The 144,179-nt window shown below is 45.2% G+C and overlaps 1 protein-coding gene across 1 annotated transcript; it reads left to right on the top strand.

Annotated features, from left to right (window-relative positions):
* The first annotated feature begins 42,216 nt into the window (after positions 1-42,216).
* Positions 42,217-112,992, top strand: HIVEP3 (HIVEP zinc finger 3). Its single transcript, XM_013948444.2, has 6 exons — positions 42,217-47,337; positions 51,488-51,633; positions 90,200-90,375; positions 99,672-99,770; positions 107,808-108,868; positions 111,559-112,992. The coding sequence occupies exons 1-6, from the start codon at positions 42,217-42,219 to the stop codon at positions 112,450-112,452; spliced, it is 7,497 nt and encodes a 2,498-aa protein (XP_013803898.2). The 3' UTR covers positions 112,453-112,992.
* The last annotated feature ends 31,187 nt before the right edge of the window (positions 112,993-144,179 follow it).

Genomic DNA, 144,179 nt, shown 5'->3' with positions numbered 1-144,179 from the left:
TTTGAGTGGTAGCTTCCTAAGTGAATGGTAAGTTTGGCAGGTACCTTAGTAATTTGTAGTGTGAATTAAGGTGACAAATGCGGTCCTTTGCATGGACAAGCGTGCTGAGTTCCTCCAAGGTCAAGCAAAGCTCTTGGCTGGTAAAGACACTCAGCCCACAGCTCTGAAATGACCCAGGGATGGAGAGCTCAACAGGAGGGAGTGTATACAACGGGTGGGGGGAGAGGAACTGGTGTTCGGTTAGCGAGCAAAAAGATTAAAAAAAAAAATAATAATAATAATAAAAAAAAAATTGTTCATTTTTGTTCCTGTCCCGAGAGAAATAAGCCAGGGAAGGATTTAGAGCTGGCAAGGGCACTTTCTGCTGAAAACGGTTTTATAAAGGCGCTGGCTGGAAACCTCCTCTCTCTTTCGGTGAATAAAAGAGGGAAGTCAGCGGTGCCGTGTCGGTACAGATGCAGGCAGCGACGGAGACATCTGTGCCTGCAGCCTCCGTCTGACTTGCAGCCGGGAGCCGGGGCAGCCGAGCGCACGCGCCTGGGAACGTACTGAGAGGGCACGCTCCGTTTGATCCGAGGCGAGCCTGGAAACCGCGCCTGTGCACGCTTTAGAAATCAAATAGCTGAATGAATTTGAGTGCTGAAGGCGGGTAGGTCAGAGAAGCTCGGCCGCCTGGTGCTTCTCCTTCCTGCTTCTGCACCGGCGCTGCGTCAGAACCGAAAAAGCCCTTCGCGGTGCGGGAACCGCCGTCCCGAGTGGTCGCTTTGTCCCACCTGGCTATGAAAAATGTACCCAGCGCCCCGCTTGGGAAGTCGCTTTGGGAATACGCTCGCGGGTTATGTCGCCGTGGGAGGGTCCGTCGTCGCACGTGCGCGTGTAGGGGATGTCCGCGCACGCGTGGTCGCGTCGGCCGGCGTGGCCACCACGTACCTGGGCTCTTCCGGGCTCCGCCAGGACCCGCTGCTGGCGCTGCGGGGCTCGTTGGCGCTCGATGGGCGAGGGTGTGTGTATGTGTGAGAGCGAGCGCAGGGGATGTTTTCCATTTAACAGTGTTATTCCTGGCACGGCTGCTTTTTCTGTAATCACTGTGGAAACTGTTATGCTTGGGGGTTCATCAAGGAAACGCTGTAAGTTCTTCTAGGGAGAGATGTATTAAGCAAGTGGCTGTGATACGGGTTTCACGAGGCCTCATTTTAATTGGGAACAGCGTTTTCAGGAGATTTTTGTTGGCTGCGTTTCTAAGGGAGTTAAGAAACGGCTTAAGTGAAACAGCAGCAAAGAGCACCCAGCGTGCTGGGAAGGGGCGGTTCGGTGTTTGGACGCTCTGGTGCCGCATGGTATAATGGTGTTTGAGAAAACCAGCTATTAATAATGAGAAGCCAGATTTTCTTTTGAAGGGAGGGGGGAAAAAAAGGTCTTATTTCAAGTAAATATCTCTGAAGTCGATAGTATCTGCCCACAAACCAGTGATGGTTTGGGCCCTGTCTTAAAGAAATACTAGGAGATAAAGGTGCAGGTGATTTAATTGGATAGTTTTAAAAATTATTATTATTATTTAGATCTATTAGCAGGTGTCTTACTCCACCACGTCCACAAATGGCTCTATTATAGTAGACCAATGTGGTTTCACCTTGCGGTTGAAGCTAGATTTGGGGCGCCTAGGTGCCGTGGTACCCCGATCTGGGAATATTTCCTCTATGCACCCGCACAGTGGAGGGGCTGAGGGCAGGGTAAGCCCGTGGACCGGCCGTTTCGTCCAAGCTGGGGTTTGTGCCAGTGTCGAGGAGCAGACGCCAGCCCCGCGCCTGCTCACGTGGTCGCGTTGTGCTCTGCTGCTCCTTGCTGCAGGCACGCAGGTTTCCTCGCCGCCCCTGCGTGCGCGGCGAGCAGGCTGGACGCCCGCGCTGCAGGTGGGATTTGGGGACAGAAGTAGCAGTAGATAACGGCGAGGAGAGGCTCGGCACGCAGCTGCAGCGTGTGCTTCCACAGGCTGGCCCGTGCAATCCAGCCCCCAGCCCGCTGCAATTCCCTTGGCCACCAGCAAGGATGAGGATGTTCATCCTGCTGCTTCCGCTGGCGCCCAGCGCCCTCGCTGTCAGCACTGGGTCACCTTTCTTCCCGTAACGTGGTAGCATGCTGGCCGATAACGAAGTGATGTGCAGAGACTGTGTTTAACCAGGTAGCACGACGTTCCTCCGGGGGCGACGGTACCAACGCCACTTTCTCGCATCGGGAGGAGGTTCCCAGAGAACTTGCAACTCGTTTTATAGGCACGACACCCAGCAGAGAGATCCTGAGCGCCTGCTTGAGGTTGTGAAGCGCTGGCGCTTTTCGCAAACATGAGCTATTAACCCCCTCGCTAAACTACAGCCTGTTAAATTTCCCATTTTTCTCTCTGGATGTAGAAACGAGCCTGCTATTTCTCCCCTGTTCGTGCTCCACAGACTGGGTGGTTGTTATCTGTTATCAAGCAGCTGCTCTGACCCAGTCTGGAAATTGGTTTTATACTACTTCTGTCATTAAGAGCACGAGAAGGATCTGGCATGCCGGATCACATCAAAAGTACATCTAGTTCAGAGGCCTGACTCCGAACAGGAATGACAGGAGGATGCAGCAAGCCTTGCGAAACACTGACTGTGGGAGAAACTTCTTCCCCGTCGAGGTATTCTCGTTCGTTATCATTAACCACTTCTTATTTATGGTCTGGACAATGCCATCACATACTAGAAACTACACGTACGGAAGAACTGGATGTGTGCTTGCAACTTCAGGGAGCTTGCAACCAAAGGCAAAAATCAAAGTAAGAGAGCACCTAGGTAAGGGGAAGAGAAAGGGTTACAGTGACCAAGTGGTGAGGTGGGTTTGCTGGCTCTCATGTGTGTGGTATATTTTACTTGTGGTACTTAAGAGTGCTCTTTCTTCACCGGCATCTGTGGAAAGGCTGATACCGGAAAGAGGAAAGGAGGTTTTGTCTGCTCTATACATATTTGATGTTTAGCGAGGATGCATTTTAATAATTACCTTAATAAGTTACTCAAACTCACCTCTCACTTTATTTCTGGATCTCTGGAGGCATTCTGTTTGCTTAACACTCTTAAAGTCTTCATAGCATTCAACAAATGATTTATCGCTATTGATTTATATGGCACCCAGGACAAGCTTCACGGCAGTGGTGTACAGAAGTTATGGTTCTTGCAGGACCACTTCACCCACCATTGAAACAGAGACTCTTCTGATTAACAGCAGAGAGGAGAACAAGATGGACAGATTCATACAGTTTGATGACCTCAGCGATTAATTATTTATCGAGCTTTTAATTTTGCATCTATCATTCTAGCTCTGTCTCCCCTGACTTCCCAGAGTAGCTGTCTGGGGAGGTAAAGCATCAACAGATACCTTTAGAGCAGGGAGGTCTGCAGCTTTGTGTCGAAGGCAGGTCAGCTGTGCTGTGTGTTAACCCCTGAAACTCCAGCTGCAGCTCCGCAGAGCTTCTAAGCATCTGCTTTGCCCTTGGGTATTTCAAGTTCTCAGAACCGCTTAGTTTTGAGCCCAAAGATCTAGGTTCCCCCAGGACTGTGAGCTATAGGGCAGATGATGGTGTTAATCCTTCCTGGCCCTGGAGTTAGTACGTGTACAAGTCTCTGTTTTCTCTCCTTCTTCAGGGCTGTGGAGAGAGAAGGATTGCTTAGCAGTCCCGTAACACTTGCAGCTCAGCATGAAAACTCTGCTCTCATTGGGCCTGATGCTTCAGGGCTTCCAGCGGATGTCTGCAGGTATCAGGAAGGCAGTTTTTCGAAATGCATAAGCAGCTGCGTATGTTTTGGTTTGGTTTGTCTTTTTTCTCCTTTTTCTTGAAAGGTCAAGGATGGCCAGAACTGTGAGAAGGACACTGAGGTTTAGGATAATGTGGTGCTAGCAAGCATCAGCTCTCATGGAAGTGACTGTTTTCTTCCTTGGCTGTGTCATTTTGCTCATAAATTCGGGATCGCTATATCTGTGATCCAGAAGGAGATGTGCTATGAGGTATTTGGGGGTTTTCTTCTTCCCCTGTAGCCAAGGACATTTATGCTCCTCTGGACTTCTGCACCCTTGATCTTTTCCAGAGCCTCAAGGGTAGGCAGCTTGAGCTCTGGGACTTACACACCAAAAGAGATGCCTGGTCTCCTGAAACACTGTCACGCTTGCAGTTACTGACTTTTATAGAAGTCACCAGGGAAATATGCAGGAAATGAGAAAAGGTGATCTAGTGCTCCCTTCCAGCCCCCAGCTCCCTGCAGCTACGCAAGAGCCTTCAGCATCGTGCCCAGTGGAGTGCGCAGAGCAGCAATCTGGGACCGAGGAGGCCCAGTCTCTCTTCTTCATCCACTGAACGCACCAGGCACGTCTCTCCCTCCAACTCTGCAATGGTGCCCGGTTGTATAATGGAAGCAAGAACGGTCATTCATCTTTTTAGGGCAAAAAGCCCTAATCATTAAGGATTCTCTCATTAGTCAGTCAGATATTCCCACTAGGTAATTGGGAGGAAAGGTTAGGATTGTTCCTAAAAAGCTCTGTGATGTGAGAAATGAAACGGTGAATAAGGTGCTTTCTGTAGTAAAAAAAAAAATAATAATAATAAAAAAAATTCTTTCCTCTGTAGCTGGACAAGAGAAGTGTTGAAATCTGGTTCTTACACACTCCATTCCTGAAGGGATCCTGCATTACATCACGATGCATCCGAGTAGAAAAGTAAGATCCATAAGCTGAACTCTTCCCACAGGTGGCTTCAGGCTGGCTTAGATCAGGCCTGTTTCTGTCCATTCCAGGAACAACACTTTGGGGCCCACCAGCCAGGGAAAAAAAAAACCGTCAAATCAACCAAACTTCTTACCACACGCTTTCTTTTCCCCTTCTCAGAGTTGCAGGTTTTTATAGATGAACTGGGCTCATTTACTCCGAAGATCCACTCTTCTCTTTAGTTCATTTGGTACTGTGGAGAGAACTGATGGGAATCGCCACAATAAAATTTTAATTAAATGCCAAGCAGTAATTTGCAGTGAATAAAATGTGGTACCTGCAGTATGCTGTTGACATCTGTTCGCAGACCCGGAGGGCCATTAGTGACTTTCAGAAGCCAGAGAAAAACACAGGTCCACTTACCTTGTTTTTTATTCTTTCAGTCTGTGGCAGAGAGACCTATTATGTTGAATATTTTATAGCGGTGCATTGTTGCCATCCTTCCTGTGAGTCATTTTTCCACAAGAAGCCCATGCTCGCTATGTTATTTAACCCCTTTAGAGTGTTTTAAGGGTGATTGTAAATCTTCGGCAGCCCTGGTCTTTTATACGCTGCGTTCGCGCTGCTGCATTGCTGCACGATTCCAGGAAGCAAAAGCTTCTTCACTATTCAGCCATCTGGGTGCTTGGGGGAAGGTGCGCAGCAGTCCGGAGAGTGGCACTGATGTCCCAATCACCTGTAGGCTCAGGCCCAGCTTTTAAGTCGTGAAAAGTTGCTTTCCGTGGAGGTTTCCCCCCGCGCCCGAGTCTACTGGAAGATGAGAAGGTCTGCCTGCGTCCTAAAAAGGAGCATTTCCAACCGGGTAGTATGAGGAGTTTTGCCCAGTCTTGTCAGAGATGTTTCAAAGGGTGGAATGACTCTTGGCGGAGAGTTTTCGTAATGTTTGTTGATCTCTTTCTTCTCATCTGTTTTGCCCCATTCCATGAAGTTGTATGTGCCTATGCGTGTACCTTTGAACTTTCATTTTTGAAGTTCTTGCAGACGTCTGTGTCCCCTAAAACCATCTTCGGTGGCTCTTTTATATGATATATTTAGCTCTTTTCAGGTTTTAGGGTTTTTTTAAAAAAAATGACACGCTTTTTGGAGGAGGGAAATTCCTCACTTTCTCTAGGTTCCTGACATTAAGGAACCTGGAACCAACTCCAATTTTATGTCGTTATACTGATTTTTCAGCAGAGCTCCTGCTGTGCAGCCTCGTAGGTTTGAGGCCAAAAATACATGCAAGTTTCATTTAAATAACTGTAGTGGAAACTTTCTATGGAAAGAAGATACCCAAAAAAAGCCCCTGAAAGAACAAAGTAATTGCCTTACAGAATGACTTCCTTTTGCTGCATTGTTTTCCGTTTGCATCAGCCGTTTGTCTCCTTTGGGCTGTGCAATTGTGGTTCTTTGGTGTGTCATCCAGCAAAAGTACAGCAGAATTTCTGTGCACAGAAGAGAATTGCTACTTTTTCTCTGTTGTAAGGCAAAAAAAAAAAAACCCAACTGCACTCTGTACAAATTGGGTCTGTGACATGAATGGAATTTTAAAATTACAATTAGTCCTGAAAGCTTTGCTCAAGGGTTATACTTTTGTGTAGTCCTTCAGAGCCCTTCAGATAAAGAATGTGAGTGTTAGCACAGAAATTGCTAATATGTGGGAGCTTCTTGACCAATGAGATGAAAATATTGTGGCATTTCGGCATCTACAATGCGGAGATGTGTTTTTGTTTCAAATGCCTTTTCTGAACTGTTGACCACGTTGTGGCAAATGCAGCTCATTTTGTTACACGGGTGCTGCATCAAGCTGTTAATGCTTGAAACCCCCAACAAGGTTCTGGTTTCTCTTCTGGACCTCAGCGTGATTGCAGTGACTCTGCCAGTGAACTGCAGAACTTGTGATCTCTCCTGGCATTACTCATGTGGCAGGGAGTTTAACGTTAGCTTTCTTGCATTCGTTCTTAAGTGGAGCCTGGATATTCATACTTTGCAGGATGGAAAGTGAAACGTTCATTTGGGTCTGTTGGGAAGATTAAGCAAAGTTTTTTAGTTTAATGAGCCACCTTACTTTTTACTTGAAAGAGCTACCTATATGATGCTTTCTGCTCCAAAATGGAGTTGTGTTCTGCAGTGAGATTCTGTTTTCTTTTTAACACTGTTTTCTATCACTGGTGATGTTCTGAGCCTCACAAAATGTTAGTTCAATCCCAGTTCATAGCCTCACTCCATTCCTTTAGTTCAGCAGAATATTTTTACTCTGCAAAAGTGTCAAAAAGTTAAAATGCCTAAACTTGCCATGCCTGTGACTGTGTTTACTTCCATTTGTCCTTAATTATTTCTGAAGGCAATGGTCATCCTTTGTTATGTCTCGAAAAAATTCTAAAATACCATGCTGAAGTAAAATAAAACCAACAAGCACCAGAAATGTGCCACATGAATAACTGTTGTTGTTGTCGTTGATACGCTGTTGATACGGTTGTGTGAAAGGTGAATGAATAGCTACAGAAAATGCCATAGACACTATGTCATGCTTGACAGCAGAAGATTTCTTCTGAGAACATTGTATTTTAAATGTGTATACAAACCTCGGGAAGCGGGGGGCCTGCTGATTTCCCGAGGGTCTTCAAGTAAAGACATAACCGTGTTTGTGATAACATAGCAAATAGCTGCAGTATCTAGACTGGGAGGGAGTTTTATGGATTTCTGCCAGGCCGGAAAGGCTGGAGCTGTCTGTCGGAGGAGGCACTGCTTGTCCCCTACAGGGAGATGACTAACAGGACTGCATCCCACCCTTTCATACCACCTCTTCATTGGAAACGCTTGATTTGAACTTGCAGTGGCCTGCTGAGCAAATTCCCAGAAGATGACAAAGACAAGACCTTCTGGACTTCTTGGTCATACAAAAAACTTCCTGCAAGTTTGTAGTTTCGTAGTGAGCATCCTTCTGAGACTATGCAGATGGATTTATATTTGAAGGGGGATGCAGATGAATTTTCTTCTTGGCTATTTATTGCTAATTTCAGGGCTCCATAGTCTGCTGGACTTGTTTTTCCTTTTTATACTTGTTTGTGGCTTGCAATATCTTTTGCTGAAAATGCATCTCCGGCACCTCAGACTGCAGCTTCAGGCTTTTGCATGGCTTCTTGCCTCCCTTTTAGGAACAGGACAAATAAAAGGCGATGATGGATTTATAATAGCTGCATGGAAAACAAAGAACCAACTTGGGGAGATTGTCCGAGTTCCCCAAAGCAAGAGATTTTTGCTAAGTGGCAAACTGGCTTCCCTTGACAGCTCCAAATCCCCATGGGTTAAGGGTGTAGGAACAACCTGGCAGTGTGGCCGGTCATTCATTATATGGAGTTTACTTTAATTCCATACAGGATGACAAGAAAGTCTTGGTTTGACATGATCTTAATCTTGATATTGATGTTAATTAATCCTGATTCATTGTTAGACGAGTATGAAGCCAGGCAGGAAATGAGTAAAAAGCATTACTGGGGGGGGGCGGGGGGGGGGAATCTCTGATTTCACACTACAGGGTGTGGGGAGGGGAAGCTTTGAAGATGCTCTGTTCTTGCTGCAGTGTAATATATTAACACTTTTGTTTTTGGCTCATGAAGTACTCTTTTCCCCTCACCCGTAGAAGCATCGGATGTAATTAAATTCAGAAGCAATGGTCCTTTCCAGCTCTTTCCTGTCAGCAGGGTGAAATAGCATATAAATGGTGGATTATTTTTTTTTTCCATTTAAATTCTTAGTAGGTGCATAGTCTCTACAGAAAATCAGTTACTTAATGCTACGTTACCTCCTGAGTACCTTGCATTGCTAGCATTTAGTTTCTGCCGCTGAATCGAGACCCTGCATGCTTTCAGTTTCTCATTCAGCTGGCTGCGTCCTGACCCGCAAGTCTGTTTGGGATGCAGCACTGGCAAGGGGGAAGACGGGAAGAAATCCTGTCGACAGCATTGCAGAAATTCACTTTTTTGTCAGAATGCAGAGTTACATGGTATGCTGTCCCCCTTTGCAGAGCCATTGCAAAGGAGACTTGCCAGACATCTCCATGCTAGACTATTTTTTGTGGTTTACAAAGTTGTTTGCATCCCGAAATTGAGATTTTTTTTTTCATCTAAAGGGTTTTGCAAGCTTTTATTCAGTAAGAAAGGAAAAGAAGCGAGTCTCTTCCGGTTGGTGTACAAAGGCATCTGCCAAGGGGATAGCTGGAGCTGCCTGGCATTTCTGACAGTGCCACCGTCTTCCAGAAATGAGTAGTGAAAAGTTATAAGAGCCCAGACCCTCCTCAGGCTTAGCAAGGACACTTTGGCTGGGATGCGAATTTTTAATTTGCGTTCACACTGCTTTCACAGTATCATTGCCTGGAGATAGAAAGCATGCAGCCTTGTTAGAGAGGGTGATAACAGCTACTTTATCTCAAGTGTCTGGACTGCTGCTATTTCTTTTTTTCCTTTTTTCTTTTTAATCTGATACTCTCTGTTGAAAACCCAGATGGGGCAGATGCCTCCCAGTTAAGATTGATGCAGCTTATCGGTAGAAATCTGTCTGCTGTTTCATAGGATTCTCTCAAACTAAATTGGGATAAAGGCTGGAGCTTCGGCTTGTCTAAGATGGTGTGAAAGGAAATCTGTTTAAATGTTTATGCATCAGCAAGGCCAGCTTTTATTCCGATGGCATTTCAGTGGTTTTGGCGATTAGAGATGTCCTGGAGAAACCTCGGTGGTAGGGGAGTGATGTGACAGCAATGGGGATATGCTCTTCCAAAGCCGACGCAGTTCCCAGCTAGCATCAGGGTGTGTTTCTGAAATGCTCCGTCTCTTTATTTTTAACTTCCCTTTTAAAATGAAAATTCATTTCTGTTGCAAGCATCTGTAATGCCTGTTCTAGCACTGAATTTCCCTTGCTCATCTACAGAGAGGTAGGGCCTAGAGCAAAAAATGGCAGGGAGGGCTTGAGGGGGCTGTAAGGTAGCAGCAGCTGAAACGAGCCCCTTTTGTCTCTTGAAATCAGTTGGTGAAGCTCTTTTGCACAGACCTGAGGCTCGCAGAGGGAGGTTTTGTGGTTTAGTGGGAAGGCTGGACCAAGCTGGTCCCCAGCCACTTGAAGGAAGTTGCAAGACCCTTTGCCAGACTAGGTGAGGTGCCCTGTTAAGCCTCTGCTGAGGCTGTCAACAACATGCCAGCTCGAGAGTGTATTATTATAAATTTATTTTTGTACTCAATGAAAATTTGCTAAAAATATTTGCACTCGCTCATCAGCCATCAAACTTCCCGCATGCTCCGTGACTGCAGAAAAACTTCTGCCGTTCAGCCCCATCGTTATTCAGTGCAGGTTACTTTTAATGAGAAATTAGTGCTCTGATCATTTATGTTGCAATCCTTCACCTGTGAAAGAATATTTTGCATGCCATGGGGGAAGGCAGATTTGTTTAAAAATAAAACTGGTTTGATATCCTGTTATGTACTGCTGCAAGCAGGGCATTCACAAATATTCAGGTGAGACCTCTGTTTTCATATTTCTGTAGGTAGAAAGGTTGTTCTGAGATTGCACCACTGGACAGGACTCCTCTTTTAGTATGTGGCAGATGCTGTGTACGACATGGGCACATGACTTGGTATCTTCAAATCTCTGTTTCTTCTCTGTAATATTAGCATACTACTACTTATCTCCCTTGTCTGGTTTGTGTAGATAGACAGACGTTTGGGAAGACGGGTTGTCTGTGTGAAACACGTTATGGATGAGGCCATGACCTCAACTGAGGCACTATCATAATACAGCTGATTAATAATAGTTGAGATACGTAGGTACTTCTCAAGCTTCTCAAGTTGGTTCAGCTGGGTGGTCGTTGTTAGTGCGCTGGTTTATCCTTTGAAATAAAGAACATAAAGACTTAAGGCAGTCCGAGATCCTCCAAGCCCTTTCCTGATGGGTGGTAGGCTAACTTTTCTGAAGCAAGCAATGCGGAGCCCACAGCTGTCCTTGAATTTCTATTTCAGTTCTTTCCTTACAGTCAGGAAGTTTTTCCTAGTGTCTAACCTATGTCCCCTTAGTGGAATTTAAGGCCATGACTACTCATGCTATTCTTGACAGGCCAAGAAGATGGCTTGTTCCTTTCTGTTTTGGTCCTCTTTGTGTTTGAACACCATTATGATGCCTCCTTTTAGTCTTTACTCCTTTAGATCAGATGAACCTTTATCTTTCAGTCTTTTCTGTGCTTTCTAGACCTCTGATCATTCTTGCTGTTCTTCTGGGGACTTTCTCTACATCTTTATTGAGTACAGCGTCCAATATCAGGACTTTAGCAGTGATACATATGGAGAAAGTTCCATTTCTGAGTCTGATGAGCAACACTCCTCTTTATATATTGTACTATGATGTTTGGTATTATTGCAGCTACACGACAGTGTTCAACTCCTGTTTGTGATCCACTGTAATCCTGAGAATCTTCTCCTAAAAAAGACCCTATCACCTTGCAAGTTATTTCCCTTGTGACTGTGCAATTGGTTATTCATACGTTAGTACTGTTCACCTGTCATTCCTGAATTGTCTTTGTCTTTTTCTTTTTCCAGACCATTTCTACAATTTATCAAGATCATTTTGAATCCTAATCCTGGCCTCCGAAGTACTTGCCGCCTGTCCCAGCCTGGTATCAGCAGCAATTTTAGTAAGCATACTATGTTCTATCATTCAAATCAATCACGAAAATACTGAAAAGAAATGTGACTCCCTGCGATGATCAGATTGTGCCGAAAGCCAGAGATTTTATTAGCCTTATTGAAGTTTTGTAATCAGAAATGCAGTTATTTGCCATAGTGTTGTCTAACCAGTCAGTGGAAATACAGATTACATGCAGGACCTGGAATTTGAAAGAATAGAAGCTATGCAGTGTTAGAAAACCAGCAAGTGGACTTTTCCCTTGTTACAATTTTCTTTTTTCTTCCCTTCCGATAGAAAACCCACCATCCATTAACACCTCGTAGTTGCCCTTTTATTCAGCAGATATTTGATGGTTAAAAAGAACCTCGGTATTTGGGGCTGAGGTCCGGAGGGAAAGAAACCAAACCCAATTTGTTTCATGACTTATAAACTGAAAAGGTGGTTGTGAGTGAGGGTGGGAACGTGTTTGACTTGGTGGGGGTTTGCAGCAGTTATGTGTCGAAGTAGAAGGCCTATGTCCTCTGCTTGGATTTTTGCCCTTTGGCTCGGACAGTGTCTTGAAATGTCAGTGGAATATCACATACGTTCATTTTGGTGGAGATGGCAAAGAGGGTAGTATGCCAAGATTTATGTATTTCCGTGGGGTCTGATAAATGAAGCTTTATGGACCAAACTTATATTTATAACGCAAAGGGGCAGAGCCAGGTGCTGCCCGCAGAGGCCAAAAATATAGTTCACAGCCCCTGTTTATGTCCCTATAACTGTCAGTGTTTAACAAATAAGAAATAAAAACAAAACCGGGGGAGGGATCCCAAAGGTAATCAGTTGCAAATGAGCTCAAACAAGAACTTGTTTCTTGTTTCTCTGTCAAGAAGAGCATAAAGCAGGGTTTTGTTGTTAGCTGCACCTAAATGTATACGTGTTTGTCAGAATAGCTCTTGGTTTCAAACTTCACCTCTTCCATGACATCGGCTGTTTCTGGAAATTTCATCGTAAGCAGGAAAAATAATTCATACCTGCCTTTCATCAGCCTTTATAGACGTGATGATGAATTAGGATTTCCAGCTCCCTGTGTCATAGGGTCAGTAATACTATTCACGTATTAAAAGGAGGGAAACTGAGGCACAGTGAAGGCCAGCACTTGCAGGTGCTCATAGGGTGAGCCCAGACAAGACATGCTGGCTGCTACTCCCGTGTCCTGTGATCTCTGTGTCTTTCCCAAAGTTACAAGAACTTGAGGAGCGATGAAGTTCTGTGAACAAAGACATGTAATTTGCTATTTTTCAAGGACTCTAGCTACATAAAACTGATTTACTATGGGAGGAAAAAAGCCTCAACTATCCCTGTAGAGAGTACATAATGTGAATGATTTTGTAGTTATTCGTTGCACTTCACCGAATGGGTGAAATCTCTTCTGGCCATAATTGTTTGGATATAATTGGATGTGCTGTCTAGTATGTTAGTGTTAAAAGCAGGTACACAAAGGGATTTTTCTTCTGGAGGAAGAAAAAGGAGAAAAAAAAGCTTACTTTACCAGTGAATGATTCTCGATGTTGCAATAATCCTAATAAGTCTAATTATGATTAATTCATCTCTCCGGCTTTTGTTTACATGAAATAAAGACAACCTGGCTAAAGCATTTTGTTTAAAACCTTTTAGAGTTTCAGTAATATTTTTGACTTGTTTCACATGGTGTGTTGTATAAACCTATGACTGGTTGGGCTTTTAGGGAGAATCATATGCATCCAGTGTGTAGAGCCAGCCATTAGTCTTCCATCTCTTACACTTTTTTTGCCAGTAGATCCCCCTCTTGTCCCCTTTCCCATGTTGTCCATCTGTAGGTGGTCCAGCTACACCTGTGCAAATGTCTTCAAACATGTTTCTTCTCTTCTTGCAGCTTCTTTCTTGACAGTTGTACACAATCCCTCTTCTGGCAGCAGCATAGTTCTGCTCCTGATCTTCTGGTATGTCCAAAAAAGCCACGTCTATGTAGTAACCTTGCCACTTCCCAACCATGACTTCCTGTTCCCTCTGGAACAATCCTGCTGTAATTTTCCACTCGTGTGTCTCACCAAAAGCCATATCTTTTCTCACTTGCGTATGTCACTTGCTTTTCCTGTCTCTTTTTTACTGCTTCTTTCTTTTGCTGTTTTCCATTTCTGTAAAGCTGTTTAGATTTTTCAAAAAACAAAACTGTGTGGCATTCCATATGCGCTTGCCCATATGTATCTGCTTATAGCGAAGGCTGCAGAACAGCATCCATCAAATGAGGTAACTTTCCATCAGATTCATTCCTTTATTCTCATTTCATATTTATTCACTACTCTTAAGTGAACTTTCTTGGAAAGCTTCAATCAAAATATTAAGATGCTTTTGACTTATATAAGAGCGAAAGACCAGAAGATTTTTTCCTGTTAAAACAGCTGTGTTGACAATATGACCAATACTCTGTCTTTTCATCAGTTAACCTGGAAGCTTTGATGTCGCAGAACAACAGGCAGTAATCACGTACACTGGAAAAGGCTTCTCTGCAAAGTCGATTCCTAATCACTTTCAAATGTCTTGTGCCTCCTGTTCTGCCTTTCATTTTAATTCAGTTTATCTTTTCTTACCTGGCTTCACAGCGCTATGAACCTCTGGCATTTCGGAGATATATAGCCTTTGGATTTGATCTTGCTGGGTTTCAACACTGTCTTCATCTATGAATTTACCACTATGCTTTAATGAAAGGCCAAAAAGCATGAGAGTGCCCAAAGTGAATACAGCTTGGCCAAGTATTTGCTCTTGGCAGGGAGATTTTTTGATCAACAACAGTTTTTGATGGACGTCTTGGGAAAAGATGCCCTATCACCTCCTTGTTGGACTTGTCTGGAAACTATTTCAAGAAAAGGGTACTTCCATAGTGATGCCATGCACGCTACTCTCCATGTCTCTTTTTCCTCTTTATTTTCAGTTGCTTTACTGGCACAGCAGGGTATACGTGTGTTGCCAGATCAATATACGTCCTCAAGCCTTTGCTCCAAGACCTGGTTTCACAGTGGCAGAGGGATTTCAAGGGTCCACATTGCATCAGGGTCTGTTTCAGATGCAGGGTTGTCTGTCATAAACCAAATCTCTTTCCACGCAGCTTTTTCTTTTCACTTTTTAGTGGTCAATATACTGTTTGCAAAATCCTCACTGTCTCATCCCTTTACATTCCCTTCTGCAAGCCCTGGCATCTTATTACGTTGGCAGCGAAATGTTAAGACCATTTTCGAACTTCCTCCCCTCCTATATTCAGTGTTGTTGTTTTTTTTTTTTTTTTTCCATTTGCTGGTTAGCTTAAATCCTGGTGCAGAAAGCAGAGTGCTTCTCCGCACAGGAGTGTGTGTCACTGCTCTTATGTCATCCCTTACTAAATTAGAGAGGCGATGTTTTTAACAAGGTAACAAACACTCTATTTTAAGCTGCTTCTAAAAATAAATTCCCACACAAGTTGGTGTTGTGGCAACAATGTTTTATATTTTAATTGAGGCTGTTTTCTTAGTATGATTCATAGAAAGAAAATGAGCTTTACTAGTTTTACCCTGGGGTGAAGCAACGCGGGTGAGTTGCTGATCATATATGAAGGTTTACATGGTTGTGAGGACTTTTCCGATTGGCTCTACTGTTGCAGGAATTTCCCCTAAGACTGAAGTGTCGCATTAAACACTGGACAAACTCTTTTTCTCGGAGGTGTCTAGTAGCTAATATAACACGTTCTTTATATGTACGGTGTCCCACAATGCTTTGGAGAGTTAATACCATCATGACATTGAATGAGAAATAATAGCTAAGGGAAGTAACGAGGAAAGAGATGGTGTTTCTTTGCGAAATAAGGCAGAGATTTCAAATTTGTTGCATGTGCCCAGAGCTACAGGGAAGAAGTTATTCCCCCAAGAGCCTGAGTTATTTGGTGAGGTGGAGGAAAGCACTGCAGAAGTATCTAGAGAGAAGAAGACTCTGCCTTCCCTCACTCATCTCAACATCTTGTGGGGAGCAGCTCCCCTGCTGTAGCTCCTGGCATGTGGGACAAGTTCGTTCTCATTTTAACGCCAAGCAGAACAAATCGTCTCACTGCTGAGCTACTTCTGCCCGGCCTCCTTTTGTCCTGCCAACCATGTGAGCGGTTCACAAAGAAAAACTTTTGCCTCTTGCCCGAGGCTAAGATGTGTCATCTCCTGGGGGTAAGAGCTGTTGTCTTCGTTGTGCGTCTCTGTGCTGTACAATGGGGCTCTGACCATTGCTCGGGGGATCTGAGGTGCTGCTGTAGTACCTCACCGGTAAGAGGAATAGTTTAGCGTTGCAACGTACATGTGTGAGAGGATGAGTGGCCAAGAATAGGAAGCTTGACAAGGGTTGGAGGTTCGGGGTACTTGGACTTGATTTGGGGTCAACTGTGAGGTAGGGAGAAAGGGACTAAAGAATTGAAGGACCAGAAATGGCTCAAGTCCCCTGAGTAGACTATTCAAATAACTATCAATAACTGTGATTCTCTTATGTTTGTGAGAATGGCAGCATCTCAAGGTTGATGTCTTGAAGTCAGGTGTCTTTGAAAGGCTAAATACCTTGAGAACTGTGATCTACCAGCTTTGGGACAGCAGTACTGAGCAAATAATCCTCAACCTGAAGGCAATGTCATCATTTACTCTTCCTGTAAATTTGGAGTAGGGCAGCAGCAGCCTCAGCTGTATGTGCTTGTGGTCTGTGTCAGCAGGTCGCACAGGCAGTAGGTTGTCCAGCGGCCAGGGGATTGGGACAGTGAGCTTAGGGACTTTAGGGAATAAAAGAGAAAATATTGCTTATTCACACGCATGTGTACGCACACACACACACACTACGGTCATCTCTGATTGTGGAAGGTGTAAGATTGCCATAACTCCACCTAGAAAATTTGCTCTTGCGCTGCCAGTGTTGCATCCAGCACCAATGAAACATCTCTTTCTGGGCCCCATGATTGAAGCCAGGTGCTACTTGTCTTCTTTCTCTTGCAAGGGCAGGCCAGTGCCTTCAGTCCTCTTCCTGGGACGCCCTGGCAAAGGGAAACGCAACCTGAAGAAGGTCTGTTTGCAGGGACACCTGAGAAGCCCAGTTGAGGTTCACGGTCATGTTGTATCAGACTCAGTGTACACAACAGAAGAGCCTGCCCCACAGAAATTACATACCTGGTCAAGCAGTGTTAGTCCTGAAAACTGTTATCTTCTGTAGGAGGACTTTTCTGCTCTTCCTGAGCTCTGCTGCAGTGCAGATGTATTACAGAAAGTTAATGCCTGACAAGAAGAAACAGAGTTGTTACTTAAACAGATGACTGTACTGGTTTCCCTCTACGCCATGTAGGGTCTAAAAGCCCTGGCCGATGTCTCACCACTAAACAACAGAAAAGCGGGTCAAAAAACCTGAGTTTATGGTTCAGGTACGTAAATCCATGTTCTGATCCTGCTCTCCCTGAGGTCAAAGCCCCTCCTGGTGTCAGAGTGAGTGGGATCGGGTGCTAGTGTGTGATCTTCCAGCTCCTCTCTCAGCCTTTCAGGTCTTGACAGTACCTTTTAGACCTCTTTTTCTGCTAGAGTTCATGTGCTGGAATTAATCTGCAGCATGTTGCACTGAAGTAGATGGTGATCCTCTTGCCTTCCTGGAAAAGGTAACGAAGCTTCGCCACACAATTCCAGGGAAAGATCACAGCATGGGAAGTGGGAGGAAAATATCATTGCTTATTTACAGTGTGGTTCTTAGAATAGAAAAAAGAGAAGCTTATCGTGATAAAAGAAGGCAAAACAGAAGGTTTGGGCTCAGCTCTGATAGCAGCTTGTCATGTGAGACATCTTCAGGATTCTGTGTTTTCAGCTGTAATATGGGAATAATACATCTCTATTTCTGGGAGGTTGTCGAGGATTCATTAGTGTTTGCAGACTGCCTTGGGATCCTGGGATGAGAGATGTTGCTCCGTAAATTTGTGAAATCCTGCACTGGTAGTTGGGATAGGAGCAGAGGGTCTAATTAGGCCTAATTCTGATCTTACTTACTGTCTACTTCAGGAAAGGCTGCCTTAAAGATAGCAGTCATCCCGGTGTAAAAACAGTTAAAGGAGATCAGAATTGTTATCAAGGCGTAAGTGTGCAAAGCAGGATATTTGCTGAGGCTGAGTGGAGGCGTATTGTTTTTACTTACAAGGATAGAGGCTTTTTAACCTGGTGTTTCCTTCATTTGTCTTCATTAAAAAAAAAAAGACAATGGGAGTGAAAACAAGATACCCCAGCAAAAAAAAAACCAAAAACCTTCAACTTTTGATTAAATCTGCCCAGTGCCTCGTGCGGTCCTTTCAGATGCGTTTGCTCCATGCGTTGTCTCGCAGTGAACGGAACGAGATCATCTGCAGAGCGTCAGGGAGACGGCAAAGCCGGTGAGCAGGCGTGATAATAAAATTAGCGAAGAAGAAGAAGAAGAAGAAGGAGCTCGGGTCTCACCTGGGCGCACTGAAATTAAGAGTTTTGACTAGCTCCCTGGCATGCCGGCGGCATAAACAGCAATATTGCTGCAGCTAGGTGGGGGGCTTCGGAGGTGCTGAGGCTGGGGGAAGTCCTGCTCCTGCTGCCAAAGAGTTAATCGCAGCATAATCGTCTCATTCTCTTTGGGAGAGGAGTTTCTCGGTGGCAGCCTGCAGGGCCATTGGGTGAGACGCGTGATTGTGTGTTCTGGCAACCGCGTTGCAATGTGAAATAAACACCCTTTCGCATAATAGCATTCATTGAGCATTGTGCCTGGGAACGCATCATGACACATGTCAGCCTAGGGCCGGGTAAGTTCCCTCCTTTTGCAGCTCAGCAAAATATTGATACAGCGTCTTCTAGCAAAGCGGGTCCTCCTTGCCGCGGGGTGGACCAGCTCCGGAGCTGGTCTTAGGGCCGACCCTGCTCTGAGTAACTCTTAAAATAGCGAGCGCAACTCGGCTCCGTTCAATCTGTCAGCCAGATGGAGCAGCTACCAAATTTGCTTCCCTGTTAGGTTTAGGTTTTAAATTGCTGTAATAGCCCTGCAGATTTATTGTTGCTTTAAGTAACTGGAACACAGCTTTAAAAACAACAGCCCGGATACCGGTCCTCAAGCTGTGCATTAGGGAGCTAACAGGGAAACTGCAAAGGCTGGTGGTTACAGTGCATTGAACTTTTAGTCCCAGGTACTCTGCACTCTGGTTATTAAGCCCTGCAGTTGCTAAGAAAAAATCTTTTTTCTTGATTGCACTATTTAAGAACAGCGTTTTTAAAATCTCAGTGCTACAGAAAAAAAAAATACAAATTTTGCCTTTGCTGGAAAGACAGATGTTCTGTAATGTCACCTGGTTTGCAAAGAATAGAAATCTCTCTTTTTTTTTCCCTTTGACCTTCAACATGTATGGCCTCAGTGACCAGAGAAAATTATTATGGTTTCTGGCTCCTGAGCATTGCTGCTCATGAGATGCTGTTCCACAGTGTCACAGTCAGCCTCTGCAGACCGCAAAACCAGTTGCAGCTAGAAAGTTTGTGTTAAATGTAAAGAAGGCTGATTGAAAAGAAAGCATGTTTCCAAGAATTCTCTCTGTTCTGGTTTGCATTATTTCTAAAATTTAAAATGTGTTTCTCTTACCCCAAATAGTTTTCAAATAGTAATTGTAAGTGGGGAATTACAACATATATGAGTGGTTTTAAGGAGGACTCTCAAAGGTTGGTTCTTGGTCTTGTGACAGTCAGTGGATTTCTTGATGAACAGCACAACCAAAAAAAGTTTCTGCTAATTAAATACACAGCTAGATGTGTATTTATGTGTAGATGTGTAGAAGATAAAGCTAGAAATAAGGAGCAGAATCTTAGCAGAGAGGTAATCAGTCATTGGAACATCTTAAGTGGGAACTGGTTCATCTCCTGTCATTTATAGCCTTTAAATCAAGACTGTTTTTTCTTTTCATAAGAGATGTGGAAGCTCAAGGACAAGTTATAAGCTTGCTGCAGAGAAATCTGAGAAGTTCTGCAACCTGTGTTAAGCAGGAGGTTAGACTAAATGTTTATCATGTTGTCTTCTGGTCTTAAAATCAGAGGCTCTCTGAAGACTACATGAGATTATGATATCAAATTCTGAAAAACCTTTTAATCTCCCTTGAAATGCTTGTTCCAAAAAAGCAAGGGTCTCGACTATGCTACATTCTTTTTCTTGAAATTCTCCGTCAGTAATGCTTCATAAATGTGAGCATGAATATTGTTTGCTGTTTAGTCTAGGACTAAGAATAGGAATTTCCAAGGCAAAGGCTGGACTTACTGCATACCACTTCATTGCTCTTAAGACCTGGCATCACAAAATAGCTGATGGAGCTTCCGCAAGTCTTAGTATTTGGTTTGTGAGCTGTGCAGAACCTCACTGTGAAAACAAACAAGCTCTTGTGCAATTATCATGCACTTCATGTATTTTTAATTTAACACTTTTGCATCCAGGTGCAAACTTCCCCCTTTCTTGGAATATTTTTATTTTTTTCTGGGACCCTCCTCTTAAACCTCAGGTTCGGTTCTAAGAATGCCACTTGCTTTTGATGTAGGAAAGAACAATATCTTCCAAACTGACTTTAGGGAAAAACAACAACAACAAAAAAAACCAAAACAACTGGAAAACAAACACATTTCTCTATTTTGGCTGTCTAGTTAGATTGCTACTTGTTTGCCCGAGCATCCTCTCTGTAACCCGAGCAGGGCCATATTTACAGCTCTCCTCCCCCTTGGTTCTGCTGCTCATGAGTGAATACAGAAGACTCAAAGAGGAAAATTCTATAATGCAGTGAAACACTTTTTTTCCATTTCCCAGAAAACCAAGGTCATAATTTCAGATTCCTCAGAAGAGGGTTCCTAGCCAGATGACCAGTTAATTGCTTGATTTTTCTTCAGCTTTGGACCCTGTAGGTTTTGGGTGAGCAGCTCTGGTAGGTGGCGGGGCTTTGTGAAGTCTGGCAGATGATTCAGCACCTTTCCAAGTTAGCTCGGGTCAGTCCAGCTGCATCTACACTGTTCTTGCAGCACCACCTTCTGGCCTGCTCCACCACGCTTTGGACGAGTGGCAGTCATGGAAGACAGTGATGCAGCCCGTGCATTTGGAGATGTGCGTAAAGGTGCTCCTTAGTAGTTGCAGCATGGAAGCTGAGGGTTGAAACATCCTGATGGCTTGTGGCCATCTGCTGAGGTAATGGATGAGTTAAGTGAAATCTCTGCAGCCTTCACGCCCTGTTGCTCTGCAGGGTTTCCAAGCCTTTGGGGTACTGCACTGCGTTCGGGGTGCTGCACGTTGCATGCTGGTAAGTCAGTGTGCGCACAAGCTGTAGGACCACATCCTGTCTCCTGCTGTGGGACACACCCCAAACACCCAACAGCCGGTGATTACAACCGAAAGGAAGCTCGCTGATAGAATTACTGATCTCGCGCCACGACCTGCAGAGCAAGGGGCAAGCAGCAGAGAAAGCAGCTGACCAAAGTACAAGCTCTAGCAGTGACCTGCCCATTTATACCACGTTGGGGGCACTTCTTTCCTGCTGTACCTCATTTTCTCACCCCGGTCAGCAAGAGTTGCTCGTTTCTTTTAATGACTTATTCTTTGCTAAAGTTTTAGCAGGATTAACCTGCAAAAGAGCTGGTGTGTCCTAAAGCTTGTCTGGTTGTTTCCAGCTGTATCAACTGGTCTATTTAAAGATATGATCTCTTCCTACAGCCCTGGAGTTGCTGTTTTGCATTAACGAGAAGATCCCTAAGTTCTCCTCCTTGACAAGATGTGACTGTAGCTGTCTGTTCACGGGCACAGAGAAACCTCTTCCAGCACCTTTTCTGAACCTGTCCCCCACTGCTTTATACTTGTACTGACATAACTGTCCTGTTTGGCTGCTGAGCAGACAAAAGACAGCCTCTGCTATCTGCTGCCTAGAGCCAGTTTGTAGTGTCTGTAGAGACAGCAGCCATAAAACAGACCTACACCAGTAAATGAAGGTCTGCTTCATTCCTGTCAAGGCCTGCAGCTATTCTTTTTTGCCTGCTAATGCTCAGGCATAAAGCAGGAATGCTGGCCCCTTAATAGGCCTTTTTTTTTTTTTCCCCCCAACCTTTCCTAAAGAAGCTGGAGGCAATTTCAGACTTGCCTCCTCTACAAACATTGTTTTGCACGTTGAGGGGAAGGTAGAGACAGAAGTCTTATTATACCATTTGGTGCTTCTGTACAGGATAGTTTTAATAGGCAGTCGTCTGTTCATGGAACCGGCAAAAATAGATTGCTATGAATAATTGAAGTGCTTTTTACGTGAAAGTGGAGGTAGTTGTGGATAAGTCTTCAGTGGCCGTCTGAAGAGTTGCTGATTAGGGGTTTAGTGCTGTGCTCTGCAGATGGTATTTTGTAAGAAATTGTTGGTACCCTTGAAAATGTCTCTAGAGCCTATTGTGAATCCAAATGGGAGGATTACTAGATCTAAACATGGGGTTTCAGCCCTGTGATTGACTTCTCGTGTGGTTTCTTACATTGATACGGCGTGGTCAGGAAGAGAGATGAACGCTGGGTGAAGATCCCTTTTGCCAACAGACATGGACTTACTCTTTTTAAGGATTTTTTTAAGCAGCTGCTTGATTGAAAGTTTAGGTGTGTGGCTGGTAGCGATCTTTGACCAGAGAATTTCCTTCTTACATTAAAATAGTGAGAGTTTTTCTGATCTGTTAGCAGCTTAATCAGGAGGAGTTTTCATCTTAAGTAAGGTTTTTGCAGATATTCTTCTTTCTGGGCTTTACAAAGCAGGAGGCTTTTTGGATTAGCAGGTGAGGCGCACTGGTAATTCCTGGATCTAGATTCTCTGCAGGTTTAAGATCTGTTATTTTAATTTCCTAGAAAAAGGCAACCTGTTTAAAAAAAAAAGGCGGTGGCGGGGGAAGAAAAGGACTGACAGCCAACCAACCAGGTTAGAAGTGTTATTGAAAATCTCTGTCCATTTTTCTTGCCAAAGACATTTTAATTCTTTTAAAAATATCACCAAATAAACATGTTGAAGCCTTAGTGGTTTCTGTTGAGCCCTGTGCTAAGCAGCGGGAGTATGATCTCAGATTTCCTGGATGTCCGTACACACAGATATATCCACCTTCTTTGTAAGAGATGCAGGACCAGATTTTGAAAAATATTTAGGTGCCTTGAAATCTTTAGTATTTGACCTGCATATCGTTTCTTCAATGTCATTCCAAATCGGATCCCTGATGAGCTCACTTGTGGAGCTCTCAGAGATATTTTAAAGGTGTCTGGTCACCAGTGTGAGTTCATTTCTAATTAAACAGAAGCCTACACTTTATTTCATTAGAAGCATAATAATAAATCTACAGATAATTGGCTGATTCTTAATTCAGTAGCTATTAGAAGCAAATTCCATAAAGTCTGTTAGAATTAGAAAGTGGAGCTTTGTGTCACTGAAGTAATCAGGTTCTCCTGATCTACATTAAGATGTCATTTTGCTTATGGCTCTGATGTGTTAAAATAATTTATCCAGTCTATGTATATGATAGCAGCATAGTACCTCTACTGCAACGTTGCCAGAAGATTAGGCAATACCTAACATCCATTTCACTTTGATTTGGGGTAGGTTCTCTAACCTCCCAGCTGATTTTGATGCAAATATAATGATATGGGCACTCTCAATTCATCTGTTCCATCTGCAGGTACCTTCACCAGAGGTATTTAAGTGGCCAATTAAGTACTCATAAAAGTCACAAAAATTGCGTTCCCTCTCATGCGTATCTGGCCATCTCCTCAGGAAAGGTGCACCTCCATTTATAAGGAACTGCCTTACAGAAAGGAGCTGGTGGATGTAGCAAACACAGATGTCACGCATTAGCCTTTCCTGTGACATGGTCAGGTGGCCTGAAATGAAAGTCACAAAAGCTATTCCTCATTGTTTTGAAAGAAGATGTCTGATTTTTGTGTGCGTGTGTCTCATTAGAGTGCTCTTTCACTTGACTGCTGTTTTGCAGCCAAGCTAGCTTCTGACTGGCAGAAACATGCTGTTAAATTCAAGTGTTTTTGCACATTTAGTTGGCAGCGGGGTGAGGCTGCAAGTCTTGTAAAGCAGAGTCTTCTGTGGTGGAACAGGGTGGATTCTCCTGCTCTTCTGGTTCTCCAGATTCGCGTGTGATATACAGTGGTCAGACTAGATGTTCTGGTGGACTCCTATGCCTTTGAGCTCCAAGTCTGCATCCTGAAGTGTGTTGCCGTTTGGAGCTCTCACACCTTTACAGAGATAAGGGAAATGAAAGTGTAAGCAAGCACCATTGCCTGAAGTAGCCTAGAGTTCAGAGCAAGGAAAAGAACAAAGTAGCACCAGGGTTCTTGGTTGATTTTCTAAAACTACAGTCAACATCCCAAAATCCTGGGCACAATTTCTCCTTGAAAATTGACTTTTAATGCTAAGCATGCCTATTATATCTATGGAATAGGCACAGGCCTCTGGGTCTTCATTTTGCTAAATGAATTGTTCTTTGTCCTGCCAGATTGTTATACGCTCGATCTGTTTGGCCTGCAGAGGTGGAGAGCAGCTTCCCCATCCGCATGCACCTCAGCTCTCTGATAGAGCTGTAATGGCCTGTTGGAAGCAATGGATGCAGAGTGAATATATTCAGTCTAACTGCATCCCGGTCTAGGAGTTGGGGTATGTGATGGGGAATTTTTGGTTGATATTTAATCCAATCTAGTTCTAAAAGAATGGAAACTCTGCAGTGTAGAGGTGATTCTGTCTTGGGTGGTGAAGACAGGGAAAATTCTGCTCTGTGTTTTCTCTCGTTCCCCCAGTGAGTGCTGGTGCTGTAGGTTCTTGGAGGAATGGGTTTGTTAGGACAAAAACAGGAATTGGTGGACACACTTCTGAGGGGGTCCCTACATAAATATTTGCATTCATGTACAAGAAGTACCTGTTAATAAGAGACCAATCACCTGGAAATTAACCAAAACACATTCTGTTTCTCATTAAACGCTGCTTCATTTCACTTGCATAAGGTGTATTTTTGTATGTGCATACAGGGGAGTTTTGTAGAACTTGTGATGACAAGGAAGAAAACACTGTCCAGACTTGATTCTTTTCTTCCTACAAAGTTAATAACATTCCCTCCAAATTCAGTCATGTTTTTTTTCTTTCTTTCCTGTTAAACAAACGTATATCTTGATTTAAAATTATTTCTCCTTTTTGTGACTTGGCTTGGCCTTGACTGTCAGTGTGAGAACACTAAAACGTGACAATTCCCTCCTGAACCTCCATCCCAAGTGCTGTTGTTCTGAAGAACACCAGAGTCTTCCAACAGTGACGTGTCTCCACATACCCACACCCCCACACTTGCTGCTATCTGCAAATATCCAAACAGCCTTTAATTTGGAATCACTACTGTGCATGTATTTTTTGTGTGTTCGTGTATGTCTGTAGTATATATATTATCCTTCCAAAGTGAGGTTTGATGCCTTTTGCTGGGGAGTAGAAATTGTATGAGAAGGACCATCTATTGCTGCTTGTTCTGCATTCATCTGGTGGGTAGACCTGCTTCGATCTTCAGAGCTGTCAATCCATGACATTTCAGCAGCTCCAAATTGGCTTAGGAAATATTTATCTTGCAAAAAGTTTGGTTAATTAAACTGACTCTTCTACTGATTCCCCTGCTGAGTAACGAAAACACAGTGAAGTCTTTATCGAGGAAGCTTTTCAAGGCAAGGGTGGCATTGGGGACGGGCAGGCACTTGCTCTCTGTATGTAACACTGATTTTTATTCCCCGTTTCTGTTATGTGACAAAATATAGATAAATTTCAGTGTGTGCTCCTAACAAGTCAGGACTGTTTCTGTAAATAGAAGGTTGCCGGCTTGGTGATAGGATCAGAATCTCTGTTTTTGCCTGAAGGGAATAAAAGGACCATTTTCTTCTCTTTTTGGCTTTCTTTTCATTCAGGACAGGAAAAACCCCATTGTCTTTAGTACTGAATCAGTGGGGGAAGTTTCCTTGCTGAATTATTTCCACTGAGATTCCAGGCTTTCTTCACTGACACTTAAACAAAAATCTTTCAGCATCTCCTCTTTGTGTTTGGTTAAATAAGATACAGGCTGGCACAATGCGGCGTTGTGTATTGATGCTATCTCCAGAAAGTAACATGCTACTTTGGAAGAGCTCTCTACAGAATATTTTTTCTTGTCAGCGGCTGTGCAAAGATGCGGTAATTCTCTCATCTACATCCTGCCTTTTCATCATCCTTATACAGAGAATTAATAATGTATTTCTATACCATATTCACTCCTTACTGGAAATTAAAGCACTTACTTAGGAACTTGCTTAACACATGGTAAAGTGCATAGCACATCACTTTCCAATGCTGAAATGCTGTGAACTGAGAGATGGCAGCTGTGTGAGAGCGTGCAGCAACCTTGCACCATGGTCCAGGGCAGAAAGGAAAGAAAAACCTTCTGTCCAACAGCCTGCAGGAACCTCAGGCTGTGGTTGCCCAAGAAAGGGCTTATGGGATCTTTAATGACCGGCCTTTTGATTTCAATCAAAAGATTTCAATCAAAAACTTCCATCAATCTGACAACCTAGGGGCATGGGTTTAGCTCATCCTCGTAGGTAGGGCAACTCTCTGCTGGATGGGCTCCGCCTGGATTTCCCTGCAGGTCTCCTGGCAAAACTCGACTTCCGATACCGGTGTAGCCAGGGAGGTCTAATGAGGCCATGATTAGAGCAATGCATACGATTCACGGCAGCAGGGGTTATCCGCCTCCTAGGATCTGGGGAAGTGAGGCAAAAATATGAGCTGAATTTCTCCTGGGTGAAGAAGACAGTTGTTGCAGTTATGCACATCGAATAACTCACTCTGGGTAGCGTGGAAGTAACAGGACTTCTGGGTGGCATGAGAAGTTGGCCTGCTCCAGTTAAACACTGGGATCTCCTACCAGAGTTACAGAAGTGATAGCAAGCTACTGCAACATAAAAATCAAATCCTTTGGCTCTGCTCTGGTATTTGTGTTCATAGGGTTGTAACTCTATGCCTTTGCTGGAAGGCAGTAGCACGCAACCTTTCCTGAAGCCTTTTATTGTACCGTAAGCGTCCAAGGAAGGTTGCTGTCTGCTTCCCATCGCAAGGGACATTTTGCATGTCTCTCCAGAAGCACGGGCTCTGCGCAGCATCCTGCGCATGCTGGCACGGCAGGAGAGGGACCAAGCCCCCTCCAAACCATTTCTTCTGCGTGTCTGAATTTCCCTGGGGAACAGAGGCTACTGGCCAGTTTTCCTGCCTAGGAAGCAGTACCTGGCTCCCCGGCTGCTGGTTGAGTACTCAGGTGGTAGGACATTTGGTACATTTGCTCTATTTTGCTGAGGGATTTGCCCTATTTTACTGACTTTTTTTTTATTATTTAGGTTTTGTTTGTTTGTTTATTTGTTTGTTTGATTTGAATTAAGAAATGAAAGGTCCCTTCCCAGATGCCTTGACCTGGCAGTTTACTGGGTAGAAGTAACTGCTTTCTGCTCTCTTGATGCATGATCACTGCCTGGAAATTTTCAGGACTTTCCCTCCACACCCCACCCCTGTGCTTTCCTCCTCTCTCCTCCCCTCTGCACTCTTAGCCCCTCAAAGTGCCGCTCTCTGGATGGTGGCTTAGCAAGGGAGGCCTGTGGGATTCAAGGATGATCAACCCAGTCTCGGTCCCATCTCAGCATGATGTTTTCCAACAGCAGTACCTTCACAGCTGGAGTTGAACGTGGAAGTTTGTGGCACCTACCAGATCCTCCTCCTCTTCGCTCAAGGGGAAAAGTACTCAGCAAGCTCGGAGGGGGGGAAGCTTTCCATGTTGTCCGTGGAAACTTTCCGCTGAGCGTGCGTTAGATTTGCTGAAGCTGTGGGGGAATGCTGTGGTGAGCAGCCCAGTCAGTCGTCTCCGCAAGGAGCTCTAGAGATTGCGGCCTGCATGCTTTTGGCTTACTTCGATATTGTACATGTCTAATGTGATACTCTAGATTTTCCTGGCTGCCTTTCAAACGCCTCTCACCTTTAGCAGTGACTGGCATTTAAACTCTGGAAGGATGCAGCCTTTTCTGCATTCCAAGAGTTTGCTAAAACCCTGTAAATTTACTCTTTTTTTTTTTTTTCAGAGAGGGGAATGAGAAAAAAACATCAATATTTAGCAATTTTTGTGATTGAGTATGGGCTAGTCGAAACAAAGAATGATCATTAGAATTGGGCAGTTAGTAATATATTGCAGAAAGAAACCTGCCACCCATTGGTGAATTATATTACAGGTCCCCCTCTATACCATCCAAACAGGATGCGAGCTGTTACATCTGCCAGCTGCAGAGCTTTGGCTCTAGCAGTAGCTGCTCCCACTTCCAGTTCTGGTGGTTTCTGATTTAATTTCCCGTGTGTTGGCCAAAAGCTGTTGTCATAGTACCTTCATATTCTAATAGCAGTAGATTGCAGAAAAGAATGCAAACATGTCCTTCTGATGCAGCAAAAAATGAGAATGGGCAGAATTGGTTGGATCACTAGGCAGATCATCATGTTGCCTTCAGAATTTAGATCAGAATGTAAATTTGCCACTTCTGAACTGTTTTCCTCGTAGGCCGGAAGGAGAATGCCCGGTCTTGCAGACCTAATACGTATCTGAAGGGCGGTAGACTGAAACGCCTATGCAATCTTGCGCGACACTGACTTCACCAGGAAAAAATGTTTAGGTCACTGGAGAAAAGAGCATGCGTTTGCATGTATGCACATGACTGCATCGAAAAGACGGTAAAGCAAAACCAGTGCAACATTCGCAGTTGCAGTTCAGTCGGTTAAAGCAATAAGCGTCATGTCGTGCGTTGTTGCACAGTTTCAGATATATCTAGATACACACAGAGGCGCAAATGCATTCAGGAGTGGATGCTTCATTTCCCCATTTTGCTTAGTCGGACATACCTGTATGAAGTGAGGGTGCCTTGCTGTGAGCTTGGAATACTGTAATTTTGCACTGGAATAAATGATAATGCAATTCGTAGCCATTGGAGACCTCCCAATGAATGATGCTGTTTGTATAGAGACTTTTTTGGTAGCACTTCTTCCTTTCATTTCTATGTTCAGAGAAAACTGGAAGCATTTTGTAATGTCAGCTTGAAAGATCGCTTTATCATTTTAGTGAGGTTATACAATAATCTTGGAGGCTGTTTTAATTTTATTTTGCTTAAGTTTTATTGCATTTTACTTAATTGCTTCTGCTTTATTGTTAATGAGACAAAAAGCAGTTTGTTTAATAGCTTGCAGACTAAAATTATCAAGGAGCAGAGATGGAATTTGAATTTTAAATCTTTCTTTTTATTGTTTTCATTGTCTTCAAAATCCTCATTTGTTTGCATTCAGTCCTACAAACCTTCTGTGTCCTGGAGGAAACCTCACTGACCCTTCTGTGTCCTGCAGGTACATGCTTAGAGCAAACTCATCTGCATGCTAGCTGCAGAAGGATGAAGTCTCCGAAGGGCAGGATGGCACATTGCCCATACTCTCACTTGGTCAAACCAGTGCCATGTTGTTTGAACACCCCTGAATTCCTTTATTTCTGATCGCCTCTGCAGTCAGCCACCAGCAGCCTTCTCTTTTTGTATTTATGATGTATGCCAAGATTCCTCATTTTCCATTTTGTGGAATGGCTTAAACTCCTGCAGTAACTGACTGTCAGAAAATCAAAGGCTGAGTAAAACAATACAGCTAACAAGCCCGTGACACTTGTTGCCTTTTTTTTTTTTTTTTTAATTTATTTGCTCTTTAATGAAGCCTGAGGAGAATGCTGCTCCCAGGAAGCCTGTGAAATGCAGAATAAACTGAGAAGGAAATTAGCTATATGAATTCAGCTGGTGAACATCATGCAAGAAGCTAGGACATGCAGGCTTGTGTCTGGTGTTAGTTCTGCTGCTGAGAGCTGTGGAAGACTAAACCAGATATTGCTGTCTTTGATCTGAAAACAGCACGTTTGCAACCCTTTCACAGAGCTTCCTCTATATCCTTATGAAGCAAACCCATATAGGACTTACATTGTCTGGCATGGATTCTAAGTCACGTGTGACAAAATTGGTGTGTACAAACCACTGGAGAATATTCTGCAAGGAATCCAAATTTATCTCATTATTACACTCAGTCATAATTTCCTTGCTGCTGCTGCTGGCTCTCTTCTGTCATTCAGTTCTGTACTGCTCTGTTTTTATAGTGATTAACCGACCATCTAATTCACTAGCCTCAGGCTTGCCTGTCTTATGCTGGGTAGTCCCTTACTCCATTAGTTGTCCTGAAATCAATAAGAGAAAGAGGTGCGGAATCTTAGTGCCTTATGGACCGCATTGTCCAGATGTATGAGCAGGAGCCAGGACCACTGAAAATTACGGTGCAGTGTTGCATGGTAAAAAGAAAAACTTGGGGAAGAACTTGTTTACATTTTTGTTGTTGATTTGATGTCCATGTTTTGCATTTTCTACTCAAATCAGTGCTGTGTTAGTGAGATATTAATTTCAGCTCTCAAATGCAGATGATATACTCTGCCTGCAGCATGGTCAGGTTCTGGGTATGGTATCTATTTGCATGGGACTTAATGAGACCTGTGCAGTGAGACCAGACTCCTACGCATGCAAAACAGCAACTTCTGGACATGTGCAGAAAGTTGGCTGCATCTTGCTGCAGGTCTCCAGATCAACCAGGCTGCAAGCATGCAATGGGTCTGGCTTGGACCCTCTCTGTCTAGGAGCTACCTATAGGTCTTTTCAAACTGGAGCCCTGTGCCATAAGACAGCTTTGAACGCTGATGTTTGAAAGTTGGCCTGTTATCTGTTTCTTAACCTTTTGGCAGCTTGACTGCCATTAGGGTTCATCTGTCTTTATTCAACTTCCCATAATGTACTTTCTTCTGTTCCTTCCCACCTCCTTGAATTTATCAGGCAGTGCAAGAAATCAGTTCTTCCAGGCGGGAGAATCAGCATAATGACCAGTTGTAGATAGAAACATTCACCCTCCAACTCTGGAGCAATTGAGGCTACATTTATACTGGCAAATAAAAGGAGCCAGGAATTTCAACTGTCTCACCCTAATGCCAGTGGGGTGGAAGGACCTTCCCCCACATAGGTGTTTAGGCTTTGTGGGGGCTCAGCAGAGAGGTGAGCATCACCTTAAAGCAGGATTCTGCTCCTTACGCAGTGAAACTCTCTGGGACACTTACCAGATCTGCCTGGGATTTGTCTATCATCTCCATTATGCACTGGTTGGCTGGGTTCTGTGCAAGGCAAATTGGAGAAGTGAGCAACCAGGGAGCAGTGACTTGCTCGGGGGAGACACTCAGCAAGACTATTCAAATATGAATATGTGCATCCACAGAAGAAAGGCGAGGTTCATCAATAAGTCAGGGGAGGGTCAAGGGAAACCATTTTCAGCTGATCTGTACAAAGCTTACTGGCCATGAGACCAGGGACTGTGGTATTGACTAAAACCTCATTCCCCACTGATTCACCCTGCAATTATGAGATTGAGAAGAAATCATAAACTCCATCTGAACTGTAGTTGTCCTCTTTTTTTCCACTCCTGTGGTTTGAAACTATGTAGAAACATTTTGGAAGGTTTCTCAATACATGAGTTTAACCATAAGTCTCAGCAGGGGGAACGTATTATTGGGGAAAGGCAATTACTGCTTTAGCTGTATGCAAGACACATTACCTTGGAAAGAATCACCATCTTGCCAATAGCTGGCTTCCCACTCTTGGTTTGGCAGGTCTGGAGTGTTCAATTCAGATGAATTGTGAAAGAATCATTAGGCAGCAGTAGTTTCAAAATATTAGTTTACTAATGACTTTTTGCACCAATGAGTGCATGAGAAGTGAAAGCAGCAGAGATTTTTACAATCCTCTGGAGGAGACGCTACAGCGGTGCGAATAATCCCACTTCACAGTCACAAGCATTGAATGGTTCTTGAGGGTCGTCTTAAAAATTGTGAGAGAACTTGGTTTTCTTGAGTTTTGTTTGTGAGAAAGCAAGATTAGTTTCATTATGAATGTAAAAAATCCCTTCTGGAGTATAAGAGTGGTATATTGGCCTGCCCTTACTGTCTGCAGGAGTCTGACTTCAAATCCCAGTCGAGCTTAATGATGGAAATGACATTACTAAAATCTCCTGCTCCCAAGCGTGTGTTTGTCTACAGTCAAACGGAGCAGCCTCGAGCTGGTTCAGGCAGCGTGCATGAGGCTCTGGGAGAGCGTGTGGAAGTGCTAGGTCTGCCTTAAAACTACAGATCAGATTTGAATTGGATGGGGCAGAGCTGTGTATCGGTCTTTAAGACAGGAGAAAACTGCCATATCCTACATTGTATGAGTGTGACCAGGAGAAAGGGAACTCTGAGCCGGTGCTTTCCATATCTGTGTTTGCGGAGAAGAGCCTCCCTCCAGGGCCAGTTTTCTGGTGGTGATGCTCACCAGGCTGCAAAGGGCTTGTTGCTTTTTTTTCTTCTAATTTCAGTCGTTACGTTTCTTGGAATATTTAGCTCTAAAAATAGGCAGATTTTGCAATAATTGCTCCGTTTCAACTCAAACACTTCTCTGGAAAAACTGTTTTGGGTTATGAAAATAGATTAACCATTTGCGCGTGCCTTGCTGGCGAAATGCAAAGTTACTTTTGTTTGTCCGCTTTCCTCGTGGTGCAGATGCTGGTGCCCTTTGCTGCCTGGAAAAGTGAGAAGGGAAGTTACTGAAACCATGTGGAATATAAGCAAGAATGAATAAATATAGCAACAAATCCTAGACTTTTTAATGAGTAGAGAAAGCTTCCTGGATATCTTTCCTTCTGTTCCTAGTTATATGGATCCCTGTTTATCTCTGTAGGTCGTTCCCTCCCCGTAGTATCCGAGGGCCTCACAGACATTAATGGATGACTCACAACACATCTGTGAAATAAGGAAGTATCCCCATTTTAGAAACGGGGACTAATGCAGACCGTAGATGATATGACTTGCCCGGTTTCACACAGGAAATGTGTAACTGAGGCGGGAATTGAACCCAAGTCACTTGAGTTCAGTGCTGGATTGCATCCTCCCCTTTGTAAGTCCAAAGCAACTCGGCAGATGTTGCGCGTGCGAAATTGATTTAAGAATCGGACATATGAATCATGGTTGCAGACGTCTGAGTCGCTTTAAAACACATAAAGCTGCAGCTTTTTTTTTTTTTTAATTCTTAAGAAAGAAGACCATAAATGTCCCTTTTTTATTTTCTAACAATCAGCCATCATTGAGAAAGAATAAAACTCGCAGTGTGCAGCTGCCCCTGGATAAAAGGGAGATTTGGAAAGAACGTTTCAGCAAGGCAGCAATTTGAATGCAAAGAGCAGGTCAGGCAGCGGTGAAGTTCAGATGCGTCGAGCGAGCCGACTTCCCCCGAGTAACATGTCGAGAAGCCGCCTGCTGTGCTGAGCTTCCTGCTTGCGTGCGTTGTCGCGGGTGCTTCCCTGGGATAACGATCCCTGTACCTTTGTAATCGTACACTCCATCTTCACGCGCCCGCTCTGACAGAGCCCCGTGCAGCTCTTGCATGTCTGGAGCCTCTTCCCACACAGCTCCCATCCCTTCTCCTCCCTGCTCCGTCTTCCCGTGCTGCAGCCTCTCCTTCCTTTGGCAGAGGACCACGCGGCATGTGGCCGTGGTAAGTACGACATGGGAAGCCCGTGAATTAGCTGGAAGCACGGTTAGAGGGGTGGGGGCCTGAGGATGGAGACGAACAGCCTTAGCTATCTTCTCGCTTCATATGGATGCACTCGTTTTCTCCACTAGTCAGAGGAGCACAGAGTGATCTTTTGCTTCTCCAAGTGTTGCTGTGAGCAAAGGAGGACATATTCTTTGTCTGTTGCTACTTTTTCCGTCAACTGCATTTGTTCAGGGTAGCAGCATCTCCCGTAGAGCTTGGGGTGAGGCGAGTTGGTAGCTGGAATGAAGGGCCCCATCCCCTCCGGCTGGAAAGGGTGCACTGCTTGCTCCACGTTCGCTGTGCTTGCTTGCTCAGGAGGACTTAGGTTTCCATCTGGCAGTGAGTGCTGGAGAGCAGAGAGTCCTTCCTTCTCCAGCAAAAGCAGATGCTGGAAAGAGGAGGGAAGCGTTGCCTGTTCGTGTCCCTTTGGGAAAGAGTGGAGGAGGATTAAAAACCCCACAGCTTCTTACCGCATTCAGCCTGGAAACCTGCTCTCTCGTAATCCTCATGATGTCATTTCTGGCAGTGGTTTGGGAAATTTCTTCCCCGGTTAGACATCAGAAGAACAGGGGGCGGCCTGAGGACTCTCTGTCCACAGCAGGCACTGTGAACATGAGGAAGTCGTATGGCCTAAAGATGGGCAGGGGATGTTAGGAGCTCCTGCAGAGTTTGTCAGCATTAACTCATGCTGTTCATACCTTTCTCTCTGCAGCCTTGCCCACGGGCCCTCAACAAGTTTGTAAGCTGCTCATCACAGGCCTTTGTCTTCTGTGATGTGTGGCACTGAGCACATTGGTGGGACTCGCAGATAAATATATTGTGGCTTGGGGATATGGCTGATTCTGAATCCAAACAGTTCATTGATACCAGGTACAAGCACAAAATGCCTGTGTAACTTTGTGGTCTCTTGGTATGTGGAGTTCAGCGATGAGTCTGTCCAACTAATGGATCTAAAACTGCAGAGGACAACTCTGAGTGCTGGGCTGAAAGTGGGAGCAGGACTCAGGGTTTACTCCTCTCTCCACCATCACACAGAGCTGCAGAGTGAAGGTCTCATTTGTTTCTTCTCTGTCTTTGACTCGTGTCTCTCAAGTTCCTGGCTGTAGAATGGTTCAGTCCAAGCCACGAAGAAGAAATATGCCACACTGATGAAAGGCCTGGGACACTGAGATGTGGGCTCCAGCTCCCTTAAGGGCAAGAGACTCAAATCTTCCATTTCATCATGTGGCTAAGTGCTACACTGTTGTGCAGTGCGGTGGGCACCTCTTCCATCATGGATGTTGTATTCATAACACAGGGTGGAGGCACCAGTTGATATTAGGTAACAACGAGACTTAAGCTGGTCTGAATTATTGTCTGAGACCTGGCTGGATTTTAAGAGATCAAGCCCTGAGGGAGGTGGAATTTCAGCCCTCTCCCAGTCAAACAAGTCCTCGTTGTGCCAAGGTTTGTGGTGGCTGCAAAATGGAGTTTGACGCTTTGCCAAGCTTATTTCCACTTTGGGCCTAGGATTTGGGAAGGGCCAGGGATGCTTTCCAGCACTGCAGTGCCATCCACCCCCCGCTCTGCTCTTCCCAAGCTTACAGCTTCTGAGAGTCTGGATATCAAAACTAGAATGCAAAGCTCGGGGTGGAAAAACAGCCTTTTTCCCATGGCTATAATTGGGCACACTCCTCTGGTGAGAGGCTGTCACTTGCCTAAATCTTTAGTTTCCAAAATAATTCTCATTTAGATGTTTGTACGTCCCCATCTGCCTGGACAGAATTGGTGTTCGTGTGCAGATGCGTGCATGTCCCTTGGGACGGCCTGGCGCACGTCCAAGGGTTTCTGTGGTCTAAAGAAGCAGGCTTCATGGAGCCAGCGTTGCCATGAGGGGGTGGCACTGGGGCTGGGGTGTGAACACAGCTGCACTGCATTTTCAGGGGGAGGAAGAGGATGGGGAGGTGGAGATCTGAATAGCATGGTCAGGTCTGTTGTGGCAGGGGGTCAGGGGAATAAGTAAGGAGCAATCCACAGAGATGGATGCAGTGGGTCAAAAAAACAAGGAGACAACAAGCTTGGGCTGAAGGCAGGGAGGAGGAAGAGGTGACAGGAGTGCAGCTCATTTAAAACTTTGGAAACATCTGGTCTAGGGCAACACAAGCCCTAAAGGCAGAGAGTGTCTTGCAGCCACCAGTTGTGGAAGGAGTTGCTGTCTCTGAACACCAGGCCCCTTGAAGTTTTTGCAAATTTGGCTCTAATCCTGAGAGACCTGAAACCACTTTTGAAATTATTGACCAGGGTTTCTATGACATTGAAATTGTGTACTGGAGGTGGCTTCACTAAGCAAAATGTGTTAATATCTTCTTTCAGTTGTCCAGAAACATTGTGACCATGTAGGAGAGGGAGAGGTGTGTTTAGTTCTGTTTCTGCCTCCGTTATTATTCTGTAAGGTGAGTGCTGCTGGCAGGTTTGAACTCTATTGCAGAGAGTGGGTTGCACTGCCACCGCTGAACGGAGAATTTGGTGGTGAGGATGTAGACTTAGAGGAACTCTACATTTTCCCATGAAATCTCAATGCTTGTATGTGTGAAGGGAATGTTTTTTTCTTTGCATGTAAAGTATGCTCAGAACTTGCATGGTCCATACTCAGGGTCATTTTTCGGAGTAGATCTTCGCTTGGGACCTTGCTTTCCTTTGTCTAAGCCTGAGCCACGGAACAGTACATGTGCAGATCAATGCATTTCTGTCAGTGGCTTTGTAAAAGATGAGTATGGAGGAACTGAACAGTAGAAAACTGATTCACTTTACTTAGAGCTAAAGATGGTCTGAAAGCAAAACTTAGGACTAAATACCAGCTTTGAAGGGAGAGCTGTAGCTGCTGTGTGCTGATCTGAATAGTCAATATCTGAGCAGAGCTGAAATCCTATCTGAGTGCGGAGCTGTCGGCTCATCTTGTGTTGCATCTGCCCAGTGCTCAGCGAGGCCGTGATTTCCCCTGCAGCCTCCTACAGGGAGGAGGAATACCCCACGGTGATGCATTTTCTATGAGCGTGCATGTCGCCATCAGACAAACTTGCTGAAGGAGGTTAATGCAGTCACCGAGGGCTTCTCCAGCTGTTGGGACTGAGTTTGTGTACTGTTTCGGTTACTAAGCAATCCACTCCATCAGGGCACCTGATGCAAGTCCGGTGTGTTCACTGCTGAGGTGGCATTTTAATATATACGCGTTATGATCCCAATGTGCTGTTTCTTTTACAGACTGAACTAAATCCTGGGCAAACAAAAGAGACACACCATCAAAATCACAGGATATCAAGTCACTGTAAGTACTCTCTGTTTTCCCTTAGTGAGTTATCCTGGATGTGTGCGCTGCCCTTTGCAATGGACTGGACCTGGGAACAGGACTTGCTTTTTTGTTTGTTTGGTTACTTTGTTTTTTCTTAGCTATATTTGAGAAATGTTTCCCTGACAAGTCCTACCAACGCTGCAGCAGCAGCATTTTATATTACTGAGTCTCGTTACAGGAGGTAATGACAGGAGATCTCCTAGTGCTGCTTGCTCTTTGCACAGTAAATCCCCGTGTCATAAATCACTTTTAAAGCCTAAGGTAGTATCTGCCCTGTCATTCAAAACTATGGTCAGTATCTAGTTGTGAAGAACGTGACATTCAGGTAGCAGAATGCCCTGTCATCCTACCTCCATGTGCTTTGCTCATAACCTCTTTGCTTTTATAAGACGTTACCTTGCAGAGTTTCCTAAGAACCAAGGAACTTCGTGAGCAGCTGAATAAAGGGAGTCTGGTTCCCTATAGATTGGTTCATCTATAGTCTAAAGGGGTAAATGCTAAATGTAGATTTTTTTCTGTGAACAGAACATTGGTAGGGGCTGTCCCTCACATGGCTGCCAATAAGGGGGGGGGACCTGTACTTTTCCTTCAGTAGAGCAGAAATAGGAACTTGTGCTTTGCCTGGTTCACTCATTTTCACAAGACTTGTAGAATTCTAAAGATATTTAACATATCTTGCCATTGGTCAAATTTGGCTGAAACTGGCCAAATGGCTTAAGAGCTATCATGGGGAACAAACAGGTGGATTTTGCATGTAGCACACCAGACGTTCCCACATAAACCTGGCATCCTTAAAAAGCAGGGTAAAATTCAGTGTATAGAAGAAAATGCTGCCTGTTATGGTTGGAATAGCATAGAAAAAGGAGAGTTTCTGTTGGAATAGCTTCACACTAATCACACTGGATCTTGATCTAGCTGAAACAGGACCTAACAGAAGAGAAAATCCTTCCATCTGTTTGAGCATTGCTAACAGCAGAGTTTTGCCACCAAGAGGGTTTTAAGGAACCACTGTAATTAGATGTTTCAGTGTACTGCAAACAAAAGGCAAGCAATATAATGCCAAGCATTGCAGTTTTCCACATGTCACTTAAAAGGAATGAATTCTGGAGGCCAACCATAACTTAGACAAAAGCCCAATTCCTTTAAATGTCCTTTCAGTGAAGTTCCCACCTGGAGCTGAGGGGCAGATGTGCGGTGCAGTCTGCAGCATTTCTCTTCTTGCTTATGGGGGGGGGGTCTCAATTCCAAATCAATTGACAAACAGCTTGTTTGGGTGCATGGCTATGTATATGTGGTGGTAGTCCCAGCCATGGAGGGGCCAACCTGAGGCTTGACACTGGTCAGAACTGCCTTAAACCTTTTTGGAGAACTTTGGTGAGGTTTAGGAGTTGGAGAGGCTGTGCGCCCAGGCCTCTTCACAGGAATTGGTTTCGACCAGAACAAGGTAATTCAAAATCATCAACAAAACTATCTAAAAGAACATTTCTAAGCATTTTATTTTAGGCTTTAGGGTACAATTCTAGTTGCATTAAAATCAGAGAGAACTTTGCCATTGATTTCATTCACCAGGGTGGCAGTCTTTGTTTCTGTCATTGCAAATGAAGCAGAAATTTTCAATTCATGTTTGTTGCATTGCATTTCAAGTAAAACCCTAAGACATGATGTCTGAATAGAAATAATAGCTGGAATTCCTGGGTTTAGTGCCTATATTTTGGATTTGGTCACAGACAATGTTAGCGGCTGGAATCCATATGCCATAAAATCCTTTTTTTTTTTTTTTTTTTAAGATCTGCTGAATCTGTGCCAATGCCATGCACTGTCTGGCTGTGGTGCTGTGCAGTAGCTACTGTTGTGTGTATCATTGTAGAGAACGCAGTGCAGAATACATGCTAAATAAAAGTTTGCATTGATAAGCAAAAACAGTAGAGGCATAACACAGATGACAGAGAGGGAACTGCTCAGGGCAGGAAGAGACAGAGATGAAAGTAAAAGTGAAAGACATTCCTTTTCTAAGAAGAAGTAGGAGAATTAGGAAAGTTGGATGAAAATAAAAAGGCTAAAGTCTGGAGACAGAGTTTGACTGGGGGGAACAGAATAAAAACTGGAAAGCAAATGAGGAAGAAAGAAATCAGAGTAGATTTTGCCATCCACTTTGGTCCTGTCACATTTTGCAGAAGGAGCCAGCAGGAAGGTGTCTTCAGCTAAAGGAGGTCTGTGAATGGTTTACCTATACCAGCCCTGTCTTCTCTGCTCACTGGAGGGACACATCAGGCAAAAAAAGAGCAGCAGGGAAGAAAGCCTCTTCTCATCTGGTAGGGCAGCTCCCAAGCTACTCGAAGTTATGTCGGAGCTGGGCAGAGTGGAGTTAGGGATCTACAACCAGTTCTTTGGAAGCTCTTGTTCCCTGGCTTTACTCATGTCTGCAAGTTCACAGGGGAGAAAGCCTCCTACAATTTTTAGCTGAAGGGACTTGTTTTTTTCTACTTCTTTATTTTGCACTGTTGAATCTTCCTTGGAGACCTATAAATCTGAAGTAATGGTTTTGGGCTAGGAGAATTATTTTTTGCCATTACTGTTCCAGGGGCCCTTTCCAGTAATGAAAGAAACACGTAGAAAGTAGCCTGAATTGTCCTGGAATGGCCGTGTTCACTGCTGTAGGCAGCAGGTGCGATTGTTTGTTGATCAGTTCTTTAAATGTTAACTTTTGTGCAGAGTTCCTACCAAAATCAGCTGGGGCCCATGTGTTCGTCAGAGGAGGATGATGATAGTCTGAACATTTGGAATGATACTGAATCATTTCAAAAAGCTTCCTCACAACCCTAATTATTATACACTTAGGAGTGGATATGGAGACTATAGGAGAAAGCAGAGTATTAACATATTTTTCAGGCATTCTTTAGTTGGCAGTTCTTAAATGTGAGGGTTTGAGCTTGTGGGAGGCAGTGTTCACTTTGCAATAGCTGAAAAAGTCTCTGCTTAAATCAACTTCTACCAAGCTAATGTGCTCTGTGCATCATAAGAGGGGCAAAGAACACCATCTTAGGCAAAAGTCAACATAATAGATCAGCTCCACAACTGTGTTTAATCTTTAGTAGCTTTTGACATAGAGATGATATAGAGTATTATCCAAAACCGAGCCCTCGCTCTCACACTGATTCAGTTCACTGGGACCTGGATGGTCTGTAACAACTTGCGCTCCCCTTTCACTCCTGTCCATGCATGACAAATGTGAATGTGATGAGAGGTTACTCAATGGAATGAAAGAACGTTCTGGTTTTCACAACCTTTTGCCATGAAAACACTGCTGAGGGGCAGTGGTGCCAGAGCACACTGCTCTAAGTCTAGATCAGACCAAACTTGGTGTTAGTCAGCCTTCAGGAGCCAACACGCTCTAAAAAGGGGTTTCAAAATGTGACTAATTGCTCCTCAAAGCAATAAGCCCATAAACATGAGACACCTTTCTTAGCAAGTCTGTGCAAGTGCAGGTGCTCTGTAGGCCCTGCGAAGATGCGAAGCTCGTGCTGGGGTGGAGCAAAACTCATATTTGGGGAAAAGAAAAGGAAAATGTTAGGGTAGGACTGCTCTTCTGTGCATTTGCCTATGATGTGGGTGTCACAGCTGTCCAAGTAAGCCATTATTCTAATCAATAAAAGGTGGTATCTCAGGGCAATTGATCCCACTGAGCTGAGACCTTAATATGGGATGTATTGGCCCTAAGTGAGACCTGCCTTTCTCAGTGATTATATGTGAAGTTGTGCATATATACTTTAACCCTGACTTTTGAATGTCTAAGGTTAGGTAAAATGAATCCTATCCCAAGAATAGACAGTTTTTAACCCCTTTTGTAAATTCTGCCTGGTCATGATGTATCCCTAAGGTGGTACCGTGTGTTTACACTCTGCTAAAATAAACTAAATTACCTTGCACTCCATGTGTTCTTTGTTTCTTGTTGAATGGGGAGCACCCACAGGGTTGTAGGAATGAGTGAAGAATGGGTGATCCTAGGAGGACTTCATACTGAACACAACTGGCCTCTTCTGCTGGTTCTTTGCTGTTATTCCTTGGGATGAATTTGGGCTGTTGGGCAGCTGAGATCTGAGAAGCATGGGGTGAAGTCTGCTGTGCTTCCCTGTTTTGCCTGGTTTGCACTTCGGCCCCATCCACGTGTCCTACTCCTGAACTGGGCAGGATCAAAGCAGTAGGGCTAAGTTCCCATAGCAGAGCCAATGCAATTCTGTTATAGCAATGTGCTTCATCCTAAAGCAGGTAATAGCTTCACAAGGGAGGAAGATACTTCTTTCTACCTCACTATAAATTATACATATCAATTTACTTTACTTAAAAAGCACTGTCCTTATTTTTCTTCAAAATTCTCCATCCATTTTCTATTCCAACTCTTGGTGATGCTTTCATTTTTCAGAGTATACCTCCCCAAGTGTCTCATTAATAGCTTTATCTCCTGACAAGTATGGGTTTAGTAGAGCTTCCTAATCAAATTCATTGTAAAAAGGGTTCCCCTTTATAGAGAGTCGATTTTGACATTCCACCTATAGTGCATGCTATAGAGGTTAGACTTGCATCATTGTTCATTAGCAAAAGGCAGGAAATTAAAGAGGCAAAGTTTCAGTAAAAGAGTTTGTATGCTTTTTCTTTACCTGCTATTGTTGAAAATGACACAAAAGATTGTTGCAAGCTCAAGAAAAGATTTTACATAGAAAAGATTTGTTCTTTATTTGTCAGTGAAAGTGTGTGTTGTATTAAGCAGTGCTTTGCATATAGTAGTCTGTTTGGAAGGGAAATATAGTTATAAAAATTGTAAAACCATAAATGTTTACAGAATATTAGAAGGAATTCAAGTTTGAAACCATTTTAATACATTTTTCAAAACTGATTGTGTTTCAACTTACTGTCTTTGGGTACCATTAGAATGCCAGGTATGTGTGCATTAAACCCAGTGTAAGTCCCTGAGTTTTGACTTAGTACAATTTATGTTTGCATTGCAATTAAAAATAATGTCTCATAATTGGTAGACATTTGATCAATTATTCAGAATTTCTTTTGTGCAAAGTGTTATGTTCCTCTATAAAAGTAGCAGTGTTTAATTACTTAAATACAAATGCTGAAGTAATTTTTTTTTGTGTGTTTGTTTTGTCTTGGTTGATGTAATTGCAGAAATGTGGGAAATACTTTTCCAAGGCCTTTGAACTCAAAAGTGGAACAGAAGGAAGACACAGGGGGACATACACCGTTCAGTGTTATTTTCCTTGCACAGGAAAAAAAAGATCGTTATGAGATGAGCACTAAAGTTTCAAGCTTTCAAAGGTTTGCATAACAAACAAGAGACACATTGTGGGTTGCATCTTGACTTTGAAGGCTTGCCACTGTCAACTGAAATAAAATGGCAAGGTTTAAAGCCTTAACCAAGTTCACAAGGAAAATATTTGGACTAAAAGTTTTGGAAAGTTTTCTCTCTTTGAAGTAGTTTGTCATGTGTTACCAATGTGAACTTTATTGACCTTGAAACATTTTTTTTTTTTGAATCAAATAGCAACTAGTGACACTTTAGTAAAATCTTAAATCAACAACCATCCCCTGGCGGCTCCGGCTTCGTAGCAAATGCAGGCAGAACAGGGAATCTACAGAAGAGACCTTTATTATTCGTAAATGAAGCCTGCCAAAACCTTCCCAAAATAGCATTCAAAGACCCCTTTAAGGTCATGGATCCTGAACAAAGCCAGAAGAGCACAAAAAAGGCTGAGGAAAGTCCAAGAAAGAGACTTCCCAAAGGAGAGGCTTTCCAAGCCAGTATTTCATCTGCAGCTACGTATCAGGGCAGCTCTGCTTCTTCACAAGGACCCCCTCTCCGAGATATCATATCGCAGCAGCACTTTTCTGGCTCTTTGCCGATTCCAAGAGAGGAATCTCAGGAGAAGACTGGACATCAGAAGCAACCTAAGCCTTCCTCTTTTGAACATCCACCCCACGTTTCACAGCTTCAGCAACACGCACTGTCACCAGCATTTATGTCTCCTGGGAAACCAGAGCATGTCCTTGAAGGGCCCACATGGCAGCTAGTTGATCCAGTAAGACCAGGTCCCTCTGGCTCCTTTTCATCACCTGGGCTTCATTCTCATCACAGCCAGCTCTTACCTTCCCATTCACCAATCATTCCTGGAGAGGACATGCCGTCCATTCAAAAGGTCTATATCCCTCGCCCTTCGCAGGTTTCCTTAAAGCAAGCTGAGGAAGTGCACAAGAAGGAAAAGAAACCTCAGAAGCCGGGCAAATATATTTGCCAGTACTGCAGCAGGCCTTGTGCAAAGCCAAGTGTGCTCCAAAAACATATCAGGTCACACACAGGTGAGAGGCCATACCCTTGCATTCCATGTGGCTTTTCTTTTAAGACTAAGAGCAATTTGTATAAGCATAGGAAATCTCATGCTCATAGAATAAAAGCTGGGCTGGCCTCAGGAATTGGAGCGGAGATGTATCCTTCTAGCTTGGAAATGGAAAGGATCGGAGGGGAGGACTTTGAAGAGCCAACAGAAGGAGAAAGCACAGATTCAGAGGAGGAAACAAGTGCAATGTCAGGCCATTCAGTAGAGCTCTCACCCAGGCAAAAGCACAGCCTGTTATCCAGTAGTTTGAGTGCAGGAAGCCAAGGCTCCAGCCACGACCGCTGTTCATTGTCTCATTCCAGTATGTCTCAGTCTCTTGAGGACAGCACCCAGTTTGTGGAGCCATCATCAGACCATGCTTTGAGCCATAAATCTGAAGATACTCATACTATAAAACAGAAGCTTGCACTCCGCTTAAGTGAACGCAAGAAGGTCATAGATGAACAAGCTTTCCTGAGCCCTGGGAGCAAAGGGAGTACCGAATCAGGCTACTTCTCAAGATCAGAAAGTGCAGAGCAGCAGATCAGCCCACCAAATACTAATGCAAAATCTTATGCAGAAATTATTTTTGGGAAATGTGGTAGAATTGGGCAAAGGACTGCAATGTTAGGTACAAACACAACCCAGGGGGTTCCGCACCTGTCTACTGAAGAGAAACCTAGTATAGTACCGTTATCTGTGCCTAGAACACAGGTTATTGAACACATCACTAAGCTAATTACAATTAATGAAGCTGTTGTAGATACCAGTGAAATAGATAGTGTTAAGCCTAGAAGAAGCTCTTTATCTAGACGTAGCAGCATCGAATCTCCAAAGTCTGGTGTATATAGAGAACCGTTTCAGTTTGACATCAAGTCTGGTTCCAGTAGCCAGTTGGATGCGTCAAAAGTGTTGACATCACATGGTGAAAAAATTAAGCCCGAACAATCATTGTTGTCACTTCAGCAATCCCACAGTGCCACAGAGACAGTGCCTCTCCTAAGAAGCCACTCAATGCCTTCTGCTGCATGCACTATAAGCTCCCCACATACCTTTAGAGGTAGCTATTCATTTGATGATCACATCATGGAGCCTGAAGTCTTAAGCCGCAGTCAAGTGTTTTCTTCCCATCCTCGAATGCTAAAACGACAACCAGCTATTGAGCTACCTTTGGGAGTAGAATATGTCTCAGAGGAGGTTAGCTCTGTGAACAAAGAAACTGTTTCCAAACCTCCCGAGGAGCCTGAAACCAAGGAAAGCGATCTTACCAAAAAGTCTCGGAAGGGTCCGAAAGTTAAAGGGTTCATGTATGAGTGTAACATATGTGGTGCTCGGTATAAGAAAAGGGATAATTATGAAGCCCATAAGAAATATTACTGTTCAGAACTGCAGCTCTCAAAGCCTCGTTCTTCCAGTTCCCATACCTCCTCAGAGACTGAGAAAAGTGTTGCGGAGCCTGACACGTGGCCCCAGATGATGCATTACAAGCTAGGGAGCAGTTTGGAGCTTACCCCCTTACGCAAAAGGCGAAAAGAAAAGAGTCTTGGTGATGATGAAGACCCTCCGGCTTTTGAATTGTCTGACACTCCCTCCTCCAGTACTGGGCCAGGGACTCAGTTTGCAAACCCAGCATCATCTGATGTTGCTTTAAACTTAACCTGTGAATCCATTAAGTCACCAGCAGATCCAGGTAAATCCGCACCTTCTGATGTTAGTGCCAGCTTTCATTCCAGGAATACCAAACCGACTTCAAGTACAGAGAGCAAAGAGAGAAGAACAACTTCAAAGGAGATCTCTGTCATCCAGCATACGAGTTCCTTTGAGAAGTCTGACTCTATAGAACAGGTGAGCAGCTTAGAGGGAGAAGAGAAACCCCTGTCACAGTACTCATCTCAGCCAAAAACACAGCAAAGCCGGCCACCTCATTCCCTGCAGCCCAAACTGGTACGCCAACCCAACATCCAGGTCCCAGAGATTCTGGTCACTGAAGAGCCTGACAGACCAGAAACAGAGCCGGAGCCTCCTCCGAAAGAGCCAGAAAAAACGGAGGAATTTCAGTGGCCACAGAGAAGCCAAACCCTTTCTCAGCTCCCTGCAGAGAAACTCCCACCAAAAAAGAAGAGGCTGCGGCTAGCAGAAATGGCTCAGTCCTCTGGAGAGTCCAGTTTTGAATCAGTCTCTCTCACTAGAAGCCCAAGTCAGGAAAGCAGCATATCCCATGGCTCCAGCCATTCTGTGTCATTTGATCGTGAAGAACACAGTAAGTCAGAGTCAACCAGTCAGCCCTCTGAATCCCACACAAAGCCTCTTGGTGTTGGCTCACATATGTTGATGGTACCAAGCCACCACCATCATTCCAGGGAAATGCGAAGATCTGCTTCTGAGCAGACACCAAATGTGTCCCATTCTTCCCAGATGTCAGAGACCCGCAGTAAGTCATTTGACTATGGGAGCTTGTCATCTACTCCTGCCTCAACACCTGGTCCATCAACCTCCTCAGCTCCACAGGAGAGAAGAAAATGCTTTCTAGTTAGGCAAGCATCTCTCACTAGACATCCAGAGCATGAGCCAGACTTGGCCCCAAAAGGTCGTCAAGAGACAGAAGATCCAATTCCTTCTTCTTCAAGTAAATCTCCTGCTACAAGTTTGCCCCATCAGCCAACATCTTCATCCTCTTTGCCCTCTCACAGTACTTACCCAGCTGATAAGAGTCAGCCCAAAGACAGCCCTCAGCCAGCATATACGCAGCCGTACACAGAAGCTCTGCAAGTCTTTCATCATCCTGTACCACAACTAACACTGCATGAAAAGCAGTACATGTCCCCACAAGTTTCTATCTTTCCCTACCCGCATCTCCTGCCGCAGCCAGGGCAGTCTGCCGAGCTTTTTGCTGCACACACTATGTCTGACATCCTCTCTGCTCAATTCACCATGCCTCAGATTCCTCCCTCTATATTTCAGACCCCACCACTTCCTCTCCAACAAACGCTCATCCACCCAGGTCAGCTTCATGTTACTACTCCATTAATGTCTCACCCTGCCGATGTGCCATTCAGGCAGCATCCTTCATTCTTACCGGTGCATTACCCTGGCTCCTCACCAATCCCTTCTGCCTTTTTTCTGCCTCTTCAGTCTCAGTTTGCTCTCCAGTTGCCAGGTGAAGCTGGTGGACATTTACCACAGATCAAATCCAGTTTATTCCCAGCAGCAGGAACCTCCAGTCTTTCCCCATGCACAGAATATGGCTCAGACAGTAGGTTGCATCCTCTGACCTGCACAGCAAGCCCTTCAGTGTCCGTATCCACATCTCAGCTGGTTGTTCCTACACGGTCAGAACCAGTGGTGTCGCTTGTTGTCCCTGTTCGCATACAGACGAATATGCCATCCTATGGGAGTGCAATGTACACAACACTTTCCCAGATTCTGGTCACTCAATCCCAGTGCAGTTCCTCTTCTATTGTTCTCCCGAAATTTGATGATCACCAGTCCAAGGGTACTCTGGTCTGTAGTGCTGATGTTCATGGACTAGGTTTTGATCTGGCACAGATGATCACAGAAGATCAAAGAAGCATTTTCCAGAGCCCCTATCTGAGAGTGCCCTTACCCTTACCAGAACGAAAAGGCTATATGCCACTCACTTCCCCATCAGACAGCGTCCTCGGATTGGAAGGAGGCCCATCAACAGTTGGTGGAAGCAAACGGATGCTCTCTCCAGCTGGTAGTTTGGAGCTGACAATGGAAACACAACAGCAGAAAAGAGTGAAAGAGGAGGAAGTGTCTGAAGCAGAAGAGAAGTTGGAAGTGGTGAAGCCACCCAGTGCAATAGAGGAAGGGAAAAAGCAGGATAAATCTCACTTTCTTGCAGAAAGCCAAGGCAGGGTTGAAGTTGAAACACCACCTAGTTTGTCCTTAGACCAGACAGAGCCAAAGGAAATCCCAAGTACTTTGCAGCAAGCTGTGTCCCATTCAGGTTCTTCAAGTTTTGAGACACTGGAAGAGTATAAGCAGCCAGCTGGCAAGCAGTTCCTCAGCAAGGCACCTTTGCAAACCGTGAAGAAAGAAGACCCCAAAGAGCTGGTGGAGCCCTCTCCACCAAAGCCTCCAAGCCCTGCACCTCAGTCTGAGGTTACTCACAGTGCAATGAAGTCTCGAGAAGGTACAGATATGAAGAAGGTACTTCAATTCCCCAGTCTCCACACAACCACTAATGTCAGTTGGTGCTATTTAAACTACATAAAGCCAAATCACATCCAGCAAGCCGATCGACGGTCCTCAGTGTATGCCAGCTGGTGTATTAGCTTGTATAATCCTAACCTTCCCGGTATATCCACTAAGGCAGCCCTATCCCTCCTGAGGTCCAAGCAGAAGGTGAGCAAGGAAACCTACACCATGGCTACAGCTCCGCGTCCAGATGCAGGCAGGCTTGTCCCGTCCAGCTCCCGGAAGCCGAAAATGACAGAGGTAATGCAGTCATATACTTTTCTCCTTATCTGTTTGGATACTTGGGAATTGGGGGATGAGGGAAGGGGAATTACAATTGTTCATTTAAAAGGAGTTTATTCATCCCTTTCTTAGTTTGGTAAACACTTGTTCTCAATGAAACTTTTAGAATGAAGAAGCTAAACTGCACTATAATCCAAAAGAAAGGCAAGCCTGCTCTGAGGCAGTATGCCGTATTTCTGTTCTCCAGCTTCTGCTTGCCTTGTAATCCAAAGGGCATGTAGGAATCACCACTACACTGTGAACTACCACTTTCTGAGAACAAAGGATTAGACTTGATTTGCATTTGTGTCTTGATATTTCAAATAGCTTTACAACTTTTTTATTAAGGCTCTCATAACTCCCTACATTTTGCATGTTATAAATGAAAAAGGATTGCCTTGGGGAAATTGGGGATTCTGTGTGGTTGTGCATCTACTGATTTCACATTAATGAACATGAAAAAGCATACTTTAAAGTATTTAAAAATATTAAAGGGAGATTTACCAGTGTATTTAGGCCCCCAAGAAGTGTATGGGCATGCAGTGACATTTATAAAAGTGCCTCAGTCAGTTAGGCATGGAGTGTTGCTGAAACACCCATGTTGTTTAGTCCATTTGGTTAATGTCCTTAGGCATCTACCTGCCTTTCTAGATATCTAAGAATATTTTATTCCTGGTACTTAGAGTTAAGAGGAGCAAGGCAAACAGCTTCCCACAGCCAGAGCTCTCCAAAGTCATCGGCCACAAGGGCATAGAAGTCTGTAAGGCACTGGTGGTAACAGCCTAGTGTTTTTCACCTCCTTTTGAGTCCAGATTTTTCCCCTCTCGGTTAATGCTAAACCATACAGATCCCTTTAATCCACAGATCCCTTTAATCCACGTCATGTTCATGTAGATTAGCAAACAGAATTGCTCTAAAGATTTTGCAACTTGATATTCATCTCAAGTCAATTTATATTGATGGATTATTCATTTTATTTCTGAATCATGAAATGAACTCTGAATATTAAATTTATCATAATCGCTGCTGCAGCTGCTGCTTATACATAAGTCTTAAAATACACATTAGAGTCACCATTATTCAATAAGTCTTTATTTCTATTCAGCATTTCCATCATTCTCCCGCAGAAATCCCAAAGACAGACTTTCTAGGGATCTGGGGACAGATAATTACCTGTGCAGTGCAATAACCACACTAATGCTTGATATTTATGCACTCTTTTTCAAAGGATTTTATCTGTAAGGTGTTGTACCATCCTTGGTCTCTTTCTCTAATGGAAGTGCCTGTGCTCCTCTGAACTTCGCTCTGTGGCATGGCACTGAAAGGCATAAAAAGCAGTGCATTTCAGAAATGTGGGAGAATGAACCGTTAAGGCTGATTTAAAATATTTAGTAACCCTGAAGTCAAAGGTTAAGCTTTAGACAGGAATGGTTTAGCCCTTAGATATGCTTCACAGCATGCATTAACTTAAAAGACTCAAAAACCTTTTAGACAAAACCCTACAAAGTGACTGATGGTGAAAATTAAGGTTTTTATGGTACAGTTTGCAAAAGTAAGAGTTTGTCCTGATATACCTGCAAAATTCACCTAGGCAATGGTGTAGCCTAATTTTAATATTAATACCTGCTGCCTAAAGGAGTGGGTTTTGCAGAAATTATGTTAATTTCAAAGGAGATAAATTGACCTCATGCCAAGTAGAGAAATAATTTTTAATTAGATGATCAGTGGGAGTGAAATTCTCAGTTTAGTCTTTAAAATACATGACTGGCAAAGAATAGGAAGTTGTGTTACTGGTTACTCAGGAAGATGTGATTAACAGGAGCTGCATAGCAGTAGCATCAATCAGAGGGTTGAAAGTTCAACCTTCAGTTAACTCCGTTCTAGTTGTTTTCCTTAAATATTTTCTTCTTTATGTAACTCTAAGCTGTCAGTAAACACGACAGAAAATGTAAAACAGCTCTAATATTTCATGCAATTATGCATGCAGCAAGCTACCAGCAAGCGGTACCAAGTATATGCTGTCTGAGTACTTGACTTGATTTTTAAATTATTAGTGAGATTTACTGAGCAGATCAATTCTGAAGTGACTGTAGGCTGCAGTGTGCCTACGGAGATGGTTAATTACACTGTATTGGGCTTGCACTGTTTGTAAATTATATGAGATTGTAGGGGGTAATAGTGACTGTATGATTTTGGCCCTCTCCAGTGCCTTTCATCTGTATGTGTTTTGTGCTTTCAGAAGCGGCAATAAAATAAACCTAGTGCTACATCTAGAAAGTCATTGTTTTGTACTCTTCAGTAAATAAGGAACTGAAATGGGAACGTTATCACTAGCATTTTTATGAATGTATAGATAACATCGGAAGGTGAAGTCAAAATGCCTAAGGTTTAATTTTCAGAGGCGCTCAGCGTGTCTCCTGCCACTGATTTCCTCCAAGCACAGAATCCTCTGTGCCCAAAGACACCGGCACGAGACTGTCTGCTGTTAAATTGTTATTATGGTCCCTGGCACAATTCTGGCCTGGGGTGATTATCCCTCTCCCAAACAATTCCTGGGCACGCTTAGGGAGGTAATACAGGCTAGGGGCCACCCCAGCAGACTGTTTGGCAGGGTGTAAGGAGCTGATAGTGTGGATGTGGAATAATCTGTGCAAGTCGGCCCCAAGGGTAGGGAAAAGTCCCAGGCACGTATAATGTCCTAGCAGAAGTGCTCTAAGCTGAGCTCCTGACGTTACTGGTCTCAGTGCCACAAAGCTGCTTTTCAGTGGGTCCATCCTTCCTTTTGCTGCAAATCTCATGGCAGTTTCAGCACTGTGCTGTTGTGGAGGCTGGGTTACATCCCACTGAATTTCATGTCTGAGTTTGAGCTAGTCTCTCCTGGCTTCTTTTATAGCCACAGGAGACACCTCTCTGGTGATTCATCCCACCTTAAGATAAGTGTCTAAGGTAGGGCAGATGAATCATCCTCGAGAGCTGCCACTCTCTTTCCAGTGACTCTAAAGAGTCAAGGGTGACTAGCTCTGATTTAGACTTCTACCAGTTAGATGGCTACATTCAGGTTGAAATCCCTCTCATAACCCTGTTCTCACAACGACCCTCAAACTTCTTCCACAAATTATCTATGAAATGCGGATATGGGTGATTCATTTGAACTTCAAAGGCACATGTCTTGTTTGCTCCTGCACTTATGTAAAAAGTAACCTGGGTGAAAGGCAATTTACTTTTGTCTTTCAAAGCTTTGGAGATTCCTGTTATTTGCACTGTTAGGTCGTAGCAGGGCAATGTCCCAAGATTTCATTCTAGGTGTGCGGAGCTTCCCTTGCACCACACAGAGATAAAGAGGCAATTCTAATGTTTAGGTCCATATGCTGTAAAAATAACATTAGGCATGCTAGATGGCATGTCAGTGCATGATTTAAGCCTGAGTCTAAATGAAGTGCAGCAGCTTTAACAAAGGGAAAAGCAAATTTCACCCTTGGAACATTTGGGGAGGTGGAGGACTATTTTCTCTCATTGGCTTTGTGGTTTTCTACGTACTGCACCTGTGGCAGCATAGTTTTGGTGAAAGGAAAGCACCCGGGAGCTTAGACTGTCAAGTGATTTATATCAAGTTTAAATAGCTGAAATCCAAATTTCTGTGTGGGCATGTGTGTGTGGGGAAATCCACAAGTTGAAGTTAAATATATGAATTCTAGAGATGTCTCTTCTCCAGAATTTTGTAGATGCATATATTAAAGAGACAACAGGGAATTTGGGAACAGAGACCCTTGGCTCTGCCACATATTCAGAGTGACCCCAGCCAAGATATTTCTCTCTATGCCTCAGTTTTCCAGTTGGCAAGGGATGGATAAGATTTAGCCACTGTACTGCAGGAGGTGATTTAAACACATTCCCTACTTGTAAGCAGTCACTCAAAATATGACATAACCAACAGGGCTTAAAATCCTGAAGTGGAGGCCCTATTTGTTAAGAGAACGTCCTAATTACTGTGCTTAGAGCCTGTTATCAGGAGCAGCAAGCGTGGTAGGTTGCTGGCTCTTTCTGAGGCTGCCGGCAGTGTTTGGTCTATGTCTTTCGTAGAGTGATTTTGTATGTAATCAATGACTGTTTTGCTCTTTTGGGGAGATAGGTTCATTTGCCTTCGCTCCTTTCTAATGAAGGTCGAAAAGATATAACTAGAGCTGAGAAGGAAGAGGATAAAAGAGGAAAATCAGAAGAAGAGGCTCTTGTAACCAAAAGAGGGGAGCCAGTCAGGATCAAGATCTTTGAAGGAGGGTAAGTGTCTTGTTTTATTTCTCTTTTTGTATCACAGCCAGTTGTATGGGAGTTATTGATAACAATGATGGCAAGTCAGTGAAGGTGTCATGTGGAGGTGAGCAGGAGAAGGCCAGATATAGTTGGATTTCAGCTTACTTTCTGCCTCCACCTTAAATAAACCTGACCCTCAAGATCAGTATATGCTCCAGAACTGCATTCAGTTTCTTTTCTGAGTTGTCTTCAAGTTAGCAAGCACCGGTATCTTCTCTCAGCAAGTGGTTAAGGGAAGACGGCTGAAGAGCAAAAATACTTCCTGCAGCTGTCTCTGATGTAACAGGAGCGTACTCCACGTCTTCTAAATCTTTCCAGAGCCTTCTCCTGAAAATGAAGTTCCTAATGTTTGTTACCATTCTGATGGAGGAATTGGGAAGATCTTTTCTGATACTGGGGCTTTAGGTGGGGGAGAAAGGATGGCTTGCATTTATATGATTTTAATCCCACCCAACCAAAGTGGGTCAAACCAGAATGGATGCAAGATATAAATTTGTGGTGTATCATAGTCTTAGATCCAGGTAATTCAGCGTGCTCTTCTGTAATTCAGCACTGATCTAATATTACTGTTTTATCTTTTCAAAAATTAAGAATCAGTTAACAAGCAGCATGTTTATGAGATACAATTAAGGTTCATACTTCAAGATCATCCTTCCCATGTATTGCAGAGGGGCATAAAGAGACTTGAGAGATTCCTAGCAGGATTCATCAGTTCTGCTCCTTGTCATTGGGTAGTCTTGTTTTTTGTGTGTTAGAAAAAGGATTTAATTAGTCAGTGGTTGTGGTTTTCCTCCCTGCTGTTACCTTTTGAAGATTGCATTTATTTTAAAATATTTCATTAACAGAGGATCAAACTATCTAACCAAAAGAGTAAAATAGTGCTTTATGAAAGGAAACCTGCTTGTTTGTTCAGAACAGCTCACCTCTCACCTAGACGTATGCATCCTTGTGTGCAGCTCAGATTTAGACACATGTCAGCAGTGAGTGGTGAATGCAAAGAGAAGAAAGCTAGACCAATAAACAAAGAACCTTTCCCCGTCACATTCTCATCAGTGGCAACCTATAATGGTTAGGACCTAATGTGATTTAGGGAGCAAGCTAGGGCATGGCAAGACAGCAACAGACTGAAAAATGTGATGGGTTAGAAACATTGTCATCACTCTCCTGTAGCAGCTAAGGCCCACATGACTGAGCGTTGGATTTTATTGCCTTAAAATCTCACAAGAAGCCTCTGTTTCCCTGGGTTGGGTTCTCCCACAACTGCGAACGTTTCGGAGAGACTCCTGGACTCCTTCCTAGATGTGATTGAGCAGGTTCACAATTAATGTGAATGAAAATCCTCCTGCCCCTCTCAGAGCCGCTCTGCTGAGGTTCTTTGGAGAGGGATGCGGAGGTGCTCAGTGCTGGCTGCTCCCTGGCTGCCCTCCGCTGGGGCTTGTTTCTGAAGAGCCGTGTCTCTGCGCCCTTGCGCTTGCAGGGGGAGGCTGTCTGCAGTCTCCAGGCTGAGCAAAACAGATTCAGAGCCACATTTTCTAAACTACAGACACAAAATAAAGCAACTTTTCCAATATGTTCTGTGTAACCCAGCATCAGGGAACATATTAGTCATCCTGAACGTATGCTATGTTTTATTTTAAAGTTCCTGTAGCGCTGACTTAAGACAGTCGTCCTTCTGGATGTGAGACAGAATATAGTAGCTGTTTAATGCCAAGCATAGACACTAATGTAACACACCAGATCATAAAATAAAATTTTATATCTAAATTACGTGGCATACACACTGCTAAGAGGTCAGACAGGGCAGGATGCTCTTCAGAGGTGCTCTGTGAGTACCTGGTTGTTAGTGCCTAATGCCCGTGGAGTTTCTGGCGTTGAATCATTTAGCCTCAGCAGCCTGTGTCTTCGAAGATGTTTTCTTGCAATGAAGGAGCAAGCCTGCAGATGAATCCACAGGGTGCCCAGTGCTTTACCAAGGATACTATATGGATCAGACCCCTTTTGTGGCTGTCTCCTGAAACTATTTTACAAAAATGTACATCCATTCTCAAGATGTTATTTCACTGGTTTTTGTTTTTTTTTCTCCATTAAGATTCTCTCCTTGTCTCATTCCTTCCCTTATTCATTGGTTTCATACAGTCTGCTGCTGGCTGGACCCATCCTTCCGGTGGGATCCAGTTGCTTTCAGATCTTTTGGAGCCATCTCATGATTTGATGCCTCAGCCAAGGAGAGTGATTATAAAGAAATTCATGGTGCTTCTGCAAAAGCTGGACTTGCTGCACCTCTTTTAGCTCCATCTTCCTCTCAGGTTTTATTTCTTTAGAGCTCTTCTCTTTCTCACTGTCACTTTCAGTGTTTGGTTTTCCCTCTATACAACTGCATCTTCTGGCTCCCTTGGTCCCTTTTCTGCCATTCCTCCATGATCATGTTGCTTATAGCACTGCCAGAGCAGCTCTGCGTATTTTCCCTGCTACTGTCCAGCCTGCCGGCTAGAATCATATTACTTGGCTTTCAAGGAAGATTAGAAAAGCCAGATTTCATGCTTTTATCATACCCACTATCCATTTTTAAGGAACAAGGTGATGAGCCTGCCAGAGGCTCTAGGAACCATGCTGGACAACTTGGCTTCCCTTGCAGTGTCACTCTTGTTTTTAAAACATCTCCTCCCCAGCTCTGAAACTGGATATCTGCTTTGTTTATGTTTACCCACAGGGAAGTGTTTTGAAAACAGGAATTTGCAGAGTCCATGAGCCAGGGTAAAGCTGGGATTCAGCTCCCACTTTCTGTTGGTCTTTTGGAGTGCCCTTTACTCCTTTTGAAGGCTACATTCATGACTTCAGGGTTCAGGATCAAGGCTCAGTAATGCCATGCATGGGGTATGCTTGGGCTCAGTTTCTTCCCTCATCACCTCTTCCAAGAAGGATGTCAGCTGGGCACCTTGGTGCCATCTCGGGATGGGGAATAGTTACCACTGGCACTGTCATGGGGAACTGTGGAGTGGAGGTGTTCAGCTCCCATTGAATTCCCTAGTGATTTCAGCTCCTACTTTTCGTGGCTTCCTGTGAAGGAAAGTCTCTGTAGTTCCTTTTTGTCACGGTTCAGGTTTCATGAGGACCGCAGGAGGAACTTCTGTGGTTCTGCCTTGACTTCTCCACAGTTAAATGTAAACTTGATCCCCAGAGTTTTCTGTTGGGGTCTTGCTAAAGAACAATTTCTGCTTAAAGAGGTTATTTCATGTGTAATTTTAGCACTGTTTTTCTACACATAGTCATGAAATCTCACAAGACTGGATATAATTCCACTTAGTCAGCATTTGTCCTGCGCATACAAGCGTACCCCATGCACTTGACTTTAGAGGAAATGGGAGTTGTTTAGCATCCCGCACACAGAGACCGAAAGCTGCACTGTCTCTTTAGGATGTGTCTGGGAGAATCATACCATTAAGCAGCCAGGTCAGAGTTTGTACTCCTTAAGGACCTAATAAAAATATCCATTGGCCTTTTCCTGAGGGATATTGTGGTGATTCCGAACAGTGAAAATGATCTTTGAAGGTCAAACTAGCCAGCACTTCTTCAGGAGAAGTGCTGTGATGCCTCAGTGGCTCTGTGTCACCTTTGTCAATATGCTTTGGTACTTTGGAGGCGCTGGGCCCATTCTGAAATCTTACATCATGCAACTGTAGAATGGTATCGACCTGATTTGAAAGTGAGGTCTGTGATGGTATCATGATCTTGTCAGGGAAATGTTGCCTGTTTACTGTGCATTAGCGTTTCCATGATGAAATCTGATATTAGTAGGGGTATCTATAGTCAATATATGTTCTTCTGTTTCATGGCCAAACTCTCAGTGCTTTTATGGGGCTTATCAGTTGGCTTATTGCACTGGTTCATTGCAGCTAGTAGGGAAAGCAGTACCAAGATGTGGCAGGTTAAAGACCGCTAACATTAATTGACATCTTTCTGCAGAAGTGTCACATAAAATGAATTGTTAGTAAGAGGGAAGGCAAAGGTGCTCTCAATGGAAAACTGTTCCACTTTTTTTCCCTCTTTAGGGAAAAACCTAATGGCTGCAACCTTATGGTTGCAGACCCAAGTCTCCTTCCATTCACACTTTTAGAAGTATCTCCCCTTCACAGCATCACATCATCCACACACTGGGCTGAAGAAGAACCCACCTTGCTCTAGTGTGGTGTATCTTTTATCGTTAAGGAAGATGCTCATAGCGCTCTTGTGGACAAGGCTGTTCCAGGCATGAATTTGGCCTGACTCAATCAAGGATCCAGGTCCTTCAGTCATTGTCCTCACCAATAAGAAACAGATGGTTGCAGGTTCTCTAGCCACAGGGTCTTCTAAGCCAGGCTCATGAATCCCCACGTTAAATCACTGCTTCCTTGAGCAGGGCAGTCCCACTGGGTGAATTCCTAGCTTGCAGTCCCTTCTGTCTAGTACAGTATAAATAACTGGGGATTGTATGGGATTTGGCTTTTATGTTCCCTAGAAAGCCCCAGGGTTGGAGGGAGAGAGGCTATCATGTAGCACTGCCCTCTGCCTCCTTGCTATGGGATTGTTTATGGGATTACCGCAAGGCAGGAAGACAGTGGAGTCATACATCTGCTTCACTTAACCTGTATGGTGAGAGCCTTTCCCTCATGTTGAAGGAAAACAGAGAAGCCTTGGGCCTCTTTTGTCAGACTCTAACATGACTGCTAATTAGCAGTCATGCTAAATTAGCAATTTGGGGGATCCAGTAGCTCTATCCAAATGTCCTTCCCCCAGCTCTCCTCCCAGTTCTGACTGCTGTGGACTCACTGGGATCTGTGGTCAGCTTCTGCTGGGTGATCTCACTCCATTTCTATGACCGGCCACAGCAACTGTAGCTCCCACCACTAGCTGACACACACCTAATGGAAAATCCCTGGCACAACAATGCGAGAGTTTTATTACCCTAGAGAAAGCCTCTCTGTTAAATAAGCAAAGTTTCTCAGCATGCAACTCCAAAGCTCTGTACTGAGCCCGCTTCATTCAGGGGATTTCCTTTGCTGCTTAGATGAGTTCTAAGAATTCACCATGTTTATTTTGAAAGTAGTAATTTATCCCAAAGACACTAGCTTGAACACACATCAGCAGTAAAGGAGGAATCTGAGCAACTGATGTCCGTGACATACCCAACCGCCATGTGAGCAAACTGCTGGCGCTCATTCATTTGCTTGTAAGTCTTAGAAGCAATCTCACTTCACAGCCCTGGGACAGTGCCTCAAATGGGTACACATCTCTGTGAAGTAAGGCTGATGTTAAATGGTAATGTTTTATACAGCCAATATTTATATATTATGTGTACATATATATATATATTTATATATTTTTATATATATACTTTATATATATTTTTTATAGCCAGACTGATCACTCCCCATTAATTTGAGGACCTTCTGGGTATGTGTATATATATATATTTTTTTATATGTTTATATATATACTTTATATGTATTTTGTATATTTTGATCACTCGCCCTTAATTTGAGGATCTTGTGGGCTTTGGTTGCTGCATTTTCCCAGTCTTCAGATGTGTTGAAAGCATTGCTGTGCTCCATTTAGGCAGCACCATGTCTGCACAGCACTTCTGAAAATCTGGTCCTACATCTGTCAAGCTGCTATGCAAAACATGCTTTTAAAGTGCCAAACATCAGCTTGTGTGCAGATATTTATCGCGCTTCTGTGAAAGATGTGCACAAGCTGATGTTTGGGATTTTTTAATCTGTTTTTCAGATAGGACTTTACAAGAAAGTATGGAAAGAAGAGGTTTCATGTCACTGCCTTTGAGACTAGAAGGGACCTCTCTATTGCCTAGGCAGGTTTAAAAACGCTTAACCAACTTGTGTTGGGAGGGGATGAGAAAAGGGTAGGGAAAAGTCATGTCAGGTAAAATGCTGGCAGCAATTCGGGGATCCTCACGGAAGTAGCTGGCCTCCTTTTCCCTGTAAGAAGCTGGCTTTCCGTGAGTCTATATCCATGTGGTTTGGGTATAGCCCAAAGGGTCATGATGGTAACACTCCCCAGGATCCGGCCTCGTGGGAAATTGGGGCTGCACCCGACAGCACGTGCCGTATGGGGGGAGGGATAAGCCTTACTTCTCATGCCCGCTAAAAGAACATAAGGTCTCTGTTAAGCACCATACGTTTACACTCCTCTTTTTTTTTTTCATAGCACAAGCAAAGCACATTTTCTGCTTAAAAAGCTAACGGTCCAAAGAAGACGAGACACAGGGTGGCAATTTTAAGGACGGATTTGTGAATTATACCAGTGCTGACAAGTTGAAAGGAGAGATTGTTTGAAGAGATGGGGGTGCAGGCAGTGGGAAAGGCTGCTTGAAAGATTATATTCAGGAATAGCAGCACAGAAAAATAGCGACTAGATAAAAAGTATTTTGAAAACGAAAAAAACTGCATGCCTTTTGCTTTGAAAATCCTTGCTTTTTTACTTTAAAATATCTTTAAAAGCTAAAATGGAAACAGTGATTGAAGAAAAGGTTCCATCTGACCTGAAACAAATGCTTTTATTCCACAATATGTCTTCACGAAAATTTGGATTTTTTTCTTCCTTTTTAATTTTGGGTTTACTTAAAAAAAAAAAAAAACAACACATTTCTCCCTGATAACTCTAGGAGTTGCCAAGAAAGTGAAAAATCAGTTGTTTAATCAGTTGTTTGTAGAAGTCTGTTCAGGAAATCTTTTCTTGGATCAGGAGCAGCAAGGTAGACGGCAGGAAACAGAGTGAAGGAGGAGGAAAGTGAGAAGTTTGGACGAGCAGACAGAGGAGGTGCGGAGAGAAACAAAGCAAAGATGTAACTTGTTCGACTCGAGCTCCGGACATCTCGGTGTATGTGTCTGCTCGATGTATGCAGCTGACTAGATGCGTTAGATAAGAGTCGGTGCGTCTGGGAGAGCTCACAGATTCCCTTTCGGAGCGAAAGTGTGGGATGGCTCTGTAACAGCGCCAATTACTGAACCTGCCACTCAGCAGATGGTGCCGCATGCCAAGAGCTCTTGTATAAGTAACCTTGTATAATATAGAAGTAACCTCAGGTTATTAACTTTAAAGCAGGTTATTAATTTCTGTCGAGAGCAGCTTCTGGTTGTATAACCAATACTGAAGCTTCGTGCGAGAGGCAACTGTTGTAACTTGCTGCCAGAGCTCAGAGCTTGACCCCTGGATTTTCGTGACGGTCCTTGCACCCCGGGATTGGATAGCCCGCGAATACTTCTCATGGGCCAGCGGAATCGGCATCATTTACATTTGTTCTGCTCTTCACCACCTCCCTCGTTTTCCCCTTTTGGATGTGAGTGCACAAAGCAGCACTAAATCCTGCATACATTTTGGTCAGCTAAAAATGGACCCGCTCTCAGTCATCTCCCTTGCCCTGATACCGCTGGATGATAAGAGCGAGAGCGCAGCTAACAGAGGCAGCAAACAGACGCAGCAGTTTGCGCAGCAGTTTGTGCAGCAGTTTGCGCAGAAGGGCGTGCGAAGGGACGTGCGAAGGGACCTTCATTTCTGTTCCCTGCGGTGTACACTTCCCCAATATGGTCGTGACACGCCGCACAGCACGTTCCCCAGCGGCTGCTGGAGTTGCTGTGTCAGAGGCTTGGACCCAGACTGGCCCTCTGACAATAGATGCAGCTCTACAGGTCTCAGGCTGCAGGGAGTGCTTGGGGCCTCTCCGGGAGGCCTGGGCTGGCAGCCAGCTCTCCTGCAGGAGGTGTGCTGCTGTTGATGAGTTGTGTCGTCAGGTAAGGGAGTTACGGGAGGAGGTCAGTAGGCTGCGCAGCATCCGAGAAGCAGAGCAAGAGATAGACAGGGTATTCTCGGAGACTGTGCAGCTTCGGGAGTCCCAACCCCCTGCAGCAGTGGAGTTGCCAGAGGGCTCTGTGCCGTGTGAAATGGTACATCATAACATCATAGAAGAAGGCTGGAAACTGGTCACTGCTCGTGGGAGGAGAAAGGCTCCTACTCCTCCTGAAGACCTGAAGCTGAAGAACAGGTTTAGTGCCCTCCAGGATGAGGAGGAGATGGGCATGGCTGCCAGGGAAGTAACCGGGACAACAGACCCTGTGCCCTACCGGAACACCCGGAAAAAGCGGCGGGTGATTGTTGTGGGGGACTCCCTGCTACAGGGGACGGAGGCATCTATCTGCCGACCTGACCTCTTGTCTAGAGAGGTTTGTGGCCTGCCGGGGGCTCGTGTGAGAGATGTCATGCAAAGACTGCCAAGGCTCGTCCATTCTTCGGACTATTACCCACTGCTGCTCTTCCATGTGGGCGCCAATGACACCAAGGGCAAACTGCAGACCATCAAGCAGGATTTCAGAGCTCTGGGGATGGTGGTCAAGGGTCTGGGAGCCCAGGTCATCTTCTCCTCAATCCTGCCAGTGAGGGGGATGGATGAGAGGAGGAGGAGACGGACTTTCCAGGTTAACGACTGGCTGCGCTGCTGGTGTTGGCAACAGGGTTTTGGTTTCTACGACCATGGGACCCTGTTTGAAGATCAACAACTGATGGCGAGAGATGGGATCCACCTCACGAGGCGGGGCACGCGGGTCTTTGCCAACAGGTTGGCCAACCTGGTAAGGAGGGCTTTAAACTAGGAAAGATGGGGGAAGGGGAGAGTTATAGTGACAGGGTAGTTGGCAAAAGACTGCTCAAGTCAGGATGCCTCCAGCAGGTGAATGCAGCCAGGGAAGTGCGCATGGGATGTGGCTATGGAGGACCCTCTTGTATCCCTCCTGGGAAACCTGCATGCTCGATCACCTCCCTGAAATGCCTGTACACCAATGCACGCAGCTTGGGGAACAAACAGGAAGAACTAGAGATGTGTGTGTGGTCGCAGGGCCATGATCTCATTGCCATTACAGAGACATGGTGGGATAGCTCGCATGACTGGAGTGCTGTCATGGATGGCTACGTACTTTTTAGGAAAGACAGGCCAGGAAAGCGAGGTGGTGGAGTTGCTCTTTATGTGAGAGAGCAACTGGAATGTATTGAGCTGTGCCTAGGGGTGGATGAAGAGCGAGTCGAGAGCTTATGGGTAAGGATCAAAGGGCAGGCTAATAGAGGTGACACTGTTGTGGGTGTTTACTACAGGCCACCTGATCAGGATGAGGAAGTGGATGAGGCCTTCTACAGACAGCTGGAAGTAGCCTCACAATCCCAGGCCCTGGTTCTCATGGGGGACTTCAACCACCCCGATATCTGCTGGAAAGACAACACAGCTAGGCACAAACAGTCCTGGAGATTCCTGCAGAGCATTGGTGACAACTTCTTGACCCAGGTGGTGGAGGAGCCAACAAGGAGAGGTGTGCTGCTGGACCTCGTACTAGCAAACAAAGAAGGACTGGTGGAAGATGTGAAGGTTGGGGGCTGCCTTGGCTGCAGTGACCATGAGATGGTGGAGTTCAGGATCCTGCGAGGAGGCAGCAGGGCACCAAGTAGGATCGCAACCCTGGACTTCAGGAGAGCAAACTTTGTCCTCTTCAGGGACCTACTTGGAGGAATCCCATGGGTGAGGGCCCTGGAAGGAAGGAGTGTTCAAGAGAGTTGGTTAATATTCAAACATCACTTCCTCCAGGCTCAAGAGCGGTGCATCCCTATGAGTAAGAAGTCAAGCAAAGGAGGCAGGAGACCTGCATGGATGAGCAAGGAGCTCCTGGCAAAACTCAACCAGAAGAAGGAAGTCTACAGAAAGTGGAAAGGGGGACAGGCCACTTGGGATGAATATAGGAATGTTGTCAGAGTATGCAGGGATGCGACGAGGAAGGCTAAGGCCCGTTTGGAATTAAATCTGGCTAGAGATGTCAAGGACAACAAGAAGGGCTTCTTCAAATACATCAGCAGCAAGAGGAAGACTAGGGAAAACGTGGGCCCTTTGCTGAATGGGGTGGGTGCCCTGGTGACGAAGGATGCAGAGAAGGCAGAGTTACTGAATGCCTTCTTTGCTTCAGTCTTTACTGCTCAGGCCAGCCCTCAGGAGCCCCAGACCCTGGAGGCAAGAGAGAAAGTCTGGAGAGAGGAAGACTTTCCCTTGGTGGAGGAGGAGTGGGTTAGAGATCATTTAAGCAAACTTGACACCCACAAATCCATGGGCCCTGATGGGATGCACCCACGAGTGCTGAGGGAGCTGGCGGACGTTATTGCTAAGCCACTCTCCATCATCTTTGAAAGGTCATGGAGAACAGGAGAGGTGCCCGAGGACTGGAAGAAAGCCAATGTCACCCCAGTCTTTAAAAAGGGCAAGAAGGAGGACCCAGGGAACTACAGGCCAGTCAGCCTCACCTCCATCCCTGGAAAGGTGATGGAGCAGCTCATCCTGGAAGCCATCTCCACGCATGTGGAGGAAAAGAAGGTGATCAGGAGTAGTCAGCATGGCTTCACCAAGGGGAAATCATGCCTAACCAATCTGATAGCCTTCTATGATGGAATGACTGGCTGGGTAGATGAGGGGAGAGCAGTGGATGTTGTCTACCTAGACTTCAGCAAGGCTTTTGACACTGTCTCCCATAACATCCTCATAGATAAGCTCAGGAAGTGTGGGTTAGATGAGTGGACAGTGAGGTGGATTGAGAACTGGCTGAATGGCAGAGCTCAGAGAGTTGTGCTCAGTGGCACAGAGTCTAGTTGGAGGTCTGTAGCTAGCGGTGTCCCCCAGGGGTCAGTACTGGGTCCAGTCTTGTTCAACTTCTTCGTCAATGACCTGGATGAAGGCACAGAGTGCACCCTCAGCAAGTTTGCTGACGATACAAAACTGGGAGGAGTGGCCGATACGCCAGAGGGCTGTGCTGCCATTCAAAGAGACTTGGACAGGCTGGAGAGGTGGGCAGAGAGGAACCTCATGAAATTCAACAAAGGGAAGTGCAGGGTCCTGCACCTGGGGAGGAATAACCCCATGCAGCAGTACAGGTTGGGGGTTGACCTGCTGGAAAGCAGCTCTGCAGAGAAGGACCTGGGAGTGCTGGTGGACACCAAGTTAAGTATGAGGCAGCAATGTGCCCTTGTGGCCAAGAAGGCCAATGGTATCCTGGGCTGCATCAGAAAGAGTGTTGCCAGCAGGTCGAGGGAAGTGATTCTCCCCCTCTACTCAGCCCTGGTGAGGCCACATCTGGAGTACTGCGTCCAGTTCTGGGCTCCCCAGTACAAGAGGGATGTGGCACTACTGGAGCAAGTCCAGCGAAGGGCCACAAAGATGATTAGGGGACTGGAGCATCTCTCTTATGAGGAAAGGCTGAGAGAGCTTGGCCTGTTTAGCTTGGAGAAGAGAAGGCTGAGAGGAGATCTTATCAATGTGTATAAGTATCTGAAGGGAGGGTGTCGAGAGGATGGGGCCAGACTCTTTTCAGTGGTGCCGAGCGACAGGACGCGAGGCAATGGGCACAAACTGAAACACAGACACTTCCATCTTAACATGAGGAAAAACTTTTTCACTGTGAGGGTGACAGAGCACTGGAACAGGTTGCCCCGAGAGGTGGTGGAGTCTCCTTCTCTGGAGATATTCAAAAGCCGCCTGGATGCAATCCTGTGCAATGTGCTCTAGGTGACCCTGCTTGAGCAGGGGGGTTGGACTAGATGATCTCCAGAGGTCCCTTCCAACCTCAGTGATTCTGTGATTCTGTGATAAATTTAGGGGAGCGCACAGACCCCCGTACTGTTCGCGCATCGGGTTCCCGGCGCCACCTCCACCTTGGCGTCGAAATGCAGAATGTCCCCGTGTGCCTACAGCTCGGAGCGCTAAAGACGGCTTTCCTTTAATACCAGCTGTGTTTTTGCTGAGCAGTTCCTGAACATACTGTTCCCTGGCCTCCTAAACGTATTCTAGAGACAGAGGATGGTAGTAGTTAGAGCAGATAACTGTGACTCGGGAATCGCGGATTGCATACCCATCCTCTACCCATGACTCACCGCGATCTTGGATAAATCATTCTTCTTTCTGTGCTTCGATTTCCTTGTTTGTGAGAGGGGACTCACAAGCTCACCTGCTGCAGAGCTTGATTCGATTATGTCTTTAAAATGTCTTCATATTCTTGTTAATGTTTTACCCCGTTTCCTGCCCTGAATATCTCGTCACTTCACTTGATAGATTGGATGCATTCTGTGTTTTAGTCCTGCTTTCCCAGGAAATTAGACAAACACAGAAGGATTTGGCCGAGGTTATTGTGGTTTTCTTTATTATTTTTTTCCTAAATTATTTATGTCTGTACAGCCAGCCCACTTTCTTGACACTTCCTTCTGGCAGGCGCTCATAATGCAGCTTGCTGTTAATTTTCTCCAGCCAATTATTAAAAAAATGTTTTCTGCAGTTTTCTGTCTGACCTTGTGTGGGATGCTCACCTTTCTGCAGGGATTTCTCTCATCCTGAGTAAAGATCACTATAAGCATCCTTGCGGGCCTGCCCGTAGGGTTCCCCAGTGCGATGAGTTACAGTGGGGCAGAGGCTGAATGTGCTCCTTATCTGGAAGAAGACAGTGCTCTTCCTAAAGAGACCATTCCCTAAAGAGTTTTGCCAGCCTCTCGTTCAGTTGTTCATGACATTTTGTCTTCTCTGTGTTACACAGAGACACAGCTTTCCTTGCATAGGTGCCTGGGGTACCTGGAAAGGGCAAGCCTGCCTTGCTGACGTTGTGCTGTACCTTAGTTGGGGAACGGCAAATGCTCCAGCTTCCAGAGCTCTCAGTCTCTTATTGAAGCACTAAATGAGTTAAAAGTCTACTAATAAAACAATTGCATATGTTCTAGCAATTACTTGGCTTATAGCACCTTGAACATTCAAGGTTCAGTCTGGCCAGATGAGGATGAGCAGCCCTTACTGTGTCAGGTTCAGCGAGACTGGCAACCAAATGGGTTCCTAGGCTGGGATGTAGCACAATTTTCCTTCTTTCCTTCCTTCCTTCTTCAGTGGTAAGATCAGTTGAGCTCACTGCAAGCAAAAAGGCAGAAAGAAAGCGCTGTCATGTTCGGGGCATCACTTCCCTGTCCTGCTAGAGACTTGTGTGACCTTGGAGAGTCATCTTGCTTCTGTTTCTCGGTTCCTCCCTTTGCAAAATGGGGACAAAGGCGAGGATGGTAGTAGTGGGTGTTTCTCTGTTAGACCTGATGGCTCTCCATGGGGCTGGTTAAACCCTTGCACGTGCCTGAAATGTTGCCTCTTTCTCAGACCTATGTGTAACTTCACCTCATTTCTGGGCCTGGGATTTGCCTGGGAAACGCTGCGCGCTCTGCTCTAGAGTCGTTCTCCATAGTGAGGACACAAAGTGCACGGCATCTGAGCGATGGAGAAGCTAAACAAGGGGAAGAAGACCCTGTAGTCCCAGGTGGGGAGAGTGTGAGGTTGTAACCGGTGCATTGGTATGCATTTTGTACTGAAGAGCTACTAAGCAAAATGGATAAACAGCATTAAGGACAGAGGGTGCCAGAGAGTTTTTTCAAGTCTAGGGCTATTGACAGAGCAGCACGATGCATGGGAGATCAGAGAAATCATGACATCCCAGAGCAGGGAAAGGGACACACAAAGGCATTTCACAGTGCCTTGATCATACAGGTAAGGGAAAGCCAGGGGAAAGGAAGAGTGTGATTTGATCACACAGATAATTTCGGCAGCTAGACTGGAATGAGGTAGAAATTGGTTAGAAGGCAAGAGATTGTAATTATCCAAGCAGGAGAGGGCCAGGCTGAGAGATCTGAGCTCTCACAACAAAGAGGAAGGGTGAGATACTTGTGTGGGATGAAAGGAAAAATGGTAAAAGTTGGTGCCAGCAAAGAAGCAAAGAGAAAAAGAGAGGTTCGAAGGTGGTCTCAGGATAGGGAAAATAATGTAGGAATGGACCCATGCAGGTACCAAATTAATAGGACTCATGTGCATGTGTGTTTCCAAGGTTGTATATGCTCTCAGTTTCATAAGAATCAGCATTTTTTGCAGTTCAACAAAAGGCAAGACGAACACTTTCTTTAGTCAGAGCTTTGAAAAATGGTAATGTGAAAGAATCTGTGTGAAATACTAAAGTAAGTCCGTGATCACCTAGGCTGTTTTTCTGCATCTCAGATTCACAGGCATGATGCATAATGTCTTGTTCTGAGCCGCTGTTTGATATGGGCCAAATGTCTGGAATAATAAGGTCTGCACTTCAGCAGACTACTTACAGGCTTGTGGCAAACCAAGATTATAGGGCTTTCACTTTATTGATTCAGTGACACAATCTCTGCAATTAATTCAGTGGAAAATTTGAGAAGGTAAACGTTTTTACCAGGTTTACTTAGGATTAGCCAGCTCTTAACATCTGCACATCTAGGCAGCCTGTCCTATACAGAAATGTAATTTATAGGAGCCCTTTAATAGATTCCAAGTACTGTGCAATCAATTAGAAACCTGATGTCCAAATAGACAGACCCAGACCTGACTGCCTATTACTCAATCCATATTCCACTAGGTAAATGGCAGGAAGATGACTGAGAATATAATTCTGAACTGACTTTTTGGGACTTCCTTTTTCTTCTCTTTGTAATGATGAAAACATTATTTTTGAGGAGACCGATCTCTTCTCAAGGCAGATGTTAATCCGATCCCTGTTTTTTTTTAATCTTTTTTTTTTTAATCTTACAAAATGTAGTAGTTGATTTTCAATTCACTTTAATATTAAGTACTGTGAGAGAAACCTGGTGAGGACAGATGGGATGTGAAACTGTAGGGAACACTCAGCATGCTGGAAATAGTAGAGGCTTGAGAGTAAAATGTGCCTAAATCCTATTTTCAAAAAATAACACATATGCATTTAGGAGCATAAATTCCATGAAAGTCACTGACTAGGGATTTCACCTCGAGATGGACCATGTGCCTGAGACTGGGAATTAAGAACCCACCAAAGATTTGGATTCCAAAGTATTTTTGGAAAGTGTTACTTTTTTACTTAATTTCAAAGGTGTACTCATACCCTACAGCTGGAGAAGAGGGAAGCGAGCACACTGGTTGTACTGATGGTATGACTGCCTGTAAGTAGTTGAGTAAAGCCCCTTAACCTCCTGAAGGAGTGGGAATCGTGAGAGCCAGATGCTGTATTTAGAAAAGGCCTTTCAGTTCTTCCTGGTTTGGTACTGGAAGGAGAGCAGCTTAGCCCATGTGCTTTGTCACGATACAACCTGTGATGTAACTGGATCTTCGATGGCTACAAATATCATGACAAAGGGCTTAAATTGTCAGTGGCACTGAGTGGGAGTCAGCAGAGAAACTGAAGGCAATGTCCTGGTGCTCTTGCAGGTGAGGAGCTAGACTGTGTTGAAGATCTGCAATAGTTTTAACATCATTATACCAGTGTTCTCAAACTGACACAACCCTCCAGAAGGGACTGAAGGAAAACAGAGATGGAGGCTACTTGTTTCGTTTATCTGTTCCCAGTTTTATATATACATATATATATATACACCTATATATATATAAACACATATATTCCTCTAAACAACTGAGTCAGGTGGAACACCTTGGAAGGAAGGTGGGTTCATTCCTTCTCTTGGGAAGCCACCTGGCTTGCTTGAGGGGGGAGGGCTGCGAGGGATATGGCAGGGAGCAGATGGAGAGAAGAGCAGCTGGACCGGGGAAATGAGCAGAGTCTGCTGCTGCTCAGAAAGCCAGCGAGTTGCTGGAGGCAAAGCTCCAACTGCAAGGATGTGGTGGGCAGAGCTGCATATAAACTTTTTTTTTCTTAATATTTGGTTTTCCCAATTACTTTGAATTTTCACTGTTTAAAAGCTATGCTTTTAGTTTTTATTATGATAAAGCCTTCTTGCTTGCATTTTAGTTTTAGCTTTTCAGTCTTTTTTGGAGAGGAGTTCACTAGGGAAGTGGTCCAGGCAGATGCACCTCAAGCTTGATCCCTTGATCCCTGGATCATAAAGTGCTATAAGGAGGCTATCAGCCCAGCTCAGTTTCTTCAGGATTAAGGAGTGGGAAAAAGCTGTAATTACTCACTGCAAGTCATTCTCCTGTCCTGAACAACAGAGGTCTACCATCAATTAAAGGTAGTTATCAGTTCTCTAGGTAGCATAAATTGTTGCAGTCAGTAATTACAGTCAGTTCTCACTTCTCTGTTCTGGAAGAAATGAACTGCTGCCAGTCACACAGTTACACAAAACCGATTGAGCAAAAAAGGAGGGTGGGGTGGCCTGTCACAATTTAAAAACATGTGAGAAATTCTAGCCTCTGTGTTGAAAAATATGAACCTAGACTGGCTGTAACTGGATGCATCTTCATGTGTAGAACTTCAGGCAAAAGGTAATGTGTCCTAAAAAGATATTTTTGCAACTCTGCTTTGCTGTTTGTTTAGGTCTTGAGATAAGACTGAAGAAAAGAACTGAAATCATTTTCATGTTTTGGAAGCAGGGGGACTCCAATAGGAGATTACAGTCAGGGTCTTGGCTGATTCTCCTGATGATATTCACATGGGATCTTCTGTGCATGACAGTTGGTTTTTTGGAAGTTCATGCATTTCTTCATAGCTTAGCTTAACTCCTCACCTCTCTAAATGTTATTCAAGATGTGGTATGACAAACATGGGGGAATAATCAGATGTATATAGCCCAGTTTCTGTAAACCTTTCTGTTTGGTGCTTTGGCTTCTTGTAGACACTGGACATGATTGAACTGGTTTGTGTAACTCTCAGTTGTATTAGCAACACAGTAGCGGTGCTTTCAAAGAGCAAATATTTCTTGCAGATGTTTTAGATCAGTAGTTAAACCAGTGGTTTTCAATGTTTGCGAATTTCTTGCCATTCTTATTTAAACAAACTGTTTATTGGCAGAATTATGTGGTTTTCAAGGTTGCGAGAAACTGAGCACTTACGCCTCTCTTCTGAGATTCAACTGCGTCGTTTCCAGTCCCCTTTGAAGACCAAAGAGCGCTTCCAAGCCTTGGGTTATCTGTGAAGCATTTTTCTCAAGTGCCAGAGCAGCCCTGTGCCCGCAAGCTGCTTTAGATAAAATAATAACCTTCCCCAGATGTGAACTGAGTGAAGACCTTCAGTACTAAAAATACAGTCCTCTACTTGAGTGGTAGGAAAGCTCCTGTGGGGTGAAGAATTAGGAGGCCATAGGTAATTGGAATCGGTCACTGGGGAGAGACACCGTTACCTGCACAAGGTCCCTGTGTTGGTGTCACAGGGACATTAGAAATAGTGTTGCTGGGGAAATGCAGTATATAAACAAGAGACTTGGAGAGTTTAGGCTAACGAAGATTTATCAGATTTTCACCAGAACTGATAAAAGCTAAGTAACATTGGGTATGTGCTTACTTAGGCAGTGTACATCGTGGCTTCGACAAGAGAACAGAGAGGAGTGATATTTTGCATAGCTCTGGAATTGTCTTGGTTTGTGGCTATTTTCCTTCCTTTCCATTGGGGATTAATGCTGAGAACTGCCGTGAGACCTCTTATGTATGCGTTATGTGTGAATGTGGGATCACAGGACAACTAAAGGATAATTAGTCTATTTACCCATGTGGTCAATGACTTTGAGTTTTAAAGATGAAACATGTTAGTTTTGCTGCAAAGTATCATTAATAATAATTATTTATTATGAATTCAGCTCTTTTTATGTTGAATATTGAGTTAAACTGGTTAAACTGAAAGCTGAGATCATCACACAAAGTAGGGCTTAATCTTCAGAGGTGCTGAGTAATGGGCAGAACTCACTGCAGTCAGTAAGAACTGTGAGTATTTGTGTCTTTGCAGATTGTACCTTTATGTGGATGTCACTATATAGGTTTACTAAGCTCGCTGGCAGCATCCAAGAAGGAGAATTGTGGCCTTACTGCATGCTTGCACCGTTAAAACTGATGGTAAATAAACAAAGTGCTAATACACCATACAGGATACTTTCGGGTGGCAGCAGCCAGAGGAGAGCTCTGACAGATGTCAGTCCTATACTGTGTTCTAGATATTGGTCCTATGAACTTTTACAATTTGCAGCTTCACTTTGCTAGCAGAGACAGTCCCAGTGATTCCTTGTACTGCACCTCTGGTTCCCTGATGCATTTTGTGCAGCATAGCAACTCTCAAGGGCACCTCTGCATAAAAACACGCTCAGGGTCTCCCTGCTGAAGTTTGGGGGATTCTTTTATTTCTTGCACTGAAGAGCAGTGAGTTAAAATAGTTTCTAACTCTGCCGCGCTCCTTCAAAGGGGGGCTTCACAGTCCTCCTTTTTCTGCACAGCCCAGAAATGCTGGAGAGCAGAGGACGTGTCAGCAGTAACGGCAGCCAGTTATTTTTGTACAGACATTCTCTGTGGCCTTCCTGCCGTCTCTTACAAAGTGTGAGTCGTGTCACCAGAACCGCTGAAGTCTCCAACAGCCAAGGTCACATCTGGAGCAGTGGGTTCGTGAACTGTGCCTGGAATCAGATGGCTTCAGTCTCCTCTGCAGATGGCCCTGTCAAGGGAACTCCCAGCTGGATGGTGATCCCACGAGTGCTGGTGGTTGTTGGCAGCTTCCTACCACTCGGTGTTTATCTAAGGGAGAGGAAGACGAGTGGTTTTGAGGAGGAGTTGCCTCAGATTCTTGTGGGGTTTAGTGTCGCCTGATCTTCAGACAGCAGCACATCTTCCAGCAAAGTCTTAGCTGGAAGGAAGCCCACGTGTCCCATATGAAGACATGTACATGAGAGACCCCCAGAAGTCTGTGTATCCCTCCTCAGCTTGGGAAAAGTGCCACAGTCGTAGAATAAACCAGGATGGTTGCTTTTGTAGCTTTCTGGAGAGAAACGGGAATATATTCTGGTCTCAGCAAAACTTTTCACGATATACTGGTACTTTTGACAGACTTTTTTGTCCTTGTGCAAAATTTGGAGAAAAAGAATTCCAGACAAGGATTTATTTTCAATGATATATTTTAAGGGGAATATCCTATCCTGAAGTGTCAATGCAAAAAAAGGTCTCCTGAAATATTTGAAAATGGTCCTTACTTCCCCGGGTATAACACATTCTGAGTAGGTTGGGACTTGTCTGGAATGAACTGTGTGCTGCTATCATCTAGATCTATTTGCAGGCAGCAGTTCATCTCAAAGCAGGAAAAAGGAGATCTCTTCCCAGAACCAGGACCCCTGTTCCTCAGGTGTTATTCTAGCTCCCTGGGCCATCTCCTTTCTGTCGATGGGCCACAACTCCAGTGGCAGGAGAGGGCTGCAAGCCACTGCCCCTTGTTGTCACAAAACTGAATCTTCTGCAGAAAATCAGCATTGCTGATGAAGCCTGGTTTTCTTCTTCTCCCTGAGGAGCGTGCACCAAATCAGCTGCTATAAGTGGGAAGTTGCCACCAGAGTATTCTTATCCATAGACAGTGCTACATGACTAACTTGGCCTGGGTAGTCACCTTGGAGATGACTGAGGTGAGATGAGGGGAGTCCTGTCCTAACCATCAGCTCAAGTTCAACATGGAGAAAATATGTCATGCTTCAAGTTTTCCATCCTCGGCACCTTTGCTTGATTGCACTTGACAACACCACCTTCCTGCCATTATTTGTGGGACCTGTCTTTGCATGGAGCCTTTCCCTGGTGCATTCAGGCTGTGTGTGCATCTTACCAGCTCTTCATGTGCAACAGCTCTGAAATGCAACCTTTCCTGTTCACATAGAGAAATAAAATCAGATGCTCATCAGACTCCTGAGTCCCAAGCTGCAATATCCTATTCTGTGTGCTAACAGTAGCAGTCTGGTTCTGTCTCTGTCCATTTGGTAAATTGGAGGAAAAAGTAATTTTCCTGGTGCTTTATTCACATTGAGCCCTCTTTGCATCCTCTCGCACTGCTTGCCCACTCCATATCCTATCAGACATAAGCTTGTGTCACTAACAAGGCTCTCCACAGCTCAGCACCACCCTGCCTGTTGTCTGTTTTTGATTACAAAAATGTCAGCTCCTGCCTCTGAATGGTGATAACAGCCTCTACTGCCCATGTATTACATTTTCAAACCTTTCCTCCCTGCTGGAAAGAGCTCTCTGAAAACATCTGCCAACTTTCTTTTTCCTCCTTCAACTCACCTCTACTCTGAGATGTCTGCAAAAATGATGACAACATGTAGGCTGCTGTGCCGTGAGATTCCAGCACATCACAGCATCTGATACTGTCCTGTTGTTTTCCCTTACTGTCCACAGCTGTCCATCTGCTACTTCTTGATATATACTTGAAGTAGGAACTCTTTAGGGTACAAAACAGCTTTTTATTCCATTTCTTTGCAGTGCCTGCACAGTGGACTTGTTGGCACTGTGTTAACACAAGTAGTAGTGTTTTTATCTGTAAATTTGCTCTTTTATTTGTGCAAAGTACTGGATCAGCAGGGCTGGGGAGGACTCATTTTTGTGTCCCATTAAGGGAAGCTAATGAGAGCAGCAAGCCTGCAATGCAGGTACTTGATCCATAGGAGCTCATCTGGAATTACTGACTTCTTTCTCTTATGAGCAACCAGACAGCTTTCAGCCACTCTTGGTTGGAGCTGAATTTTGAACTGGAGACTCAAAGTGAAAGCCCTTGAATGTCATCATCGGAGAGCTCTCAGGGGGCCTTCCCCTCCCTCTTCCCCCGGTTAAACACTATCCGCCTCCCCCAAACCTTATGATCTTCCGCCATTTGCACATACAAACATTGGCACGTTTCTCTCTGTGTTATCTCTGCGAGGTTTCTGTGGGAAACTTTCCAAGGAGGGATATTTCACAGTCCCTTTCAACCCACAGGGGAGGTGGCCGGACCCAGAGCATTTTCCATCAGTGACTTGGGAGCCGGTCTCCTCCTCCCGCCCACTCAGCATTCTTTGGAGACAAATTCATGCTGCCGGTGTGTCTCAGTGCCGGGGTTCGAGGAACTGCATCCCTGCCTTACTAATTTCCCAGCTGCTTTGCTTCTTTTGTCTCTGATCTCACCCACGAGTGTGGCATAACGTCTGGGAACAGACAGATCGACTCAGTCCCGCGGCCCTAGCAGGAATGCACTGGGGAGCGCATTGCATCCTTGAGAAGTGGGGGCTCGCTGCTGAAGCAGTGAGACCTGCATCGGCTATTTGTGTTAAATGATAGTCCCGTGAGAACTGCTGTGTTACTGGGGTTTAGAAAAACATTGCATGTCGTAGAACTGTTATCTGAAGTTATAAAACAGTATCTGTAGAAATGGTTTCTAAAATTAGCAGGCTGTAAGTTAGACTGTCCATGGCTGAAGAATATTTAGGGACATCTGAAAGAAATTTCTTAGGGCATGCACAGATATTGCTGATGCAACAGAAGTGTGTACTCCTGACATGCTTGCATTTTTTATTATTATAATAATAATCATTATATATTTAAACTTCTCTACAGCAATCATCCAATGCACCAGCTAAAAACAGATGCCTAAGAGAGAGGAGGGTTTTTTTTTTTTTTTCCTATTCTTAAGTTCAGTTGCAGAAAAATGACTGGGAAAATAGAATTATGGGTTTTCCAGATTTTTTCCTCAATAATTGTGGTATCTAATGTGCTGTGGTTCCAAGTTAAAAGACGAAGGTTTTGAACTGTAGGCCCTGCAAGCACAACCTTGGCTCTGCTCACCTCCTCACACATCATCATGCATAATGAAGGCTCTACCCCTACTTACCCTTGCGCTGCCCTGTTTCCTTCAATTGCTTTGCATGGGTGATTGGAACTGCCTAAATCATTGTGTTGATTATGTGCAAGAGAGAACAGGATCCAGCTCCCTCTCTCTCGGCTGCCTTCGTTTTGCAGGGATAACAAGAGAAGAAGGAAATAGCAACCTTTTAAAGTCACCGAAGTCAGAAATTCCGACTCTGAATATGCCCAGGGGAAGAGCTGCTAGATAGGAAGGGGTACTTTCAGAGCCGCTCCTCAGCCTGAAGTGTGCTGTCCTGGAAAGCACTGGGGGTATTGAAAATGGTTGCTGAAGACTGCATGGCTGATGGATGATGGTCCTCAGGGATGCTTCGTTTTCGGCAGACGCGGGAGTGGTAATCGTCAGCCTCCTTTCAGAGCGCCTGGGCTGGAGGCGCTAGCTGCCTAGCTGGCCAGAATTCGGCTGACTTGGTAAACAATTTATGACGTGCTGGGCCCAGTTCGTGCCCTCTGAAGTAAGCCTCCGTTTGACCCTGTCGTCAGTCTGCGTTCAGGCCCTTGCATTGGCTTGAGGACAGGTTGGACTGGAGCCCATATTTTGCAGAAACACTAAAACAACAACTTTGCAACAGCGGGCACCCTGGCATTCATAAATTTAGTGTGACTGATGACTTACTCACTGCTTCTTGCTGGGTGTTTCACAACATGCTCAGGTCGTCCCTACAGGAGAGTGGTCCCTTGTTATTATTAGAACCTCTAATAAAATCTGAAAATCTGCAATCTGTTAGAAATCTCTGAAATCTGGTAGAGCAGAACTTTCCTATGCAGTTCCTGGTGTTTCTGCAGTCCAGTTGGACTAATGGCATCTCAAGCCTCCTTTGGATTAGTCCTCATTTCCCTTCTTGGCCTTGTCAGGAGACAGGAAGGACAGGAAATGAGAAATAATTAGGTCAGTTTTTAAACACTAGTTTGTTTCAGATCCAGTTCGACGGATGGACAAAGGGTTGGGACAAGTCTGAGACTCCTGTTTCCTTTAAGCATTTATCTATCAGACTACTGTACAGAATTTAATTACAATAGTAACCCCTAGGTCTTTATATGGTGGAGCAAAGGCTGACATGATGGTCTAATTGTACATGATAAACTAAGCCCAGTCCATTAGATCCTCCAGGGTATCAAGATGTCCTAATAACATAAGTGGCCTTGGGTATTTTGTCAATGGTATTTATGTCTGGAGAGGAGTGAAAATTCATCAGCTATCAATATCCAGTGGTGATAAGGGCAAGAACAGACTAGAACATTATACTCACTGTATACTTTTGTCATGGGGTTATAGTAGTTCTCAGATTGTCTTTACTGTGGTTTTGTATACTGCTTCGTTACCTTCGGGAAAGAAGGGACCAAACAGTTGGACTTGCTTTTATTTACTATGTTTCAATATAGCCAGAGGCTTTTTGGCTTCAGTGCTCCAGAAATAAATGTAGTCTATTATTATTATTTAATATTATTACTTATTAAGAGCTTTCACTGGGGAGTTGGACCTCACTTAGGGAAATGTCAGACTCGGTGGAACCAGTATATTCCACTCCATCTTCCAGCAGCCAGCGGTCGGCAGAGCCAAGGTGTATAATTCAGAACAGTCAGCTGGCAGGAACCCCCCAGGATCCTGTTAGCGAGGAGAGGTTTTCTGACATCTCGAGGTCAGCAGCAGGTTAGCCCAGGGAAACGCGCATTGCGCTAAACCATTTCAAAGTGTAAGAAAGCTTGAAGGATTCAGCTGATGATTCCAGTTCCATTCATAGCTCCTTCTCTCCCATGTCTTTCTGAAGGACTTGCGACTGCAAAGGGGACTGTTTATCCTATCAAAACACCGTGCTGTTTCCAGCCAGCTCCCTGGCTTCTGCTGAAGCTTCGCATGCGATTGGCAGTAGGGTTGTCTGGGCTCTCATGTGAAGACATTTGGAAATCAAGCGTTTGTCTTGAAGAAGTTATTCCATAATGTGTAGCATATCAGGTTCACTTCCAAGATTCTTTGAAATCAAGGCACTTCCTGTTTTTTCAAAGTGTAACCAGGCCGCTGTTTGAATGGGGTTTGCATTATTGTTAATGGCATGCAATCTTAGACATTCAGTTTTTATTTTGCCAACAGTTTATGGATGGGTATTCATGTCACTGGTGAAGAAGTGAATGAAATTCAATATTCCCTGCAGGGCCCTTACTGAAGCTGCTGAAAACCTTCTGCACTTGGAGAGAAAGTATTTGGGTTTCTCTTGCTAAGTAAAGTAAAGATGAGGATGAAAACATTTCCCGAACAGCACCCTCCTCCCAAGCCCCCATACACCTACATCGACAGCTGAGCTGTGTAGCCTCTTTATACAAGCTAGAGAGGGAGACTGAGTTCCCCAAGGAGATTTTCTCCAGTGTGTAACAATCACAGGGCGGAAGGGGAGAAACTTAAAAGGAAGTTTTCTTTTTTCACCATTCCTGTTGTTCTTATGGATTCCTCCTGTGATGTTCCCAAAGTCTATCGCTGACCAAACTGCAGGAAAGAAGATGCAGGAGGTCACTGGAAACTGCATCCTTGCTCTAAAAGTCTTTTAGAAATAAGCTTATGTGTAAGGGAGATGGACCAAAGCCCCACAAGACAAGAAGAGGAAAGCAGACATGACAAAGCAGACCTCCATCAGTGAATTGTGTCTATTCTGACCCATTTTTGTGGTTCATTTGTGTAGCAGAATCAGTTCTTCTTGTTCTGTCTGTGGATATCTTAATTATAACAAGATCAGTTGGCCAATACTAAAGGGAACTGGAAGTAACCAGTGGTGCCTGCATTACATTGCAACCTTCACTGAAATAAATGTGTAACATCTCCACCATTTGCAGGGAGCTTTTGAAATTTCCTCAAGTGAATCAGCTTCATCAGAAAATTCCTTTTCTTTGTCTTATGAAATACCTTACAAGTTTTTCTGAAATAAGAATGGCTGAAAATTTCCTTTCTTTTGCTTGGAGTACTCAGGGTATTTTAGTAGATGGCCTGGGCAAACAGTAAGTGAACATGAACATCCTATAAGACAGGACATCCATTTCAATCAGAACCAAGGAAGCTAACAATGAACAGGGGCTCATGGCCAGTGGAAGTATCTTCAAATTGATAATACTGTTAAAATACCAAGTTCTGTAGCTCTGAATGTGGTTCCTGTCTCATCCACTATAATGCATGCTAAAAGGCTCTTCCTTGTTTATTTGAGCAATTAGAGCTGTTCATAATAAAATGCATTTATTGCTGTAAAAAAAAAAAAAAAATTTGGAAATGGCATATCACATCTCTTCCAAAGCTTGTCAACATTAAAAAGAAAATAAACCCTAAAAGGTTGTCATCGAAGTTGCAGTCAAGCATGCAAGACCTCTGTGTAGTATTTCCTAATTTCTGATTGTTTGACTTTGCAGTTCAAAGTGCTTGTAGCTGGATTTTTTTGTTTGTTTGTTTGTAACATATATATATATATATATATATACACTGAAATTGAAAATAATGCATAAAGTATGGAATTGAGACACCTCAGTCCTGATGCCTTATTGGTGCGTGAACTTGATCATAGCAGTTAACATCTCCAAGACATGTCTAAGGCATGAAATTAAACCCAGTACAGAAGTGCCTAAAGTCCCGAGTGATTAAATCCATGCAATTCAGGGTGGTGCTGTTGAACTTACCGGCCTTTGTCTGGAAGCAACAAAGCATTAACCTGGTGCTGCATCTGAGCAGATAAATAATTGCATTCAGCAGTAAAAATTTCTTACCTTGGTCACAGTGCCAGGGCATCATGGCTACTTGGTGCCTGGATCTGAGCTAGCTCATTACCTTAAATGTCTTTGAATTGCACTAAGCTGCAGTAGTTTGGGCAAGGACAGTCCTGGCCGGTCCAAAGCACCAGTGTGCAAATGCTCTGCATTGGGTTGGGTTCACATTACAGATCAGGATAAACTGATAACTTGCATAGTTTTGGTAAAAGGTTTGCACTTAGGGCTGAAAAGCTATTGATGCCAAGGTTTGATATGTTCAATTCTTTTAAATTCCAATTGTGGGTTCCTTGTTATTACTGAGATCATCTTTGCCATTTGTTTGGTTTGTTCACGTTGCAGCCACTTGCTATCCAGTAATGTTGGCAAGCGGATTATTTCTAGTAAGTGAAATAAGCTGAAGAACTGTGAATTAACAGGGGATGTTGCTGATCTGAGCCTCAGTTTCCTTGCTGCTTCTTGTCCCACTTACTGACACGTAAGGTGGTTTTCACATGCACCGTTCAGCTCTGGTTGAGCTGTGTGCCCCCTTCGTACTCCCACTGCGGAGCAGTAAATAATCGCACAAGGAATGGGACACAGGGGAGTTGGGCTCTGAGTGCCTCACTCCAGAGCAGCAGCAGAACAATGCAGTTAAATTTCCCTTGTGTGGTGTTTGTCTTAATTACTGTTTTTTCTTATGTGCAGAAATTTGGCTTTTTAGCACAATAGTGTTTTAGCTTAAAAATGTGCGGCATGCCTTAGACTTTTATGGGTTTTTTTTACAAAAAAAACCAACCAACTTCTTCAATAGATATCAACTGTATGAGTCTCCCCACAAAAACAATTGGCATTCAGGCTGAGCATAAAATGTATTTTTTTATGTTAAAGACCTTACAGAATTAGCTTCCAGACTGTAGATTTATTGTAAAAGCAAGGAGATGGCTTTTTTTTTTTTTCTCTGCTTGCCTACCGGTGACCATGGATGGGACAGTTCCAAATAATGGTCAGTGATCTCTAAAAACAAAGCATTTACTTTCAGAAGTTAAAACAAAAATTGGATGATGTAAATACAATTTCAGACAAAATGCCAGGAAAAACCCCCAGTCCAACCTGCTGTTAATTGTTGATTTGTTTCTTGAGAGAAATGATGAAATTCCACTTTTTAATAATTTAAAACTGAGCTACATAAAGCAATGGAGAATATACAGAGGCAGCAGTGATTTTATTTTTTCTATGTACCTGTCCCCAAGACCCATCAGCGTGTTCCATTGAGGTGTAAGTTGTAAATGGGATATTTATTCGTTTCTAATAGGCTGGAGAACAAGAAGGCTTGTATCAGATGTGGTGACAGAAGAGAAAATGCATTTCTGTAACATAGTCACTGGAGTCAATGGTTACTCACCTTGTCGCATGACAAGAATATTAAGCTTTTCTCACCTTGACTCGTGTTAGGTAACCGGGGCCAGTCTGATAACAGCACTCCCCTGTGCTGCATCTTAATGACATGGTGTCCGGCAAAAACTAAACCTGGGTCAAAACCGGAGCAAGCAGAGCAACGTGAACCCCTCAGAATGGATGGGAACTGCGCAGAGTGCTAGAGGAGGAGGTAACAGCGTCCTGGAGCCAGGCGGCTTTCAGGAGAAAAACTCAAGAATGAGCTCTTCCAGACCTGCCCACGCATCAGGCCCAGAAGTGCTGAGCATCCTCTGTACGTTCCAGTCAGAGCCAGAAGGGGATTGAAATCCAGAGAAAAAGTCATCCACGAATGGGATAAGCTTTGAGTCATACTAGACTGTCACTCAGGAAGGCAATTTTTTTGCAAGAAAATGGCTGCCAAGAAACTCCAGTGACTGTTATACACAGATCTTAATCCTGTAGCATGTGAATTTCAGCAGTTAATAAATGGACTAATTACAGACTGAAGTATTGGTAGTACTTACCCATGTAAGTAAAAATCATCCCAAAGCGTGGTTACTGTAAGGAACGGACTTGACTTTGAAAAGAACTGAATTTCTACTGGGCTACAGAAAATTCTGTTTCTCAAGTGGAAAAAGTCAGAAAATGTGAGAAATGCTAATTAATAGCATCAAACTTTCAGTAAATGGTGTAGGAAAAAATCTGCTTGAAATAAATGTGGAGGGTAACTACAATGTGATGATATCCAACCTGAACGACGAGGTGTCATGTTTACCCTGAAAGCATGCTTTTGTCGAAAGTGGGTGGTTCTTTGCTCAAGTATACAGAAATACACAATCAAAATGCATTTGTGGTTATGCGTCTCAGAGGCCACATTCTCATAATGATAAAGAAGTCTATTTCTTTGAATGTTTGTAACTATGTTAAGCTAAGCTCCAGCATATATTGCTAGCAGCTGTGAAATAAAGTCAGGGGGCTGGAGCTAAAGACCATACAGCATATGCAAGAAGAGCAGTGGGCAGAATATATTAATATAAGCTCTTGTTTCTTATATTGGAGATACAAGTTCAACGTAGTACAGGTTGAAATATTGTGAGTTGTAACTGATCTCGATGCAAAACCGTTTTGTAAAGACTTTGATGAGCTGTTTAGCATCAACAAATATTACAGACCCTAACATGCCTTCAAGAATGCAAGTACCGCAGGGAGTGCAGGCAGTACTGAAAAATAAACTATTGGAATAAGGCCACCAAACACAGTTCCTCCTTCTTGACTTGAAATGCAGCAGAAGGACAAGAAGACAGCCTATAATTAAAACACTGATGGCATCCAGGATCCATCACAGCGCTTAGAATTATGGCTGCAGAAAGAACTGTTTTGAGAACAAGAAGTATCTGTGACGGAAAAGAATCACTTAGAGTCAGAGGGAGTCATTAATGTCAGATTCTCGGGAAATTGTTTAATCAATTCTGGTGGGGGTGGAGGAGGAAGAAATGGGCTTGAGGCAGGTCATCTATGGGGATTTCCACACTAGACTTTCTCTATGAATGTTTTATGAATCAGCTGTATGAGTTTGCGGCGGTTGTTTCTTATCTAGTATTTCATTCTATTTGTGTTTGATCTTCAAAAGGGAAAGGCGGTGTTGGAGCAGCGCCCTGGGAGTTGTGTGCATGCTTACCTGTGTGGACTTTTGTGTCATGACCTACCTTGTCTGACTGGTGCTGGGAAAAAAAAGCTCCAGCTTTTTGATTTATTCTAATAACATATAGGGAAAATTTAGAAATGGGCACGTGGAGGTGGAAGCCAGCAGTGGTGTTTTGTGTCGCTGCCGTTATGTCTTTGTTGTTACAAAACACTGCAGCAACTAATTACTTAATTTTCTCGTTGCTGTTTCCATCACTGTGATAGTGGGTTGAGATGTTTAGATTGCATGTGCTCTGCAATAATTGTTCGAGTTTTGTGCGGCATCTACTGAGCATAGGGACACATGGCCCAATTACTAAATGAGAAGTGTGAGGCTGAGGAAGTTTTTGCAGTACCTCCCTGCTCTTGCAACTGCACGAAATGGAGAGAAAGCCCAGAAGGGACTATTTAGCCTGTGCACACAATCAATATTATTCCACAGTTCTTCATGCTTAAATGGCTAAAACCGGCCACCTTGCAGGGAGTATGCACTTGCCTTGCAGTGAAATACTTTCACCTTGCAGTGAATGTATTTTCATTTTTCTAAGTCTCGTTTGATCTGTAAGTGCATTTTAGTAATCAAAGGCCAGATTGTCAGCTTATATAAAGCAGTGTAGAACTATTTAAACTGATTTCTCTGAAATAGATGTGTTTTTAGAGCAGCTTGCAATGACAATTAAATGATTAAAGCATAGAGAAGATGAAGCAGATAGAAGCATAATGAGTGTAACTGTAATTTTACTTTTAATAGAGTGGAAGAGGTCTGATGCCACAACCCAAAATTGAATCAAGCTTTCACTCAGGCGTAAAATTGTGTGGAGTAATATAAAACTGCACCATTTTTGCAGAATACATCCATATAGAATGTTTGCTCGTATTATGCTTGCTCTGTGTTGGTTTAATTTAATTGAAGGAAATCTCATGGTCTGTCTTGGACAGACCACACCACTCTTGGACAAGCTCCACGTTAGGAAAGATCAGATGATACGGCTCTGTTGGTGGAGCTGTCATAGCAATTCCTCCTGGTGTGGACCAGCTTACACGATCACAAATTTCTCTTGTCCCGGTAGCCCACAACACTTCTTCAAACAAAGCAGCTCTACTGGCAAAAGGATTTAATGTATGTGTAACTACCTCTTTGCTTGGGCTTCTGCTGATGGAGGAATGCCTTTAAAAGTCTTTCTCTGGCCTGCAATTTTATGCTAGTGAAAGATTCTTGTGTGGATTTGGCATGTTTATGCATATTTTTTGTATTGCTTTCACTCTATTTGTCTATTTCTGGAAACAGATGTGTATTATGCAGGTGTCAGAATTACTGTCAGTTCTTCCAGTGAATTTACAGCAACCTACTTGAAGAGACTGCCCACGTTTCCTCGTATTTAGCTTATATTTTCCATTTCTTAGTTTTACCCCATAGTTTGTAGGATAACCTTAAATAATAAAGAAATGTCTCTCCATCCTACCCATCGTGTACCTCTTTCCAGATGACTAGCCTGTCCCGAGACCTTTTCCTGTCTATTGTTTAGTATGATGTTTGGATCATTCAGGTTTGTGTGTTTTCCTCCCAAATTCATCTTTGCATCCATCCCCTTCACCAGAGATGTTGTTTTCCTCTTTTTTTTTTTTTTGTCTTTGTTGGCGTCATACTAATTTTGAAATGCAACACCCAGACATAGTGTCCCAAATGTGATCAGATCGAGAAAGATTTCCTTGACTTGATGTTTCTACAGCAGCATCCCCAAATCCTGGTGGTCTGACTGTCCTGTCACAGTGCAGCACTAAAGGAAGCAACTCATGTGGCTTTTTGAATGATACATGGACTCTGCCAGTGTTCATTTTTGCAGGCTGGTCAGACAATCACCGATCTGCTTTTGGAAGTGCCTTGACCACCCATGGTGCTAGCATCACTTCTGAAGCAGCTGGCGTGTCCCACTCAGCCCCAGTGCCACCGAGGTCATGCTGGCAGAGCTGTGATCACAAGGAGTACAGTGTGGGGTACACCCACTTTATTGTTTCCCATTTGAAGAAATGTGGAAAATTGCCTTAGGTAAAATCTGAGCTATGAGGACCCACCCAGGAATATTACAAAAAGCAGGCAGGGTAACTTAGGCATGAGCTGCCCTGTGCAGTGATTTTTTTTTTTTTTTCCAGTGCCATAAAATTCCTACCCCTTCTATCCATGCTTAAATTCCTGTGGAGAGGAAATGAGCAGCATGCATTTATTTCTGAAGTTGCCTTTAGAGTTTCTTGTTGAAGCGATCTGCATGTTGCAGTCGTGGCAGAGAGCATTGCTGGGAAGACTACGGAGCGTTCTGCTCTGTAGGAAACCAGCATTGTCAAGGAATGCCGGTTTCCATGTGAGCGGATATGCTGTTCTGTGCTTTGCTTTTGCCTGTCATTCAGTCAGTGGCTAACCTCATGACACAGAACACAGAGAGGTCTTACATGCAAGAAACTTGTTCATTTTTTGGTCATCACTTCTTTTTTCCCCAAAAGATTGTATGATCATAAGCAATAGCTTCCCCTTTGGAGGTGCTACGTTTTGGTGGGGCGAAGGACACTTCTGTGCAAAATGCTTTAAAGAGTTTCTTTGTAAAAGTTTGATCTGCTTCTGATATAACTTAATACAGAAAGAACAATATTTGATGCTCATATAACTTTGCCAGTTCAGTTCTCTGAGCAAATGCAGATTGATCACTACTAGTAGATTTAAAAACCAGCAATAAGATGTCCTTGACTGGTAGCTCTCCTGATGTAGGCAGATGGGATTTCCATCTGTAAATACCGTGTTTTTCTTCAATGCTTTCCAACTATTTCATAAAGATACTTCTTGATAAGTGACAAATAGTTGGTGTGCTACTCTGTACATAGCTTCCCCCATCATAGGCGGGAAATGAATATGAAATGTCAGCAATGAATGGCAAAACACAGAAGAAGATCACAAAGTCATGTTTGTGAAGAAGTTCCCGCATTACATAGTGAAATTAAAACTGCAAAAATTACTGTTACTGACTGTCCTGTGTATTTCTACAAGTATTACTTGCTTGATTATGAGATGTTTTTTGGAGCCGAGGGCCTGGAAAGAAGTATTGGGATTGGAACAAAAGTTCTTCTACTGAGCTTGGCATGATATCCTCATGAATGGTTCGTGGTTAGAGGTGGTCCTCATAGTCAGCTCTATGGGTAAAAAATGCAAGAGAGTTTAAATGCACTGCACAGCATGGTCAGGAGTTAACAGGGACAGAATGTGATCCTGGTTGCTGTACGTGGAGATGTAATGGTCCATTTCAATGGGAAGCATGTGAGACAGCTTGGCAAGACCTACTTCTTGGTGCTGATGCTAGGCTGGCAGAACATTTGCAAAAATGGAAGCTTGCTTCCTCGCTCCTTCCCTGCCAAAATGTCCTACACTTTTCGCCAGGTTGCCAAAGTCCCATTGAAGTCCTCTCACAGTGTAACAAGGCTGGGGAGGATGGACAGGGAAGTGTCAGTCAGAGAAACATGTGGCAGCTAAGTACATTGCCCCACAATGGATGGGAGTTTGTTAATTTTTATTCAAAAATGATTCTGTTTTTCTGCTTTCTCTTGTTGCTGTCCTGCTCTTTAAACCACCTGGCAGGAGGATAAAGAGTCTAAAGTGAGGGGTTTTCCAGCAACTTAAACAGTGGTTGGAGTCCTCCTGCAAAGACCACTGTAGCTAAAGGCCACAACCTTGTTTCTTCACACCATGCTGCACAGATCAGCTCATAGTCTCACCAGGGTGATGCTCAGAGCCCAGGGGACAGTTCTGCAGTTGTTAGTCCCAAGTGAAAGGGGTCCATGAAGGGAAAGCAGTAAACCCTGGCATTAGTTTGCTTGAGCTGGCAGTACTTCCTCTGCAAAAGACCAGAATTACAGCTGGGACTTGATCCTGAAATTCTGAGCAATGCTTTTAGTTATATTTATCTAGTTAATGGGATTGGTTTGTTGATAGCATGGGTAATTCTGTATGTTGTCTGTCTTTAATGTTAGTATCCAGTAACAGTTTAAATGTCTGCTGGGAGGGAAAGGAAGTTCATCCCAAAATATGGTCAGACCAAAGAAATGTGTAGCTGAGTACCGGCTGTGTTTCCTTTCCTAAACTTGTAGTGGTTAGAGATGGAGATGACTGTTAGCTAGTCCAGCTACCCTGTTCAGCATTTAAAGGTATCTCATTTTACTCCTGTCTCCTCCTTTTTGGTCCATTGCTTTATCTGCCATTCCATACTGTCTCTGGCCAAACCTTACTATTGATAAACCAATCGCATTATTCACATCTTACTGTATTTTTAATGAATAAACACAAACTCTAGGAGTCATCAAATGTCACCTTTTCTGAAGTGAGCCTGCAGTTGTTTAGACTTTGCTTCTGTCCTTCATTCGTTTGAACAAACTTGGAAGGGCCATAGAAATCTGGGATGAGATGTGGGTTTTTTTCCATGTTTTTCTGGTTGCCATTTATGCAGAAGAGACGTAATCAAAGCTGCAGGTTTTCAAATCAGACGCTGAAGTGTCTGTGGTCTGTGAGTTTGTCTCGGTGTCTCTCTGCCTTGCCCCTCCATCCTGCAGCCGTAAGCAGCCATGGGACTGAAATGCGTAAGGGAGCTAACCACAGCAGCACTCCTGAGAGGGAGCTGTGTTTGTAATATTTTAATCTGCTGTCCACTGTCAGCCATAAAAGGGAGAACTCTTGACAGAGCACATTCTTCCACCTCCTGTGCATGTGCCAAGAGCTGTGTGCACTGGAGTCGTTGCAGTGTGTTGTGACGGGGAGCAGTGACCTGGGAATCAGTGACTCTCCCATCCGCTCTTCCCATGCTAGCGGCACGCGTCTGTGTGCATATGGACCAGCTCTGCACAGTCTCCAGGGCCACCTGCTCCATCAGCGTGTATGATGCAGGTTAAGGGAAGATTTGGTGCCCCTCAGTCCCTGAGGGATTCCCCCTGCCATGTGTCCAAGCCAACTATTTGTCTTTGAAACATCAGTACTGGTTTGTTGTCTGAATTAGGGTCCAGCCAAAATGAGGGTCCCATTGTTTTAGGCAGAGTTATACATGTGACAGAAGATAGTCCCTGCCCGATGCGTTACTGAGTAGGAGCCCTAGCTTTGTTGCATGTGAGCTGCTCATCCTGGGTGGTGCAGTTCTTTCAGTGTTGAAATTTTATTTGACCAACCAATATTCAACTGAAGAACAGGAGGATGTTTGTAATAATGCCTTCATACTACGCTTCCTTATGTATGTCCAGTTTAGGTGACGTGGTCTCATTCAGCTTGATGCTTGTCTTCTGCTGTTTCACTGGAGCTGAGCCAATGCCTTTTGCAAAAGATCCATTATTTATACAGTGAAGAGGAGATTTCTCCACCAGGTCCTCCTGATTCCCGGTTCTTTCTCTGTCTTCCTGTATAATTCTTTGGAAGTTCTTTTGTTTGTCTTGGTGCAGCATCCCCATCTGTTAAATTAGGGCACTAGAAGGTTTATATGATGCTTTTAGAAACCTGGAAATGACATTGTCTTGTCTGGGTTTTGTAAAGAAATACTTTTACTTGTTATGCGGTAGCTTGGCTTGAGTTATGGGAGATTTCGTAGTAACTGTCTGACTTTCAGGGCAGACCTGTGTGTGTTGATCCTTAACGTAGGGTACAGTCTTGTAGAGACTGCCACCCTGTATTTCTCTAGGATATACCAAGGGTACGAATAAGTACTTCTGCTGGAATGCACATGCAGTTTCGGAGCTGGTAATGCAGGGGGTCACTGTGGAAGAACTTGTCCGATTGTCTGGTGGTGGTGGTGGGGGGCTGTACTAAAGGCTGTACCTTCCTAATAATTAATAACATTGTAATAGTTAAGCATTTATCAGAGATCTGGCAAATTTTGCAGGTGGCACAAAACGTAAATTAGATTAGTTAATACCAGGGCAGACTGTCAGGAACTTCCAAAGGGATTAAGCCGAGCCAGATGAGTGGGCAGCATGATGACAGACAAAATGGACCATCAATAAAACCGGAATACTTACACTGAAGGCAGCAACTGGAGCTACTCAATTCACTTGACTGTAAACTAATTGTAGCAGCTCAGGAAGGGGATCAGATATCCGATTTCTGTTAGTTTGTACCAAAAAAGCAAAAAGCAAGCAAGTGAATGTAACAAATGTCAAAACCAGTCAAGGAAATATTTGTTCACTCACTGCAAAATTACCAGGGACCTTTTTTACCATAATACATTATTAAACTTACAAATTTTGGATATTTGCAAGAGCAGGATGGCTATGTGTGACTTGCAAGTAGTTTAAGTGCAGCTGCTGTGCTGAGGCTTTATCTCGTGACAAGCAAAGCTGCACCAGCAAACGCTTTGCAGGGCAATATGAATTGCTGGCTGCTTGTAGGAAGCAGGAGAGTAGGGGTGATCAGCCCAGTGGTGTCTTGCAGTGGAGCAATGAGACCCCAAGAAAGCCGCTCTCCCTTCCCGCTGGGAGACTACCAGCAGAACTACCTTCCACCTCTGCTCTCCCAGGCTTTATCCTGCGGTTTTCAGCCACATGAAGATTTTGGATGTGGCTGACAGCACTGAGGAAAAAAAGAAGTGTCTGTGGCTTAGAAAAATGGCCAGATATTTGTAACAGCAAATATTCAAAACTAAGCCTCCTAAAACCTGCAAAGGAATAAATGCTTCATGGATTTAGGTTTCCACTAAATTTAAGGGAAAGGGTTAAGAGAAAATTTTCTCCAGGTTCATGTTATCCCATTGTCAGGTTTCTTGTAACTTTTGACAGTGATGGCCCATTTTGGCATTGACATCTCTGAATCTGGTACTGCTTGCTGCTGCCAGCAGATACTGCCACGGCTGTGCCAATTCCTCTTGCTCTGAAAAGTATTTGTAGTGGTAGCGCGAAATTCAACAAATGTGCATTTGCTAGCAGAGCACATCAAATAACCCTTTGAAAATGCATCGAATAACCAATTTTTTATCTTTTCATGTATTTGTTTGAAAGAACTATTTCCAAAATTAGTCTCTGAGCTCCTAATGGCCAGCTTGCCTTCTGGGTTTCAAATCATCTTAGTATTAGATTGGAGCCATGACACCGTAGGAGATTTACGTTGCTAACTACAGGATTGTGAGTTCTACAGTGCTCTGCAGAAGAAGCACAGACTTGCTGACACGATCTCAGACTGTGGATATTAGAGGAATCTGGTTACAGCGAATGCTACAGAGCAGGAAGATCCCTTGTCCAGGGTAAATCTTTAAGTGAAGTGGGCTGTCATTGATTTGTCTTTCTGATGCAAATCATATGAGCATATTAGATCCACAGAGAAACCAGACGCATACTGAAGTAATTATCTCCATAAACATATTACTGCCTTTGAGGTAGACAGATGGCATTTGCAGCAGCCTTCTCCTATTTTGTGGCCAAATTGCCCACCTTCCTTTCTTGTTGTTGTTTGGTTTGGTATTTCTTTAGGTTACTTCTCTTTTTCTGTTTCTCTGCTCTCCCTATGTGTTATACACATGGTCGCAGTGAGCTGTTGAAAAATGTCTGTCATGAAGGATGGCTTAGTCACTCTGAGTGTCAAACTGTAATGTCTAATTTCAGATTATATCACATGTCACTTTATCCAGGAAAAGCCAGCCCTGATAGCTTTAATAAGGCTGATGGGGGGACTGCTGGACACAAAGGACTTGCTTAGAGATTTCCATGTGAGAGTGTAATTAAGGGTAGTGCAAGTACAAGGCTGATAAAGGAGCAATTTCATTTTTTAAATGGCAAGGTGATTACCAGCATAATGACAGAAAAAAGTGAAATAAGGATTTGAACAGGAAACAGGAACAGGGTTTTCTGGGCTGCTTTCACTGCGGTAGCGTTGAATCACTGCATGAATGAAGAAGGGACATAGGGCATCCTTAGACATTAATTATGGATACCTTAGTATATGTATGGCAGGCATCCTGTGGTGGAGGCTTGAAGTCAGTGTGTGCTCCTCAGATGCCAGCTCAGTCCCCTCTGGCCAAATAATGAAAACCTTGTGATTAAGTTTTTTGGTGTTTTTTTTTTTTTGCGGGTAGATGGCATTTCTGTGGCTTCACTTACAGGAGATGGAGTATGTGGGAGTATCTGGGCTACCAGATGACCCTGCTTGTGTCTGGAGAAGTTCTGCTGACACTAAAGGACAAAAATATGAGCTGTTCCCCTTTGTGTAGCTGTTAGGTACCAAGAACTGATTATGCTGGCACTGCTCCTGGCATTTTAGGCTGGACTGGGGCTAACTAGACACCCATTTTTTCTCTCTCTTCCCCAGTCTGTGTCTGAACCTACCTAGGAGACTTCTGCAACCTTATCACCTTAAAGTGTGATCAACTCAACATCTTTTAAGCATCTCCTCACATCTCACCTCTGAAGTAGCGAAGCGGTTCTGCCCCCATTTTACAGATAAGAACTTGAGGAAGAGAGCCCAGAATTTGGCAGGAGATGAACGATTTAGCTCATATCTCATGTCTACCAGGGGGCACCTAAGAAAATTATTCTGAATTTCATGTGAAGTAAGTCCCCTGAAGACCCACGTGAAATTGAAATTATCAGTTCACTTCCAAATGAAGTGAACAAAATTGAATCAAGGCCGCATGCATTCTGAGTGAGTAGAAGATTCAAAGGTTCATGCAATGTAACTTGCCGACTTTGATATCCACAGCTGTGGGAAACATGGATACATTTTCCTGGATGCTCCTGTGTAGACCGGGCCACTGTCATTATATCAGTTCAGTGCTGGATTCATGTATTTTTGCTTAAATTTAAATGACGTTGTTATTTTGCGTTATATTTTTTTTTATGATTGACTATATTTTCCCTTATTTAAGCAACCTAGCTATCCCTAATGCTTTGTGCTGCTATTTCTATTCAGTTTCTGCTTAGAGTGGCTGATAGTTTTTCCCCATTCTTGTTTGGAGTAGGCATATCAGGAAGATACTAAGAGGTGACCGGTGATGTTGTGTGTGTCTTTGGATTCCCCTATTAAGATGTTCTAGAGGGTCTGATTTTCAAGTGTGGATGTTCAGAGCTTTCTGAAGACCAGACATGTTTCATGCTGTACAGAAAAACACTGAGTTACAAGAAGTTCCACTCTTTAAAAACTCAGGCTCTTAAAAATCTGAGGGGACCAATTTCATGTTACCTTATTCTTCTTGTGCTGCAAGTACAGGAAATTACAGACTCCATTTGCTAAACTGCAGGAGGCTAAATGATTTGTCTGACTCTCACAAATATTTTTCAAACCCACATCACTGTAGCCTTCCCTACGTGCTAATGCGTGGACAGAAAACAAATGAATATATAATGTGAAGGAAGGATGACCAATCTCATTCTCTCGGGTAAACCTAAGTCCTGATATTGTGCCAATGATAAAAGAGCCCGGAGTCTGGAGTCATAACATTTGGTGTTAATACAGCATGTTAAAGAAATGGATATTTTCTTGTTTTGTGTCCATTCTGGATGTCTCTCATACTGGCAGGAGTCTGTGCAGGGACCACAAGTTTCAGTGCGGCATTATGGTCTTTTCAGGTGGCTTTTACTGTTGTCCCAAGGGGCGGAAAGGTTATATCACAAGAGATTTATCTGGGATATATTTTTTCAGTACTTTGCACTATATTTTAGAATATAGTGCAGGCTGAGAGAGAGCTGATTCAGGCAGCTAAGCTGGACTGTGACATATGTAATTCAGGCTATTATGAGTGTATTGGTTTGTGATTGAAGATGGGGAAAATTAGGATGTTTGGGTGACCCTGTGACTTGATCTCAGACTTCGGGGTATTTGTCCAGAGAGGCAGATGCAGGGCATAAAAACACATTCCAGGAGAGAAGGCAAGCATTTGGGCAAAAGGGCTTCAAGATATTTTGAGTTTAGCCTAATTAATCAGGGCTAGCAAATGGTAAATGAGACCTGTGGTGTCAATAACATGCTGAATTAATCTAGGAAAGTTGTGACTACTTTTGAGGTGGGAATCTTCTTTTTTTTTTTTTTATCATGACACCTGTTGCTCATAGGTACAAATCAAACGAAGAGTATGTGTATGTGCGAGGCCGTGGAAGAGGGAAGTATGTATGTGAGGAGTGTGGAATTCGCTGCAAGAAACCCAGCATGCTGAAGAAACACATTCGCACGCACACAGACGTCAGGCCATATGTCTGCAAGTACTGTAACTTTGCTTTTAAAACCAAAGGTAAGAGACAGTCAGCTCCTAGCTCCTCTGCTTAGTATATTGACTTACAAGCCTTCTTGGGGGCACTTATGAAGGGGAAGGAAAAACCTTCCCAGGGTCTGGAAACCCCCAGGAGTTGGAGGGAGGGGGATGAGGGAGTCTTAAATTGGCTGAAATTTTCAGAAGAGAACCAGCACTGTGTTAAGCTCACGTGTGTCCTACCGAGTCACTGCGGAGGGCATCGTTGCTGGCCTGCAGCAGAGCATCTGCGCCGTCCTCTTTGTGTTTCTTAAAGGAAATGATCCTGAAATGCAGCTTCACTGGCAGGGTTTTAAAAAGAAAAACCACCCCAGAATCAGAATCAAGAGCTTCTGGCTACAAGCAAACATCCCTGACTGGGAACCTGTAGATAGTCTTTGGGTGGCTTTTTGTGCTAGTGCTCTATATTTGCGCTGAACATTTTCATCCTTTGCAGTTGCATGTAGCTTAAGCATTTTATATATCACATCAATAGACTTTTCTTGAAAGACCTCCATTCCAAGATGTCTAGTCATTAATGATCCATAACCTCATTACCACCAGATTTTCTTCATGAGCAACCCCCATCACTGCCTCAGTCCAAAGGTCAACTTCAGTATAGTCAACTTGTATCTCAGGTGCTTGGAAAAATGGACGGTGCAAGTAGACTATCAGAAACATGCAAAACCACATGCAAAAATGCCTGTCTCTTGCAAGAAACTGTGGGTAAAATTGTCAAAAGCACCCAACTGCCAAAGGTGCCAGGTTCCTTTGACTTCTCATGTGAGTCTGCCACCTTGTTAGCCGTGAGTTTTAAAGCTCTGTCCTCCATCTTTGGTTCCTTCAAGTCACACAGTAAAGAGATTGAGTTTGTTTTCTTGATTATAAACATAAATGTCCATTGCAAACTATAGCTGCATCATAGGAAATCCCAGAAAATAACACTGCTGGGAGAGATAATCACCTGAGAAGAGCATCAGTCTCAAACAGCCACCGTTACCAGAGAAAGCAGCACTGTGTGGACATGGGGAGGAGGGCACTGGGTGCTATGTGAACGGTGGCGTGCATTCTGTACCCAGAAGTGCCAGTGAAGGGCACGTTCCCCAGTACGTCCCTGCCTGCACCTTGGCGCTAGACAAGTGCCTTGAACTCCAGATGTTTCAGGGGGCTTAGTGGGCAGTGCCCAGAGCTGATGGTTTTGTTGGTAAAGCTGGTGGGTGATTTCTCTGTAAAGTGTTGGCAATCGCCAGTCGTATGGTAGCCTGGGGAAATGATACTGAATTTGAGGCCAAATTCTCTTGTCAGACACATGCAGCAGATCCAAGGGACTGTTCTTTCTTTCCCCCGCAACCTGGAGCACCTAGGTTTCTTTCTGATTCATTTTCTTTCTCTTTCCCTCTTGCTTTTGTTACTTTGTTCTGAGGTTTTCCTTTGAAGGAGCTGAATCCATTCAGTCCCTTTCGTCACTTCACCTTGCTTTCCATCATGCTTCTATTAGGTTTTTATTCAGGATGCCAAGATCAAACCATTCTTTTTACCATCTCTCTGGCTGCTTTGCTCTCCCTCTCTGCTGCCTTGAAGCACAAACTGTCAGCACTGACTGTGCTGATTGCACATTGCAAATAGTCCCTTTGCCTCAAAGGGACTTCCCTTCTTCAGCTTTGCAAGAACCTTGCGCGAGGAAGGTAGCGTGGAAATACTTCCTTCCAAAAAAAAGATGGTTCTGGAATTTGAATGCAAAATTATCCATTTGCCTATGGATGCATGAGGGGTCAGAAGTTCCATGGATCAGCAATTTTAGGACATATAGTTGCATGATGGCATCTTGGAATTGCATGAAAGTGTCTCTTTGCTGGAAGATGGGTGGCAAAGCCCTGGCTGCATCCAGCAAGCAAGTTTGTATTCCACATAACTGTGAAGCATTTGAGTAAAAGCTGTTTGCTTTCCTGGTGCAGACACATGGACGTTTGAAACGGTTACTGGAGGGCGAGAAAAGTTCTGTGCTGCCTGGTGTGCTGATGAAATCATCAGTTAAAGTCCCACTGCAGAATCTTTGCAGTTGGTGATAGAGTGTGAAGCAGAGGTCCAGCAGGTTTGCAGAACCAGAGGTTTCATGGTTTATTTTGGAGACATCTAGAATAAGTTCATCTGGGCCCTGATTCTCAAGGAACCTCCCTTCTGGTGTACAGTTTTGCAACTGCAGTTAATTGCAGAATAGAGAAGCTGGAGCTCTTGCTCCCGGACTTGCAAAAATATAAGTTGAGTCGAAGCTCTTTTAGAAATCAGTTTTCCAAGGTTAATTTTAGCCTTCAGTGTAAACTCAAGGGGGATATCTATGGAGCTGTCTTCATTTTGGCTGTGGTAGATCTCTCCAGTATGATCTAATGCTCTAAACTCTCAAGTATGCTGGAAGCAGTTTAACTTTTTTTTTTTATTATTATTTTTAATGAGGATCTTTATCTGGTTAAAAATGTTCCCTCCCCCCTTTCCCTCCCTCCCCTCCCCCCCATAAAATCCTTATCTGTGTTCCAAGAGCTGGGAAAACTTCTGCAAAAGAAAGAGCTTTAAATATTTTCTGCTTTTCGCTAATTATGCTCTTTGTCTGCTTTTTGTGCATTTCTTTCGTTGTAAACAAAGCTGTTCTTTTGGGTTACAGAACTGCAGGGAAATGTTTTATTATTATTCTTATTATTATTTCAAAGAAAATCCATGAGATTTTTGCGTGTTCATTTAGTTGGTGGAAACAGTCTTGGAAATTTGGTTTGTAAAGGTTTAGTTGATTTTATATTTCTGGACCAGGTATAAATGTGCCTCTTTAATGAGGTGTCTGTACCTCCAGTGTAGTGGCGCTCTCCTAAGAGGTTTGTTACGGTGGCCTCGAAGAAGTTGTTAAAAGGAAGTTAAGCAGCTTCTTCATTGTTTTCTTAACAGGAAGGAAATGAAGAAGAAGTCGCTATCTAACAATTTTCTCTCTCAGGAAGGTCAGGGAGAGCTTTTGCCTTGACCTGTGTCCCAGAGGGGAACACAGGAACTGCAAGTCTTTCCTTCTGGTCACTTGTATCATGACCCAGTAGGGAAGCGCAGCCCCTTTCTTCGTTCCTCCTCATGGGGATGTGGATCAATGTTGGCACTTTCATTTCTCCCCTGTGCAGACATAATCCTCCTCCGTAGCTATTTTCTGATGTGATTCAGACTCACATCAGACTCTCACGTTCTGATTGCTTGCGATTTCTTAGATTTCTGGACAAACCGTATGGAGCAGCTCGCTGTGCCCATGCCACTGCCTTTGCTTAGAGGTCGGAAGGGACGAGGAGCTTTGCATTAATTTAAAAGGTGCTTGCGTAAAGGACATCAGTGCCTGTTGGCTGAAGATACCCATTTGATAGTCTGGTCCACTCACAGTTTCCAGACACCAGACTTCTTCATGTCCTCAGTCATAGTCCCCCTTTAATAAATTAGTTTGCAGTTCCTTAAATCAGCACATGACAGGCACTGAGGTTATTGAACATGTTAATATATTAAATGCATTACCCCCGCAGCCCTTAAAGGCAAGGTTATGGCTGCACAGTTTATTATTATTACTGCTGTAGCCGACTCAGCGCTCTGCTAAGCCTCCTCTGGAAACTCCAGAGCAGGTCCAACTGGCTGAAAGCTCTGAAAGAATTAACTGCTGTTACAACAGGCAGATTGATATATAGATTTGCAAAACGTCCCTGCCCCCTGCATGTGCTGGGGCCCTTCCTCAACAGTCGGGAAGAGGGAAAGGATCTGAGCGTTCCCGTGGAACCACTTCTGGAACACGCCTTTGTCCCCACTTTCCTCGGGATTTCGCAGGGCTCGGATGTGGTGAGGAGAGAGCTATCCTCAGGAATTTGCTGCATGCTCCCTTACGCAATGTGGCGTGAGACATGTCACTGGGAACAGAAAACGACCCAGTGGTCCAGACGTGAGAAGAAACACTGTGAGCAAAACGGTTCTTTAATTTACCGGGGAAAGGTAGAAAAGGAATGAGGGCTGGAAGTCAAAGACTGGCAATTCCGAATGAAATATTAGCTGTTATTTTTTTAAACAGTGCAGCTATTAAGCCTTAGAACAAGCCTCAGTGGGAAATGTGCTAATTCTCTGTATTTTGAGATCTGCAAATCCAGGCTGGGTGCCTTTCTGGAAGATTAGTTTTGGTCTAACACAAGCTGATGGGCTTAATCCAGAAGATGGTTAATTTTTTATAGCCTGTATCAAGCCAGCCAGGCAGACTAGATGTTCAAAGTCTCTCCTTTAATCTTAAAGTCAATAAGGGTATAAGATAATAGTAAAACTTAACCAATTTGGAATCTTTTGCCCAATAAATTGTATAAATTAAGGCTTTCCCTCTTACAGATTCTCAATAGGGGACATTATCTCCATGTAGAGACCTAAATCAAGGCCTGTGCAATATTTAAATCACACACATAAGGCCTATGTCAAGGGTTTGTCTGGGACCAAGAGTATTGGCCTACTGCTGCTCCTCTGTGTATGAGTACGCTTCATTCTCTTAGCAAAATAGAAGTCTGCTAGTTATAGAATCGTTGTTGTTCTCCTTGCCTACTACTTTAAGAGAAGAACATGAAAATAACTAAGTCCAGGAAAGCTGTACAGATTTGTATCGCAATGTCACCTTGGACACGGAGATCATGCAGTTGGTTGTTTGCTGGGGTTTTTGTTGTTGCTGTTGCTAAATTGTTTACCTTTAGTAGGAGAAAGAGCAAATATGGTATATGTCCAGTATGGTCAAGATAATTGTTCCAGGAACCTTAACTTTTTCAATCCCTACTTTTCATTTTAACTCTGCAACCCTGAAATTATGGTAACCAGAGATTCCGAAAAATTAATTTTCCTCTTATAATTTAAATAGGCAACCGCTTCTAGCCCCTATTAAGCTGCTTTAAATGCTTGTGGGACACTAGAGTTTTAGTGCTCTCAAAACAACACAAGTATTTAAGCTGCTTTAAGTCCAGAATAAGACCCCACTACAGCAGAAGAGCATAAGCAGCCGGTAATACATAGCTATGAGCAGGCATAATGAGAGAGAACATCTCTGAGCTGCTGCTGCATGTACTGCTCTGATGTGTAGCAATAATTAGGGGGGTGTCACCATTTCCAGTCATTCCTGAATGTATTTACATATAGCCAATTTATTTCAAACCTGGGAACTTTATGGTGAATAATCCTCAGTAAGGACTTACCTGCCTAAGACTCAGTATAACTGTTATGCTACTTAAATCCAGCCTCCCTGCCTGCTAGTCTCTTGCTCCTTCAAATACATTTTTTCACTGTTTCCAAGGAAGCAATGTTACGGGGTTTTTTGTTTGTTTTTTATGCAGAAGCCAGAAGTCTGTAAAGCAACAAGTTCCTCTGAGTCCTTCCTTCCAGGATTCATACTCAGCTTTTGTTTAGGCAAAGTAGTGTTGCTTTCACTGGAAATTTGCTGAAGGACTTGAGCATTTAATCCTGCCAGCATTAATTAAAGGGTCTAAAACCACAAACTGTAAGAAGAACTCTGAGAAGATAAATATCATTGTCCTCCAAATTGCTCCCCAGATGATAACTCAGATCTTCAGTTGGTGTAAATAAGCCTCGAGCGCTTAACTTCCTTGAAATGATGCAAACCTACGTCACACAAGAATCCGGTCCACTGTGTCTCCCATCTCTGCAAGGATAGTGGCATTCCCATTTTTTTGGACTTTATTCTCTGTGAAGTGAGCACGCTTCAGCCCTGTCTGCCTGCAGGGAGCTGGGCATGGATGTACTGCTGTTTTTGTGTGCACCAGTGGGATTTGCACCTATAGCTCTTCAGGTCTATCTTGTTCATCAGTGCGTGTGGATATTACCTTATCTAACCAAACAAGGGTGAAAGATGGAAAGAAAAGGAAAAGAAAGTAGAAGCGGAAAGAAAGTAACACTTACTATGAATTACTTCTCTGATATTTAACATAAACTCACTCATACAGAGATTTTTAGTGTTGCCTGTGCAGTGCCCACCAGCTCATGTCTATCCAGGCAGCCTGGATGGGGAAGGAAAGAAGAAGCCGTGGCATTGCCTTGCTCAAGGACAGCTGCCTCCAGTAAAAAGATAAAATAGAATAAAATAAAAAAGAGATGACACTGATGGCTTCTGACAGAGCCTGTCAAGCCAAACCTTTGCTCAGGGTGGAGCTGAGTCCAAAGCAGAGGTAAAATTAAGTGACAGGCTGAAAGCTGCAGGCTGCTGAAGCAGCCAGCTGGGACCTCCGTGTCTGCCCTGATCCCACAGTAGTAAAAGGGAAGGAGCCTGTTCACCGCAAACCGCGCCGGAGCTGGGGCAGCACTTCAGCATGGGGCAGTGAAGGACTTTTGTGTTTAACCTTCAGCCTTCAGACAAAGTGGCCAAAGCTGGCCGCTCTGTGTCTCTGAGGACTAGAGTCCTTCCCTCGAGTACGGCGTGGCTGCTGTCTTGCCCAAAACGGATGATTGCATTAAACAGCCCCCCGGCTAATTAACATCATAACTTCTGATTTAGCCAAAGCATGTAGGGAATTTGTGCGCTTGTGTTTGGGATGGGGTGGCACCAAAATGCTCAGTGGACCTCCCGTCCCCACTCTTCCCACCGTGGGGTTCGCAGGTGGATTCCTGGGGTACCACAGACCATAGTTTAACAAATAAACCCCTGCTCACACGGGGCATTTACTGAGGTTTGTTTGCTGTGTGTATCATCTGTGGTGGGTATCCAGTTAGGGATTTTGGCGTGGTAATTGAGCAAAGATGGGTCATTTTTGTCAGTAAGGTGTGATGTACAGTGACGAACAGTAGCAGCAAGGTTTGATTTTGACAAACTGAGTCAGTTTGTCTTTTTGGTATTTCGGTCCAAAATTAAATGCCAGTTCCATAAGGCTGCAAATTGAATTTGTTGGCTACTTTTTGGTGAAACAGTTTTTCTTTTTAAAAAAACGCTGATTCACTGGAACCAAAGCAGCCCATATGAGGACACGCTTTTGTCGGACTGCCTTACCTTGGGTTCACAACAGAATTCCTCATCAAAGATGGTTAAAGAGAGGTCTGACTTGGAACAAGGACCTGAGCCAAGCTGGCCCCATCCTCCTGTTCGAGTGCCCTAACCACTAGGCTAAGGGTATTTAGGCATGAAGTTTAAAAATAATAAATCTCTCCTATTGGAGCTGTTATGCTGGCTAAAAATTATTAAATATCCGTTGGAGCAAGGACTTGAATCCACATCTGCCACATCCTAGATGGGTGCCAGATACACAAGGATATATAGTCTACCTTTGTCTCTCTTTCTTGGTCTTTCCTGTTGGAGCTATTCCATTTTGTATAAAATGGGCTAAATAAATAATTCATGGGCTAAAGAGAGACTAACTTGGTAGCTAGATGGTTATGGCACTCTTCTGAGCTGTGCGGGCATCACGGGTAATTCTCTGCTCCAGTGAATAGTTGCTTATTTATTTATACTAACTGAAGCAGCAGCGGGAGAGATTGATAGAGGCCCTCTATACTCCCACCCAGCTCAGGGACCGGGGGACTCTCTGGATTGCAGGAGATCTGCTGAGGGATCTCAGTCCTCAGCTGAAGGTTGTAATAAAGTGTGAAAATCCATTTTCCTCAAATTTTTGTGAGGAAAAACAAGCCTCATGTTCAGTGCTGCTTGCAAGCGTTAGCTAACAGGAAGGCTGATGCCACATCATATTGCTGCAGTGAATTTGGGGTGCTCAGCTAGCTCCTGGGTTATGCTGCGAGAGTAAGCAGCCGCTGGAAGGAGTTTTAGCAACTCCTTTAGCAAGTTTAGTTTCTTAGATTTCTTCTTATTAACAATCAGCTCATCCCATAGAGAGGTGTGGGAGAGGAAAGGGAAAAATGAGGAAAAAAAGGGACTTTTTTTCCTTTATTTCTCCTACACTTTCTTTTTCCTCTCCTTATCACCTATCTGTACTCCCCCCACCCCAAAGCTTCCCCCCTTGTTCTGAGCTTCCCTCTTCTATAAGTAGGGTTAATAACTGCCTAATTAACCTACCCATAATTTGGGAGTTAGAAGAATTAAAGAGATCAGAGCCAGCTAGTCCTTTTGAGGCCGACAAGCCCACAGGTTATCACATCGCACTGTCTCCATGCAATAATGAATGTCCCAATGTCCCGGACTGCAACCGCTCCCCCTTGCAGGGGCCGCTCTTTCCATCCCGACCCCAAGGACTCATTAGCGTTCAGCACGTTTTCTTAGTGCTGCCAGACCCTGGTGCACAGGACTTCGGAGAGTATCTGTAACTCCTGCTCCGGGGAGCTGAGTCCTTTTGCCTGGCTCTTCAGTGCACGCCGGAGCATCCGAGCTACCCTGCCAGCTAAAGCAGCTGGGGGGTGCTGCAGGGGTGCCCATCTACATGGTTTCAGCCCCACATTCCCATATGCTTGAGTCAATACTAGCATTGGTTAAAAAATTTCCGAGAAGGAGCGTTTTTCCACCAAAAGAAATGCTGATTTTTCAAGAATGCCCCGATTCTCTCAAAGCTGTCAACATAACCAGGTGCGCAGCAGGCTGGGCTGCCTGGTCCCCTGCCAGCTCCCGGGGCTGCCCAGCTGCCCCCCGGCAGACTGCCGGCCTCCCTGGGGTTCCCCGCTCCCCAGCGTTCCCGCTCGATACGTTATTCAGGCTGGAAATTGCGTTTCCCAGCCAGCCCTGCTAATTACTTTTATCTACAGTTGTATCCAGCTGTTCAGGCAGAGGCGGCCAAGGCCCACTTCAGCTCAGGCTGTTTTCTTCCCCCTGCTGCTGTCAGCTCAAACATTTGTTTTGGTATTACCGGTCTGCCCTCAGTCCCTCGTGCTAAGGAGCTCCTCATGTCCAGGCAGGTGACCACGTGTGCTGGGTCTAGTTGAGCGGTATGGCCAGACTGAGTTGTGTTGAGGAGCTTGCCTCGCTTCCCTGGTTTCCTACTCTTTCTCTGCTGCACCACCACAGTCGATGCAATCCAGGACTTTTCTTCCCCCCGACCTGAAATGTGTACCCCAGCTGCTTTTTCTGCTTGCATGACAGCCCTTTTACCCTGCCGGTACCTCCTCTCTTCCACACCATTCCTGCAGCAAAGGAACTAAAAGGAGGATTTAGCCTCAAGTCGTGGGTTATCTGACGACGGTGGATGATGGCTTTGGGAGAGTCAGATAACCTCCTTTGTCCTGTTCTGAGCCAAATTGTTAGCTTGTTGCTGCCATGCTTGCAAAATGGAAAAAGAAAAAAAAAAAGCCATGTTAACCAAAATGTATGTTGTGTTTCCTTGCAGGGAATCTGACTAAACATATGAAGTCAAAGGCCCACAGCAAAAAATGTCAGGAGATGGGCGTGTTGGTATCTTCACTGGTGGATCTGGAAGCCGAAGAAGGTAAAATTTAACATTCTGGACCCTCCTATTTCTGCTGGGAGAGGGCAATATCAGTTCAGCCAGGGGACGTGCTCCGCAGAATGCCCTGCCGAATACATGCAGTGGTTTTGTTCACCCCAGGCTCCTTCCAGCACTGAAGGGGGGATATTTACTTGCATTGATTCATTTACAGCACCATTCCGGGAGGCTACTTCCATGGGATACAGCATTTGAGCCCATGCCTCCCTGCCGTGGGGATTTGTGCATGTTTGTCGAAAGTACTTTTGCCGGCTATAGACAGAGATAAGAGTAAATAGACTGATAGGGTGCATCCCGTGTTTGTCCCGGCTCTCTGCATGTGGGCTACATACATAATAATAAATAGTGGGTCTGTGCCATGAGAAGGTGCTTCTTGGTATTTCGGGTCTCTCTAGAAGGTGGTTTAGAACAGAAGTTGGACCGCCGTGCTCTGGAAGAGCTTGTTTCTCTCCTGACTGTGAAGACTCTCAGACACCAGAAAACCGAGACCCCCCCCTGAGATACTTCACATGAGGCTGTGAAGCCCCTTTGCTGCCACGAGTGCAATCTTTTGGGGGAAGGAGAAAAGATCAGTCCTGGCCCCTGGCTGATTAGGATCTGACAGCATATTTTACTGGAGCTGAAGTGTTGGGTGTGAGCGAGTGCATGTGCTGCTCGCCCTGATTCTCTGCACCGTTCCCTCTAGGCATAGTGCGCGTTGCGCAGAGGAGCCCTGCCGTCCTCCAGGACAGCCTCAGCCAGCCCTGTGGGCACAGGGGAGGTGTGTGGCCCGTGGAGGCTTGGGGTGATGTTCTTGTGGAGGAGGTGCACTCCTGCAATACAGGAGTTTTAATGATTCAGGTGATCTCTCCCTTCTGAAAGGGACTCCAAAGAAGGATGTTCCCACGAGGATCATCTTCTAGGGACCTGCTGACATTACTGCATTTGGCTTCTCCAGGGAGATGCTAAATTACCAATGCAAACTAGGGCTGTCTCTGGAGGGACTGGTGCATGCATGAGCTGCTCCTGTCTCTGCAGATGGGTCTAGCCTGGACCCTGCACCGCTGATGGAGACCTCAGCAAAGCCAGGACGGGGGTGTGGGTGGCTGGGGGCAGTGCCTCCCCTCACCCCTAGGTCTCCCAGGTATGCATGTAGAAGATCTTTTCTGTGTATAAGATGAAGGTGAACCACCCAGTTCAGTAATGACCTGGAAGGTTTCTCAGTAGGGTAGGAGCCATCAGAACCAAAATGACATGATGCTTTGACATTTAATGGCATTATTCTGAATGCTTTACAAGAAAATATATTTACCTAGACTCATCTGCTTGTTTCTTTCATCTACATATGCACAAACACACAGAGTCTGTCAAAGGCTCCACAAATTCAGGAGTCTGTTTTGGGGGAAGTACAAATGACTCTCTGGTTCAATAATTTCTGCCCTGGTTTCTAGTATCTGTAGCTGAATTTCACTGTAGTCATCCCAAGAAGCAGATCTCTTCCTGTGAGGCTGGGTAGCAGCTGGCAGGAATGTGGTGACCATGAAAACTTCTGCCTCTTGTCTCAGTCATAAATGTTGAGGGAAAGATGAGGAAGATCTCCAAGCTGAGAGCTGAAGGAACATGGGGAGGTCTAATGCATACTTAGCTGTTTGAGCTAGAAAAAGATATTTTACCCAAATTATTGGAGCCTGCACTCCAACAGCTGTGAAGGGTTAGGTTATGAGTCTCTTGGGAACAGTTAGATGTTTTTATGATTGTTATTCTGTTTCTTTTAGCAAGGCCCTGGGTATTCTGGGTTGGAGCCTCAGTGCAGGAATGACTGGGAAGAAGCCTTAGGGGTAGCAGAGCTCAAGTTGTCATGAAATTTTGGGTCATTTGCATTCGCGTTCAGGAGGTCATTTGCATTTATAGAAAATATTGTACATACCAGCTATAGAGGGAAGAGAGGCTCTAAGAGTACAGGCCTGTCTCTGTTACAGTATATTTATTCCTGGATAAAATACTTAGTGCCACAGAGCGCTGTGGTGTTCTCTGTTTGCAGTGCCCTACAGTCTGGGCATGACACTGTTGACCCATCCTGGCTGCCACCCCAGAAATCCCTGTATGAAAGCAGCTCCTGTGGCTGCATTTAGTGTTGTTCTTTCCCATTTCCTGTTCCATTCCCCTGTCTCACCCTAAACAATTTTGATTCCCCAGTCCCTGGGATTCATTTTGCCACAGCCCACAAGGGTTTGTTGACAATGGGTTAACATGAACTTCATAAAACACATGGCGCCACAGTTATTTTTATAAAGTGAACATCAGCTGAGCAAGTTCTGGAGACGTTGCTGTGAGCCAGGGAATGTTAACTCGGCAGGAACAACAAACAGCGCTTATCACCCCTGGTCCCCTGCTGAGGTCAAGTCCATCAGAGGCTTTATTGGGAAAGAGGCAGGTTCCTGGGACATGGACATGCTTCCTGCTTCATAGGTAATTAAAAATCACTAAGTTTGTTTCCTTATGAGCCCGCCGTGGAAAGGGGATTCACTCTCTGTTACAGCCTGTAGCCTTCCCTGCTTCATGGAAGGCAGGTCTTGGTGCATAATGCAGGTGGTTCACGGGGCTGGAAAGGCTGCATTTGTGTGAATTATGCCTCCCCTGGACCTGTGCACTCACGGGTTGCTTAGGAAGCAGCGAGTAGCTGTGCAGCCTGGCTGCTGGGACCCTCCAAGGTGCTTTAAGGCTCAGCTTTTGGATATGTAAACTCAGAACAGCTGCACTGTGCAGCCTGTCCTTGCTTTCCTCTTCTGCTCCCCCAGTGTGCTGGGGACACCAGTTAATTAAGCAGTGCTGGGGAACATTTGCAGGCACCGCATGCCATAGTCTCAAGTGTTAAACTGTAGGAAAGGTCCCCAATACACCTCTGGTCCAGGCCAAGTACCACTCTGTCAAAAATCCGCTAGGCACAGTTTGGGAATCAGCATGGGCCAGGGACCATTCCCAAAAGGGGCGCTGATTGCGGTCACCCTGTTTTGGAGGCAAAGAGGTGCAGATGTGGGCTCTTCTGTGCCAGTTGGCTGCAGAGCCCGTGTCACTCTTGTGGGATAAACGTGTCTTGGAGGGCTGATAAGACTGTTCTTGACCTTAACAGAGCATTGCTCAACTTGACAGCAGTGAACCTGTAGAAGACATCTGGGAAGGCCCACTGGTCAATGAGTCCCAAACCCCAGTGATCTCCCATTGCAGCCCTACCCTGTTTTTCCGTGTGTGATGCTGCAGGCTTACGTTCAGGTTTGGGCCAGGCATAGCCACCTGGGCAGAGAACAAGGAAGTGGGAGAAAGAAACAGAGCCCTACAGCACTTCCACTGCCATTGTAAGAAACCCATGCCCACTTTCCTGGTGCCTTTCCTGAGATGTCTCACTCCTTTTCACTGAGTTACTTTCCTAAAACCATCTCAGTTCATGGAGGCACTGTCCTGTTCTCGCATGGACCCAATGGCGTTATCAGATTTTTGTGTTAGAGAAACTTCTGCATGGCAGAGGCTTAGGGCAGAAAACATCTTGGTCTGCATGTCACAACACGTAACGTGTGTCTCTGTGCACATGCTAATGAAATGCGCTTTACAGCAGCTTGGAAGAGGGATGGACAGAGGACTGTCCAAGGCCATGCAGAATAGACAGCTGCAGCCAGGGTTAAGGATATCCAACCTGGCTGCCCATGTGCTACTCTGCCTAAAGGGGTGGTTTTCTTCCTTTTAAATCTGATTGTGCTCTTGACTTTTGTTCTGCTCTTCAAAGCAGCCTTTTGACTAGGCAGAGACATTCTGTGTTTGGCAGCGGCCTTGCCAAAGTTTATTGTGTGGGGAGGAAGGCATGGACAAAAGAAAATCTAGTCGAGGATTTTGTCGCAACCACCACAAGGGAAAAGTGTTAGTGTGGTGCGAGGCAATGGAAGGCTGCTCCCGTGTCAGATTGCTGGAGGACTCCTTCAGCCTGTGAACTCACTTAGAATAATTGATTAGCTGATGGCCTCTGAAAAATCTCTCCCTGCTGTTATACTACCTGTAGGTGATTCTTCTGTGGATCAAAGCTAGATAGGGGAACAGGAAAGTGGCTACTGAAATGCTGGCTGCATGACTCTGAAAAGAACAACTATTATCTTAAACCTTTCCATTACAATCAGTTAGAATTAATGAATCACATTAATTGAGTGTCACTTCTGAAAACGTGCAGATCAGAAATCCTGTTTATGTTACACGTAATTGCAGGCTTCTGAGGACAGAACTGCAAGGGCTCGCTTCGCAAGTCCAGGGGAATGCTTTCATTAATTATTTTGTGCAGTCATTCATTCCCAGGCTCGTACGGGGTTAATAGTAGTGCATTGTGAGCAGCATATTGTGCGAGCTGTTTGAAATCCATTCACGGCTGTAAGCTGACAGGAGCATTCTGCTTACGAAAACGGAGGACTAGCAGGTGAGAAGGCCGAGCTGGTCTCAGCCTTTGGTCTCATTAAAAGAATAGGCCTAAAACAAAAGCCCTACGGAAGGTCTGCCTTGCAGCCCTGGGTCAGCTGAGAAAGTGCTCAGCAGAAAGGGTGGGACTGTCAGCTGGGAGACTTTTCGTTTCGCCATCATTAAATCATTGGTCCCTGACTAATTGTGAATGAACACATGGTTCTTGGACACCTGCTAAGCCCAGCAAGGAAAGGACCTACCTAGACTCTAGAGGGGCAGGATCCCATTAGCTTTCGGGAAGGAATCCTCTCTTTTTGTTGTTGTTGGCTGCACAGCTGCTTGCTGGAATGTGTTTAGCTGTCTGGACTTCATTGCATTATGCAAGCAATCCGTGTAATTTTAGAATTACAAAAAATATACAGTCCCCATTTCCTCCCATTGATGAAGACCATTTGTGTTTGTATAAAGGGGACAGTCTGCCAGGAAGGAATGCAGAAAGGTGAAAATAGGAAAGCTTGGTGTCAGAGTAATGTTTCCTTTCTTTCTATCCATCTTCTGTTTTACCTGGTTAAAGCTAACACTGGGCTTTTGCTGAAATTTCAGTTATTTTGCTTCGTGAGTAAGGAGGCCCATTGCTCATAAATGCCAAGTAAATACTAAACAAAGCAGCCACAAACAGGGTTAGAAAATCATACTCTGTACTGTAGTGGATGGATGAGAAAAGAATGTAGAAATGGCAGAAAGGTGCATGAGAAATTAGAGATCACAGCTGCATCACACCTCCCCTGCTCTCAGGGTAGTGAATTGGAAAGAGCATTCCCCTGTGTAATAGAGAAGAGGATCAGAACAGAACCCATCAAGGACTATTTTAACTGAAAAATGACCATTTCCATGTGAAACAAACTACTGCAGAAAGTCTTGTGCTTTCTTTCGGAGGCCTGGGGCAAATGGGGAGGGAAAAGTAGTTCCTAAAACTCCCTGGATTATTTTAAACTGGAGCTATATTTCAAATGATTGGGTTTTTTATTTCTATTTAAGGGGCAGGTGAAAGAAAGGGCATTATTTTAAAGGAGATTTGAGCATAATTCTTCACTCTTGCGCTGGTTTTCCTTGGTGCAATTGCACCAGTTTGGTGGAATAACATTAGAATAAAACGAGGGTAATGAAATGGAGCATAGAGCCCTCACATAATGTCATTGACCAGGCACATTTTCACTCGTTCCTTCCTCCCTTCCTTCCTCCATTTCTCGCTCCTGCTCTCTCTTCTCCTTACTTGCCCTTTCTCTCCCCATTAGCTCAGCAAAATGTATTTCTGTTGCAAGAGGCCAGGGCTCATGGTTCAGGTCTGAGCTTTCTTTCTGTCTACTCGGAGCATGCCAGGAGGCCAAAGCAAACTCCATTTGGGTTGTCCCAGGACTCACTGAGCTATTTTCCTGTGTGGCAAATCCAAACAACTTCCCTATGTGGAACTGGCTTCACGTTTCCCTTACTGTGTACTTCTGACCTTGCTGTCTGTCGTGCCAGGGCCTGTCTGTTGTGCGATCGGTGCCCAGAAAGCAGACCACACAGGACAAGGCTCTTGGGGCCTGAAACTAAGAAGCAGAGGCTGAGGCCATAGCTGTCTCTCTGTCCTTAAGCCCAAAGATATCAAAACCAAAAACCAGAGACAGTGACTAGCTCATAGATCTGGTAGTGAAAATCATTCCCTTTCCAGGCAAGAAATATGCAGGGTTTGTCCCGGAGCTGGGAGAACCAGTCGTTTGGAATAATATTTGTTCTGAACTCAGTTCCTTTGGGAGTTTGCAAATAACCCGTCACTGGATCCTTGGTCCAGTAAACACCATCATTATACAATCATTTCACAATGCAAGTCAGCCTCTTGGTAGAAGGCTGCTGACTTCAACTAGACACTGTATGATTTCTGTGGTAGGTCTAATCTTGCTTCATTTACCAGTTAACAGATATTTTCTAAACAGGGGGAGCAAACGAGATGCATTTCAGTCTGACTCTTGGTTGAATAATCATCCATGCTTAAAATACACGTCTTGTTTCACTGGTATCTAAGTTGCCAAATACTTCATGGACATTTAATAGTAAGGCCCCATTATTCAAAGTAAACTGAATTAGGCTTTTTATCCATAGATCACAGTGACTTCTCACTGTGTGGCCAAGTCCTGTTCTGAAAAACCACCCTGCCTGCTGCAGGCAGGTGTGGTCCAGCCTCAACTTTAACTCTGTTTAGTTTCCCTTCCGGCTTGTCCTGCTGATGGATGGCAGCCCTAAATGGAAAACTGTTTCAGTGAATGATGTGTTCATCATATAAGAAAGTGTCCTAGGCTGAACTGACTAGGAAAAGAGACCAGCAGTGCTGCAATTAGTTATCCTGCTTCATGCAGGTGTCGAACCAGCATCCAGCACTCCCTGCCCAAAGCTGGGGAGCAAGCACATCCCGGCAATACTGCACAGATCATCTTGGTGCTTGACACAAACAGAGTTTGAGAAACTGATATTTTATTAGCTCCTCCTGAACAGTGGGAACTTGAAGAAAATCCTCCTGACACTGCAATTCTGTTGAGCTACAGTGACATCCAGTGGCTGTTCCCGATGGACCTCTTTAGACTGAGCTTACATTTCTGTCTATATCACTGCACATCTGGCACGGGAAGATGCAGATTTTCTCAGCAGAGAGTAGAGCAGAGGGTTAGCCAGCATGGAACTGCTTGGGAGCTTGGTACTGATCTCAGAAAGCTTCTGCTGGCTCTTAAACTAGGAGAGAGATGCTGTATTTTTACCTGCAGATTGTGGTATTTCAAATCCTTTAGAATTTACTTTCTGTGTACTCCACAAGTATGCGAGTCATATGCAAGCTCTTATTAACAATGATTTTGGTATGGCAAAAGCATCGCTGTGCGAGGCATTCCACAGATGCACAGGAAAAGCCTCTGCCCCAAAGAACTGTCCTCGGCATAGCTAGAACTGATCAAAATGACGGACGGGGAAAATCCACAGAGGTTCTTTCAACCCTATTGTTTGTTTTTTAGTAAGTCCTGTGTTGCTCTGTTCAAATGTCACGTAATCTAGGCAGGACAAGGCTCAACATGTAGAAAATGGGAGCAGTTACCCCAGCAACCTTCCCATACGTTGGCAGATACAGATGTGTCATAGGCACCCTTGCAATGAAGAGTCATAAAAAAGCACGTCAAAGGATGATAGTGCTGCTATTCTGGTAATCTAATAAGTAAGCTTTTTTGCATTCCTAGAGAAAGGCAGGCATGCTGTGTGAAGGTGTACATGAGAAACAGGGACCAATGGCTGAGTGCATTGACAGAGCAATGGCTGGAATCAAAATTAGGTTGGAATATTTGGTCCCAGTGGTGGGACCCACTGAGGTCAAGGCAATGAATCAGAACTAGAATCATCGGGAGCAGAGCTTGAACAGAAGATGAGATTGCAGGATTCAAAGCAGGAGATGGTCACATCTAGGCAATAGCTGTGTCCTCTTGCCCCTTGTCCCCTTAGAACTCTTGAGCAGTTGTGATTTAGCACAAAATTGGTCTCTGTATGTGTGTTTCATTCTCCCTGTTTTCTATGTCCTCATTCCTTCAGGAACCAGTGAAGACCTATTCCAGGACTCTGAGGGGCGGGAGGGATCTGAGCCAATTGAGGAACACCAGTTTTCAGACCTAGAGGAATCTGACGATGATGATGACAATGAAGATGATGAAGATGAGGAGGAAGAGGAGAGCCAAGATGAGCCACCTTTAAAGTTGCCAGAAGTCACACATACCGCCCTCCCAATGCACTCTTCAGGTGGCTCTCTGTCTTCTCAAGAGGAAAGCACCGAAACAGCATTGTCCTTAGCCCAAGAAACTGTTTCCAGCAGCCAACAAGTAGGTGAAGGCCACCAGGCCTCCTCCTCAGGGCTTGAAACAAAGTGGTCAGCAGACAGCAGTGACATTGCTGTGTGCCACAGCTTCTTGAGTCTCCGCAGACCAGCTTTGACCTCCACGGAACAATTGGCTTCTGCTGAAAGAGAGTCTGTCACAAGGCCACAGATGTCCTTAGCTATGGACCTGTCAACCTCAAAAGACACCTCCCCAAGAAAAAGGTGGTCTCCGAGCCAGGACTCTGGCAGAGGTGGTGGCAGCAGCAGACCAATGCTAGCGAGAAAGCACCTATTAACCAAAAATGAAACTTCGCCGAAACGGTTTTCGCCAACTGGAGAACTGTCTTCTCTAAGGTGCCTGTCTCCAGGGAGAGGGTTGTCTCCTTGCCAGCGTGTCTCTCCCAGGAGGGAGGCATCTCCACTGAGATGCGTGTCACCAAGACTTGAGCTGTCACCCAGCAGGCATCTTTCCCCAAGAAGAGAGTTGTCCCCAAGAACATACCTTCCACCAGAAGGAGAAGTCTCCCCTGTGAGGCATTCATCTCCGAGCAGAGAGATGTCATCAGTCAGATATATATCTCTGAAGAAAATGTTGTCTCCAGGCTGTTCAGAGTCACCTAGGTATCCATCCCCTGGGAAAGAGGACTTGCCTGGTACTAGCAAATCAGCAGCAGATGACAAAGTTCAAAGCTCATATAAAGCCCAGCATGGAATATTATCTTCAATGCCTCTACCTCACAGGTTCTTTGGCAAAAACATACAGCTCTATGAGTCCAAGCTGGTAAGTTCCAGCCCCTCTTGCCCTCTAGTCATTGTAGTACATTCTCTGATTTTTTTTTTAAGAATGTTGCAATGCAAAAGCTATCATCATGATATAACTGTGCCTGACGCTGCAGTTGACCCAGAGGAAAGTGACAGCAAACAGCAAGAGGTTTTACACTTGCTGTTCCTGCCCATCTCAGCTGAGGAGAAGTAAAGTTGTCCCTTCTCTGAGGGATTGTTTACTCTCCCTGACCAAATCAGTTCTTGGTCTTCCTGCTGAGACAAGCAGTAAGAATGACCACTTAATAATGACTGTAGTTGTGATAAACAGGCTTTTCCCTGCAAATTTCTGAGTCATTTCTGAGAGTTCACTAGCTGGCATGGAACTGTAACCACGTTCAGTGATCACTGACCTGAACCAGATTTGAACTAGTCAAGGCGAAAGGTCTTATACCCTCTTGCTACCCCTGGGCTACCTACGCATGCAGCCAACTCTGTTGGATTAACTTCTGCAAAATGTTTGTTTGGGCATCTCTGATTTCATCTCACTTCTCTCTTCAGCACAGAGAGATGTTTCCCACTGGGTCCAGGAAATTATTTAATCTCTCTGCTGGACATATCAAATCCTATGGGTAAAGGAAAATTTCATGTTCCTCCCACAGCTACAGGCAAATTAGACATCGAGTTTTGTGGAACATTAAGAGATTTCCCACTTCCATTTCTACTGATGTACCTGACTCCTGTAATTTACGCCGATATCATTCAGAAATAACAAGATGCAATTCAGTTGCTGGAGTTGCTCTGCTATGAAACTGGTGTGAGGAGAGACTCGAGTCGTTAGGTACTGCACTGGGAAGAGAGAGGCCTTTATGCAACCTCTGGAGGACCTATAACGGCAGATGCTGAGCCAGGTCTTCCCCAGAAAAGCCACGTTGCCCAGCGTGTGTTTCTTCTATGTCTATGATAATGTACCTCCTTTTGGTGCTGCCTTCCTTCTGCTTTGCCATATGCCTGGTAGTCTTACCTTTTCAGAGACCATCAGTTATCGTAGGTCAACACTTCTGCCTACTTTAGTGCTATTTCCCTTTTCTGTGAATTCATTTCCTGTGATGAATCTCAGGGCTGTGGAAAGTACAGAATCAGGTTGATAATCCTGGTCCTTCAGCTCCAAAACATATTCTGTCAGGAAAATTGTCCAGTCCTACTACTTGTACCAAATCCCCTAAATTCCCTAAACCACACTAGGAGACATATTTTCCACCCCTGCTTATCTGCCCATCCACATGCTTATACTTACACTTTCACACATATACCTTTTTGCTCCATTTTTCTGCTCTTTTTACATGGTCAAAGTCACCTCTGTTGCTTTTCTAATGTGCTTCCAAAGCAACAATAAAGATCTGAACTGGAAACTTTCCATTCAGCAGCAAGATGGACCTCTGGAGTTTCATTGCAAAATTACGTTATTGATGAGGATAGAAGAAGACGACTGGGATTTATCAGATCCCCACATGGAGCTCTGTGGTCATGTCTGGTGCCCTATACGTTATTTAGACACTTAAATGCAATCCTAGCTTAGCTGCAGTATAAGGCCTTCTGCTAGGTCTGTGCACCAGGCTTCACCCTCACCGTCTCTCCTTTCCCCAGCTCCTGCAGTAGGTAATCTCTCTTTCTGTTGTCTATTGCACAGTTGAGAAGATCTGTACATGGTTTTCTAGCATCCTTGTGGTGATTTTGCAAGAGTTCCTGTGGATGAGTGAGATAAGTGTTTGGGCTTGCAACTGCTCCCCAATTAAATATTGTCTTCAGTGGCTCTGCTGCTTTCTCTCTCTGCGTTTCTCTTTTGCTGTCTTCCTCTGCCACCTCTCCATAGAGACCCAGCTGCCAGTGTCAGCCGGTTGTCCACTGTCCCACACAGAAATATGCTCCCCAGTAAATCCTCAAATAGTATAGTGAACCCCATCTTAATGGAAAGTTTATTTCAGTTCCTGTTGCTTCCTCTTCTTGGAGTCCTGCTTAGATGTTTAGATATAACCTCCTCACTAATTAATCCATTTCTGTTTAGCCACACATCTCTCCATGACGTACATTAGGAAACTATGAAACACCAAGAGAGAAAGAGGAAAAGGTAAAATGACAGGGTCTTTAACCCTTGATTTCTACAGACCACACCGTGAGGGTGGTGGGTACTACACCAATGAGTGTGCTTGGTGAAAAATGAGAGTTGATATTATCCATCACTGGGACCACAGACTCAGTTCAAAACATCTTTGCAATTAGCAGCTGTAAGGCTGTAATGCTGCTTTAAGAAAATACAATAAAAATAAATAACATTGTTCTAGGCTCTAAGAAACCAATATACTGAAAGGGATCTGAAGTGGTTCTGATCACAGGAAATACTGGCATTCTGTGCAGGAGGTTCAGAGGCAACTCTGATAATGAGCCGAGCCTGAATCAAAGCCCTGGACCTCTTTCCCAACAGATCTTGTGCCTATTTGTACCCAGAAGCCAAATTCTGTGGGTAGTGTTACTCCTTACCCTAAAGGGTTGGGGATCCAAATCTTCCTTGGTTGATTGGTCTCCCTTCAAATTAGAATAAAGTACCAACAAAACGAGTCAGCAGTTCCTCATAATGTGCATTAATGATATTAGTGCTATAACTCATGCATTGCACTGACTTAGCTGTTTCTTTTTCCCTGTCCGATGCAGAAGATAGAACCCAGAAGCCCAACATGCTCACCTGGCGTCACGCAACCCGTCTGCTCCAGACCCTTGCAGGCACCTCATGAGTTACACATCCATGCTCCCAGCCGAGGGGAGGAGAATGTCTTCAGCCATCTCCCATTGCATTCACAGCAGCTAACGAGGACCCCATATCCTATGATTCCCATTGGGGGCATCCAGATGGTTCAGGCAAGGCCAAGTACCCATCCCAGTTTGATGCCCAGTTCAGTTGTGTCCCTGCAAGCAGGATATTTTGCATCTGGCGGCAGCAGCTTCGCGGAGTTCAGCCAGACTCACGAAGGGGACGACGAACCGCAGGTCCCGCGAGAATCTTCATCGGCATCAGTCTCCCCAGTTGCAAAGGTTTCTAAATACACATTGTCCCCAGAGCTTACAAGCAGTGGTTACTTAGAAGAGAAAATGAGGACTAGTGAGCTTCAGCAAAAGACAGACCAGGAGGAATACAGGGTAAAAATGTTCGCTGAGCCTAGCCACTCGGAGCAGGCAGGCTGCTCGGCTCCCCCAGACAGCCCCAGCACAAATTACGAGCACTCTCCAAAGCCTTCAACAAGCGGGGAAGAACCCTTGAAAAAAACGGGCAAGAAGCAATGTGGCAGCTCAAGCACTTCTTTCGAATCATCCTGCACTTTCATCTCAGATCTCCCCTCCCAGCCGTTGGACAGAAGCAGCAGCACCGGCTGCCTCTCCGAGCCCTCGTTGAGCCATTCGCACTCCCACCAGTTCTCCGTCAGGAGGAGAAACCTCTCCGGAGAGCCCAGTCACCAAGGGGGAACCTACAGGAAGAGCAGTCCACACTTAGAGCACGCAGATTTAGGTCAAACTCAAAGACAGGTGGATGAAAATACAGGAAGTACTTAAACCTCCACCATCAGTTCCACCTTTAGGCTTCCTATGTAAAATCAACAGACATGTTCAACACTATTTCCTTTAGTATAATCATCGCTATAAGAAGCACTCTAGTGAATGACCAAACCCATGGAAGATTCCTGGTTTTCTTTGTCCCAGTCTGGTATTATCTCCACATGTATGCAGTTACTTGTGCCTTTTTCTATACCTTTTGTTGCTTGAAATGTACAAAAATGTTTGAGGCTGTGAATATTTTTTTAGAGTTTTTTGGAAAGGGGTTTGTTAGACCTTGTCTTTTTTGCCATTTAGGTGTGCGTTATTATGGGCCTGAGAGATGCAGAAAGGAAAGGGTTAAGCATTTTAAGAGGAAGAAGATGCACTGAAAACAAAAACAGAAAAAACTTTTTTATATTGATTAAATGATTAAAAAAAAAAAAACCAAACCCTTGCTCCTGTGTACAGAAGTTTATGATTCATATTTATTACATGCTTTATTTAATTCTCGCAAAGTGCTTGTTTTTTTTTTTCTCGCATCCCTCTGATTGCCTATCGTTGTGCTTTAAACAGTTGAGACTGCTTTACATTTGAAAAAAAACGTGTTTACCCTGAATTTGTAAATGAAACTAGCACTTCCTTTAGGAGGGGAGGTTCGTTCGCAGCGAGAGAAATTGTAACGTGCAAAAATGAATCCTGAGCATCCCTCCCTCCTGCAGAACCCATCACAGCACTTTTTTTTTTTTTGGAGGAAAAAAAAAAAAAAAAAAAGAAGGGACAAAAACGGTTCTTCTTCAAAGATTTAACCGCAAGAACGTAGGAATGTATCGAATGTAGACCCAGCGCTAGGAGCGGCGTCTCGCTAGAGGAGCCGTCCTCGTGCTTGCTTTAACGCCGACGGTCCACGCCTGCTCCCCGGGTGCACGGCGCGCCGCGACGCCCGCGCGTCGCCCCTGCGAAGTCACGCCTGTGCCTGAGAGCCCCTCTCCTCTGGGGTTTGGCAGCCCTCTGTAAACACCCTCCCTCGGGGTGAGAGTGGAAGTAAACTCCCAGCCTTGCAACCGGTTTTCTCCGTTGTTTTTTTTTTTTTTTTTTTTAAAGTTTCGGACAAGCTCCCCCCAGCGCATCCCTGCTTGGTCCTGGCTGTTGGTTTCGCTAAGCCGTAGGGATGCCGGGGTAGCGTGTGCTCTGCTCATTTGCACGCCTGCGGCTCCGTGACTCACGAGTGACTCGGTGTCTTATTTTATTTGTATTTATTTATTTAAAACGGAACGTCGCAAACGCAGTCCTTATTGTGCAGGTGGGCCCTTTTTGGTGTTCTGGGTGAAAAAAGTTACGACGTGGAGTGGTTAGTGTTTGAAATCAGCCTGTTATGCACGCACGGTAACTTTTTCCAGAGCAAATTTTTAAGTATGACCATCCTTAGCGGAGCAATGGCCTCTACTGCCAATAGATACGATACCAAATACAGAGAGACACAGTGGAGCCATTCCTCTCTGTCACATTAACACACTTTTTAAAATAAAAATGTTCGATACGTGTTTGCCCTAATAGACAGCAGGCTCTTTACTACTTCAGAGGGTTTTCTGGTCTATGGAATCTGTACAAATACTTTTTTATTTTAACAAAAAAAAAAAAAGATATAAATATTTAACCAGTGGACCAGTTCTTTCTTCTTTCAGAGCTGTTCCAGTTTATCGGGTACGTAATACACTTTTTAAAAAAAAATAAAAATTAAAAAAAAATAAATAAAAGAAATCAAATAAAATCCTGAATGAGAACATATTTCCTTGCCAGACTTGATGAGCTATGAACTGTTCCCGTTTCACGGGCAAATAATATAGATTTTTTTAATAAACTTCTGTGATTTTTTTTTTTTTCTTGTAAAGGGAATTAAGTACAAAAGAAGATATCATGGAAATAACATTAAGGTTGTGACACTGACCAAAACAATATCCAGAACCTGTTTATACCTTAATTAGCACTTTTATCAAGTTTCCCCTTTTCCCATTTCCCCCTCTTTGGCCCCAAGCCTGCAAGCAGGTCCTGCTTTCAAAGCCAGCCAGATCCCATGGCAGGAGCAGGGTCTGTGGGTTCAATTCAGCATAGAAGCTCCATTCAGTAAAACTCGTAAGTGCTAGCTTAAATCCTACTTGTTTGAACAGGATTTAAGCGCATGCTTAACTATTGTGATGACTGGGGGAGGACTGTTCAACCAGGGTCTGCGTGAGCATCCCCGGAAACCATCCACCTCTCCAAATCTAGCGACAGTTGTGAATTTCCAGGCTTCTGCCACTCTTCTGCCCCGTGTCCTTGTCACACTCTTAACATTATTCCAAGGTAGCTTTTGTATTTAATTTTTTATATATATATATATATATAAATATATATATATATTTCATATATATATATATATATGACCTGTACATAAAGAAAAATGATGCAGCAGTTGTTGTGCACGCAGCATCCTGGTTTTGTTAGGTGCGTTTGACATTAGCTTTGGGCTAGATCAAATTTGCTCAACTTCCTTTCGTAACTGTATTTTAATCCTTGACCTGTCGATACTTGGCACGGTTGTGTTCCCCCCTACGCAAACACCCTGTCTGGGGGGTTTTCTTTTCCTTTTTTCTCCCAGAAGCTCGAGCTGAGTCGAGGTTTCTGCAGCCACCACGAGGGCCCTTGGCGCGTGGGGCCGGGCAGCGGGAGAGGACAGGGCAGGGCCGTGCAGCAGCAAGGTGCTCCCCAGCTCATGCCCCGCTCGCATCCCGTCCTCACTGCCTTGCAGCTGCGGCGGCAGCCGAGCGGGCGCATGCGGGGACCGCTGACAACTCTGGAGAAGGGCCAAAAAAAAAATAAAAATAAAAATAAAGTGCCGAGTTTCGACCCGGTTTGGGTTCTCAGTGGAGCAGCTGCCGGCACGGCTGGGAGAAGCTCTGGCTGGGGTGAAATGGTGCTTCACGCTATACCTATGGGGCAATACGGCCTATTGACTAGGCAAAAAGAGGATCACACACACACAAAAAAAAGAGTGATACCTAAGGGCTAACTATCACACCGGCAGCTCGGAGCTCCCGAGGACGGGCGTCCTCCCGCAGGCGCCGGCACCTCTCCCGCTGCGCGCCGGGCGGGAGGCACCTTCGCGGCCCCGCTGCCGAGCCGCGGCGTCGCCTCGAGCAAAGCACATCCGCCCCCTGCGCCGCGTGCAGCTAGGGAGTAACGCCGCTCTCCTTCGAACACGGCTGCACCTACTTACGGCGGGGCTTAAGACCCGGCTGTTACCGGTGGCTGCGTTTTCTGTGCTGAGCACCCGCTGCAGGAGCGAGCGCCACGCTTGGCGAGAGCTGCTTGCAGGTCACGGCTTTTAATATCGCTCCGGCTGTCTGTTCAGTCTGGAAAATAGGGATGCTAAAGCCTAATTTACCTTCCACAGGTGCCGCAGGGGTGGATAAGTTCGTTCTTGTCCAGACACCTTGCAGAGGCAGCGAGCAGTGTTATTTTGCAACAGAATGTATTGATAATGCAAGCAGGCAAATTAAAAACCAAAGCTCAGTCCTTCCTTTGCGTCAGCAGGTGAAAATAAGCTCTGCTTTTCTTATGGCAGAGGTTCTTAATTTATAGTCCGTGAAGGCACATGGCCTCCAGAGACTGGCTGCTCCTTTTTTGTTACCTAGCTGGTTAATCAGCCCAAACCTTCTTCTGATATTCCCGTCCCTGGGAAGCTGTTTGTGTAGCTCCCCGTGAATGCAGGTACCCAATGGCGAACGGATGCTCTGGCGTCCAAGAAACCATTCTGCAAGGAGGACTCGGCCCACGCTGTTAAATAACTCTGTGAAGCCGTCACGTTAAGTACCAAGCCTTATATCCAGAGCTAATAAAGCACTTATACGTGGGTTTAAGCGTTTCAGGAGTTTCAGTAACTTCTTTGTGCTTAAAGCTAAGCATGAATTTAGCATCTTTTATCAAGGTTACAGAGCTCAGTGTTTTGCAGGACTGAACAGACCCCGGGAGGAGGAGGAGAGGGAGCAGCTGGCTCCCAAGCACGACCCAGTGCCTTGAAGCAGACCTCTGTCAACTCTGATTATTCACAGGTTGTTGGCTAGATACCCAAGAATTGCAAGAGGAAACTCTTAAAAGTAAGGATGAAGTAGCTGTGACTTTACAGCTTAGGACTGGGAAATGTATTTCACCACCTGCTCCTAGAGGTGACGTTTTCCAGCCGGGTGTCTATAAAGTTCTCCTCCTCCATCGGTGCTCGGGGCCTTGCTGATAAAAGCGATGGGCTGGTCAAAAATGCTGCTCGAGTCCTGTCGGAGCCGACAGGGCCCGCGAGCTCTCCGCGGCCCTAGGGATGGATGCGGCAGGTCACCGCAGGCAGGGTTAGGTGCCCGGGTCCTACTTGCAGTCAAGCAGAGTAAAGCATCTCAGCGCTCTTCATACCTTCAAACGTCAGCTCCATCAGAGTCTAACGTTAGACACGACTGGACCGCGTCCCCATCGTTTTGAAATAAATCTCCACCAAAAAAAAAAAAAAAAAAATCCGCAAAAGAGTTGGTTATACCTTAAGCCATCTTTCACTTATACCCATTTTTTTCTTTTAAATCCGCAAAAGTAGGATCTGAAAAAGCAATATACTTGGTCACATGGAATTCATTAAGATTATTCCGATTTTTATGCAAAATCCTAAACAGTTTGATCTAGCCCTTTTCTGGTGTTCTTGCAATAGCTTTTTTCTTTTGCTGACTTGGTTTCATCATGTGCTTTCCTTTTTTTAATATCTCCATCTATTGCACAGTATTTACAAATAAAAGCATATTGTAAATTATTTACAAAAAAATAATAAAAGATAATAAAAAAAATCAGTCCTGATGGCATAAAACCAATCTGTTTTCATTACTGAGATATGATGGCACTTACGATCACTTTAGTAAATGTAATGTAAAGAAAAATAATAATAATAATGTGTACGCAAATTTAATATACATGGTCTCATGTAAGATAAATATTTGCCTTTTTTTCTAAAAGGTGTATGTATTCTGTAAGTGGAATAGTCTGTAGAAAGTTTCTATATGTTCTTAAAATGGCAATACATTCCAAAAAAGGTACTGTAAATATGTACAGCGTACAATGTAATTTGGTAGTTTTGCCTGTAATTTTATTTTAACTCCAGTTTCTACACTTGCATCTTGCAATGTCTGTATGGTTATATCAGTGCAAAAAAAAAAAGCAGGTAAAAAGCACAGTCCGATGTAAAAAACAAAAAAAAACACAAAAAAACACAAAAAAACACAAAAAGAAGAAGAAAAAAATACTCAGTATTTGATGTTTGTGACCCTTATTGTAAATGACATCTGTACTGTGAATGAGAAGTTTTTACAAGTATAATATTGCCTTTACTACAGCTCAGCCTGTCTGCTCAGTCTGAGCATATTTTTAAAAAAATAGCATGTTGGAATAAATTTTAAAGTCCCAACATATTACTACTTGCATGACTGGCAGTCTTTAATTTTTATTTATTTGTTTGTTTGTTTGTTTATTTATTTATTTATTTTCGGTACAGACAGAGCCCTGGCTTCTCAAGCGATGGAGGTAAATTTAAAGAGCTGCAAACATATTTTTATTAGCACCGCTAATGTATTTTGGGGGGGTTTTCCTCCTTGCAGCGCAGCGGTGGGGAAGCCTCAGGGCATGGTGGGTGCTCGGGCCACCCCGCCGGCTCCGCCGAGTCCCGACCCGACTCGGTGCGTGAATGGGAGAACGTCCGTCCGCCGGCAGCGTCTCCGGCCGCGGATTTTGAGCCGTGTCCTTAGGTCGCGCGAGGAGCTCCGCGGGGCCTGGGGCATTTTGGTCGCTCCTCGGAGGGCTGGTGCCCCCCGTGGCGGCGTGCTCGTCCCGCTCCCGTCCTTCCCCCTCCGGGGCACGTCTGTCTGTCTGCAGGCGGTTCCCCCCCTCCCCGCCGCCCCCCACCACGGCCCAGCCGAGTCGAACACGCCGAGGGCCTGATCCATTTTGCCGAAGGCGGGGAATCGGCTCCCCTCCTCTTCCTCCTCTTCCTCCTCTTCCTCCGTGGCCGTGCCGCGGCTCTGCACCCATCGTCCCTTTCCTGCCCTGCTCCCGGGACGACGTCAGCCTGGATGCCGCGAGCCAGGGAAGCGGGGCCTCCCGCCTGCCCGAGGCTGGGCCGCCGCCAGCGCCGTTCCCGCAGTGAGCACCCCCATGAAAAACTAATTAAACCACAAAAAAAAAAAGCCCGTAATTTCCCCCTGCTAATTGCCCTTCCCGCAAAGCAAGCGGCCGTCAGCCCGTCCGCTCCCTCCGGGCTTTCGCAAACCCTTCCGGGCGGCTTCCCGCCCGCTCCTCTCGGCCCCGTCGCTTCCAGCGGTCCGCCCAGCCTTCATGCGACCCGACGGACATCTGCAAAACAGGTCAAGGAAGTCAATCGCTCTCTGATTTCTATCTGCGACCGCGCAGCTGGGGCCGCGTCGGCCAGCAGAACCAGCTGCTCCGCGTCGCGGCATCCGAGCCCGCAGCCGGAACAGCCGGCTCCTCCAGCCCTGGTTGCTGACCGCGGTGGCTGCGCCGCATGAGAAAGACGAGGGAAGGGGTGACGAAGCTCATCTGGTCCTCGTTTAGCCTCGCAAGAGCAACGCTTCCGCGGGAGCAGGAGAGAGAGGTGTCGGTGGCGGGGTCTCGAACCTCCGTGCTCCTCCTCTTAGAGAGCTGCCCGGCTTGGCAGCAATTACTGCTCTTTCGCTTATTCGTCACTCGCTTTGCGGCGCGGAGTCGCGGAGGATAAAAGCAGAGTACGCGGAGCAAGGAGGGGGACTGGTCAGGGATGAAAGGCGGGTGCCTGTTCCCGGCACCCTCGGCTGCGTGAGCAGGTCCTTGCTCCGTGCCTCAGTTTCCCCAACTGCAGATAGCGATACCGGCCCCCTCAAGAGGCGATGAGAAAACTGCAGTGGTAAAAGCCTATGCAACAAGGAGGCCTAAAGGTGCACAGCTTGGTGCGCCGTCTCCCCGCGGCGGCTCTGCCGTGCCTGGAAAGGCTTGCAAGGCTTTGGCTGGTGGGTGCTGTGCTCCTCAGGCCTGTGTGCGCCTCAGCTCCGGGCGATTCCCACTCCTCCTGCTCTCCCCAGCTCCCCGCACTGCAGCTCTGGAGTCAGTGCCGTGCTAGGTGCAATAGAGGTGGATCCAGCGCTTTGGTCCGTGCATCCAGAGAGACTCTGTGGGCCTAGGGAAACGTGTGAATTACTCTAAGAAGACCTTTTATTTTCCTTTATAGTAGTTGAAGGCAATGAGTATTGGCTGGAGGCCATGGGATGGTGACGTTTGTTCCAGATACACTGCCAGCCCCTCCAGTGTGTGCTTTAGCCACTGAACGGAGGAATAATTTTTCCCTTTAAAAAAAAAAATAGTTTCACCAATGCTTAAAAACAGAGACACTTTAAAGGCAGCCAGAGCTGTCTGGAGAATGCTGCAGCTAAACCCTGCTAATCTCCAAAACCTGGAACCAATTTGGTTTACACGAATCTCCAGAGTGGCTCCAATTAATCAGGTGTCCCAAAAAATACCTTCCCCCTAAAGAGCCTTTGTTTTCTAGACACAGAGATGAGACATTTCCTCCCCTGTGAAGCCAAATGTATCATCAAAATATTAAGAATCCTTGGACTGATATTACAGTCCGGTTCCTCCTGGGAAATGCAGTTACCAGTTGCCATGCGAAGGAAGGAAGGCTGCGGCAACTCTGTAGGAAGTTCCAAACCTGTATCGCTCCCTGAGAGTCTAAAGTTTCCTCGGTTCTTTTAAAATACTCAAGTCCTGTGGTGAAATGGTCTTTTCTTCTCCACTGACTCAGTTTCTGTCTCCGAGTGGCTTGGGCCCAAGAAGAGGCCCCAGTATCATCATCTCTGAATCCACAGATCTGTCTATAGATAAACATTCTCAGCAAAAGTTAGGTATAAGTGATGCCTTTAAGTAGGAATGGCCTCTAACTAGGCTGTCCTCCTGTTCGGAAGAGTTAAGGAAATACAATACTCAGGTTTCATTACTGCTTCTGCACAAGTTGTTTCTCATCAGGCATTTTCTGAAAGCATGTCTCAGGTCAGTTTTAGGAACCTGAAAATACACGACTTCAGAGCCTAAAAAGATTTATTCCTAACCAATAGGCCTTTAGGTGCATCACAGGCAGAAAAGCACCCTAAGAAATCTGGTCCATTCCTTCCAGGATGCCCTGTATAACTCTGGGCTGAAGAAGTAGCCAGAATAACGTGTGGATGGCTTGGATTTTAGCAGCACTGTGTTTAAAGATGTGGTTCGGTTGTGACTACTGGGAAGAGCTGATGAGAGAGAATGCGTAGAGAATGAACTGGCTTTAACAAAAATGTCACTGGCAACGGCAGTTTACCTGCTTTAAATCACTCCGCATTCTTGCACAGAGTTACACCAAAGGGAGCTGTTGGCATGGGAGAACTAACATACCAGAGAAGAACTGGGGGCAGAGAGAGAAGCAGTGGCTCCAGGGAGACACGGCAGGACTGCAGCTGGGACAGGGTGGTGCTGACCACAGGCAAAGGTTCATGCCAACATCCAACCATGCCAGCAAGTTTTTGGATGGTTTCTGGTTTTGTTTTTTCACACGAGCATCAATGCAATGAGTTGGGAATGCTCCCTGGAGGGGGAGATGGGTGAACCTGGCAGACTTCACTGGAAAAGACAAGCTGATAAAGAGAGGCGGAGAGCCACCAACAAGAGTGTTGGTCTTTGGTCCTGGCATAGAGGGTCTGGGCTGAATGGAGCTCACACAAAGTTTGAATAAAGGCTAGGAAAACCTCAGGTCTCTGTTGTTTTATCTTGACTCTCTGTATCCTGCATACCTCTGGGCGTCGAAGCATCACCTTGGTTTGAACAGGCTGGTCTTCAGTTGCTTTAATTGGTTGCTGGCTGCCAGAAAGAAAAATGTCTTTGAGGTCCCAAAGGCAGCTGGCTGCCAGCTTGCAGGGTAGGTAAGCACAGGGGCTGCAGGGCAGGGACAGTTGCTGAAGGGTGACAGGGCTGTGCTGTTCCCCCAGGGACAGCTGAAGCTAGCGCAGCCTCTCAGCACAGTGCAATGCGAAGCATTTCTAAGGAAGGCAACAGCAGCAGGACTAAGAACCAGTTGTACTGGCCATTGCATTAGTGGAGAGCACCAAGGAGGCAGGCTTACTGCACCACCCTTGCACCCAGGCAGGACCACTAGCATCGCGCAAACCCGAGGCAGCCCTGGCTCTGTGCCTTAGACCCCAGGAGCTGCATTGCTGCATGCTGATAGCCTCCATCCAGCTGCTCACGTGTAAGACAAGGTCTCCTAAAAAACACTGCAGCAGCAGCAGGACATGCCATTTTCTAGTTGAAACCATGGGGTTACCAAGGAGAGTCAGGATTCGAAGCCTGGCCTTTGGACTCACTGGTTTTCCTGAACTTTTTCCTGATGGGTGCTCTGTGCCTCATTTGGCTTGAGGGCTCAGCTCTGACTAGGTCTGTGGTCCTGGTCTCCATCAGAATGGTGTTTATCAAGCTGCAGGGAGCCTATGGGACTGATCTGGCCTCTCCTTACACACGCCAACAAGCGCTGGCCTGTGAATAAATATTTTACCTTGCCTTTTCTATTCTAGTTATCTAATAAAGTAGCAAGTCCCCAGAGTGCTAATGAATGGGGTTGTCATCTGGCAGGTCCCCTTTGCCAGCCGCTTCCTACACCAAGAAGCCGCAGCTTGCTTTCACCGACAGCAGGAAAAGGGCTTACACGCGGAAACAAGATGTTGTCCTTGTATAATAGGCACCTTCTGCTGATGCCATGCCCTTCGCGAAGCCCCACAGCTCTCTTAGCCAAGCCCTTCTCCCCCGCTGTGTGTCGGGAGCCTTGTGTAATCCTGCCCATGCCTGTGCCTTGGGGCGCTGCACGATGGGGTTGTCTCGCAGGGAGAAGAGCCTGAGGGCTGCCAGCCCTGAGAGGGGATGGAGGACCTGGCTCTGGTGGTCCCCAAGGGTCTCTGGGGCTCAGGCGAGCTGGCAGGGAGGAGGGATGCCTGGGGCAGCGGCTGTGCCTGTGTGGGCGCCCTCCTCCAGGCAGGTTTGGCTGACGTGCGGGTGTAAATGCACGCTCTGCCTTGCAGCTGGGTGCCAGGCAGGGACACAGATCTTTCTGCAGCTCCGTCACGTCACCCCCCCCTGCACCACCACCACCACCACCACCACTACCACCACCTTGCTGTGGCTGGGACAGAAAGAGGAAGGATACAGGCAGGGTAGAGGGAATGGGGCTGGTAAAAGCAAATGAATGCATGAGCTGGGGGCGCTGCTGCAGAGACCGGCCCCGGGGACAGCTCATTACACGTGTGTGTTTGGGACCGAGTGCATAATTGGAGGCAAAACGTAGGTTGGAGGCAAAACGTAGGCAGCCACCCCCTTCCTCTCCCCCAGGGTGAACTCGGCCTCCTCCCCTCTGCAGCCAGATGGTTCAGGGCACAGAGCGGTGTTTTCTCCCGAGAGGAGGTGTTTTTGACGGGAAGGGCTGGCATGGCTGGCCACGGGCTGCTGCTTGTTGTTATGACAACAGGAGGAGGCTGCTGTGTGCAGCGCGGAAAAGGGGAGGAAGGGAAGGAAAACCAAAGGAGGTGGCGAAGGGCTTAGCCATCCCGGGGTCGGGCAGAGGCATGGGATTAGCGTGCATGGTGCAGGAAGGAGGACTCCCCAGAGCTCTCCACAGGGGACGTGGCCATCAGGAAGGGGCATCAACAGTGGTTAGGCTTTGCTGACAGGATGGACCTTCTCCCACGGCTAGTGACACTGCCAGGCAGGAAAGGGGCCTGGGCTTGCTTGCGATGCTGCATACTGGGAGTCAAAACCCACTGGTGTCGCACACATACCTAGCGAGACCTGCGTGGTGGGCACGAACTGCCAGCGACAACTGGGAAAGTCATGCACGTTATATCAGACCGGCAGCTCTGCTGATAATTACGGCAAGACCACTTGTGAGGAGCACTGGCAGGCAAAGTATGACTTCATTCTCCCTGCAGATACTTCTTGGACTGTTAGAAGGCAAATTAAAAAAACACCTAATAACAAAGTTTGTGTCCAGCTGGAGTCACCAGTGCCTGCTCACAGTCTCTCATGCCTAAAATGGGGTCGACAAAATCAAGGGATGCAGGAAGCTGTAAGGTTAATTCCACAGTGTCAGCTTTTGCTTTTCATTTTAATCAGGTGTTTCATAATATGCATTTCTTTGTAAAGTCACAGCTCCTGGACTCAGATGATTAAGTGAAAACCTTGGCTTTCATCTTTAGAAAAGATGCAAACAACTCTATCCTCTGAGTTATAGGGGAAGATTTGGAACTGTGGCCCCCTGTGCTTGCCGAGAGGGATTAATACATGGGTTAAATTCATAATTCTGCCCCTGCCTTCCTGTGAGACCTGGGGTATGTCCCACAGTAGTGTTGCCCTGACTTCTCTAAATGGAGCATACTCAAGGTTTTCAAGACCAAGCTGGATAAAGCCTTGAGTAACCTGGGCTGACCTCATAGCTGACCCTGCTCTGAGCTAGAGACCTCCTGAGGTCCCTTCCAGTCCGAATTATCCTGTGATCCCATGATTCTCAATGTGTACATTAGTGCATGAGGACTGGGTTAAGGACTTTCAGGTACACAGAAACTATGGTGAAGGCAAGCACCTGCCAGACATTGCATCTGGGACCCTGTATTCAAGAGCATGGGGGCCTGTGAGTCAATCAGATCCTACTGTCATTGCTCTCTCCAAGCCACGGCATTAAAAGGCCCCTAGTAACTTGCACTTATGTCTCACCTTGAACCAGATAACCAACAACCACTTTAAACCTCAAAAAAAAAAAAAAAAAAAAAAAAAAAAAAAAAAAGGTCCTGTGAGATGAGTCAGCTTTATTCTTCTTCAAGTGGACTATAGAAGAGAAATGGTTTCAGCCAAAGGTGGCAGTGGATGAGAGCATATTCTATGTATTATTTATCTCAGAAGGTTTTCCCCCAATTTCAACAGTAGCTTGAAAGTCAGCTTAGGTCACAACCATGACCAGTTGCTTCAGTCTTAAAGAAATGCGATGTCCCAGCTGAAATATCTGGGTTAGGAAGTGAAACACTAGACACTCAGAGAGAGCAGGGCTGGACTCGTGGTAAGCACATTTAGCTAAATCTTTGGTCCTATAAACATGTGAGCCCTGGGAAGTCCCAGGTACATCTGTACCATTGCTAGTTCTTTATTATTTAGTCTTGCAGCACGTATCGTATGGCAGCTTAGCTCCTGGAATCATGTTATTAACTGAGCACCCAAATTTTCACTTTGATAAAGATTTCTAATTTTCGCAGCTATGAAAGAAGCTGGAAATCATGACCTTCTATTTTCTAATATAAGGTAAATATGAAGAATGCAATATGTATTATCTTTCTAACCTCATGACTTTGGAAACTCCACTCATGGCTTTTGAATACACAGTGCCAACAATACCATGTCTGAACACAGCTCCAGTGAAGCAGATCTCCAGTTTTAAGAGCTCTGTGGTACATTATGACATGAATTTATTAAAGGAGTCAGGTTAGATAAAAATCAGGCATTCTTTTGCACTACGTATTATGCTAAAGGAAGGTCTTTCAATGTTTTTTCATGAGCTCTGTATGAATGCCTTTATGGTTTGGGTGCCACATATCACCCAGCTGGTGGCTGAACAATGACAGCACGTGAGCATCCAGGCTGCTGGCCAGTCAGTCAGACAGTATTACAAAATCACAGAATCACAGAATCACAGAATAGTTGGGGTTGGCAGGGACCTATGGAGAGAATCTGCTCCAATCCACCTGCTCAGGAAGGGTCACCTACGGCTGGTTGCCCAGGACCATGTCCAACTGGGTTTTGAATATCTCCAAAGATGGAGACTCCACAACCTCTCTGGGCCACCTGTTCCAATGTTCAACCATCCTTCACAGTAAAGAAGTGCTTTCTTAGGTTCAAGCTGAATTTCCTGTGTTTTGATTTGTGCCCATTGCATCTCGTCCCATCACTGAGCACCAATGAGAAGAGTCTGGCCCCATCCTCTTGACACCCTTGGATCAGATACTTATATTGCCTGGCAGGAGATGAGCATGGAAAAAAGAGGAGATAAGTGGCACAGGTAAGGTGTGTAGGGATGCCCAAGGAAGAGGGCAGTTGTGATAGATGGGTGGGTGGATCCTGTGGCAGGGGAGCCTGCTAAGTGTGGGCCCACGTTGCAGAGAGGCAAGGGCTCCACTGACATCTTTGAGGTATACATAGCAGGAAGGTTTTAGGTAGAGGCTGATTTTCTCTTGGAACAGACAGATAGACCAGAAAGCCTCTGGAGATCCTCACATGTTATTTTCTATTCCTGCACAACTCTTTGTGAGTGTAGTTATCTGTTTTTATCACATTTTCCCTTGACAGAATGGATTTATTGAGGTCCATGGTACAACAGTGAAGCGCCACAGAGTAGATGATTTTGTGCTATCCTTGAACCAAGGCATTTATTAGATAAGGGAACAGTATAATCTGTCTAGCCAGACTTGAATGTTTGATGAGCACCTTCTCTAGCCCTCTCGTACCTAGTTTTCCAGAGTCATTTAACAGACACAGTTCCCATATCCTCATGCACTGAGCATTTTCAAGGCCTGAGAAAAATGCCCATGCCTGAAGCACATTGCAGTGCACTGTTGCATCCCAACCCATCCAAACTGGCAGTCAGGTTTGCAAAATCGTGACACTGCTTTAGAAAGCGATAATACATTGTTGACGGTTCTTTGTGTTTGTCATCTGGTCTTGAAACACCTGAGGGGCTCATTTTCCTGCTATCCTCCACCCCAATAAGGTCTAGAAACTGCTTCTCTAGAACCAAACCCCGCAATTCTTAAATTCTCACATGGCACCAGGAGCTGGTGCTTTAAACTTCTCCTCTCACAACCCAACAAACAGCATGAAGCTCACAGGCTGCTCACAGCAGAAAAAGTAATGGCTACTGCTAACAACAAACCTATCTGCCTGGTGCTTTTATATATCTGACTGGAGACCTAATAAGCACTGAATTGGTGTGTGATTTAATGAGTAGAGCTTCAAAGGTGCTGTTTCAACACCTAATTCACTCATCTGGACTAATAATCTAAATGGGTGGTATTTTTTATTTCCTTCCCACAATTTATTATTTACCCAGTTGTGTTACAGCTCGTAATTTAATAAGTGCAATAACCCAGAGGTACTGCTTCAGGAAGGAGGATAAACTGAGAAATCCCACAGTCTCTCCTATAAACTGCTTCGATGGACACTGGAGGTCCCATTATAACATTTTAGCCCTTTTGGACCATTGGCCAGTAACAGATTTGGAGTACTGTGCCTTTTCAGACAGCCTCCATTTTCGAAACATGCCAGCAAGCTACTGAAATGGAAAAATGGTAGTGCTGATTCTTCTCTTATGGCTTGTATTAAGCAGTCTGGGTAGAGGTCAGTCTCGAATGGCCGGGCAGTGGGGAGGTGCTGCTCCCCCGGACAGGGCCAAAGGACACTTGGCGAGAGCAAAGCTCGCCCGCTCAGGGCAGCGTGGCTCCCTTCTGGGCTCTCCTCTCTCTGCCTTCCCTTCCAAGGATGTGCAAGAGAGAGCAACTGCCTTGTCATAGCTCAGTTTCTTCCTGGGGGTTAAAACTATGGCCACAAAACCCACTTTCCTTTCCCTCAAGGTTTAGGGGTAAATTCCAGAGAGTGACTTTTAGAGGTGTAGATTTTTTGGTAGGGGATGATCAAGGCCAGAAGTTTCCAAGATCCTTCCAGGGACATGCAGACAGCTCCGGATGGGAGGGAGAGAAAGGTCCAAAGCACATTTTGGTTCTTAACCTCCCCTCTGCCCAGCATGCAGGAATAAATGAGAGATTTTTCTGTCCTCACATTGCACCAACAGCTTCTGCACTGTTGGATCACCCAGAATTGCCTGTTTACTTTTTCGCTGGCTTTATCCCACCTGAAGCATCCTTTAAGTCATGCAGCTCATTGGGTCTCCTTGCATATCCTCAGCTACATCAGTCAGGAGAAATCTTAGCCGAGCTGTTTCACGGAGGTATTCTTCACGTCTCAGGCATGATTACACTGAGCTGTTGCATTCAGATATGCTTGAAGCACAATCTGCTGCATCCGTAATAACAGTGGTCCTTCCCCTCACACATTCCTCATCCCTGGGTTTCAAAGCACTTTTGCAGACATTAAAGGGCTGTTACCCAGAACCCCAGAGGCTGCAGCTAAACTGAGCTCGCTCCAAAATGTTCCCGCTGTTGCTGTGATACCAGTGAGAGCTCACACCAGCTACTAGCCTTTTTATTACAGCCTAAACTAGCTCAGAGGTTAGGTCATTTTACAGATAAAGATTCAAGCCAAAGATATGTAACTGTGCTAGGATCTTACTGTTAGCCACTGGCAGAAAAAGGGATATTGCCTGGGATTCATCATCTCTTTCGGCAAACCCACTTCCCCCCTTTCTGCGCTTATATCCCCTTGGGCTTATTCATCTTTTGGGCACTGGCCGTGCTGTTTCCAAATGTGCCGTGTTGAAAGTATTACAGGGTTTTGTAGTCTGCCCATTAATCAGGCGGTTCCACAGGAGGGGAAAATCCTAATAAACCTGCAGCATGCTCCCCTGTTGCTAATTAACATTTGATCTATTTTCCTCTGTTTTTAAGTGGGAAAATAGAAGTGATCCTAGCTTGTGCTCCAAAGAGCCACATTCCTGGCCCATGAGCTATTCCCAAAAGGCAGCCCTGAGAGCATCCAAGGCAAAAACTGTGCTCAGTTTTCCTGACTGCAGAGCAGGGGCTGCATTTCCCATTTTGGACTGCTGATAATTGAAGCCAGCAAAAATCACAGCCAGACCTGATTTTGATGGTCCTGCAGAGAGGTCTGCATTGGCATGGAGGAGACTTCAGGGCTGAACTGCCAGAATTACGTCTGCACAGGGAAAGACATTACAGTCCGGAGAGGGCCTGGCTCAACAGCCCCGTGCTCTGGCGTGTGGCACACTCCGCAAGCCTGGTTGCGATCTCACCGCACCAGTCTTGAGCTGTGCTTGAGCCGGTAAGGTCTGAAACGAGTAAGTGCAGTCTGGAAGTCCTGAGCGTGTTGGCAGGGTGACGCACCGTGGTGTTGTAAGGCCGCGTGCCCCGCTGAGGATTGTAGGCACAACAACAACATCAGTGTCCATAGGCAGCGCATCTCTCAGCTTTGTAAATCCAGGCAGGACGTCCCAAGAAAGACCCTCCCACCCCCCGGCCCACAGCTAGAAACGGCACAGGGCTGATTCCTTTTTTGATCCCCTGCTTTTCACATGTAACAAACTCTGTGCTTTGCTCTATGCATTTCACCATGGAGCAACCTGTAAAAACCCACAGCTGAATACCTCCTGCTCTGTGTGTGCCTCTGGCAGTGCAGGCATGCACGAGGCTGGGGCTGGAGGGGAAGAAGCTAATGGACTCCCTTTTCTTACTGGCATGGATGCCCGTCTTCTGCCACCGGGCAGTGGGGTGCTGATGAACATTAACTGCAGGGTACGTGTGTGTGACTGTGTGGAGGGTGCACATCCCGCCGGGGTTGTGGAGGTGTGTGTCTGGCTGCAGAGGTCCAGGCTGAAGTGTGGCTGCAGGGAGGTACGTGTGACGGCTCTGTGTGCATACACAGGTACGATCATGTCTGGTTTAGCTCTGTGTTGTGGTACACATGCATTTGTCAGCTGCGTCCCTGAAAAGCCAGCAGTGCCAGCACCCAGCCTTGCTCGAGTGGCCTGCACCAACTGCTGACTCTCCCAGCTCGTGAGGGACATTGTCGCCGTCTGTCCACGCTGGAGCCATCGCGCTCTGAGGGCAGGCCTCAAGCCTCCCCTGAGAGCCTGGCCTGGGACAGGAGCAAGGGGGGCTGCAGGGCACACGAGCTTGGCAGCCACATGGCTAATGGGGCACATCATAGCTCTGCGATAACAGGCCAGGGCAGAGCTAGGGGAGCAAGCCACAGGAGCAGCAAAGGGATGGTTTAAGCTCATTGAAACAAGATCCTGGAGATATTTAAGACATTAGTGGCTATTTAATTAAGCCTGGGCAGACTTTGTAGGGGAGAGCACCCATGGGCTGATTGGGAATACATCCATGACTCTATCCAGGGACCCGTGGCTCTCTCTTGGGCTTTGCGGTTTGGGCAGCTGCTCCCATAGTCGGTCCGTTTGCTTTCGTTTGGCCCTTGGCTACTGCTGTGTCTGCCTGCAGGACTGCCAAACCGTGATAACTGCGGTGGTGGTTTTGGTGGCATAGGCTCCAGCCCTTTGAAACCAGGCTGAAAGTCCCAGCTGATTCCCCACAAACCATCTGGCCAGCAGCTGCCAGTCCTTGCTGGCTAGATTTGAGCTACACCAGACCCAGAGGATGGCTTCCCAGGGTGACATACTGTGTCCCCAGTCTGCTGTGCCACTCAGACTTTGGGTTCCCAGCCTTGAACGCATCCAGATCTGGGTCTGTGTCACAGGTTTCCTTACTTCTCTTCATTCTCCTCTTTGCTTGCTAAAGACAGTCACAGCCCTGCCCAAGTCACCCTCCCTGGCCCCCTGACCCCTAAGACCCAAATCCTCCAAGGTACCTGGCTCACTAGCTTCCATGCTCTCACCTTCAGCCGACACTTGAGCACTGCCACTTAGCAGTAAACATCATTATCTCATGCGTGCTGCATACAGAATAGCTAAAATCAAGCCAGATGTAACCATCCCCAGCTCCACCAGTGTCCCATCCACCCCTTGCTATCCTGGACATATTTGTTCATTTGTCCTTGCTTCCGTGGAACTGGGGTGATGGTGTTGGAGCCATTATCATTTCAAAGGCCAGCATCTCCTTAGGCCAGTTCCTGCTGTCCCAGGCACAACGATTCCTCGATAGCTCAGCAGGGTTTGCAGCATGTGCGAAGGTGGCTGCATGTGCCCTCCGGCCCCGTCATCGCTGCCTGTCTAATAGCTGGATGGTATAACAGTACTGATAAGAGGGGATCGGATTGCTGACAGATGGTATTAAAATGAGCTTGCAGGAATGAAACATGAAAAGATTGTATTAGCGCGTGTGTGGGTGCCCATGCCAATTACTGCTGGAGCGCAGCCCCGCTCCCCACAACCCAGCGTCAGGCAGGTGTGCTCAGCAAAGATTTTGCTTTAAGAGAAATTAATGATTTTTCTCGAGCACTCTTGTCTCTCTAATTAAATTGCCTCGGGATGCTGTCAGTCAAGCAGTGGAAGTAACATTCATGCTGCCAAACAGCCATTCGGTCAAATGAGCGTTTTGTACTCGTGAAGGAGTCAGAATCATTGTTATCACCTACGGGGTGAAGCCGTGGCCCAGAGAGGGGGCTGAACAGGGCTAACCAGAGGACTCGCTATGCCTCTGTAGCGGGGCTGGGAGCAGGACCCAGGCATCCAGGCAGGAGCACACCCCAGCAGGGCTGGGCCAGGGTCTCGCTGTCCCCCTACACAGTAAAGAGCTTCGCCTCTGAGAAAAAAGGACCCTCCTGGGCCCAGCTTCTCCCACAGGCCTCCCTGAGCCCGGCACGTGCAGAAGTGAGTGGTTTGAGGCCAAATGGAAGGAAGGACTGGGTTTCAGGTTTGGTTAGATTCTCCTCTAGCCCAAGCCACATCTTCTAAGCATGCAGAAGGCTTCCCTGGCAGGGTCTGGTTCTCCCATCTGCCCTCACTTCACAGCCCCACCACGGTGGTACTGAGTTGGGCAGCCCCCAAAACCCTCTCCTCACTGATATCTATGTTCCTTACAAGCAGACCAGGACCTTTTCCAGATCCCCTGGCCCAGCTGTGACCCCATGCTGTGCTCAGCCTGGTCCTACTCTGAACAGCCACACAATGTAAGTCACCTCAGTTGGACAGGTAAGCTAGGAGCTCATGGGCAAGGAGGGCAAGAGAAGGAAAATGCAGAGCAAGACAAGTTAGGAGGGGACAGATAGGACAGGTTTCCTTAAGAAAGTATCACTTTCTTTTCTCTCCATCCTACAGCCACATATAACCTCTGGGATACAGCAGCTCCCTGGAGTGAGCTACCCATTAAAGGGTCAAAGCAGGGTTTCTATTGCCCTAATACAAGACTGTTTGATGTTGTTTAAACTATAAGGGAGACCATTAGGGTGTCATCCTTCCTATGGGTCCAGTGTGGCTGGCTGAAGCCCGGTAATTAAAGTAAGGGAGCAGGAGTCCAGATTTCAGAGTTTTTGTTCCCTGCATGTTTCACTCCTTTGCTTCAACAAATCACTTCTTTTCCTTGGGTCTCAGTTTCCCATGTAGGAAATACAAACCATACCACCTTTGGTTCCATAAAAGGGAGCAAATGCCCCAAAGGATCGACACAAAGACAAGCATATCATGACATCACATGGAACACAGTAGCACAACTTCAGCGCAGGGCACCGACGCTTGGTGGCACACTCCTGGGCGTGTGGCATCACCATCTCCTTGCCATTAGATCAGCCACCCCAGACCCTCTCAGTTTTGCGTCAAGTCTTGCAAACAGCTTGGATTTGGCAGTGCAATCTGCATGTTTTGGGAGGTGAATTATGCATGTCCACAGAGTGCCATCTAGTGGGATTTTGTTTTATCATCCATATTTAATTTAAAAAGCAGTGTCTTAAAAAAAAATACAGCTTTGAGAATAGGCTCAATGTGTGAGTGTGTAAGCGTGCCTCAGAGTGAGAGAACAAACTAATTAATGCAAATTTTCTGTATCGTGCGCACTCCTAACAGCTCCTTTCCAACTGTTTTTTTGCATATCTCTTCCATGCATAATGTCTGCATTTTTCTGGCACATTATCGATCTTGATTTAGAGTGGAAGCTCCACAGGGAAAATATCTCATGTTTTCAGTTGTATTTAAAGGACCATATAAGTCAGTGTCACTACAGGGAGAATAAGTAATGTAAGATGTAGATACTTTTGTGAGAGGTCCTACGGAAACAGCTATACAGTCTCTAAACCTAGCAGTGCATATATATATATATGCATCTCTGTGCATCTGAGTACATGTGACAGAGGGAGAAAGAGAGAATGGGAGTGTGTGTGCAAGTGTTTGTGTGTGTGTCTATGTGTGTGAGAGCAATTTCTTAAGTGCATGTTTGCATTTGTTTGAAAACACTAATATGTGTGTCACTACAAACACATGTATGTGTGGGTGTCTGTCCAAGGGACATGCATGTGTTTCCCTCTTTTGGCGGCACTCCAGGTCCAACAACAGGGAAAATTTTGCTCCCTGCAGCATAACTATGCTCTGCTCTGCCTGTCCCTCCTTCAAGCCCATGCACCAAAGCAAGCCTGATCCTTGTGCTCATGGTTATTCCACACTGGAGTCAGTGGGGTCACTGTGAAAACCTGTCAAGTGCTGTTAGGGCCTAATCATGTTCTCGGCACTCCCCAGGAGTGAGGGGAGAATCTGGGCTGCACTGAGAAGACCTGTTCAGAAAGGGCAAGTTTGCAATATTTTTAGGGGAGGACAACTATAAAGGACTTAGGGGTGGGAAGGGCCAGCACTGTGCTGAGGGACAGGTTTAAAGTTGCAGGAGAATTGGCCCTTTGGACTCTTTTTCTTAGAAGTATGGAGGCCCCATAGACAATGTTCAGGGTTTCACTGGATTTCTCTGTCTCTCCCTTCAGCATATGCAGCCTTCCAGCCTTTCTCACACATGGGCAACCCTTTCTCAGCTAGGAGGTGGTCTCTCACCAATGCCTACATTTGCTGATGGGAGTCTGTTTTTCTCTGCCGGCTGGTATGGAGAACCTGGAGGATGTTCCTTCGAAGAAATGCTGGAGAGGTGGTGATATGTGAGAGCACCCTCCTGCAATGACATCAGAGTCAGAGTTGAACTAGCACCCACCATGGGAATTGGCCCAAGACGAGCAGATCTCCAACTGCTGTCTGAAGCAGACCTGTGAGGCATCAGGAAGAGAACAACTCATCCGATATTTTCCAGCCTGAGGGGTATTTGCAAGCAGCCTGACAACTTGCTGCTGGTATTGCAGAGTTGGTCATTTCAGCTGCGTGATAGTGCTTCTGCTGCTTGCAGTGGGAGGTAGCCCATGTGTGAGGGATGCACTCCCCTGGGGCCACAGCCAGACAGGTGGTCATGATGCTCTCTGCATCTAACTGACCACCTAACCAGATGACGCTGATCAAGCAGTAAGCTGCTGACAAGGACGTTGTGGACAACAGGAGGTCTGGTTTGAGGGATTCTGAACCTTGATTTCCAAGCTGTTCTTAACACCGCACATTGCAGTGATGCGACACAGTGTGCAAAGATATTGTTTGGCCCTTTTCTGTTTCCACCACTACATGGGCTTTAGTATCAGGGTGACCTATGTTAGGAATATAATGCAACATTTTCTTAAAACAAAGTGTCACAGAGCAGTGGGGGGAGGCTTTATTTGGTGAAAAACATTTCGATTTGAAAAATATTTCTTTTTGTGATAGAATAAGGAGGGGATGCCATTGCAGCTGCAGTATGTTTATGTGTTAGGTAGCAGCCTGTTCATGAAAGCAAGACATTGCGGCCTAAGCATTTAATATAAATATTTAAAATACATATATATGTATGCATTTGTACATATCACACACACAAATATGTATACTATATACAGTATATATGCATTATATATGTATATATAGAGATACATAGCATATATACACATTGTATATATACACGTATAATGTATATATGTATAACATTTAGATATACTATATATACACATAGTATATATGTACTATGTATATATACACATAGTGTGTGTGTATGTATATAATATATATAGAGAGAGTATACCTATAGTTTCTGATATATTAAAAATATATATGTCAGAAAAACTGCTCTATTGAATTATTCTGCCTATTCTAGAAGTGTGGTGGTTTATTCATACATCTTGGCTGTTGAGGTGTTTTCAGGGAGGCAAGTGATGACAAAAAGGTACTTCCCCCTTCACCCCCTCTTTGCGCTCATGTTTTGGCTGGCCAAAGTCTTAAAAAACAAACAAACTAATCAAGCTACCAAAAGCCAGTGTCATTAATTGACCCTAAAATCACATTTTCTTAAAAAAAGAAAAAAAAAAGATACAGGGACCATCAGGATGCTCTAATGTCTGATACCTCTTACCAGCCCAGTGATTCTGTCTGTCAGGATGTCAGTCCTAGTAGCATTAATTATATTTTATTAATTCCTTATGCATACCACCACCCACAAAAGATAAGCAGAGTTTTATCTGAGAAAGAGCTGAGTAAAGCCCCGAGGAGCTGACAACGCAAAATGGCAGATACCTAGCAATTTTCCTCGCCTTATTTGCACACTCATCACCAGGATATCTGTAAAGGACTACACCTGCATCATCAGTACACCCAGGAATGCCTGCAGCATCAGAACCAAGGAATGGCTGTGTGGCAACATGGGTTGCCCAGAATTTAGCTTGGTAAAGCTTTGGAGGATCAATCTAGGTCAATATGAGTAGTCTCCTCTATGGCATTTCATTGTTTTGACTTCTACCCAGGACAGCCCCATGCAAGAAAGACAGAAAAGCTTCATTGAATCTCAAACCCAGTTGGAGGTTTGGGTCCCCAGATGGGATCACTGAGCTTGGAAACATTTAGCTTGCTTCTGGTTTTTGTCTCCATACTTTTGGCTGCTAACGTTCTGTCTTATTTGCTGTAATTCATCCTCAGATAGTCCTGGTGCCTGGAGGAGCCTTGCTGTGAAAAGGCTCCATGTTTATTCACTGGATCAGCTTGTCACTCCACTCAGGCAAATCTTGCTCATGTTTCTTGTAGAGGAAGAAAAGAGCAGTTGTTTAATTTATTCCAAGTGATTTCCCCTTCTCAATGAGGCTGATAATAACTATACCATGGACCGGTGCAGATAGGGAGACACAGTCACATACTGCAGGAGTGAGTCACCACCAGCCTATCACAGCCACCACTTCTAGACTTGCCAAAAGTGTCTTAAAAGGTCATCACCTGAAATTATTCTGCCTTCTTTTAAAATTACACCCAGGAGCAATTGGACAGCATGATGTCACGATCAAAGGGAAAATATCCTGGTTGCTGAGTTTTGTTTAGGGATTAAGAATGGCTTCATGGTGTACTCCCTCCCTGGTGGGCCCACAGCCATCTGAATGGCCCACCGTCGTCTCTCCAGGAGAGGTAGGCTTGTGGGTGCGGTTTGCATTTGGCTGGCTTAGGCTATTGGGCACATGCCATAACGTGACACACTGTTTATCTAAAACATATTCCAACTTGGACCAGTCTGTTCTCAAGAGACCCTGTCCACAGCCAACATGGAAGCAGCAGAGAGGCCCCTTTGGGAATTTGGCCCAAACAAAGTCAAAGCTGCTGGTGGTGATCCAAGAAATTTAATCAATTCTGCCAACACACACACCCTCAGCACTCAAAGGTGCTCAGTGTCGTCCTGCGTGCTCAAAATCATGCCCCGGGGCCCTGCTAATGTTGCGCTCTGTTGGCATGCAGAGTACCCAACACCAAGGCTGAGCTTGGGACCATGGCGGAGGAGTTCTGCTTGACTGGAGCTGCCAGCATCTGTTTTCATGGAGAGGTGGTGCATGACACAGTAAAGCATCGAGACGGGATGCAGAGAGTTATCAGAGTAAAGACACTGTTGGCTTTGCCTTTGTAGAGAGTGGAGTTATACAACATTCCCTCACCAACAACCTTTTTGGGGAAACCGACAACCTGTTAGGGAAAGCTGCTCCCAGACCTACCTGAGACAGATAGTGAAATCATCTGAGATGGCTGTTTAATGTACTTGGCCCTTTAACACCAGCATCCTCAGGACCGTGTTGTTTCATTGGTGTTTTATGCCTGCTCACAGCATGTGCAACAGGAACCTGGATATTCTGAACTCAGCAAAGGAGTGTTTTGTAGCCATTTTGCATTGGCATGGACAACATAGAGAAGGATCAGCCCCTAGGATGCCTGCTATTCTCTCCTAATTAAGGCAGGGATGAGGGAGCGGGGAACTGGGCCCAGATTTGTTAACTCTAATTAACTTCCTTGACTCATCCCTGCTCACGGTACATTGGTGTCAAGCTCCAGTTACTGCTGCACTTGCTGACCCTCAAAAAGCACAAGAAAGAATGAAGGGAAAATATCCTGATCTGAGGGCTGCTTGGTTGAGGGAATGAAGCAGTTCAGAGGGGAAATAGTTATTGCTAATCTGTATGAAGTGTGCATGTTTATACTGGGTTAGTATAAGCAGGCTCATTGCACAGGATATTTTTCTCCAGTCTCCCCTGAGAGAGCTGAGATCCGGTGGGCTCGATGGTGCTATTTGAACAGCCTTTCTCATGTTGCTTCTGGTCCCAGGCCAGAAATCAGAGAAATGGAAAAGAACAGGAAAATTAACCAAAATTGTGGAAGCCTCATAGTAAGCAGGCTTTGCTTGACAGGGGGCACAGGCAAATGTTTCACTGCTTTCCTCCAGTGCATTTTTTGCCAGTCTCCTGATGCTTCTGTTCTTGCACATGAACTACTGCTAGGCCAAACCAATGGGCCTGTTGGAAGAGTGAGCTCAGTAACTGCCCGGTTTTCCGTGGAAGTTTAGCTGGGAGCTGTGCTCTCTGTCCTGAGGCTGCAATACCCCAGTGTGCAAATGATTCAGGCTACCTCCTTACTGGAGAGTAGAGCCTGGAGCTCCAGCACGTTGAAGTCGCATGGCATCGCTGCCTCCTTCTAGCCTGCCTTACATCACTGTGATAGAGCAAGCAAACAAAATGCATGTAATCGAGAAAGGTGAACGTGACAGGAGCGATAACTCACATGCCACTGTGCTTGCTCACCCAGAGTAAGTAAGGCAGAAGCTATATATAGAAGTAAGATTGCTAATAACTGGCACGGGAAAGCCTTCAGCGTCTCCATTCAGTTCATTTACACCTCCCACAAAGAAGACAAAGAAAGCCTCTTTGAAGGGCTGCCAACCTGTTGCCATCTGAGTCAGTCACACTCAGCCACAGCTTCTAGTGCAGCCTCTAATACCAGATGTCACGCACGTTGAGGGCCAGATGCACAGCTCAGTTACCTCCAGGTGAACTGCTGAACCAAGGTCATGCTAGTGTTGCTACAGTCAACATCTGGGCTCTTTGTCCCTCTGCATGCTATCGATAGCCCCAAATCCTCAGGGTAAGCCAGAAGGTGGCATGGGAGAAGATCATTTAGCTTTGATTTCAGGGCTCCCTTTGCGGATCGGACTTTCAGGCACACCGGTAAAGCTGACCAACATTGAGCTAACCCAAGTAATACACTGCACATTAACTAAATGCTAAAAGTTTTGCTGTTGTCAAAGATGGGAACATACTTTAAGCATCTGACCATCTTTTCATTGCTGTACCAGAGTAAATTTTGTATGTCATAGTTTTATGCAGTTGCTTGGTAGCAAAATGTAAATGAATGTTTGAGACATAAGAATGGATAGTTGCACCTGAGTTTTACCTTTGCACTCTCCTCCACGGGATCTCTGGAAATGTCAGTAAAAGAGGCTCAGGCTGGGTAATATGTGAGGCATAACACAGGTTTGGCACCTTTCTGCCCAATTGTTTTTGTCAGGATCTTTCTCTGTCATGGCTTAGATTGGTGCAGGAGAGCTCTGCAGAAGATGTATGACCAGCCTGCAACAGCCACAATGTGCTCTGCAAAGGTGACAGTCATCCAATCTGAGATACACTGATTACGGAGCACCAGTCAGATGAGAATAACTATTAGTCCTTAAGAACATGGCTGGAATTACACCTGGTGACATAAAAGTCAATCCTGATAGCCCTGCTGCAGCCACTCTCTTACAAGGCAATAAGGAGGCAAATGTGAGATATTTCCTGATCCGGAACCAAAAAACAAGGTTATTAATATGGGAGCTGTGATGAGTGCAAGCCACAAGTTCCCTGGTGATATTGGACAAGTGACACAGAAAAAGACACAGTTATTTTGGTGCTTGGGGCAGTATCCAGTCTACCTAACTTAGGTGTCTAATTCAGGCACTGCCTCTCAGAAACTTTATGTACCTTGCCTCAGGTAGGGAAAGGAGGACAGCTGGCCTAAAGCAACCATGTCAGTCAAGAGAGAGGCAGTTGTCTTTGAGGACCTACATAAAATGAGACAAGCAGCCTAATTTTGGTACTTGTCTCTCTGTGGATAGTGCATTGCCTAAGTGATTCCAGAGTGTCTACCTCCCCACTAAGAATATAAAGATGCTACCAGAAATGGTAGTTGTCTTCACCAGCTGGAAGCCAGTCTTGCTCATGTTTGAAGATGGTGGGCATGAGGGTAGGTGCCGGACACTTTTATATGAGCATGTCTCCAGTTACACAGTAGGAGGGGAGCAGATCTGTTGTTGCCGTCCTTCTGTCTGCTCTTTTTTCTTTTGCAGTAGACAAAAAATAAATAAACAAATTCCCTGGAGCTGGGCTTAGATATGGTTCTGCCCCCCCCATGCAGAAGAATGCCCTAACCACTAGGCAGCCAGATGCCTCTCTGTCTGCCCCAGTCCTGTTCCTTGTGTTCCCAGCAGCCTGTCAGCACGGGTGTGAGTGGAAAGTACTCTCAGCTAGGAAACCAGGACCTGCTGAGCAAGATAAGGTCCCTTCCTGGGGAAGAGCTCTTGCTACAGGGCTGTTACACTCTCAGATGACAGCCAGGCAGACTGGCTCCTCGGTGAAAGGAGATACCCACTCTTCCCCACTGTACCGTCAGTGGAGAGGCAGACACCTACCTCAAAGAACTGGTCACTGCCTGGATGCGGGCAAGGTTCAGGACATGGGGTGTCCTGGTTTCTATCCTGAGCTGCCTGTTGGTTTCAGTCGGAAACTAGGTGCTTCAATAGGTGTTTGGTGAATATTTCTGTGGATTTGGGTGGCTGCTTCTCATGCCTTTGCTCCTCAACTGCGAAAAAAATGGTGCTGGGCCTGCCCTCCTTCACAGTGATGTGAGGATTAATCTACCACTGTCTCTGAGAGACACAGATACTACAGGAAGGTCAAAGGAGTAATCTAGGCAGGTCAGCTATGATTTTCCCTATGTTAAATCTTGTAAGCATTTGTCATGTGGCTTTCATTTTGTGCATAAATGTCAGGTGTATCAGAGAGCTGTGCTTGCTATGCTGGGCATATGGCAGACACTGTTAAGATCTTCTTGAGTCTATGATGGTTAACCTACTCCAAGTAGAGCTTTTCTCCCAACTCCTACATGGAAGGAGAACAAGACAAGTTGACACAGTCTAACCGCAAGGTGGGTCATGGTTTAACCTCCTGAAAGGCAGCTGCCCAGGCTAGCTGGAATCAAGGACACGAGTGCAGTGTGCTGTGTGTGTAGGTGGCAAAAGGCTGTTCTACCCTATTGTTTCCCACAGCGATTCCTGCAAAAAGCCCAATGGCCCATGGTTGTGCTACAGCATATTGCTCCAAAGCAGACACTCAGGCTTCATTTGAGGATGCCAGGTGATCAAGGCAACCATTCCCTTCCAGTGATAAACTGCACTCCCTCTAAAAGTCTCTACCTTGTTTATGGACATGGTTGTAACTTTTCTGAGGTGCTGATTTAGGAATGGTTGAAATGCCAGACCATGCACAGGTGAGAGGAGACGCCAACGGTGATCAATTGAGACGATGAGGGCAATGCTGGAGAGAAGGAAGTGTTGACAGAGACAAAACTGAAATCTGTCCAGAGTCTAACAAAGGTGTAAGGCTGGAGCCTCTCCAAGGAGTCATGGGAGAGGCCACTGGATTGAATGTTGTTTTCTCTGACCCTTTGCCAATACATTTCCCAGATCGCAGCAGATAATTTGGGTTTTTAGCTGCAGCAGGCACTTTTCCCTCCTGCTTGGTCCCTCACACTTCCACACCTGACTGACCAGACCAAGGAGTGCATAGTGCTGATCAGTATCTAGATAAGGCGGCTCGCTTGAGGAACAAAGTGTGACCACATTCCATAGCATGGAGACTGCCCCAACAGCGGACTGCAAATAGGAGTAAAGAAAACATTGGACATGCACATATGAGACTCCTAGCGGGCTTCTGCCTCCTTCAGGTATCCCCTGGGGACCGATATTTATCTTCCTGAGATTCCTTCAGCTGTAGTTGCTGTTCTTAGCTTCTCATGACCCCAGGCATTAATGAGGCTTTGACTCAAGCGGCTTCCATTTATCAGCCTCCAAAGAATTCCCCCCTACTCTAATTCAATGAGCTGAAGAAAAGCGGTATAACAAGACAGCACAGCTGATTCATACCCCACAGTTGCATTCCAGCAGCCAGGAAAGCCCCCACACGGTGCCCACAGGAGACATGAATTCCTGCGGGAAAATAGCTTTCATCTTGGGATGATTTTTGGATGGAGGTAATCTGCCATGCTCAGAGACCTTGCTTATGTTGTGGCAGGAGCACAGACACAGAACTGTTCACCTCCCCAGCCTGGAGAGTTATCAGGTATGGAATTTCTCTGCCTGAGCATCTGATTTTTGAAAATTAATTGCCAGAGGGTGATATAGAGGACTATATAGGGACTCACCAGATGTAGTGGTCTGATCTCATGCTAAAGGGGATAAAGGCCAACCTAACTGATATTCATATTTTGATGCATTAACGATGATAACTGCTGCTAGACTGAAAGCACAGGAGGGCACAAGAATTCAGGGCCTTGGCACCTGGTCGCAGAGGTAGAACTGACACAGCAAAGGGAAACAGTGAAAATATCTTCTGCATCTGGCATCATCTACATTTAAAACAAGGAGAAGCTGCTGAATGAGAGTAGGAATCAGGCTGATATTCCCTGATCTATGTTAGGCAAAAGCTGGGCAGTGATTATTAAAATAGTCCCCTCAGACATCAATGCCTAGGAGTGGAGACAGTCATTCACTCCCCCTCTGCCCCACCTCTGCTAAGCTTTTGTTGTGCATCAGCATTAAAACTTTATCACTGGTTGTGTTGGTTTTGTGCTGCAGACTTTCATCTCCCAGGACTTGGTGTAAAACTCATGCACACATTTTCACATAAATGAGCCATCTGCTAAGGAGCTGAAGCTGCAACCAAAGGCAGAGATCGTTCATTGCTGTTCACGTAGGAGAATATGCACTGGGAGGAGGTGGCTTTGGCTGCTTGAGGCTGTCTGAAACCAAGTGGGTTTACAGACAGTTTCCAAGGGGGCAAGCTGAGATGCAAGCGTCCTAATGTCCCTGTTGATGCTCAGACCAGTAACAACAAATAATTATCAAAACTCAGTGTGAACAGTAGATAAAACCCCATCAGCACATGCAGCCCAGCTGCCATCCCTGATTCACTTACATTTCCATTTCACATCCTCACCACTCTCTTCCTTGTGCCGTGCGGGAAAGAGCAGTGCTACTATCCCCTCTTTGCAGGTAGGGAACTGAGATACCCAGTGACCCTGTGGCAGACCCAGAACTTTCCTCTCCTGGGCAATCTTTACTGATGTCGGCAGTGCCCAGGTCTGTAAATTCCCAGACCTGGAAGCTCATTTTAGAGGGGTTGCAGAGGGCAGACTTGTGGAGGTGCAGCCATAACTGATTAATATCCTTTTAGAAAACAAACCTGGTCTATTACTCACTCTATGTGAGAACAGCAAACAAAGTCAGGATGATAACAATGGTGTCCTTCCTTCCAGCCTCCCTGGCGCTCATTTCTGTAGGGACATGACTCTTCATGTCCTTGTATGCTGCCCACTGCACTGCAGCAGAGGAAAATCATTCACTCGCTCACAGTTCTGTGTCTTCTGCAATTCACTGAGATCTACCTGACCCTTTGAGCAAGTATTGCTTCTGGCAGTGCGTTCACTTTCCATGTGAAGTATTTAGGCTGAAATCATTTCCATAGAACTGCTAATCTTTACATTCTCTAAGGCCTGGGCTGGGAGGCTCCCTGTGCAGTGCATCTGCACACTGAAGGTGTGTCTGAAGCAAGCAGAGGGTTTTGCCCGTTGTTACACTCTGGCATGATAAGGAACTGGACTGGGAGGTCACAGCCCAGACCCTGCTATTTTCCCATGTTCAGTAGACCTCTAGTGAGTGATGCACAGGATTTCACATCCTAGCTCAGTGTGTAGGTAGAAGCTTTGCTCATGTATCAGTCATTCATCTGGTCATAAAAAGGAGCATTGTGTCAGATAACACGGATGTTTTTGCCTGCATAAGTGGAACCAAAGTCATCTGCAAGTTCCTTTCCGTGTCCCATTTGACAGCTCCATGCTTTAATCTGGCATCCCACTGTGCGCAGTAGGTTCAGCTCTATTTCCGTCTATCTCTTTGCCAACCTGCAGGGCTTTGGCATAGGCAGCTTTGTGATGGGATTTAGGCTCTGTTACCTCTGACTGCTGTAACCTCCAGCATTTAGGAACTTGGCTCCTGCCATGGAGCTAAGGAGTTGAGTACTGCTTAGAGACAACCAGTAGGGAAATAAAGAGGATATCTCAACTCCTGCTGCTCACTGGCCACAGGAATGCAGGACTACAGGGAAATGCCTTCTCCAAAAGGCACAGGTTGTAGCTCTGTCCTGAAAGTAGTCACGTACACCATCTATTTCAAGTTTAGAACAAGAACCACTTTTGGACAGGACTTTCTGAAGAGCTATTTTCCATCTTTATGAAGTAACTGAGAGTTCTGAACACTCACTTAAGCTGTTGGTGACCAGAAGGGGAATTCTCATCTCTTCCTTCCTTAACATCAGACTCTAATCTGTGTTAAAAATAGCATGGGAATAGGATACAGCATACCCCACTCCTCCTGCACACCTCACCTCCCTGCAGATTTTGCATCTCTCCACCTGTTTGCAAATGCCCACCTTCTCAGCTAGCCTTCCTCCTCCTGCCAGAATGACAGAGGTGCTCGGGAGCCCGGCTGAGCGCTTTGCAGGCCTTGCCTTATTGCCGGGCCCCAGCGAGCCATGTTTAGTCAGCATGCTGGGGAGTCCATGCTGCTACAGGTGAGTGCAACACTCTGTGGGTAATCAATTATCTCAGTCGCACATTGTTTTCATTCTTCGCCTATGCGCATTTCCCAGAGAGCTGATTATGTCACTCATTAACCTTCCAGACCTCTTTATTTTCTTTATGCAAAGAGCCGGCTTTTGTCAGGCCAGCACGTTCATATTTCGGCTGAGCTTCAAGAACAAAGAGTCCCTACTAATTCCTTTCTGCTTAGTCATACCCGAGTCACGTAGAAAGCTATTACCAAAATTGGTACAGAAAGGTTGCCAACCGCAAAGCACCAGCCCAGCTGCATGTGGTGAGATTTGCATATCAGCAAGCTGGGGAGAAGGCTCAGTGCAAGCAGCACTTACTGCAAAAGATGTTTTTGTTCATTTCTGTGAGTGAATGTTTGTAAAGTCAGAGCCTTTCCCAAAACAATGGAGATAATCCTCCCAACGGGCCTGTCCTCCCAGGAGCTTTTATCCTCTCTCAGCACTTCTGTCAAGGCCAAATGAAGCTGGCACCTCAGTGGATTAAAATCCAGTTTTTTTGGACTGACCACATGGAGGTATTTGTTCCTTGACAGCTGAGGAACGTGGCACAGTGAAAGCATCCCATGTCCTTTCTCACCCCTACGTGCTGCAAACACCGTAGTGGAATGATGCTACTTTGCAGCCATCCATTCCAGATCTGTTGCATGACTGCCTGATTCTAGCCAGGATTAAGCCAGATA

The sequence above is a fragment of the Apteryx mantelli genome, chromosome 27 (genome assembly GCF_036417845.1).
Source record: "Apteryx mantelli isolate bAptMan1 chromosome 27, bAptMan1.hap1, whole genome shotgun sequence".
Classification (NCBI taxonomy): domain Eukaryota; kingdom Metazoa; phylum Chordata; class Aves; order Apterygiformes; family Apterygidae; genus Apteryx; species Apteryx mantelli.
The sequence above is the reverse complement of the archived record's forward strand: the minus strand, read 5'-3'. Positions and strand labels throughout refer to the sequence as shown.

What these genes read in the sequence shown, in the direction of transcription:
- HIVEP3 (XM_013948444.2), top strand. Translation starts at nt 42,217, where the DNA reads ATGGATCCTGAACAAAGCCAGAAGAGCACAAAAAAGGCTGAGGAAAGT. An exon ending in GGAAGCCGAAAATGACAGAG is followed by an intron (nt 47,338 to 51,487) that starts GTAATGCAGTCA and finishes TTGGGGAGATAG; the next exon opens with GTTCATTTGCCTTCGCTCCT. An exon ending in CTTTGCTTTTAAAACCAAAG is followed by an intron (nt 90,376 to 99,671) that starts GTAAGAGACAGT and finishes GTTTCCTTGCAG; the next exon opens with GGAATCTGACTAAACATATG.